Below are 135,399 nucleotides of genomic sequence, written 5' to 3'. Positions count from 1 at the left end.
CTCATTCCTAGTTCTATTTCTATTCTATCACATTCCTCCTGTAGCTTTGACCTTTGATCTTCTAATTCTTTTTCATTTCTATTGTATCTGTCGCTCTCTTCTTCTTCCTCTCCTGAATCACAAAGACTCTGTTCTGCTTGTAAATCTGCTAATATTTCCAAACCTTTCCTAAAGCATTCTTCCTTTCTTTCTTTTGCTTTTCTTCTTTCTGTTGTTAGCGGTCCTGTTATTTCCTTTTCATTTTTTACTGTTTCCATTGCGGCCAGGGTTTTTCTCACGCCTTCATAACAATTGAAACCTCCTTCTGTGTTTGGATTCTTCACAGTCTTTTGTCTGTCCGTTGAGTGAGAGAGTGCACATGTTGCCCCAGGCGTGACAGCCTCTTCTCTTTCTTCAGTCACTTCTACCTCACCTCTTATGTCCATGTGTCCAGTTATTATCGGAAATTGCCCATCGGAATAAGGTGGGGGGTTAATCACCCACTCTTTTCCCTTCGTTGTTTTGTCTTCTTTCTTCAGCATTTCTCTTGCTGTTTTCATGCTTTTTAACAAACCAGTTCCTTCTTCTTTGAACATTTTTAGTATTTCATTCTCTCTTTCTCGTTTATTTCTCCTTTTTTGTTTCTTGTCCTTTGGTTTGTAGTTCTTTATCAGTGTCTCCATTTCCTCACACACAGAGACATCCAATGTTCCCACCTCTGGCCATTTGGTGTTCAGTTTCCTTGTGCGTTTCTCCCATTTTATGGAAGTTTTTATTATTTCTTCTTTGCTCAAGGGATGTCTTGCCCCTAAGATCTCTACTGGTGTCTTACGGTTTTAATCCATTTTTAAGATCTTTATCTAACGTCTTATTTTTACCTTTATTTGTTTGTATTATTTATACTTCTTATCTTTACTCTATTTTCTTGTTGTTTTGATCTTAAGGTTAATTTATTAATGAGGCAAGCCTCTCTTTCTTTCCTTTCTTACCCTGACCACAATATTTTGCACCCCTCTCTGCCCTTCAGGCTATTTTTAGACCGTAGTCTCTGCGAACACAGAGTGACTAGCGTCTGTTTTTCCTCTTACTCTGCTCACACTGTTTATGAATTCTTAATGTGTCCTGGATTTTACTTATTCATGTTCTTTATCTTAATTAACCTAGATTTGTTTTATCGTTATGGTATAATTTCAGTTTATTAGCGATTCTGCTTTCTCTTTTGTTGTACACTGTTCTATTCGCTTTATACTGTTCGGTTAATGCCTCTTTAATTATTCTTATCTACTGTTTGTTTTGACACCTTTTTATTGTTCTAATTGCAGTCGCTTACCACTTTATCACATCAGTGTTTTTATCCTTGCTTATTTTACTGTGATGTTCCTTAATTTAGTTCCCTTTGCCTAATAGTAGTTAAACTATGATAGGGATCACTCTGTAAATGTATTGAACTGTGATAGAGGATCACTTTTGGCCAGTCAGAAGAAGTCAAAGGCACCCTTCTTTAACTTTATACTCACAGGAGGGCTGCGCGCTCCCTCTTCTGGACGTTCTGTCTAAACACAATCTGTCCTTCCTTATTCCTAGTGTTCTATTCACAGAATTATGTTACAGCATTTTTCTCAGTCATTCGTTTATTTTCATTCGTTCATTCAATCCTTTTGTTTTTACCTAAAAACAACTCAGTCTTTCTTTATTGACTTAATACACTTCCTCAACATAAGCTTAGACTGATAGGATTTCTGTGATATGCCAAGACTACTGTCTAATCGGATCAGCTTGTCTTCATATCCTATTCATCCACCCCGTACTGATCTTTATTTTATGTTAGAGAAATATCGTGGCGTGACCTACTGATTTACAAACCCCCGTTTAGCTAGGTGGAGCGTTTTATATTCGTAGGATTTCCTTTTTCAGTTGAACGCCGCACAATCAGGCCAGCGTTCTTCCTGCGTTCTAAATATTCACCCGTTCAGTCCTCCTCTTTTTGGAGCGGTAGCCATGAATATTTATTTAACTACTTATTTATGTTTGAACCGTATAAGCAGGCAGCTGCAGCCCTGCGCCCGAGCCCAGCCGCTCAGCCAGAGGGTACGAACAGTCGCACCAGCCAGCCCACACAAAAGTCCCCAACATAAATGGCCCAACGAGAGGGGCAGTCCGAATCACACACTCGCCCAGGTTGATCGAGGTGTGTTTACGCACACCCCAAAACAGATCCTGAAACGGTCGAACCCGGCCAAGCAGAATCAGACGGAACAACTGCCCCAATCAAACCAGACACGTGGGTCCGTTCAAGCAGTCCGACCAGAGCAAATGCCCGCCCCCTCCGCCCAAACACCCGACACAAGCAAAGTTCACAGCCCCCGCTCCCTCAATCACTAGACATGCATGTACATCTATATTTGCTATACAATCCCCATGCTTACACATACATGCAAATTTATTGAATTTCAAAAGTTCTTTCGTTTCTATTGTTTTTAGGAAATTTGAGAGAGAGACCTACTTGACGTCCCTCCTGCTGAGACAGGATCTCTGAAGCAATCTATACAAACATTTCAACTATTGTAAGAACTTGCTTACCTTGTTATAGTTGGGCGGCCACCCTTGTTTGCCAGATTGCCCAAAGAACCCGTCGTCAGCCAAGAACGTCCCAGTCCCTGTCACTCCTGGCCAAGCTCGCCAAGTTATGTCGTGGAAAATCGGTTCAAATATGACACTTGCAAGAACTTGTGAAATCAAATAGGCTTTTTTAATACAAAGTATAGCAAGCCGGAGTGGTCCGCGGAACACACACCTTCCCAGAGTCCCAGCTCCTGTATTTATACACATATAGCATATGGGTCCAACCCATATGCAAATAAACATACTTCCCCTATTCTTCTGCCACCATTATCTTTTTAGTTCAGGCTTCTTGCTTGTTCACGCCCAATAACGCCCATATCTGCTTTCAGTTAGATTATAATGGTGGCAGGACCCTTGCTTTGTCCTAAAAATAATATACGTTGCTTTATTCTACAGGCCTATTCTTTGGCCCTGTATTTAGCTTATGGTTCTTTTGTATGTATGCTCTTATCTAGTGTCAGCCGACTATGTGTCTCCTCTTACTTTAGTGTATCCAGTTCCCCTAGGCGCCTGTGTGTCTCATTTACTCCCACATTAGCAAGCTAGCATAAGGGCCTTAGAGGGACGTCGCGATGGGGGGAAGTCTGTTTTTGCCTCCTCGTGCGGTGACGTCGACAGACCAGTCATAGAATTAGTAGGGTTCCAAGTAGCAGAGTTTCCAAGTCCAATTGGCAAAATGAGTATAGTGGTCCAAGAAACTGGCCGGTGGATCAGTTAACAGTCCAATATGCTATAGATAGCTAGCAGGCCTGAGGGGCCTGAGGGGCCTGTTGGGATCCTCAGGCAGATTATGTCGGTATTCCAGTCATCAAGGATCGACGGGGTTCCGTGCCCAGCGGAAGGGGTCCGGATATTGTAGCCGAGGAGTGGGCTTCATGGGTAGCCCAGGAGCCCTAGCCGGGAGATGAGTCTAGCATGGGCTAGCTTCAGGCTAGTTGGTGCTTGCTCCGGGACGAAAACTTTAGCCAGGATTAGTCAACCCGGGTTGCGTTTAGTAGTAGTAGTAGTAGTAGTAGTGGTAGTGGTAGTGGTAGTGGTAGTGGTAGTGGTAGTGGTAGTGGTAGTGGTAGTGGTAGTAGTAGTAGCAGTAGTAGTAGTAGTAGTAGCAGTAGTAGTAGTAGTAGCAGTAGTAGTAGTAGTAGTAGTAGTGTTAGCAGTAATGGTAGCAGTGGTGGAAGTAGTAGTAGAAGTTGTGTGTCAGGTAAAGAGAGAGACCAGCTCAGTGTTGACAGCACAGTGTTGACAGCTCAGTGTTCACAGCTCAGTTTTGACAGCACAGTGTTGACAGCTCAGTTTTGACAGCTCAGTTTTGACAGCTCAGTTTTGACAGCTCAGTGTTGACAGCTCAGTGATGACAGCTCAGTGTTGACAGCTCAGCTCTGTACGGTAGAGAATCATCCAAGACAAACAATGTCCAAACACTGATGTCTTACGAAGTGAAATTTCTTTATTTCAACAATATCAGTCTCATGTGGTAACAGAGTTCCATTGGGAAAGAATCCCAGCATCAATATGAGACATCACCATGGTAACTGGAAGCTACATCCACATCACAGATTACTACCCACTGGGTAATGGGTTCAACTAACATACCATAATAAACACATGTATTACTCATCAATCCTTCACTGTGACCTCTGAACCCTGAACCAAATGTTACGTGAGCAGAGTGTTGCCTGTCTGTCCACTAGCGAGAACTGTAGAGATACGTTTAAGGTTTCAACTTGAAACATAACATCAGAACAACAGCAGTATCCTGATGAACTTTGATTGATGAAGGTCAGCAAATAGAAAACAGCAGTGTGACTGTGGTAAAATAATAACACTGCTATGTTTCTCTCACAGTGGAGGAAAATACAGTGGGGTTGTCTCTATCTGGTCTCCTCTCTAACCCCTACACAAAACAGTTGTCTCTATCTGGTCTCCTCTCTAACCCCAACACAAAACAGTTGTCTCTATCTGGTCTCCTCTCTAACCCCAACACAAAACAGTTGTCTCTATCTGGTCTCCTCTCTAACCCCAACACAAAACAGTTGTCTCTATCTGGTCTCCTCTCTAACCCCAACACAAAACAGTTGTCTCTAACTAGTCTCCTCTCTAACCCCAACACAAAACAGTTGTCTCTATCTGGTCTCCTCTCTAACCCCTACACAAAACAGTTGTCTCTGTAACTAGTCTCCTCTCTAACCCCTACACAAAACAGTTGTCTCTCTAACTAGTCTCCTCTCTAACCCCTACACAAAACAGTTGTCTCTATCTGGTCTCCTCTCTAACCCCAACACAAAACAGTTGTCTCTATCTGGTCTCCTCTCTAACCCCAACACAAAACAGTTGTCTCTATCTGGTCTCCTCTCTAACCCCTACACAAAACAGTTGTCTCTGTAACTAGTCTCCTCTCTAACCCCAACACAAAACAGTTGTCTCTATCTGGTCTCCTCTCTAACCCCAACACAAAACAGTTGTCTCTAACTAGTCTCCTCTCTAACCCCAACACAAAACAGTTGTCTCTATCTGGTCTCCTCTCTAACCCCTACACAAAACAGTTGTCTCTGTAACTAGTCTCCTCTCGAACCCCTACACAAAACAGTTGTCTCTCTAACTAGTCTCCTCTCTAACCCCTACACAAAACAGTTGTCTCTCTAACTAGTCTCCTCTCTAACACAAAACAGTTGTCTCTCTAACTAGTCTCCTCTCTAACCCCTACACAAAACAGTTGTCTCTAACTAGTCTCCTCTCTAACACAAAACAGTTGTCTCTCTAACTAGTCTCCTCTCTAACCCCTACACAAAACAGTTGTCTCTCTAACTAGTCTCCTCTCTAACCCCTACACAAAACAGTTGTCTCTAACTAGTCTCCTCTCTAACACAAAACAGTTGTCTCTCTAACTAGTCTCCTCTCTAACCCCTACACAAAACAGTTGTCTCTCTAACTAGTCTCCTCTCTAACCCCTACACAAAACAGTTGTCTGTAACTAGTCTCCTCTCTAACCACTACACATAACAGTTGTCTCTCTATCTGGTCTCCTCTCTAACCCCTACACAAAACAGTTGTCTCTCTAACTAGTCTCCTCTCTAACCCCTACACAAAACAGTTGTCTGTAACTAGTCTCCTCTCTAACCCCTACACAAAACAGTTGTCTCTTTAACTAGTCTCCTCTCTAACCCCTACACAAAACAGTTGTCTCTAACTAGTCTCCTCTCTAACACAAAACAGTTGTCTCTCTAACAAGTCTCCTCTCTAACCCCTACACAAAACAGTTGTCTCATCCAACTCATCCTTCTTCCCTCTCTTCCTCCTCTAATTCCTATTGGTTCTCGCTGTGCATGTTGCCTGCTCACCTCACTGGTTATATACACCTCCTCTGAGTTCTGTTTCAGTCTCTTTATCTCTCTATCCTTCTCCTTCATCTGTCTATTCTTCTCCTCCATCTGTCTGCTGAACTCCCTCTGCATCTTTGTCTGTGAGATCATGATGTTCCTCTGTAACTCAGGCAGGACTATCTTCATCAGGTTTCTCTCTGCTTCAACTCTGGCCTCTCCTTCATAGTTCTCCATCATCTCCTCTATCTCCTTTCTGTGTCTCTCCTCCATCTCCTTCCTCTCATTCTCTCTCTTCTCTCTAAATCTCTCCAGCTTTCTCTCCATCTCCTCCATCCTATCAGACTCCCTCTTCAGCTCCCTCTCCAGCTCTCTTTTCTTCTCCTCATCCCTCTCTTCTTTCACCTGTCTCTCCAGTTCACTGGTTCTTTCACTGAGTGTTCTGATATCTCCCTCATTGTCCTGGATCACTCCCTCTATCTTTATCAGAGAGTCCTGCAACTCCTTCTGAAGCCTCTCTCTCAAGTCTCTCTCATCCCTCTGTTTCCTCTCTCCTCTCTCTCTCTGGATCTTTCCCTCCATCTCTCTAACCTGGTCCTCTGCCTCCTGGTAGGTCTGACTGCTGTAGAATCTCTCTCTGTTTCCTGCCACCATCTCCTCTACCTGATCCAGCAGCTCTGATACCTGAGTGCCATGGGCCCTGCCCTTAATGTTGAGGACGTGGTACCTGCTCCCACTTTTCTCTACAAGCTGCTGGAGGTCCTGACTTCCTGCTTGGAGAAACTCCTCAATGCTCTGCTCTTTCAGGCCATCATCATGGGTGAATAGAATCACAGTGTGTTCCCAAAAACCCTCCCCAAACATCTCCTCTATTCTCTCCAGCACCCCTCTCTCCTCCCCCTTAGAGGGCTCCACTGGTATGACCAGGAGGAAGGCGTGGGGTCCCGGGGCAGACAGACGGACACAGAGCCCCACATCCTGTCTCATCTCCTCCAGAGAGAGTCCAGGACAGAACCAGTCTGGAGTGTCCACCAGCACCAGCCGTCTCCCACACACGTCCCCCTCTCTCCTCTTACTCCTCTGGGTCACTGCAGAGGGGCTGGCCTGGGCCCCAAACTCCTCTCTGCCCAGGATGGTGTTTCCTGCTGCACTCCTCCCAGCCCCAGTCCTCCCCAGCAGCACCAGTCTCAGCTCAGACACACTGGGAGACACTGGGGAGTCTGGACTGCTGCTCTCTCCTCCCACTGCAACACAACACACAGCACTGATCAACACTCTGACTCTCTGGAGGATGTACAACAATGAAACAATGAAATGTTTAGACAATATTGATAACTCACTAAGTGAAGGATGGTCCACTATAGAATAGAAACAGTAGGAGACAACAGGACAATATTGATAACTCACTAAGTGAAGGATGGTCCACTATAGACTAGAAACAGTAGGAGACAACAGGACAATATTGATAACTCACTAAGTGAAGGATGGTCCACTATAGACTAGAAACAGTAGGAGACAACAGGACTATATTGATAACTCACTAAGGGAAGGATGGTCACTATAGACTAGAAACAGTAGGAGACAACAGGACAATATTGATAACTCACTGGATGGAGGAAGGTCCTTGCTGTTTCTCCTCCTGACTGGGAGGATGGAACCTGTATCTGACGTCTCTCCATGTTCTAGAATAATAGAACAACCATTTAGAATGGGAACATTTACCTCAGTGACACATGAAGGCACATAGACCTACTGAAGGGGAGTTCTGGGTTTCTACTGAAATGTTAAGTATCACATATCTCACTCACCAGTCATCTGGGCTGAGATCTCTCTTCTCAGTCTCTCTACCTCAGTCTTCACATCACATATCTGTTGAGCTGAAATAACAAAGGAGGACTAGGATCTGAATTCTGTGTTAAAGACTTTAGACAGAAATATGATGCAGAGGGAAAGTATGAAGTGATGGACAACAATATTCACAACTCAGTGGAGAGTCGACAATAACCTGAGAATTGAGGAAAGTACAGAAGACTAAATGTATTAATGGTGTGAATAATCTCACCCAGTTCAGCATTTTCATTGTTGACATCCTCCACCTGTTTGTCTCTCTCCTTTAACTGGTTCTCTCTCTCCTCTAGTAGGTTGTCTTTCTCTTCTACTTCCTGTCTCCTCTCTTCTACTTCCTGTCTCCTCTCTTTTAGTTCGTTTTCTTTCTCTTCCAGTAGTCTGTCTCTCTCTTCCAGTAGTTTGTCACTCTCTTCCAGTCGTCTGTCTCTCTCTTCCAGTAGTTTGTCACTCTCTTCCAGTCGTCTGTCTCTCTCTTCCAGTAATCTGTCTCTCTCTTCCAGTAGTTTGTCACTCTCTTCCAGTAGTCTGTCTCTCTCTTCCAGTTGTCTGTCCTTCTCTCCCAGTCTGTGGTTCCTGTCCTCTAGTTGAAGGTCTTTTTCCTGCAGTAGGACTTTGAAGTTCTCTACGTGGCTGTTCTTGTCCTGCAGGTTCTTTCTCAGAGCCTCTAGTTGAATGTCTCTATCCTTTAGTTGCTTGTCTTTCTCTTCCAGTTGGTTTTCTTTCTCTTCTAATAGTTTCTCCCTCTGTTCCATTATCTGGTTCTTCTCCTCCAGGAGTCTCTCTTTCTCTCTCACTTCCTGGGTCATATCATCTAGTTGTGTGTCTTTCTCTCTCACTTCCTGGGTCATATCATCCAGTTGTGTGTCTTTCTCTCTCACTTCCTGGGTCATATCATCCAGTTGTGTGTCTTTCTCCTCTAGTTGTTTCATCATATCCTGTCTTAATATCTCTTTTAATTCTTTTTCCATCTTCAACTCTGACAGAAAGCAATTAACATATTTAATTGGTTGTTTGAATAAGTAATGTATTAATTAATTCAATAGTATGTCTATAAAGACATTATCATTTGATGGAGGTGGTACAATTGTTAGTAATTATTTCCTCCAGTCAACAGTTATCTGAGCCGAACCAATCATCAACTGGTCTATTGACTATTTGATACATTACAAATGAATTAGTCTGAAAAACTGAATGACATCACTCATGTTCCCTGATTCAATCCTCTCTCCTCCAGATTATCTCATACTTACCAGGCTCACCAGCTGATGCCTCCCTCTTCAGCTTGTCCTCCTGGGTCTCATGTTGTAAATACAGTGATCCTGAGACTATGGTGTAAAACAGAGAGGTGAGTTCTGTGTGGCTACATCACTATATACAGAACAAACAGGACCAATCAGATTTCTCCTGTCACTCAAGCCTCCCTCATGTAGGGACTGTGGGCACCAATGAGATCTGGTTAACTTCATAAATAATGTTGTTTTGTTATTGGTCTTTCTCTGATCAAATTATTATTGTCATTGTTTGTGATAACCAGCATTGGGCTCTATGTCAGATACAGGATATTGTGTCAGGAGGCAGGGTTCTATAGAATATACATTCAGTAGAATGTGAAGAACATATGACATCATAATACAACCTACCTTGAGAACATTTGGGGAGAGTATTGATAAATGTAAAGAAACTGATTTAATTTGTAGCCTTGAAGAAGACACACTGCTGTTCACAAGGCCTGTAGTTTTTATAGTATCAGATTAACACTCTGGTCTGTTCTTTGTCTTGTGTTATTGGTTGTCAATAAACAAAACAGACAAATAAGTAATTACTCACCTAATGCTGATCATCCATTATCCAAGATGGAGAGTCAGGAATAATGATCATGTAAAACAGAATGTATTAGTTATTATCATTACCTTCAAATCACCATCTGTCACATGATCCTCTCAAATACCATAGTGATGTGATATACATCAGAGGGGTGTGAGTGTTCATCACATTCATTACTAATGACAATCAAGGGACGTGACAGTAATGTTGGAATGGTTCTAATGCTTTAGGACCAGCTCAAAGCTCAGAGTGATGGTAATATGCATTGTAACTAGTTGATATTCAGAATGAATCTAGTCTATTCATCTGTAACTCCTACTATGAACTCCTACCTACATGAGAAAGTACAAGTGTTCTGTACAGGGAAAGAGACTGGTTGTTATTGTTGTTGTTTAGGTGTTTAGAAACATTACTGGAGTTCTAGAACACTTACCACCTCTTTCCCATAAACTCACTGCAGCCTCCTCCTTCTGTTCTCCATGGATGACCTGACAGATGTAGACTCCTCTATCTGACCTCCTGATGTCTCTCAGCCTCAGAGACACGTTGCCTCTATCCAGCTCCTGGATGATCAGACTCACTCTGCCCTCATAGCCACTCCTCTCTGTCACCTGGCCATTCTTATACAGGTAAATACACTCTGTCCCTTTAAACCACCTGATCGTCGTGGCAACAGCACTGGTGTCAGGTGAGAGGAGACAGGGGAGGGTGACCTCTTCACCAACATCAGCCCTCACATAGTCTTCTGAGGTGAGTTTAAACTGATCTGTTCAGAAAGAGAGAACATTTCATGTTTAATGACATCATCTGTGTCAGGAACACAAATCCTCTCAGTACATTTATAAACACATCTGAATTAATAACTACAACAGACATACAACAACCAGGACCATGTCAATTCTAAAATACAACCCCCACAATCCCAGACAGACAGAATCATTTGAAGGAAAGTCTATATGTCATAGAAGAATGTGATGCTACAATCTAGAATGATATTATCCCATTTGTTCACACATCTTTCCCAGACATGCCACTATGCTAATCTTATGCCACTAGTAGCCTAACATGTCATCCATTTAGATTATTTATTTATTTAAAAGTATGTTTTATTCTTGGTCACAGTTGTGACAGAGTGCTCTGTCTATAATAACATGAACAGATATTTACCCCTATTCCTCAACCTCAATATCTATATACCTCAGCCCACTTACCCACACACCTAAACTCAATGACCCACACACCCCAGTCCTGTTACCCCTATTCCTCAACCTCAATATCTATATACCTCAGCCCACTTACCCACACACCTAAACTCAATGACCCACACACCCCAGTCCTGTTACCCCTATTCCTCAACCTCAATATCTATATACCTCAGCCCACTTACCCACACACCTAAACTCAATGACCCACACACCCCAGTCCTGTTACCCCTATTCCTCAACCTCAATATCTATATACCTCAGCCCACTTACCCACACACCTAAACTCAATGACCCACACACCCCAGCCCTGTTACCCCTATTCCTCAACCTCAATATCTATATACCTCAGCCCACTTACCCACACACCTAAACTCAATGACCCACACACCCCAGTCCTGTTACCCCTATTCCTCAACCTCAATATCTATATACCTCAGCCCACTTACCCACACACCTAAACTCAATGACCCACACACCCCAGCCCTGTTACCCCTATTCCTCAACCTCAATATCTATATACCTCAGCCCACTTACCCACACACCTAAACTCAATGACCCACACACCCCAGTCCTGTTACCCACATGCCCTAACCCTAACACCCACATGCCAATACCCTCAAATGTATACTATCAAGTACAGATACAGGCATATCTAAAATAAATTATAAAATTAGAATAAATTAGAGGCACTGTATTTTCCCATTAGTCAGAAATGTTTGTCAGGAAGCTGAGCACTTGGGCCAGTAACCCAAACGTCGCTGGTTTGAATCCCTGAGGAAACTAGGATAACATAATATGCCCTTGAGCAAGGCACTTAATCCTAATGGCTCTGGATACATATTTTATTTATTTAACGAGGCAAGTCAGTTCAGAACAAGTTCTTATTTACAATGACAGCCTACCCCAGACAAACAAATTGTCCTCCACCCCTATGGGACACCCAATCATGGGAAGTTGTGATACAGCCTGGAATTGAACCAGAGTCTGTAGAGACACCTCTCACACTGAGACACAGCACCATAGATCGCTGCGCCACTCAGGAGAACAACTTATTTGTTGATATGTACAACTTTAACTTCTCTAGAGCCAGTAAAGTACAAAAGGTTGATATTCTTCCATATTGTGTCAGACTGGATTAAATGGGTTCTATAATAAAGAGATGTTTGGAGGGAGAGGTCACTGTGGAGCAGTAGAGCTGTTTCTCACAGACACAAACTCAGCTACAACTCCTCATGTTACAAACACATTTCATCCAGACACACATTTACACATAAAGACAAATTAAACCACAAACACATTTCATTTTCAATAGTTGGTTTAGTTCTGTTCTCCCAGATACATGAAAAGTTAATCATTAATTATAGCATGGTGACTTACTATGAACTCTGGACTCTGCCATATTAACTGCAATAAAAAGAGAAAACATTCATATTTACATCATTACCTTTCATCAAATTCTCTCTTTTGCTCAATCACACAGATACAAACATCACTTCCTCGTTCTCCAGTCCTCATTGTTTTAAAACATGACTGTTGTGTCTAGTTTGGAAAGTGAAATATACTGAGATCTCCTCTTACCTTTACTGGTCTTCACGTCCTCCTCTTCACATTCAAAATAGTTGATTTAAATCCATAACCACTCTAATAGTCACTATATGTGCATTTCTACACGTTTTTACAGAACAATCTACACCTCAGTCCTATGCTGAGACACAACTTTTAATTTCACCTTTGCACAGGCACTTGGAGTAAACTCCCCCCCCCCCCCCCCCCCCCCCCCCCCAGCCTATCTGGTTAATAGAAAACCCAGTCACAAAGTCCAAATTGTCTACAGGCCTTCGTAACATGTCATGAAAACAGAAATGTACATTTCTGATCTTAGTTTAATGTTAGGCATAAGGTTAGCAGTGTGATTTAGGGTTAAAATCAGATTTTAAGAATGTAGCTCAGTTGGTCGAGCATAGCGCTTGCAATGCCAGAGTTGTGGTTTCGATTACTAAAAAAGTATGACAATTAATGGACTACAGATCTTATGGTAAAATGTAAAAATATATCTGAAGTTCTGAAAACTGTTTCAATTAAAATCAGAAGACCGATCCAGCCAGCAGATGGTAGTGATGATCTTTAATTATAGTCATATTATCCTGAGCTGTAAAGATTTAACAGTGACTATCAATATTAGCTTCTCTTATCTCTTTGGACACATTCACATGAGTAAATGAGTGAAATTGCTTCCATGACAAACAGTCTCAGTGCTTTTCCATCCCCTCCTAACAAAATAAATGTAGCTGACTGGTGGTCATTTACTTTCTGAGAAGAGAGTATCATTTTCACCTGCTGGTCAATGTTGGGAACTGCGGTGAATTTACAAATCAGAAAGTCAAGACATGATTTAGGGGGCTGTTGTTGGCAGTCCAGCTCTTTTTGGCCCCAAACGGCTCTTTGTGTTTTTTCAAGTCAAACAGTTTGCGACAGTTTGACTATGATTGGTGTTAAAACAATTCAAATTAAATTATTAAATGAAATCATACTCTACCTTAACCACAATGTATTAAAAATGCATTGGTTTGACATGAACAATAATGCTATTAAACATTTGCATTTTAAGTATAACTTTTTAATGTTTATAAACAAAGTGCATACAAATGTAACAATTAAAAATGAATACAATCTGAACAACATAACATAATCGTTGGAGGAGGGGCTCCTCCAAATAGGACTGGACCTCCATTATGGCATCTGCTGAGGGATTCCTTCGCACTCAGTTGCTGTCTCGTCAAACAGCATCCAAACAGCAGACGTTTGTGGCACTACTGCTGGTGCTTCTGGTCCATCTGGTCCCTCTTCTTCCTGTTGCCCTGGTGTCTGAGCCAGCTGACTGCTAGGGCTGTCCCACCCTGCTGCTGAGGATATCTGAATAGCCTCATCAATCGCTCTGTCATCACTGAAGGCTAACCTCTTAAACCTGGGGTCAAGCTAGTGACTCCTGTGGCGGGCCCCGGGCACAGTGCACGCTGACACGGTCGCCAGGTGTACGGTGTTTCCTCCGACACATTAGTGTGGCTGGCTTCCGGGTTAAGTGGGCATTGTGTCAAGAAGCGAGTGCGGCTTGGTTTGATTGTGTTTTTTGAGGATGCGCGGCTCTCAACCTTCACCTCTCCCGACTCTGTACGGGAGTTGCAGCGAGGAGACAAGACTGTAACTACCAATTGGATACCATGAAAAAGGGGAGAAGACGAGGGAAAAAAAGAAACACCAGCCCAACAGGAGCAACTATGGAAGCTCCATCAGTCTGACAGTAGGTTCACTTACTACAGGAGCAGCTATGGAAGCTCCATCAGTCTGACAGTAGGTTCACTTACTACAGGAGCAGCTATGGAAGCTCCATCAGTCTGACAGTAGGTTCACTTACTACAGGAGCAGCTATGGAAGCTCCATCAGTCTGACAGTAGGTTCACTTACTACAGGAGCAGCTATGGAAGCTCCATCAGTGTGACTGTAGGTTCACTACAGGAGCAGCTATGGAAGCTCCATCAGTCTGACAGTAGGTTCACTTACTACAGGAGCAGCTATGGAAGCTCCATCAGTCTGACAGTAGGTTCACTTACTACAGGAGCAGCTATGGAAGCTCCATCAGTCTGCCAGTAGGTTCACTTACTACAGGAGCAGCTATGGAAGCTCCATCAGTCTGACAGTAGGTTCACTTACTACAGGAGCAGCTATGGAAGCTCCATCAGTCTGACAGTAGGTTCACTTACTACAGGAGCAGCTATGGAAGCTCCATCAGTCTGACAGTAGGTTCACTTACTACAGGAGCAGCTATGGAAGCTCCATCAGTCTGACAGTAGGTCCACTTACTACAGGAGCAGCTATGGAAGCTCCATCAGTCTGACAGTAGGTTCACTTACTACAGGAGCAGCTATGGAAGCTCCATCAGTCTGACAGTAGGTTCAGTTACTACAGGAGCAGCTATGGAAGCTCCATCAGTCTGACAGTAGGTTCACTTACTACAGGAGCAGCTATGGAAGCTCCATCAGTCTGACAGTAGGTTCACTTACTACAGGAGCAGCTATGGAAGCTCCATCAGTCTGCCAGTAGGTTCACTTACTACAGGAGCAGCTATGGAAGCTCCATCAGTCTGACAGTAGGTCCACTTACTACAGGAGCAGCTATGGAAGCTCCATCAGTCCACACTTCAAGTCCACCAATCTGTTTTACAGCCTCTACATATGATACATCATGACTAATTGTATATATGTGAGCCTCTCTAGCCTCTCTCTGTACCTGCCATCCACCAAATGTTGCACCGTGTTCTCCCCCACAATTAGAGCACTTAACCTTCACATTGCTTCCACATTCACCTTAATCATGTTCCCCTCGACACAAAGCATATATTTACACAATCTTCTCTTGCTGAGCCTGGCTACTCCACGCTGGCCTGCTGCTCGTAGCACCATCCTCTGCTCGATTTACCACAGTTCTTCTGTGGTGATTTACCACAGTTCTTCTGTGGTGATTTACCACAGTTCTTCTCTCTCCACTCAAGTGTTTGCTAGTGCTATCATGTTTCGTCTTACCTCCTGAACCGGAATTGAGATCAGCCTCACCACTTCACCCTAATCTGCTTCTGTGAGTCCCTCTGGATAAAATGTTTGTTAAATGACTAAGCTGTAACTAAATCGGCCTAACAAACCAGGCAGAAGCACGCCAATGTTTAAATGTCAAAGTGTGGTGAACTTGTTGGTTCCGGTATGTCGAACTTGTCCCACCTAGCTATCTTCAGATGAACACACTAAACTGATAGTCTCTCTGGATAAGTGTGTCTGCTAACAGTCCTTTAGTGTGGTAGTCTGCCAACAGTCCTTTAGTGTGGCAGCCTGCTAACAGTCCTTTAGTGTGGGAACCTGCTAACAGTCCTTTAGTGTGGTAGTCTGCCAACAGTCCTTTAGTGTGGGAACCTGCTAACGGTCCTTTAGTGTGGGAACCTGCTAACGGTCCTTTAGTGTGGTAGTCTGCCAACAGTCCTTTAGTGTGGGAACCTTCTAACAGTCCTTTAGTGTGGGAGCCTGCTAACAGTCCTTTAGTGTGGGAGCCTGCTAACAGTCCTTTAGTGTGGGAGCCTGCTAACAGTCCTTTAGTGTGGGAGCCTGCTAACAGTCCTTTAGTGTGGGAGCCTGCTAACAGTCCTTTAGTGTGGGAGCCTGCTAACAGTCCTTTAGTGTGGGAGCCTGCTAACAGCCAATGAAACAGATGAGGTTAGGTACACACTCATCATTTCCAAAGGAAACTACTGGGACCAACATGCATGATAGATACAGTATGAGCTGCAATAGTTTCCACTGAATGAAACAGTGTGATTCTCACAGTTAGTGTTATAATGTCTATATAACAGTGTTATGAGGTCTATATAACAGTGTTATAATGTCTATATAGCAGTGTTATAATGTCTATATAACAGTGTTATAATGTCTATATAACAGTGTTATGTCTATATAACAGTGTTATCAGGTCTATATAACAGTTAGTGCTGTTTGCACGAGCCCTCAGACTTGATTCAACTAATAAAGTCATCATCAAACCTTTGATTTGAATCAGGGTTGTGAGTGCTCCCCTTTGGGTTTCCAGAACCAGGATTGGGAGACACTGGTCTGAACACCCGGAGGTCTGTTCATTCAGAACAAAACCGTAACAAACAGTTTGTAACGGAAACCATTAACTTTGAACAAAAACATGCTTTTCAATAAAAATTCAAGTTTCTTCTGGACAAATTCATGTTGGTCCCTCCCCTTTTCCTTCAGTTTGCTTCTGCTGGTTTCCGTGTGGGTTTGAGGGGTCGTGAACACACCCCAGGTTTCCACTGACACACCATGCTCATCATACTCAGATCATAGAAGGTGGCACAGACATGGGCTGGCTGCATGTGGTTTACCCACACGGTGTTCAGGTTCATTATATTGCCTAACTTTCTATTCTGGTTCAGAGGGGAAAGTGAAATCCAGGAAGTGAAATGCTGTGCTTTCTTCCTCCTTTGGTCCATTTGGAGTTTTTTGGTTCTGCAAAGCCATAAAAACCTGTATAATAATGATGGTACTGATATAATAGGCCTCCTATCTACTAGACTCACTGTTAGTCTGGGACTATTAAAGTACGGTAATATAGTAATACTAACACAGCTACTATTACATTATTACTTTGTTATAAACTTGTATTAGCCTTCATCTAATCCTATTTTATCTGACCATAATAGCCTTCATTATAAGACATATGTTATTATACCCATGTTATTCTACCCATGTTATTCTACCCATGTTATTCTACCCATGTTAATCTACCCATGTTATTCTACCCATGTTATTATACCCATGTTATTATACCCATGTTATTATACCCATGTTAGGTTGCAAGTTCAAATCCCCGAGCTGACAAGGTACACATCTGTCATTCTGCCCCTGAACAGGCGGTTAACCCACTGTTCCTAGGCCGTCATTGAAAATAAGAATTTGTTCTTAACTGACTTGCCTAGTTAAATAAAGGTAAAATTCAACCCATGTTATTATACCCATGTTATTCAACCCATGTTATTATACCCATGCTATTATACCCATGTTATTCAACCCATGGTATTATACCCATGCTATTATACCCATGTTATTCAACCCATGTTATTATGCCCATGTTATTCAACCCATGTTATTATACCCATGCTATTATACCCATGTTGTTCAACCCATGTTATTCAACTCATGTTATTATACCCATGCTATTATACCCATGTTATTATACCCATGTTATTATACCCATGTTATTCTACCCATGCTATTATACCCATGTTGTTCAACCCATGTTATTCAAACCATGTTATCCTACCCATGCTATTATACCCATGTTATTATACCCATGTTATTATACCCATGTTATTCAACCCATGTTATTATACCCATGCTATTATACCCATGATGTTCAACCCATGTTATTCAACCCATGTTATTATACCCATGCTATTATACCCATGTTGTTCAACCCATGTTATTCAACCCATGTTATTATACCCATGTATAATCACCGCAGTCACAGCAGTCAATTAGCTAGCCACAGCAGTCAATTAGCTAGCCACAGCAGTCAATTAGCTAGCCACAGCAGTCAGCTAGCTAGCCACACCATCGACACACTAGTCGATACCATCTACTGTATCTGCCTATGCTGCTCTGTACCATCACTCATTCATATATCCTTATGTACATATTCTTTATCCCCTCACACTGTGTACAAGACAGTAGTTTTGGAATTGTTAGTTAGATTACTTGTTATTACTGCATTGTCGGAACTAGAAGCACAAGCATTTCGCTACACTCGCATTAACATCTGCTAACCATGTGTATGTGACAAATAAAATTTGATTTGATTTGATTTGACCAGTCAATTAGCTAGCCACAGCGTCGTTTAGCTAGCCACATCAGTCAACTAGCTAGTCACACCAGTCAATTAGCTAGCCACAGCAGTCAGCTAGCTAGTCACACCAGTCAATTAGCTAGTCACACCAGTCAATTAGCTAGCCACAGCAGTCAACTGGCTAGTCACACCAGTCAATTAGCTAGCCACAGCAGTCAGCTAGCTAGTCACACCAGTCAATTAGCTAGCCACAGCAGTCAGCTAGCTAGCTGTTTACCTTTCTACCATATTCACTCATTTGTTTGTAAACAACTAACAAGCTAGTTAGCTCTCTCATGTTCTTGTCAAACTGTCAACAGAGTAGCTAGGAAGCAACAAGATATGCCAAACAACAGCCTAAAAACCACTTGAGGGCAAATAAATCAGATTTGACAGTTCAGACACAAGTCACATTGCCAGGAATCAGATTTGTATCTGACTTAAAATCACTTATGAAGGTGGTTTGAAATGTGACTTGAAATGTCCAATTCCATCTGCTTTTTGCTGTTCAGACTGCAGGAAAAATAACAGATTAGAATCGGATATGCAAAAAATGTGGACTTGAGTCATTTCAAACTGCCAATGGGAACAATCCTTATATGTAGGTCGCTCTGGATAAGAGCGTCTGATAAATGACCACAATGTAAAATTAGATGAGGTCATCACCGGGCAGTCCACGGCCAATAGAGAGCTCTTTCCATCAGTCTGCTAATAGAAAAAACATTGTCTGGCATCTTAATGCTTGTTGGAATTTTCAGTTCCTCATTCTGGGTTCCTTGCACCCGATCAAGTGAAATTAATCTAAATTAAACACAAGTGATATGAAGCTATCAGCCTTGATAAATGTGTGGCTGAGTGATTCTGATAGGGAAAAGAACACAAGTGATATGAAGCTATCAGCCTTGATAAATGTGTGGCTGAGTGATTCTGATAGGGAAAAGAACACAAGTGATATGGAGCTATCAGCCTTGATAAATGTGTGGCTGAGTGATTCTGATAGGGAAAAGAACACAAGTGATATGAAGCTATCAGCCTTGATAAATTTGTGGCAGAGTGATTCTGATAGGGAAAAGAACACAAGTGATATGAAGCTATCAGCCTTGATAAATGTGTGGCAGAGTGATTCTGATAGGGAAAAGAACACAAGTGATATGAAGCTATCAGCCTTGATAAATGTGTGGCAGAGTGATTCTGATAGGGAAAAGAACACAAGTGATATGAAGCTATCAGCCTTGATAAATGTGTGGCAGAGTGATTCTGATAGGGAAAAGAACACAAGTGATATGAAGCCATCAGCCTTGATAAATGTGTGGCTGAGTGATTCTGATAGGGAAAAGAACACAAGTGATATGAAGCCATCAGCCTTGATAAATGTGTGGCAGAGTGATTCTGATAGGGAAAAGAACACAAGTAATATGAAGCCATCAGCCTTGATAAATGTGTGGCTGAGTGATTCTGATAGGGAAAAGAACACAAGTGATATGAAGCCATCAGCCTTGATAAATGTGTGGCAGAGTGATTCTGATAGGGAAAAGAACACAAGTGATATGAAGCCATCAGCCTTGATAAATGTGTGGCTGAGTGATTCTGATAGGGAAAAGAACACAAGTGATATGAAGCCATCAGCCTTGATAAATGTGTGGCAGAGTGATTCTGATAGGGAAAAGAACACAAGTGATATGAAGCCATCAGCCTTGATAAATGTGTGGCTGAGTGATTCTTCTTTTTCTGGTTCTTTTTTGTCTTCTTTTCCCTATCAGAATCACACAGCCACACAATTTTGCACGCCCAATTTTTCAGTTTTTGATTTGTTAAAAAAGTTGAAAATATCCAATAAATGTCCTTCCACTTCATGATTGTGTCCCACTTGTTGTTGATTCTTCACAAAAAAATACAGTTTTATATCTTTATGTTTGAAGCCTGAAATGTGGCGAAAGGTCGCAAAGTTCAAGGGGGCCGAATACTTTCGCAAGGCACTGTATATCACAATCTATATATCACAATACATATATCACAATACATATATCACAATACATATATCACAATACATATATCACAATACATACAGTATATCCCAATACATATATCACAATACATATATCACAATACATACAGTATATCACAATACATATATCACAATACATATATCACAATACATATATCACAATACATATATCACAATACATACAGTATATCCCAATACATATATCACAATACATATATCACAATACATACAGTATATCACAATACATATATCACAATACATATATCACAATACATATATCACAATACATATATCACAATACATATATCACAATACTTACAGTATATCCCAATACATATATCACAATACATATATCACAATACATACAGTATATCACAATACATATATCACAATACATATATCACAATACATATATCACAATACATATATCACAATACATATATCACAATACATATATCACAATCCATTAGAAGTTACTGTCTTTCCTTATTAACATATAGTTTCCTTTCTACAGGCAGCCTGAACACAGTACCACTGTATAAGTACCCAAAACCAGGACCTCAGGGAACTGGTCATTTTCCCCTTTCAAACACGTGATTTAAAAAAAATAAACCAATTCGACTAACTAATCATCTTAGAATTACAACTCTTTATAACTCTACGGAAATAATAATCTCCTAAAGTAATGGTACAATTTGAATAGAGAATAGTGTTTCTCATTATTTATATAATTAAATCCCCCTGTTCTGTTCATTTCAATTGAGGTTGATCATTCCTCATTAGAGATGTCTAGTAAACAGGGCTTTCCACACCATTAAAATGTTTCCTCTCCGTTTCTCTCCCTGTCCTTAGGAAACCATGTAAATACCTCTTCAAAACATTTCCATCCTTCTGCAAACCCAATTTACCTGCATTGAAAAGACCCCATCCGATAAATCCCACAACACGGCGACATGATCTCTCCACCGAGTCTAACGATTCACAGGTCTCCTTTTCCCCATGATTCTCCATAACCACCACACCACATAAAACTAATTAAAGTTCATTTTAGGTTTGGTAACACCTATACTAATTCCTCGTGACCCCAGTTTATTTTAGGTTAGGTAACACCTATACTAATTCCTCATGACCCCAGTTCATTTTAGGTTAGGTAACACCTATACTAATTCCTTGTGACCCCAGTTCATTTTAGGTTAGGTAACACCTATACTAATTCCTCGTGACCCCAGTTCATTTTAGGTTAGGTAACACCTATACTAATTCCTTGTGACCTCAGTTCATTTTAGGTTAGGTAACACCCATACTAATTCCTCGTGACCCCAGTTCATTTTAGGTTAGGTAACACCTATACTAATTCCTTGTGACCCCTCCACCCTTCCATTCCAGAATCCTATTCCAGAATAAGACGACATATAATCTACATTTATTTCCAAATAAAACCACATAAAATGTCTCATGATTTAAACCCCCCCAAGGCCTTCTGAGAGTGTTGTGTCATATAATTTAAATGTGTTTCACGTTCTGACCTTTATTTCCTTTGTTTTGTATTTATTTAGTATGGTCAGGGCTTGAGTTGGGGTGGGCAGTCTATGTTTGTTTTTCTATGATTTGGGTATTTCTATGTTTCGGCCTAGTATGGTTCTCAATCAGAGGCAGGTGACATTCGTTGTCTCTGATTGAGAATCATACTTAGGTAGCCTGGGTTTCACTGTGTGTTTGTGGGTGATTGTTCCTGTCTCTGTGTTTTGCACCAGATAGGGCTGTTTTTGTGTTTCCACGTTTATTGTTTTTGTAGTCAGTTGTTCATGTGTACTATTTCTTATTAAAAGAACCCTGGACACTTACCACGCCGCATATTGGTCCTCTGATCCTTTTCGCCTCTCCTCTTCGGAAGAGGAGGAAATCCCTGACAATGTGTTACCTTTAGTATCCACTCCTCTGTCATTTCACCTAGAATCTTCAACCCAAAACATGTTTTCCTGTGTCAAATTTAGCCAATTTTTCCTCCGGAATCCACAATATTTACATGTGGTCCTCTAACACTTTCTCTCACCAAGGCAGCCACCTCAGCCATTCCCTCTGCTTTATGATTACCTATGGAGATTTGATCTGTACGACTAGTATGAGGATCACATTTCACCACTGTTCATTTACTGGGTAACTGACATGCTTCTAATAATGCCTGATAATGCCTCATTTCTCCTTCATTAGGGAGTCATGTGGAGTTGTCTTTAGGGTTGTCTGTGGAGGATGTACAGGTGACTAGCATGACAATACTTAATAATAATATATTTGATGTTTGTATAGGACTACATCTGAACTACTTGATAGTTATAACCTTTATGTGTGGTTGTTTCTGTCCATTTACAGGCAATCCTATCGCCTCATCTCTCACCTGCCCCCTCTCCTAACCTCTCACCTCTCACCAGCCTCCTCTCCTCACCACTCACCTGCCCCCTCTCCTAACCTCTCACCTCTCACCAGCCTCCTCTCCTCACCACTCACCTGCCCCTCTCCTCACCTCTCACCAGCCCCTTCTCCTCTCACCAGTCCCCTCTCCTCACCTCTCGCCAGCCTCCTCTCCTCACCTCTCACCAGCCTCCTCTCCTCACCACTCACCTGCCTCTTCTCCTCACCTCTCACCTGCCTCCTCTCCTCACCTCTCGCCAGCCTCCTCTCCTCTCCTCACCACTCACCTGCCTCTTCTCCTCACCTCTCACCAGGCCCTTCTCCTCTCACCAGTCCCCTCTCCTCACCTCTCGCCAGCCTCCTCTCCTCACCTCTCACCAGCCTCCTCTCCTCACCACTCACCTGCCTCTTCTCCTCACCTCTCACCTGCCTCCTCTCCTCACCTCTCGCCAGCCTCCTCTCCTCTCCACTCACCTGCCCCTCTCCTCACCTCTCACCAGCCCCTTCTCCTCTCACCAGTCCCCTCTCCTCACCTCTCGCCAGCCTCCTCTCCTCACCTCTCACCAGCCTCCTCTCCTCACCACTCACCTGCCTCTTCTCCTCACCTCTCTCCTATCTCCTCTCCTCACCTCTCGCCAGCCTCCTCTCCTCTCCCCTCCTTCATCACCAACCTTTCCTTCTCATCACCCCTCACCCTGAACGTCCTCACTCTTTCCTTCTCATCACCCCTCACCAGTCTCCTCTCCTCACCTCTCACCAGCCCCCTCTCCTCTCCTCTCCCCTCCTTCATCACCAACCTTTCCTTCTCATCACCCCTCACCCTGAACGTCCTCACTCTTTTCTTCTTTCCACCCCTCACTTTCTAACTCATTTCTCCTTCTCCCTCACCTTCTAACTCATTTCTCCTTCTCCCTCACCTTCTAACTCATTTCTCCTTCTCCCTCACCTTCACCTCCCTCATTTCCATCACTTATGTTTTAGTGTTTGGAGTATTCAGGAGTTGTGTTTTAGTGGTGTGTGTGTTTGGAGTATTCAGGAGTTGTGTTTTTAGTGGTGTGTGTGTGTTTGGAGTATTCAGTAGTTGTGTTTTAGTGGTGTGTGTGTTTGGAGTATTCAGGAGTTGTGTTTTAGTGGTGTGTGTTTGGAGTATTCAGGAGTTGTGTGTGTGTGTGTGTGTTTGTGTGTAGGTTACCATTCCATGTAAAGTGCAGTGAGCCTCAGTGAAAAGCTCTGTATAAAAAACATGTATTATTGTTAAGGTGTGGCTGCCACTTCCTGTCTGAGAGAAGGTGTTAGACTTAGACATGCCTGTGTATAATGTCATCACACAAACCCCAGCATTCAACACCCCCCCCCCCCCCCCCCCCCTGTCCTGAATAGACTGTGTGTGTTACAGGGAGTCAGACAGGAAATCAAGAATATGACAACTGCCTTTAAATTAACATTTATAACTTTCATCAGAAGAAACTTCACAAACAATTATTATATATTATTTACGGTTTCAGGAATTCCAGTGTCTTGACCCATGCTAATCCTGGTCAACAATACAATAGACAAATATCTCAACCACTCCAAATATTTACAGAACACCAAAAGTAGTGACAATGTTGACTTTTAGTCTCTGTCTCAATGACCTCATTTACAGTACAGTCCACATGTCTGTACAATCACTTCAGAGTCTGGGGTTAGAAACCATGTGGAGTCTGGTCTGTTGTCACGATCATCGTAGTGAGGAAACTAAAGCACAGTGTGAAGATATATTTTTAATGTAAGATGAATGAACACGAAGTACACTAAACAAACCAACAACATGACCAATAACGCCACTGAGTACAAACATGCAACATCACATAGACAATCACCCACAGATTACCCAAGGAATATGGCTTCCTAAATACGGTTCCCAATCAGAGACAACGATAAACAGCTGCCTCTAATTGAGAACCACTCTAGGCAACCATAGACATACAAAACACCTAGACTAGTAAACAACCCCATAAACATACAAAAACCCTAGACAGGACAAAAACCCTAGACAGGACAAAAACCCTAGACAGGACAAAAACCCTAGACAGGACAAAAACCCTAGACAGGACAAAAACCCCAGACAGGACAAAAACCCTAGACAGGACAAAAACCCTAGACAGGACAAAAACCCTAGACAGGACAAAACCCCTAGACAGGACAAAAACCCTAGACAGGACAAAAACCCCAGACAGGACAAAAACCCCAGACAGGACAAAACCCCTAGACAGGACAAAAACCCTAGACAGGACAAAAACCCCAGATAGGCCAAAAACCCCAGACAGGACAAAAACCCTAGACAGGACAAAAACCCCAGACAGGACAAAAACCCCAGATAGGCCAAAAACCCCAGACAGGACAAAACCCCTAGACAGGACAAAAACCCCAGACAGGACAAAAACCCCAGACAGGACAAAACCCCCAGACAGGACAAAACCCCTAGACAGGACAAAAACACAACAAACCACCCCTTGTCACACCCTGACCTAACCAAAATAATGAAGAAAACAAAGATAACTAAGGTCAGGGCGTGACATCTGTAGACCTCTCACTCTCCTCAACATTAAATAACTCTTACGGACAGATTGGTTTGGAGCCAGAGTCTCGTGTGGATCAGAAGACTGTTTGCTTCCACCAGTCTTCAGGTGTCAGATATGGTGACTTATTACACCAGCTTGGTTCAACCAAACCACAAGGAGCCATTGAAATGTCGTAAATCATTAAATCAATAAACGATCAACGAACCGTGACTACGTGGTGCACAAACACAAAACAATATCCCACAAACACAAAACAATATCCCACAAACACAAAACAATATCCCACAAACACAAAACAATATCCCACAAACACAAAACAATATCCCACAAACACAAAACAATATCCCACAAACACAAAACAATATCCCACAAACACAGGTGGGGAAAACTGTTATTTAAATATGATTCCATATTAGAGACAACGATTACCAGCTGTCTCTAATTGGGAACCATACAAAACACCAACCAAGAAAATATAAAAGTAGGAGACAAAAGTTTCAACATGAAACAATTTGAATAAGAACAGGAAGTAGTGTGTGTTAGATACAGTATGGTTCTCTGTTCAATAGTAGACCTCCTCAAACACTGGGTAAAAGTCTCACTCAGATCTTTAGAGTTCTCAGTCTCTGACTCCGCCCGCTGACCTCCTGACCCCCCACAACCCTCTCCATTCTAAAAGGCTGCAGTGCAAAGGTCAATAATCTACGTTGGTTTGGAATTCTGTGTTAAATCTCATCAATATCTTTACAGACCTCCCTCCCTCTCTCTCTAGACACTGTAAAAGGGGGGGGGGAAACGTAATCCGTTTTCAACTGAATTTATTCAAATGAAATGTGTCTTATGCATTTATCCCAGCCCCTCTGAATGAGAGGTGGGGGGGGCTGCCATAATCGACATCCGCGTCTTCAGCGCCCGGAGATCCTTCGGTTAACTGCCTTGCTCAGGGGCAGAAGTACAGATTTTGACCTAGACAGGATCAGTATTCTGACCTGTTTTCTCACCATGACACTCATCACAGGACAGAGTATCAGGTTGTTCTAGACAGGATCAGTATTCTGACCTGTTTTCCCACCATGACACTCATCACAGGACAGAGTATCAGGTTGTTCTAGACAGGATCAGTATTCTGACCTGTTTTCCCACCATGACACTCATCACAGGACAGAGTATCAGGTTGTTCTAGACAGGATCAGACAGTATTCTGACCTGTTTTCCCACCATGACACTCATCACAGGACAGAGTATCAGGTTGTTCTAGACAGGATCAGACAGTATTCTGACCTGTTTTCCCACCATGACACTCATCACAGGACAGAGTATCAGGTTGTTCTAGACAGGATCAGTATTCTGACCTGTTATCCCACCATGACACTCATCACAGGACAGAGTATCAGGTTGTTCTAGACAGGATCAGACAGTATTCTGACCTGTTATCCCACCATGACACTCATCACAGGACAGAGTATCAGGTTGTTCTAGACAGGATCAGACAGTATTCTGACCTGTTTTCCCACCATGACACTCATCACAGGACAGAGTATCAGGTTGTTCTAGACAGGATCAGACAGTATTCTGACCTGTTATCCCACCATGACACTCATCACAGGATAGAGTATCAGGTTGATCTAGACAGAATCAGACAGTATTCTGACCTGTTATCCCACCATGACATCACAGGACAGAGTATCAGGTTGTTCTAGACAGGATCAGTATTCTGACCTGTTATCCCACCATGACACTCATCACAGGACAGAGTATCAGGTTGTTCTAGACAGGATCAGACAGTATTCTGACCTGTTTTCCCACCATGACACTCATCACAGGACAGAGTATCAGGTTGTTCTAGACAGGATCAGTATTCTGACCTGTTTTCCCACCATGACACTCATCACAGGACAGAGTATCAGGTTGTTCTAGACAGGATCAGACAGTATTCTGACCTGTTTTCCCACCATGACACTCATCACAGGACAGAGTATCAGGTTGTTCTAGACAGGATCAGACAGTATTCTGACCTGTTTTCCCACCATGACACTCATCACAGGACAGAGTATCAGGTTGTTCTAGACAGGATCAGACAGTATTCTGACCTGTTTTCCCACCATGACACTCATCACAGGACAGAGTATCAGGTTGTTTTTAGATTGTCAGATAAATATCATGTTATCTAGCTTATCTATCTAGCTTCTCCAATCCCTCCTTGAAAAAGTCATCTCATCTCTAACCTCGTTGTCATGCCAATTCAGTGAAATGGTGAACTAGGTTACATCTGCCCAAACATTCCTCAGATCTTCATCAGTTCTCCCTGTCTTCTTCCTCTCTCTTCTTCTACCTCTCCATGTATCCCAGCACTTCTTCAGGCTAGTTACAATAACTCATTTACACATTTCCCACATTCTTTCTATCAGTCCCTCTATCTCTCCATCCCTTTCCACAATCACTCTATCCTTCTCCTCCATCTCTCTATCCTTCTCCTTCATCTGTCTATTCTTCTCCTCCATCTGTCTGCTGAACTCCCTCTCCATCTTTGTCTGTGAGATCATGATGTTCCTCTGTAACTCAGGTAGGACTATCTTCATCAGGTTTCTCTCTGCTTCAACTCTGGCTTCTCCTTCATAGTTCTCCATCTCCTGTCTGTGTCTCTCCTCCATCTCACTCCTCTCATTCTCTCTCTTCTCTCTAAATCTCTCCAGCTTTCTCTCCATCTCCTCCCTCCTATCAGACTCCCTCTTCAGCTCCCTCTCCAGCTCTCTTTTCTTCTCCTCATCCCTCTCTTCTTCCACCTGTCTCTCCAGTTCACTGGTTCTTTCACTGAGTGTTCTGATATCTCCCTCATGTTCCTGGATCACTCCCTCTATCTTTATCAGAGAGTCCTGCAACTCCTTCTGAAGCCTCTCTCTCAAGTCTCTCTCCTCCCTCTGTTTCCTCTCTCCTCTCTCTCTCTGGATCTTTCCCTCCATCTCTCTAACCTGGTCCTCTGCCTCCTGGTAGGTCTGACTGCTGTAGAATCTCTCTCTGTTTCCTGCCACCATCTCCTCTACCTGATCCAGCAGCTCTGATACCTGAGTGCCATGGGCCCTGTCCTTAATGTTGAGGACGTGGTACCTGCTCCCACTTTTCTCTACAAGCTGCTGGAGGTCCTGACTTCCTGTTTGGAGAAACTCCTCAATGCTCTGCTCTTTCAGGCCATCATCATGGGTGAATAGAATCACAGTGTGTTCCCAACAACCCTCCCCAAACATCTCCTCTATTCTCTCCAGCACCCCTCTCTCCTCCCCCTTAGAGGGCTCCACTGGTATGACCAGGAGGAAGGCGTGGGGTCCCGGGGCAGACAGACGGACACAGAGCCCCACATCCTGTCTCATCTCCTCCAGAGAGAGTCCAGGACAGAACCAGTCTGGAGTGTCCACCAGCACCAGCCGTCTCCCACACACGTCCCCCTCTCTCCTCTTACTCCTCTGGGTCACTGCAGAGGGGCTGGCCTGGGCCCCAAACTCCTCTCTGCCCAGGATGGTGTTTCCTGCTGCACTCCTCCCAGCCCCTGTCCTCCCCAGCAGCACCAGTCTCAGCTCAGACACACTGGGAGACACTGGGGAGTCTGGACTGCTGCTCTGTCCTCCCACTGCAACACAACACACAGTACTGATCAACACTCTGACTCTCTGGAGGATGTACAACAGTGTCTAATATAATATCATCTACATCCATAACTCACTAGATGGAGGATGTACAACAGTGTCTAATATAATATCATCTACATCCATAACTCACTAGATGGAGGATGTACAACAGTGTCTAATATAATATCATCTACATCCATAACTCACTAGATGGAGGATGTACAACAGTGTCTAATATAATATAATCTACATCCATAACTCACTAGATGGAGGATGTACAACAGTGTCTAATATAATATCATCTACACCCATAACTCACTATCTGGAGGAGGTACAACAGTGTCTAATATAATATAATCTACATCCATAACTCACTAGATGGAGGATGTACAACAGTGTCTAATATAATATCATCTACACCCATAACTCACTAGATGGAGGATGTACAACAGTGTCTAATAGAATATAATCTACATCCATAACTCACTAGATGGAGGATGTACAACAGTGTCTAATATAATATAATCTACACCCATAACTCACTAGATGGAGGAGGTAACTCCATGCTGTTTGTCCTCCTCAGTGGAAGTGTGGGGTCTGTATCTGAGGTCTCTCCTCCCACTGTAACACAACATACTGACTCATCAGAGACACATTTAAAACATAGTATAAACAAACTACAAATACATTACACATCATAGTGAAATATAGATTATTGGAGAACATAGAGAATATCAAGATTGATGACAGTTTGAGACAATATTGATAACTCACTAAGTGGAGGAAGGTCCTCTATAGACTAGAAACAGTAGGAGACAACAGGACAATATTGATAACTCACTAAGTGAAGGATGGTCCTCTATAGACTAGAAACAGTAGGAGACAACAGGACAATATTGATAACTCACTAAGGGAAGGATGGTCCACTATAGACTAGAAACAGTAGGAGAAAACAGGACAATATTGATAACTCACTAAGTGAAGGATGGTCCACTATAGACTAGAAACAGTAGGAGACAACAGGACAATATTGATAACTCACTAAGTGAAGGATGGTCCACTATAGACTAGAAACAGTAGGAGACAACAGGACAATATTGATAACTCACTAAGGGAAGGATGGTCCTCTATAGACTAGAAACAGTAGGAGACAACAGGACAATATTGATAACTCACTAAGTGGTGGAAGGCTGATGCTCTTTCTCCTCCTGACTGGGAGTATGGAACCTGTATCTGACGTCTCTCCATGTTCTAGAATAATAGAACAACCATTTAGAATGGGAACATTTACCTCAGTGACACATGAAGGCACATAGACCTACTGAAGGGGAGTTCTGGGTTTCTACTGAAATGTTAAGTATCACATATCTCACTCACCAGTCATCTGGGCTGAGATCTCTCTTCTCAGTCTCTCTACCTCAGTCTTCACATCACATATCTGTTGAGCTGAAATAACAAAGGAGGACTAGGATCTGAATTCTGTGTTAAAGACTTTAGACAGAAATATGATGCAGAGGGAAAGTATGAAGTGATGGACAACAATATTCACAACTCAGTGGAGAGTCGACAATAACCTGAGAATTGAGGAAAGTACAGAAGACTAAATGTATTAATGGTGTGAATAATCTTACCCAGTTCAGCATTTTCATTGTTGACATTCTCCACCTGTTTGTCTCTTTCCTTTAACTGCTTCCCTCTCTCCTCTAGTAGGTTGTCTTTCTCTTCTACTTCCTGTCTCCTCTCTTCTACTTCCTGTCTCCTCTCTTTTAGTTCATTTTCTTTTCCCTCCAGTAGTTTGTCTCTCTCTTCCAGTAGTCTGTCCTTCTCTCCCAGTCTGTGGTTGCTGTCCTCTAGTTGAATGTCTCTATCCTTTAGTTGTTTGACTCTCTCTTCCAGTAGTCTGTCCTTCTCTCCCAGTCTGTGGTTGCTGTCCTCTAGTTGAATGTCTCTATCCTTTAGTTGTTTGTCTTTCTCTTCCAGTAGTTTGTCCTTCTCTCCCAGTCTGTGGTTTCTGTCCTCTAGTTGAATGTCTCTATCCTTTAGTTGTTTGTCTCTCTCTTCCAGTAGTCTGTCCTTCTCTCCCAGTCTGTGGTTCCTGTCCTCTAGTTGAATGTCTCTATCCTTTAGTTGTTTGACTCTCTCTTCCAGTAGTCTGTCCTTCTCTCCCAGTCTGTGGTTTCTGTCCTCTAGTTGAAGGTATTTTTCCTGCAGTAATTTGTCTCTCTCTTCCAGTAGTCTGTCCTTCTCTCCCAGTCTGTGGTTGCTGTCCTCTAGTTGAATGTCTCTATCCTTTAGTTGTTTGACTCTCTCTTCCAGTTGTCTGTCCTTCTCTCCCAGTCTGTGGTTGCTGTCCTCTAGTTGAATGTCTCTATCCTTTAGTTGTTGGTCTCTCTCTTCCAGTTGTCTGTCCTTCTCTCCCAGTCTGTGGTTCCTGTCCTCTAGTTGAATGTCTCTATCCTTTAGTTGTTTGTCTCTCTCTTCCAGTAGTCTGTCCTTCTCTCCCAGTCTGTGGTTCCTGTCATCTAGTTGAAGGTCTTTGTCCTGCAGTAGGACTCTGAAGTTCTCTACTTGGCTGTTCTTGTCCTGCAGGTTCTTTCTCAGAGCCTCTAGTTGAATGTCTCTATCCTTTAGTTGCTTGTCTTTCTCTTCCAGTTGGTTTTCTTTCTCTTCTAATAGTTTCTCCCTCTGTTCCATTATCTGGTTCTTCTCCTCCAGGAGTCTCTCTTTCTCTCTCACTTCCTGGGTCATATCATCCAGTTGTGTGTCTTTCTCTCTCACTTCCTGGGTCATATCATCCAGTTGTTTGTCTTTCTCTCTCACTTCCTGGGTCATATCATCCAGTTGTGTGTCTTTCTCCTTTAGTTGTTTTATCATCTCCTGTCTTAATTTCTCTTTTAATTCTTTTTCCATCTTCAACTCTGAGAGCAATTAACATATTTAATTGGTTGTTTGAATAAGTAATGTATTAATTAATTCAATAGTATGTCTATAAAGACATTATCATTTGATGGAGGTGGTACAATTATTAGTAATTATTTCCTCCAGTCAACAGTTATCTGAGCTGAACCAATCATCAACTGGTCTATTGACTATTTGATACATTACAAATGAATTAGTCTGAAAAACTGAATGACATCACTCATGTTTCCTGATTCAATCCTCTCTCCTCCAGACTCTCTCATACTTACCAAGCTCACCAGCTGATGCCTCCCTCTTCAGCTTGTTCTCCTGGGTCTCATGTTGTAAATACCGTGATCCTGAGTCTATGGTGTAAAACAGAGAGGTGAGTTCTGTGTGGTAGACCACATCACTATATACAGAACAAACAGGACCAATCAGATTTCTCCTGTCACTCAAACCTCCCTCATGTAGGGACTGTGGGCACCAATGAGATCTGGTTAACTTCATAAATAATGTTGTTTTGTTATTGGAATATCTCTGATCAAATGATTATTTTCATTGTTTGTGATAACCAGCATTGGGCTCTATGGCAGATACAGGATATTGTGTCAGGAGGCAGGGTTCTATGGAATATACATTCAGTAGAATGTGAAGAACATATGACATCTTAATCCAACCTACCTTGAGAACATTTGGGGAGAGTATTGATAAATGTAAAGAAACTGATTTAATTTGTAGTCTTGAAGAAGAAACACTGCTGTTCACAAGGCCTGTAGTTTTTATAGTATCAGATTAACACTCTGGTCTGTTCTTTGTCTTGTGTTATTGGTTGTCAATAAACAAAACAGACAAATAAGTAATTACTCACGTCGTCCTGATCATCCATTATCCAAGATGGAGAGTCATGAATAATGATCGTGTAAAACAGAATGCATTAGTTATTATTGTTCATTGAATTTCTGCTTCATTACATAATTTAATTAAATACCATACATCATATTGGAATGACTGTTTATCACATTCATTACTAACGTACATCTAGGGAAAGGGATGTAAGCAGTGCTACTATTGGAACAGTCTAAACATCACAGAATGATTCATACTAGGACATCAAACTGAATTCAAGCTGATTACATGTTAATATTGGAGTGTGAAATGTTGACCTCTATGGAAGATATATTGTGGGAGAACTATGTGAAATGTTGAACTCTATGGCAGATATATTGTGGGAGGACGAAGTGAAATATTGACCTCAATGCCAGATATATTGTGGGAGGACGAAGTGAAATATTGACCTCAATGCCAGATATATTGTGGGAGGACGAAGTGAAATGTTGACCTCAATGCCAGATATATAGTGGGAGGACTATGTGAAATATTGACCTCTATGGCAGATATATAGTAGAAGGACTATGTGAAATGTTGACCTCTATGGCAGATATATTGTGGGAGGGCTATGTGAAATATTGACCTCAATGGCAGATATATAGTGGGAGGGCTATGTGAAATATTGACCTCTATAGCAGATATATAGTGGGAGGACTATGTGAAATATTGACCTCTATGGCAGATATATAGTAGAAGGACTATGTGAAATATTGACCTCAATGCCAGATATATTGTGGGAGGACTATGTGAAATATTGACCCCTATAGCAGATATATAGTGGGAGGACTATGTGAAATATTGACCTCTATGGCAGATATATAGTAGAAGGACTATGTGAAATATTGACCTCTATAGCAGATATATAGTGGGAGGACTATGTGAAATATTGACCTCTATAGCAGATATATAGTGGGAGGACTATGTGAAATATTGACCTCTATAGCAGATATATAGTGGGATGACTATGTGAAATATTGACCCCTATAGCAGATATATAGTGGGAGGACTATGTGAAATATTGACCTCTATGGCAGATATATAGTGGGAGGACTATGTGAAATATTGACCTCTATGGCAGATATATATTGGGAGGACTATGTGAAATATTGACCTCTATGGCAGATATATAGTAGAAGGACTATGTGAAATATTGACATCTATGACAGATATATAGTGGAAGGACTATGTGAAATATTGACCTCTATAGCAGATATATAGTGGGAGGACTATGTGAAATATTGACCTCTATGGCAGATATATAGTGGGAGGACTATGTGAAATATTGACCTCTATGGCAGATATATAGTAGAAGGACTATGTGAAATGTTGACCTCTATGGCAGATATATTGTGGGAGGGCTATGTGAAATATTGACCTCAATGGCAGATATATAGTGGGAGGGCTATGTGAAATATTGACCTCTATAGCAGATATATAGTGGGAGGACTATGTGAAATATTGACCCCTCTAGCAGATATATAGTGGGAGGACTATGTGAAATATTGACCTCTATGGCAGATATATAGTAGAAGGACTATGTGAAATATTGACCTCTATAGCAGATATATAGTGGGAGGACTATGTGAAATATTGACCTCTATAGCAGATATATAGTGGGAGGACTATGTGAAATATTGACCTCTATGGCAGATATATAGTGGGAGGACTATGTGAAATATTGACCTCTATGGCAGATATATAGTGGGAGGACTATGTGAAATGTTGACCTCTATGGCAGATATATTGTGGGAGATTTATGATATTAAAATTCTGGATCATTTGAAGAACATCTATACATCTTAATCCAACCTACCTTGAGAACATTTGGGGAGAGTATTGATAAATGTAAAGAAACTGATTTAATTTGTAGCCTTGAAGAAGACACACTGCTGTTCACAAGGCCTGTAGTTTTTATAGTATCAGATTAACACTCTGGTCTGTTCTTTGTCTTGTGTTATTGGTTGTCAATAAACAAAACAGACAAATAAGTAATTACTCACGTGGGACTGATCATCCATTATCCAAGATGGATAGTCATGAATAATGATCATGTAAAACAGAATGTATTAGTTATTATCATGACCTTCAAATCACCATCTGTCACATGATCCTCTCAAATACCATAGTGATGTGATGTACATCAGAGGGGTGTGACTGTTCATCACATTCATTACTAATGACAATCAAGGGACGTGACAGTAATGTTGGAATGGTTCTAATGCTTTAGGACCAGCTCAAAGCTCAGAGTGATGGTAATATGCATTGTAACTAGTTGATATTCAGAATGAATCTAGTCTATTCATCTGTAACTCCTACTATGAACTCCTACCTACATGAGAAAGTACAAGTGTTCTGTACAGGGAAAGAGACTGGTTGTTATTGTTGTTGTTTAGGTGTTTAGAAACATTACTGGACTTCTAGAACACTTACCTCCTCTGTCCAATAAACTCACTGTAGCCTCCTCCTTCTGTTCTCCATGGATGACCTGACAGATGTAGAATCCTGTATCTGACCTCCTGAAGTCTCTCAGCCTCAGAGACACGTTGCCTCTCTTCAGCTCCTGGGTGATCAGACTCACTCTGCCCTTATAGCCACTCGTCTCTGTCACCTGGCCATTCTTATACAGGTAAATACACTCTGTCCTTTTAAACCACCTGATCGTCGTGGCAACAGCACTGGTGTCAGGTGAGAGGTGACAGGGGAGGGTGACCTCTTTACCAACATCAGCCCTCACATAGTCTTCTGAGGTGAGTTTAAACTGATCTGTTCAGAAAGAGAGAACATTTCATGTTTAATGACATCATCTGTGTCAGGAACACAAATCCTCTCAGTACATTTATAAACACATCTGAATTAATAACTACAACAGACATACAACAACCAGGACCATGTCAATTCTAAACTACAACCCCCACAATCCCAGACAGACAGATTCATTTGAAGGAAAGTCTATATGTCATAGAAGAATGTGATGCTACAATCTAGAATGATATTATCCCATTTGTTCCCACATCTTTCCCAGACATGCCACTATGCTAATCTTATGCCACTAGTAGCCTAACATGTCATCCATTTTGATGATTTATTTATTTAAAAGTATGTTTTATTCTTGGTCACATTTGTGACAGAGTGCTCTGTCTATAATAACATGAACAGATATTTACCCCTATTCCTCAACCTCTATATCTATATACCTCAGCCCACTTACCCACACACCTAAACTCAATGACCCACACACCCCAGCCCTGTTACCCCTATTCCTCAACCTCAATATCTATATACCTCAGCCCACTTACCCACACACCTAAACTCAATGACCCACACACCCCAGCCCTGTTACCCCCATGCCCTAACCCCCACATGCCAATACCCTCAAACCTATACAATCAAGTACAGATACAGGTATATCTAAAATAAATTATAAAATTAGAATAAATGAGAGGCTCTGTATTTTCCCATTAGTCAGACATGTTTGTCAGGAAGCTGAGCACTTAAGAGCATTGGACCAGTAACCCAAACGTCGCTGGGTTGAATCCCTGAGGAAACTAGGAAAACATGTGTTGATGTGCCCTTGAGCAAGGCACTGAATCCTAATTGCTCTGGATACATATTTTATTTATTTAACGAGGCAAGTCAGTTCAGAACAAATTCTTATTTACAATGACACCCAGACAACACTGGACCAATTGTGCTCTGCCCTATGCCACTCCCAATCATGTTATACAGCCTGGAATTGAACCAGAGACTGTAGAGACACCTCTCACACTGAGACACAGCACCATAGACAGCTGCTCCACTCAGGAGCCCAACTTATTTGTTGATATGTACAACTTTAACTTCTCTAGAGCCAGTAAAGTACAAAAGGTTGATTTTCTTCCATATTGTGTCAGACTGGATTAAATGGGTTCTATGATAAAGAGATGTTTGGAGGGAGAGGTCACTGTGGAGCAGTAGAGCTGTTTCTCACAACAATCTGAACAGTTCTTCCATATTTATGATGATTGTAGGGGCTTCCTTCCTCTTGACCAGAACCACTTCCCAAGCCTGAAGTGGTTTTGTTTCAGACGCATACAGTCCACATTCCAAGTTCCCAAACGGCCAAAACATTCAATGAGATCCAGGGATATGGTGCAACAAAAAGGTTTATTCTTATTATATCTCACAAAAAACATATTCTCCGATCAACTTAAAACATAGATTACTTGACGTGAAAAATACATATTATGACCTGTTTGTTGTCTGTTTAAAAGACTATACCACTCCCGAGTCTAGCTAGGACTCCCCCTCCCCCGAAGGCCCAACTTCCTGTCTTTATCCTGTCGCTAACACACTGACCACAGTACAATGAATGGTCAAGAGGAGGAGCTAAAACCTAAGGTACACTTATAACAAAGGAATATATCTCAATGAGGTCAATTTAAATCATCAAGGTGCCTGATATTTCATCATATACATTCATATTTCATATATTTACACACCTTTACATGGAGCTCTGTATGTTCTGTCTTTTATAGAAATATGTCCACATCGGCTCTAACATACCGGCCCATAATTGTTAACAGCAGTGAAAACATTACAGTTACTTAATATTTAAAAAATAGAGCCAATTCACAAAACATTCTATACCAGAGCACTATTACGGTTCATAGCTACACTACCGTTCAAAGTTTGGGGTCACTTAGAAATGTCCTTGTTTTTGAAAGAAAAGCTTTTTTTTTGTCCATTCAAATAACATCAAATTGATCAGAAATACAGTATAGACATTGTTAATGTTGTAAATGACTATTGTAGCTGGAAACGGCTGATTTTTAATGGAATATCTACATAGGTGTACAGAGGCCCATTATCAGCAACCATCATTCCTGTGTTCCAATGGCACGTTGTGTTAGCTAATCCAAGTTTATCATTTTAAAAATGCTAAATAATCATTAGAAAACCCTTTTGCAATTATGTTAGCACAGCTGAAAACTGTTGTTCTGGTTAAAGAAGCAATAAAACTGGCCTTATTTAGACTAAAAAGAAAATCTGAACAGTTCTTCCATATGTATGATGATTGTAGTGGCTTCCTTCCTCTTGAGCATAACCACTGTCCAAGCCTGAAGTGGGGTTGTTTGGGACGTATACAGTCCACATTCAAAGTTCCCAAACGGCCAAAATATTCAATGAGAATATTGAACTCTCTGAAGAGTTCTTCCATATGTATGATGACTGTAGTGGCTTCCTCTCCTCTTGAGCATAGCCACAGGCTCAAAATGGCTAGAAACGAAGACGTTCTTCTGAAACTCATCAGTCTATTCTTGTTCTGAGAAATGAAGGATATTCCATGTGAGAAATTGCCAGGAAACTGAAGATCTCGTACAACGCTGTGCACTGTACTTCAAAGAACAGCGCAAACTGTCTCTAACCAGAAGAGAAAGAGTGGGAGGCCCCGGTGCACAACTGAGCAAGAGGACAAGTACATTAGAGTGTGTAGTGTCGTGGAAATTTCCTCTATTTACCAAATCATGAGGTTAAACCACACACAAGTCAGAGTTAGTTATCAAAGTCCATTTTTAATTTTATGAGCTCTATCACAACCCTGTGACTCTCAGATCAATTCAGTGTCTATCAATGAATTCTCTGAGAGTCCCTTCCACATTTCAACTGAGATCCTTTATAGAAAAGACACACACAGGATAAGACAGCATCGGCATAATTCATGGTTCAGCTTTGTCTCCTAAAACATGTTATTTTCTCAAACTCAGAACCATAAACCAATCCTCCATATCAACAGGCATATATCAAATCCATCCTATCTTGACAAGATCACAGAGACACACTGACTGGCACACAGACATTGTGGAGCCAAGAGATACACGCTTGACCTCTCCCCTCTCTCTGGCCCAAACAACTTAGTCTTGACATAGAACAGATACTGCAACCCCGCCACAGTATTATACAAAAATAACATTCTGATGAGAAGTAATTTACAAACATATGATGAATATAAAACATCTTACCTATGTTACCAACCAATTCTGATTATTCCCCAACACTAGTTTGAGAAACAGATGCCTCACAAGTCCTCAACTGGCAGCTTCACCCCTCCCTCGGGGGAGGGGGAGTTCTAGCTAGACGCGGGAGTGGTAGAGTCTTTTGACTAGAAAAAACAAACAGGTCATTTTATGTGTTCTTCATGTCAAGTAATCTATGCTTTAAGTTTATTGGAGATTCAATGTTTTGTTAGATGTAAGAGTAATAAATATTTTTGTTGCATCATATCCCTGGATTCAGGCAATTCAGGCTTGGACAGTCAATGCTCAAGAGGAGAGGAAGACACTGCAATCAACATACATGTGGAAAAACTCTTCAGAATTTCTTGGGCAGAATGCAGGGTTGCAAAGAAAAAGTCATATTTCTGTCCAGTGTCTGTGTTCTTTTGCCCATCTTAATCTTTCCTTTTTATTGGCCAGTCTGAGATGTGGCTTTTTCTTTGGAACTCTGCCTAGAAGGCCAGCATACCGGGGTCGCCTCTTCACTGTTGACGTTGAGATTGGTGTTTCGTGGGTACTATTTGATGAAGCTGCCAGTTGAGGACCTTTTTAAGTAACCCCAAACTTTTGAATGATAGTGTATATACAAATATACAAGGTCCCATATAGGTCAAGAGTCCATTGATCTCAGTCTCAGAGTTCAAGTGTTCAACTTCCAAAAATGACATCCAAGAATCAGAGGTGCACTTGACTCAAAGATGGATCACTGTGTGTGTGTGTGTGTGTGTGTGTGTGTGTGTGTGTGTGTGTGTGTGTGTGTGTGTCTCACTCAGCTGCCTCCAGGAGAAGACAGCGTTTATTGATTGGTCCCTGTAATATGTTGATCTTGGTCTTTAACCATGACGCTCCGGACAAGACCTTTGACCCTGGAAAAGCCTTCACCACACGCCCCATTAGCCAAGAGTTCCTTGGCGCGGTGTCATCGACGATGACCACAAGGTCACCAGCACTGAGGTTTCTCTTAGTTTTTGTTCCACTCCTGCATAAGTGGAAGATACTCCCTGATCCATCTCTTCCAGAAGAGTTGATATATTGTACTTGCTTCCATCTCCATCATGAGTACAGATCTCTCTGAAATTGTCCTGTGGTAGGACTGGCTTTGTTTTCAGATGAAGCTGATGGTAGCAGTCAGGGGTTCTAGATCATTATGGTAATTTGTTACAGTTGTGATTGGTCTGTTGTTCATGATCACCTCAACTTCTGCAAAGCCTCATCATCCAGTACTTGCTCTTTAGGGACTGAATAGAGGATATTTTTCCATCAGTCTGCTCATCCTCTCCCATAACCCCCCATGGTGGGCTCCAGATGGATCAACCTCTCCCATAACCCCCCATGGTGGGCTCCAGACAGATCAACCTCTCCCATAACCCCCCATGGTGGGCTCCAGAGGGATCAACCTCTCCCATAACCCCCCATGGTGGGCTCCAGACAGATCAACCTCTCCTATAACCCCCCATGGTGGGCTCCAGAGCGAGGGTTGAATGGCCATGTCACTCCTTCCTTCAGTAATTAATTTGAATCTTGTTGTGATCCAGCTCTTTCAGAGCTTCTCCTAGCTCTCTGTGTGTTCCAACAAAGTTGGTGCCATTATCTGTTCTGACACTTGTTACTGGGCCCCTTCGACAGATGAACCTGCGCATGGCATTGATGAAGGAATCAGTATCCAGATAACTAGCAACTTCTAGATGGACAGTTCAACTCACTAGGTAAGTAAAGATCCCACCATACCATTTCACATGAACGCGGCCTCGCTTCACCTCTATGGGGCTGAAGTAATCTATGCCCACATGGGTGAATGGCAGCAAATCAGGTGACACCCCATCTTGTGGAAGGTCGGCCATCTTCTGTTCTCCAGCTCCAGTTTCAGCATCCAGGAAACTGCTTTCTTCAAGCTGTTCCATGTTGAATAGTACTCAGTTTGCTGGTCGGACTCTTTTCATCCACACTTGTACTGTTCACGATGATGTCCTTTCTCAACCAGATCATCCAGAGGGATGGAGCCAAGCTCCTCGGGGACTTTCTGCCATTGTGTTTCTAGTTTCTTCAGGAATTCTGGTCCTTTGAGTCATCTCTTTGAGTTCAGGAAAGTTTCAGCATGTAACCCTCAAGGCATCGTCGGCTGGGTTGTGTTGGGAGTTCAAATAGCTCCACTGTGTTGCTTTCGAGAAGTCACGGATCATAGAAACCCTATTAGCCACAAAGGTATGGAATATCTTGGTATCATTGCGGATGTATTTTAGCACAGACTGGCTGTCTGTCCAGAAAGTTGACTCCCCAAGTTCAATCTGGAGCTCCAACCTTAACATCCTGTCCACTGGCACCTCCAATGTTGCTGCATCAAGTTCCATTCTGGGGATCATCTGCTTGAGTGGAGTCACTCTTGATCTCCCCAGTATGAATGGGATGTGGACCTTTTCCATACCGTTTGTGAACCCAAGGTAACTTGCCGTGCCATAACCTTGTTCTCTCGCGTCACCGAAGTGATGCAGCTTTGCCGTCTTGACTTGACCAAAGTTCTCAGGCATCATACACCTGTCAATCTGGAATCTGGACAGCTGGTCCAGCTCAGAGCCATTTCCTCCATGAAATAGAGTGTTCTTTGGGATGACTTTGTCCCATCCACACTTTAGCTTGCAGAGCTCGTATAATTTGCTTTGATAGAGCAAGAAATGTCTCCTTCCACTTTGCCAATCTCTAATCCCGATATCTCAAAGCTCTTGGTAGGACTCTAATGCCTCATTGTGTTGCAGAATATCAGTCTCACTGCCTTTAGCTCTCAGCTGCATCATGAGTCTCTCAGTACAAAATGTTGCTAAACTACCAAAATCAAGAAATGCATCGGTTAACACAGACTTGCTTCCATTTTCCAGCTTTACTTGAACTGGCGCAATTGCAAGTGTACCATCTGTACCGACCTCGGTATCTTCACCAGCTTCCAGTGAAACAAGAGCACTGCTGACAGTCTCCTCCCGCTTTACTGCTACACCCCTCGTATCTGCCTTCAGAGATCTAAATCTCTCTCTTCCTTCAATGTGCAGGATAGTGGGGTCTTTCTTTGGCAGCTCTGACAGGTCCTCCTTCTTTTATATTCTTTGCTTAAGTGTCCTTTCATCCAACAGCCAAAACAAAGACCTCTTGATCTTAGAAACTCAACCTTGGATTTGTGTGGCTGTACCTTCACCTGTTGGCAGTCGACCAAGAAATGTTCACCAGCACGAAATACACAAGATACTGGGAGCATCAGAAGAGCAGGTGTCTGGTCTCTTTACTACTGGGAGCATCAGAAGGGCAGGTGTCTGGTCTCTTTACTACTGGGAGCCTCAGAAGGGCAGGTGTCTGGTCTCTTTACTACTGGGAGCATCAGAAGGGCAGGTGTCTGGTCTCTTTACTACTGGGAGCATCAGAAGGGCAGGTGTCTGGTCTCTTTACAACTGGGCGCATCAGAATGGCAGGTGTCTGGTCTCTTTACTACTGGGAGCATCAGAAGGGCAGGTGTCTGGTCTCTTTACTACTGGGAGCATCAGAAGGGCAGGTGTCTGGTCTCTTTACTACAGGGAGCATCAGAAGGGCAGGTGTCTGGTCTCTTTACTACTGGGAGCATCAGAAGGGCAGGTGTCTGGTCTCTTTACTACTGGGAGCATCAGAAGGGCAGGTGTCTGGTCTCTTTACTTTGAATGTTTGTTCTTTTAAAGTTTTTTTAGAGTTGCAAACTGACTCTACATCTACTGCAGTGTCAAAGCTGCTTCCCCTACTCTTGGACTTGAACTGCTGTTTTGAATCTGCTGATGTTTTGTTTTTTTAAAAACCTTTTGTTGGACAGGGGATATTGAATATCTCCATACAACGTATCCTGCAATATTTTGGCCTGTTATGTTGGAGGGAAGATTAAGCTCTTCCATGTTCTGTAGGTCTTGCATAGCGTTACAACAACCTCTATGATAGAGTGCATAGCATTACAACAACCTCTAAGATAGAGTGCATAGCATTACAACAACCTCTAAGATAGAGTGCATAGCATTACAACAACCTCTAAGATAGAGTGCATAGCATTACAACAACCTCTAAGATAGAGTGCATAGCATTACAACAACCTAGATAGAGTGCATAGCATTACAACAACCTAGATAGAGTGCATAGCATTACAACAACCTCTAAGATAGAGTGCATAGCCACCCAGTCCCTTTCCATCATCTGGTTTGATGTTTGTCCAGTTCCTTTTTCCATGTTAGTAGTGGTGACTTTGATTTCATTGCCAAAGTGTTCCTTTAACAACCTCTTAGACTCCGCGTTGCCTCTTCTGCCTTCCATATGCAGACAACTACAGACCAGATCCTTGGGCTGACCAGAGGTGTACTGTTCCAGGTAATAGAGCCTATCCTGGTGACTGCTGACCAGAGGTGTACTGTTCCAGGTGATAGAGCCTATCCTGGTGACTGCTGACCAGAGGGGTACTGTTCTAGGTTTCAGAGCCTATCCTGGTGACTGCTGGTCTTCTCTTCTATGCCATGCTCAAATACACGCATGAATGAAAACATAGGTATCTCCCTAACAGCGAGTGTAGCCTGTTTGTGCTGTAGTACAAGGAGGTCAGCAATTTCATTCTGCTTTTGCATGACTAAATAACTTTTTTGCCCGCTTTGAGGACAATACAGTGCCACTGACACGGCCTGCAACGAAAACATGCGGTCTCTCCTTCACTGCAGCCGAGGTGAGTAAGACATTTAAACGTGTTAACCCTCGCAAGGCTGCAGGCCCAGATGGCATCCCCAGCCGCGCCCTCAGAGCATGCGCAGACCAGCTGGTCGGTGTGTTTACGGACATATTCAATCAATCCCTATACCAGTCTGCTGTTCCCACATGCTTCAAGAGGACCACCATTGTTCCTGTTCCCAAGAAAGCTAAGGTAACTGAGCTAAATGACTACCGCCCCGTAGCACTCACATCCGTCATCATGAAGTGCTTTGAGAGACTAGTCAAGGACCATATCACCTCCACCCTACCTGACACCCTAGACCCACTCCAATTTGCTTACCGCCCAAATAGGTCCACAGACGATGCAATCTCAACCACACTGCACACTGCCCTATCCCATCTGGACAAGAGGAATACCTATGTGAGAATGCTGTTCATCGACTACAGCTCGGCATTCAACACCATAGTACCCTCCAAGCTCGTCATCAAGCTCGAGACCCTGGGTCTCGACCCCGCCCTGTGCAACTGGGTACTGGACTTCCTGACGGGCCGCCCCCAGGTGGTGAGGGTAGGCAACAACATCTCCTCCCCGCTGATCCTCAACACTGGGGCCCCACAAGGTTGCGTTCTGAGCCCTCTCCTGTACTCCCTGTTCACCCACGACTGCGTGGCCACGCACGCCTCCAACTCAATCATCAAGTTTGCGGACGACACAACAGTGGTAGGCTTGATTACCAACAACGATGAGACGGCCTACAGGGAGGAGGTGAGGGCCCTCGGAGTGTGGTGTCAGGAAAACAACCTCACACTCAACGTCAACAAAACTAAGGAGATGATTGTGGACTTCAGGAAACAGCAGAGGGAACACCCCCCTATCCACATCGATGGAACAGTAGTGGAGAGGGTAGCAAGTTTTAAGTTCCTCGGCATACACATCACAGACAAACTGAATTGGTCCACTCACACAGACAGCATCGTGAAGAAGGCGCAGCAGCGCCTCTTCAACCTCAGGAGGCTGAAGAAATTCGGCTTGTCACCAAAAGCACTCACAAACTTCTACAGATGCACAATCGAGAGCATCCTGGCGGGCTGTATCACCGCCTGGTATGGCAACTGCACCGCCCTCAACCGTAAGGCTCTCCAGAGGGTAGTGAGGTCTGCACAACGCATCACCGGGGGCAAACTACCTGCCCTCCAGGACACCTACACCACCCGATGTCACAGGAAGGCCATAAAGATCATCAAGGACATCAACCACCCGAGCCACTGCCTGTTCACCCCGCTATCATCCAGAAGGCGAGGTCAGTACAGGTGCATCAAAGCTGGGACCGAGAGACTGAAAAACAGCTTCTATCTCAAGGCCATCAGACTGTTAAACAGCCACCACTAACACTGAGTGGCTGCTGCCAACACACTGACACTGACTCAACTCCAGCCACTTTAATAATGGGAATTGATGGGAAATGATGTAAATATATCACTAGCCACTTTAAACAATGCTACCTTATATAAATGTTACTTACCCTACATTATTCATCTCATACGCATACGTATATACTGTACTCTATATCATCGACGGTATCCTTATGTAATACATGTATCACTAGCCACTTTATACTATACTATGCCACTTTGTTTACATACTCATCTCATTGTACATACTGTACCCGATACCATCTACTGTATCTTGCCTATGCTGCTCTGTACCATCACTCATTCATATATCCTTATGTACATATTCTTTATCCCCTTACACTGTGTACAAGACAGTAGTTTTGGAATTGTTAGTTAGATTACTTGTTATTACTGCATTGTCGGAACTAGAAGCACAAGCATTTCGCTACACTCGCATTAACATCTGCTAACCATGTGTATGTGACAAATAAAATTTGATTTGATTTGATTTGACAGTAGAGAGGTTATCATGGCTGGTATTATGGCTGATACTGTTGTAGAAAATCGGTTCAAATATGACACTTGCAAGAACTTGTGAAATCAATATAGGCTTTTAATTCAACGGAAAGCAAGCCGGAGTGGTCCGCGGAACACACGCCTTTTTCAGAGCACTGGCTCTGATTTATACACATACAACATGAGTCCATCCCACATGCAAATGAAGTTACTTCCCTCAGTCCATCTGCCACCATTATATCCCAATCTGTGCATCCTGCTTGTTCAGCTCGATAACGCCCATATCTGCTTTCAGTCAAGTTATAATGGTGACAGGACCTCTTCATGTCCCAAAAATAATACATGCCTATCTTATGCTATGGGCCCCCTTACGTTCAGCCTGGTGTGTTCTTTGGTATGTCTGTCCTTATTAGGATTCGTAGACTATGTGTCTCTACTGACATTCCTTCAGCATCTCCATGTCCTAAAAATATGTGGCCTATTTCTATAGTCCGTCAGTTGGTCATTTGGCTGACCCCCTCCTTTGTATATCCCTCTGACCTTGGTATGTCCAGCTGTCCTAGGCGCCTATGTGTCACCTTCTCTTCATGTGGTTATTTAAGATCAGCAGACTATGTGTCTCCATCTTTAGTGTGTCCAGTTGCCCTAGGCGCCTATGTGTTTGTCTATGTGTTTTATTTGCTCCCACAATACCCATAGTGTTGATTCTGTGTTGATTGCTAGACCTTGCTGTTGGCTGCTGAGGGATGGGGTTTATGACTGTTTTCTGAATAGGTTTTGATGTCTTTGTGGTCGTTTGTTGTAAAACCCTTTGTAGTGGGATCTTTGGAACTGCACCTAATGCTGCAAACTCAACAGGTGATGGTTCAGGTTCCTCATAGACCTCAGGTTCCTGGTTCTCAAAATAAGAGTTCGTTCCATCTGGTTGGTTTAGTAAGTGGGCTGCCACGGCATGGGATTGAGAAGTTGACTCAACACTCTCCAGGATATTCAGTCTGGCAATATATGCTGCTGTGTCTGTTTCCAGTTCCATTTTTTCCATTCTAGCATTCAGTTCATCTTTTCGAGGTGCAGAGGACACTGAGGATGATGCAGCCTTAGAATACTTTGTTTTACTTGATGTTTTTGACACATTGGAAATGCTGTCATGTGGTTCAATGAGCGTTTGTGGCTCAAATTCAGCATTTTTCCATATTTTCACCTCTTCAGGAAATGTTCTTAAGTCCTCATTCTTGGTTGATAATAGTTAATGCTCTCATGTTCCTGTTCCTCCTCTGTGACCAGCTCTAGTACAGATTCATCAGCATTCCGAAAGTCATTTCCTGTTCCTCCTCTGTGACCAGCTCTAGTACAGATTAATGAGCATTCTGAAAGTCATTTCCTGTTCCTCCTCTGTGACCAGCTCTAGTACAGATTCATCAGCATTCTGAAAGTCATGTTCCTGTTCCTCCTCTGTGACCAGCTCTAGTACAGATTCATCAGCATTCTGAAAGTCATTTCCTGTTCCTCCTCTGTGACCAGCTCTAGTACAGATTCATGAGCATTCTGAAAGTCATTTCCTTGTTCCTCCTCTGTGACCAGCTCTAGTACAGATTCATGAGCATTCTGAAAGTCATTTCCTGTTCCTCCTCTGTGACCAGCTCTAGTACAGATTAATGAGCATTCTGAAAGTCATTTCCTCTTCCTACTCTGTGACCAGCTCTAGTACAGATTCATGAGCATTCTGAACGTAATTTCCTTGTTCCTCCTCTGTGACCAGCTCTAGTACAGATTCATCAGCATTCTGAAAGTCATTTCCTTGTTCCTCCTCTGTGACCAGCTCTAGTACAGATTCATGAGCATTCTGAAAGTCATTTCCTGTTCCTCCTCTGTGACCAGCTCTAGTACAGATTAATGAGCATTCTGAAAGTCATTTCCTCTTCCTACTCTGTGACCAGCTCTAGTACAGATTCATGAGCATTCTGAACGTAATTTCCTTGTTCCTCCTCTGTGACCAGCTCTAGTACAGATTCATCAGCATTCTGAAAGTCATTTCCTTGTTCCTCCTCTGTGACCAGCTCTAGTACAGATTCATGAGCATTCTGAAAGTCATTTCCTGTTCCTCCTCTGTGACCAGCTCTAGTACAGATTAATGAGCATTCTGAAAGTCATTTCCTGTTCCTCCTCTGTGACCAGCTCTAGTACAGATTCATGAGCATTCTGAAAGTCATTTCCTTGTTCCTCCTCTGTGACCAGCTCTAGTACAGATTCATGAGCATTCTGAAAGTCATTCAAGACGCTCTAGTAATATTTTACTAAATACATATATCTTTTAACACTTTCCTCACAGTAACACACATGTTCAGTCTATATTCGTCTTATGAAACCAATTATTTATTCATTTCTGCCCTGAAAAATCTGTTCAGTTCCTCCACATTGAAATGAATGGCGGCCAACTTGAAAATAGGCTGCTGTGACTGATTTTACACTGAATCCATGATGACTCTATGAAACCTTTCCAACGTGTCTCCTTGTTCTGTGGAGAGTTTGTTGTAGTTATCATCTATGGTACGATGTGATAACAAAGCACATCCCAATGCTGCCCATTCTGTCTCATCAATATACCCCAAAATGCATACAGGTATGACCTTTGACTCCCCAAGATGGACCCATGGAGATGTCATTAACATTCCAATTATTTTATACTTAATTTCATACCTTATACCTTATTTCATACATCAATTTAATAACATATCAATTGCCTTATTTTGCAAAGATAAAATGTCTGATAAGACATTAATTTCTATTTTCTGAATATCAATAGTTTTTCTTCTGAAGTAACAAGCTATAACTCCATGTGAAAACAAATACCCTCCATTGTGTATTCATTACTTTATAGTAACAATATGTTCCTCCAGCCTTTGTCTTGAATGTTGATTTCCTACTCATTCTAATGACACGATACCTCCACTAGATGGGGGTGTTTGACTAACGTACCTACTTTTCCAAAACCCCTCTGTTTGATAATTAGATGAATGTATGAAGAGTCACGACCCTTTCCAAGACACAAAGCCTGGAGGAAAGGACCTGGCTACAGTGGAGGAAAGGACCTGGGTCATTCCAAAGGCCATTTATTCTGGAACAGAGTAATGGGAGGGGATGATTGGGTGACCATGATGGTATGAGGCACAGCTTGGGAATTTAGCCAGGACACCAGGGTTAAAACCCCTACTCTTACGATAAGTGTCATGGGATCTTTAATGACCTCAGAGAGTCAGGAAACCCAGTTAACGTCCCTTCCGAAATGGATACACTGCCCTGGGGCATTGGGATAAAAACAAATGATACCAGAGGAATGACTGTGTTACGGATACAAGTATCCTGTGTGTGTGTGTGTTTCTTTTCTCTCCTTCTCCCCTCAGGTGAAAATCATCACTCCCCAATCAGTCACCAATCATCAATCAGAAGACACACTTCCTCCTGTTTCCTACCCTATCACAGTTCCTTTCCCCTGTTTAAAAACCCTGTCAGTTGTTTGCTCCAGAGCTCAATCTCTCTGTAAATGCCATGTCTGTAGATCTCTCTTTTGTTTGAGCACCTCCATATCACTTTGTCCTCACCTGTGAGTATTGTTTCTGGTTATGATGTTTGTTTGTTTGCTGGTGGGAGAAGGGGGAACCAAGACAAGTCGCCCATGGGCATACACTACCCGTAGGTGAACTGTTAAATACACTAGTTAGAACTTGGCGGAACACCCACTATTTTTTGGTTAGTTAGTTAGCTGTTGTTAAAGTAGGCTAGTCTAGTTTAGGGGTGTTTTTGGGTTAGTTAGCTGTTGTTAAAGTAGGCTAGTCTAGCTTAGGGGTGTTTTTGGTTAGTTAGTTAGCTGTTGTTAAAGTAGGCTTGTCTAGCTTAGGGGTGTTTTTGGTTAGTTAGATAGCTGTTGTTAAAGTAGGCTAGTCTAGCTTAGGGGTGTTTTTGAATACTTATTGTTTCTTTCCTTGGGTCCAGCTCAGCACCTTTTCCTGCTCCTCCCCCCATTACCGTGTGTTAATTAATAAACCCTGAGTTTGACGGTAGATTTCAGTTGTCGTGGTTATTTCGTTCTCACTTTTACTTTGTCACTATTAAAATTTGTATTAGTTATGTTACGGGTCTCATTACCATCCCCCCCCTAGACTGTCGGGCCAAAAGGGATTCGTAACAGACTGCCTCCTACTGGCCCTCCAAAACCACTTCCAGGAGCATCTCCCATCCAGGGACCAGAACCAACGCTGCTTAGCTTCAGCAGGAAGCAGTGGGATGCAGGGTGGAATGCTGCATTAATGCAACACAATGCACTTCACAGGAAACAACGAGGAAAATAAAAACTGAAATATTTACACAAGAAAACAAAAGAATAACAATTTTAAACTAAAAGACTAAAAAAGCACGCTAAGGAAAAGCAAAGCTGAAAAGGTGTGTTTTAAAATCCCTTTTAAATATGTCCACAGTTTCAGACCTCCTCAGGTTCTCTGGCAGGATATTCCAGAGGCTGGGGGCATAGTAACTAAAGGCTGCCTCTCCATGCCTCTTGGTCCCAGGCTGGGGGCATCATAACTAAAGGCTGGGGACATAGTAACTACAGGCTGGGGACATAGTAACTACAGGCTGGGGACATAGTAACTACAGGCTGGGGACATAGTAACTACAGGCTGGGGGCATAGTAACTACAGGCTGGGGGCATAGTAACTACAGGCTGGGGACATAATAACTACAAGCAGGGAATGGATGTCAGGTCCGGGCTTATGAAGAGGAGAGATGATGATGATGATCAGGACCAGGTGTGCAGATAGCTGATGGGATACAGGTGCGGGTAATCAGAAACCCCAACTGGCTACATTGCCCGGCAACCAGACAGGGTGCGTTCCAGGACGCCGGAAAAAACACTCCAGGACAGAACATAGGCAAAAAACAGACTCAGGAAACGGGATTCGTGACAGTACCCCCCCCTCCGACGAACGCCACTGGGCGGACTACCCGGAGCGCCAGGGTGGAGGCGGTAAAAGTCACGAAGCAGGTCATCGTCAAGGATCTGACGCCGAGGAATCCAACTCCTCTCCTCAGGACCATATCCTTCCCAATCCACTAAATACTGGAACCCTCGACCCCGCCGTCTGGAGTCCATGATGCGGCGCACCGTGTAGACAGGACCACCTCCGATCATCCGAGGAGGAGGAGGAAAAGGAGGGGGCAACAGAGGACTGAGGTGAACCGGCTTGAGGCAGGAGACTTGAAAGGTGGGGTGTACTCGAAGCGTTGCCGGCAATTTGAGTCGGACCACAACAGGGTTAATGATTCTCTCCACCACGAACGGACCAATGAACTTTGGTGACAGTTTCCTCGACTCAGTCCGTAGAGGAAGATCCCGTGTAGCCAACCAAACCTTATCTCCGATGGTATAAGCGGGAGCAGGAATACGGCGACGATTCGCCTGGATCTGATACCGGTCAGAAACTCTAAGGAGGACCTTCCTGGCCCGATGCCAGGTCCGGTGGCAACGACGAATGTGGGCCTGGACAGAAGGGACCGAAAGATCCCTCTCCTGAGAAGGAAACAAGGGAGGTTGGTATCCGTACAGGCATTGGAAGGGGGACATCCCAGTGGCAGATGAAGGAAGGGTATTATGGGCATACTCAACCCAGGGTAATTGAGATGACCAAGAGGTGGGATCAGAGGAGACAAGACAACGCAGCGTGGACTCCATCTTCTGGTTGGCTCTCTCCGCCTGACCATTAGATTGTGGGTGAAATCCAGAAGTGAGGCTGACTGTAGCTCCAATGGCCAAACAGAAGGATCTCCAGACAGCAGAGGTAAACTGAGGACCACGGTCAGAAACAATGTCACTGGGCAATCCGTGGACCCTGAAAATCTCCCTAACCAGGATCTCGGACGTCTCCGTGGCAGATGGAATCTTGGAGAGAGGGACAAAATGAGCAAACTTGCTGAATCTGTCCACAATGGTCAGAATGACCGTGTTCCCAACAGAAGGGGGCAATCCCGTGACAAAATCCAGGGCCAGATGCGACCAAGGTCGCCGAGCAATAGGTAGAGGGTGAAGAAGCCCAGAGCTGGGCCGATTTGGTACTTTTGTTCTGAGCACAAACAGGACATGCGGCAACAAACCTCTGGGTATCTTCTCCCATGGCAGGCCACCAAAATCGTCTGCGCTGTAGCGCCATAGTCCGAGCAACGCCAGGGTGACAAGCTATCTTGCTGGCGTGGGACCACTGAAGAACAGCAGAACGGACCGACTCAGGCACGAACAACCGACCGGGTGGACCGTTACCGGGGCCGGGCTGCGTCCGAAGGGCCGCCATCACATCCTCCTCAATCCTCCATTGAGGTTGAGATTGCAGCTCCAGAGATTCCTGGGATTTGCGAACTTCTATCGGAGGTTTATCCGTGATTACAGCCGGGTGGCCGCCCTTTTAACTGCGCTGACGTCGTGCACCAGAATTTTCTGTTGGACTCCTGAGGCAGACCGAGCATTTCTGAACTTGAAGAGCCGATTCACCAACGCGCCGATTCTCTCTCAACCTGACACTTCCCGTCAGTTTGTTGTTGAGGTGGACGCGTCTGATGTGGGGGTGGGCGCCATCCTGTCCCAGCATCCTCTTGACCGTAATATCATTCAACCCCCGATAATCAATACACGGTCGAAGAGAGCCATCCTTCTTACTCACAAAAAAAATCCATCTCCCAGGGGTGATGACGAGGGACGAATGAGACCTGCAGCAAGAGACTCCTTAATGTAGGTCTCCAGGGCTTCCCTCTCAGGTTGAGAAATACTGTATAACCGTCCTTGGGAAAGGCAGCTCCAGGGAACAGCTTAATTGTACAATCATAATGTCGGTGGGGAGGAAGTGACTGAGCTTTCTGCTTACTGAACACCTCACCCAACTCGTGATATGTTTCAGGAACCAAGGACAAATCAGGAGGAGCAGACTCACTGACCCGACTGGGGACAGCATGAGAACAGGCAGTCCTGAGGCAGTTAGCATGGCACTCAATGCTCCAACTAGTTACCTTACCAGTCACCCAATCGAACGAAGGATTGTGTTCTCTTAGCCAGGGGTATCCAAGAACCAGAGGAACATCCCGGGGGGAAGGCAAAATGAAAAAAGAAATAACCTCTGAATGATTCCCCGACAACAACATCTTAACCGGTTCAGTCCTCATAGTGATCCGTGCCAGAATAATGCCGTTCAGAGTGGTTGCTTCAATGGCTTCCGGTAATTGCTCCTTGGAAAGCCCCAGCTGTTCTCCTCTTCATAAGCCCGGACCTGACATCCATTCCCTGCCGGATCGTTAGCCATGAACAGTATGTTGTGCCATAGTATCAGCCTCAAGTTGGATAGAATTTGTTTTGTTGTTTTTTACGTATTGCTTGCCTTAAACTTACCTCCTGTCTTCAGTTACTTACCCGGATCATTTACCCCATTCCCGCCTGGTCGTCGGAGGATTCCGCTACCCCATTGGATCCACCTATTTACTCCCATCAACTCACCACCGCTGCCCGCTACGCCACCTGGATATATCTAACCATTCACATTCACTTGTAAATAAATACTCACCTTCTTCCTACTCTCCTTGTCCTGGTCTGCTTCTGGGTTCGATTTTGAAGAAACGTGACAGAACGATCCGGCCAAGGATGAACCCAGCGGACCTGGACTCTGTTTGCCATGCCATTACCCAGCAGGGGAGGACATTGGGACAACACAATACGGCGCTACAGGAGATAGCGGGTTCAATCCAGAACTTATCTACTAGCTTGACACAGATCCAGGATCAGCTCAGTTTGCCGGCGATTCATTCACCACCTGTGTTACCCATCTCACCTGCCGTGTCGTGAACGGAAGGTACCGACTCCTGATAAATATGAAGGGGATTTTCTTATGCAGTGTGGGTTAGTGTTTGATCTGCAGCCCCATTCTTACGCCACTGACAAGGCTAGGATAGCCTTTGTTATTGAACTGCTGCGTGGAAGATCTCTGGAATGGGCTTCAGCCGTTTGGGAACGACAGGAGACCTGCATGGCTTCATACCAGGAGTTCACGGGAGAGATGAGAAAGCTTTTTGACCATCCAGTCCTAGGTAAGGACGCAGCTAAACGTTTGTTCAGGATCAGGTGGTTCAAAGGTGGGATTCATTATAGTAGGTTAGGTTATACCTGGCAAAAGTCAACATTAACCGGTACAACTACCTAGTAACGTTAACACAACGATCCCCTGTCTATTATTAGTATATCTAGCTAGCTATGTTATCGATCCCCTGTCTATTATTAGTATATCTAGCTAGCTATGTTATCGTGTGTTATTTTACAGTGTCTGTTCCAGTAAACTAGTCCTTTCTATTGTTATCATGTTGTGTTATGATGTTTACTTTTTCTTCAAATATCACTTGAACATGAAGCGTCGTTGGACTGAACAAACTGTTAGTTAGCTAACGACAGCAGCAGCTACCGTGGGGTGTGTGAGTCTGGACCCCGTCGATTAGGCTGAATGTCATTATTGTACCTTTTATAACGTTTACACATGTCAGATTTCAGTCGTTCAGGAGACGGAATAATGCTGGAATCCAAAGGTGTCAACCCGGGAGAAGCAGACTGATAACTATGAGGGTTTGTCTGATCGCTGAGCCTCACATCCTGCAGCTGAACAGGAGAGGTACATTTTCCCTTTATCCCTGCAGTACATGAGGACACAGTGGGGTCCACAGTGATTGCTTTGTAAGGAAGTTAGGTGTGAATCTGTCTTGTGATTTAACAGACTTATTGAAGGATATTTTACTGATTTAAAGATCATGGACAGTTTCCCTGTTTTATATTAGGATACTTTCATTAGATTTAAATAATGTTTCCATATCTCAGTGTCTTCAGAGTCTCCTGTGAGGCAGATCAAGTTGCACTATGGTCAGGAGGAGAGCAGCTTCTAGAAGGTTTTGGGGGAAACATTCCCCCAGATGAAACCAATTGTAGAGGCTTTTAAGATAGACAGGAGGAGGAGGCTCCTTCTCCTACAGCTGGACAGCAATCAAATCAGCTGGACTATGGAGGTCTGCCCTGTACTTAAGATTGAAGGTATTTGATAGTTTATGTGTTAGGAAGGGAGAGGGAGATTGATATTTATTACGTCACATGATGAATGCCAGAGGTAACGAATTCATTTTAAAAGAACCTGGACTGAATTCATGTTAAAATTAACTGGATTTCCCTCTGTATACAAACGTTATAAAGTAATTGATCAACTGGTGATTTCTTGTATTTTAATGTCAAAGGAAACTGTAAGGGAGGACAGAACCTCGGAGACAGAGACTCCACCTATGGAGACAGGCCTCCCTGTTGACTCACCACGAGACAGAGACTCCACCTATGGAGACAGGCCTCCCTGTTGACTCACCACGAGACAGAGACTCCACCTATGGAGACAGGCCTCCCTGTTGACTCACCACGAGACAGAGACTCCACCTATGGAGACAGGCCTCCCTGTTGACTCACCACGAGACAGAGACTCCACCTATGGAGACAGGCCTCCCTGTTGACTCACCACGAGACAGAGACTCCACCTATGGAGACAGGCCTCCCTGTTGACTCACCACGAGACAGAGACTCCACCTATGGAGACAGGCCTCCCTGTTGACTCACCACGAGACAGAGACTCCACCTATGGAGACAGGCCTCCCTGTTGACTCACCACGAGACAGAGACTCCACCTATGGAGACAGGCCTCCCTGTTGACTCACCACGAGACAGAGACTCCACCTATGGAGACAGGCCTCCCTGTTGACTCACCACAAGCTTCAATGACACTAGAGGTTTGGAACGTTAAATGACCTTTTCCACTTTTAACATCAAATGATAAAGTATAATATTAGTTCTAGGATTGTCATTGTAACGTAACAATCAGAATGGCTGTATTTATTACTGCACCTGTATTGATTACAGTCTCTAGAGGAAATGTGGGAGATACGACGTCTCCAAGACGAGGCCTACCATCTCTCTCTGGCTGCAGACCAGGAGAAAGTATGTAGATAATATAGCTGAGTAAATCTGTTTAAATCACACATCATTGGCATTCCAACAGGAAACACTTTTTCACACAAAACAGATGAACTCAATACTTATTTTTGCCACAGGAGATGAAACGTTGTTGTTTTGAGGAGTGGGAGAGCAGGCGGAGGAAGGTAAGGGATTTCACCAAGTTGATATCATCTGTATATTATGTAAGAGATAAACACAGACGTTCTGTACATTACCTTGGAAATGATGGACGACGCAGCAGGACAAGGTGGAGCCGAGTGCCTTTGTGGAGTTCCTTTTCCCAAGGTAATGTACAGAAAGGAGTTGTTTATCCTGCTTATACTACAGTTACCAAAGAAGACAATACTAAAGCCCACATTTATCTGCAGAAACCCTGCTGCTCCTCACCTGTCCCCTCGCCTGCCCCCTCTCCTCCCCTCTCACCTGTACCATCTCCTCACCTCTCCTCACCTCTCGCCTGTCCCCTCTCCTCACCTCTCGCCTGTACCCTCTCCTCACCTGTCCCCTCTCATCACCTCTCGCCTGTACCCTCTCCTCACCTCTCGCCTATCCCTTCTCCTCACCTCTCGCCTGTACCCACTCCTCACCTTTCGCCTATCCCCTCTCCTCACCTCTCGCCTGTACCCTCTCCCCGCCTATCCCCTCTCCTCACCTCTCTCCTAACCCCTCTCCCCACCTCTCGCCTGTACCCTCTCCCCACCTCTCGCCTGTACCCTCTCCTCACCTCTCTCCTAACCCCTCTCCCCACCTCTCGCCTGTACCCTCTCCCCACCTCTCGCCTGTACCCTCTCCTCACCTCTCGCCTATCTCCTCTCCTCACCTCTCGCCAGCCTCCTCTCCTCTCCCCTCCTTCATCACCAACCTTTCCTTCTCATCACCCCTCACCCTGAACGTCCTCACTTTTGTCTTCTTTCCACCCATCACCTTCTAACTCATTTCTCCTTCTCCCTCATCTTCACCTCCCTCATTTATGTTTTAGTGGTGTGTGTTTGGAGTATTCAGGTGTTGTGTTTTAGCTGTGTTTAGACTATTCAGGAGGTGTGTGTGTGTGTGTGGTAGGGTAGGGCGCATGGTGTAGTAGAGAGCATAGCAGTGCAGACCCCTGGAGGTTGAGTGTTTGAAGGGGTACGGGACGATACAAAGTTTGTGAACCACTGGGGTAGATGATGAAAAGACAGGAGTTGTGTGTGTGTGTAGGGCAGGGCGCATGGTGTAGTAGAGCATAGCAGTGCAGACCCCTGGAGGTTGAGTGGTTGAACCACTGGGGTAGATGATGAAAAGACACATTATGATGTGATTGTGATTTTCCTGAACACCTCCGGAGGGAGTCAGACATGCATTGTGTCTGGATATCTTACAAATGAAGACAGATGTGGAAAGTGGAACTATTTATCATTATCCTGCCTTTTAAAATCAATGTCAGGTGGCACCATTGACTTATGACATCACTATGTGTCTTAAATAAATACAGTTTCTGGTTTAAAAACAGCCTCTCAAAAGGACAAAGCTCCACTAAATAACCAGAACATTTAAAAGGGAACATCTTACAAACACCGTCAATGAAAAGCTACAACATTATTCACACTATATTCTGATTATCAAGGTATCAAGGTATGGGAGACAGAAAACTGATATGGTATTTAGTGATACTGATTTAATACTGTATTGTTGAAGTAACATGTACTATGTGTGACACAAAGCAACAAAACACTTTCTATATAGTAAAACAAGCAACATGATGCAAATCAAATGTTATTTGTCACAGACACATGGTTAGCAGATGTTAATGGACACATGGTTAGCAGATGTTAATGGTCACATGGTTAGCAGATGTTAATGGACACATGGTTAGCAGATGTTAATGGTCACATGGTTAGCAGATGTTAATGGACACATGGTTAGCAGATGTTATTGGTCACATGGTTAGCAGATGTTAATGGACACATGGTTAGCAGATGTTAATGGACACATGGTTAGCAGATGTTAATGGTCACATGGTTAGCAGATGTTAATTGTCACATGGTTAGCAGATGTTAATGGTCACATGGTTAGCAGATGTTAATGGTCACATGGTTAGCAGATGTTAATGGTCACATGGTTAGCAGATGTTAATGGTCACATGGTTAGCAGATGTTATTGGTCACATGGTTAGTAGATGTTATTGGTCACATACACATGGTTAGTAGATGTTATTGGTCACATACACATGGTTAGTAGATGTTATTGGTCACATACACATGGTTAGCAGATGTTAATGGTCACATGGTTAGCAGATGTTAATGGTCACAAAGTTAGCAGATGTTAATGGTCACATGGTTAGCAGATGTTAATGGTCACATGGTTAGCAGATGTTAATGGACACATGGTTAGCAGATGTTAATGGACACATGGTTAGCAGATGTTAATGGACACATGGTTAGTAGATGTTATTGGTCACATACACATGGTTAGCAGATGTTAATGGACACATGGTTAGCAGATGTTAATGGTCACATGGTTAGCAGATGTTAATGGACACATGGTTAGCAGATGTTAATGGTCACATGGTTAGCAGATGTTAATGGTCACATGGTTAGCAGATGTTAATGGTCACATGGTTAGCAGATGTTAATGGACACATGGTTAGCAGATGTTAATGGTCACATGGTTAGCAGATGTTAATGGTCACATGGTTAGCAGATGTTAATGGTCACATGGTTAGCAGATGTTAATGGTCACATGGTTAGCAGATGTTATTGGTCACATGGTTAGTAGATGTTATTGGTCACATACACATGGTTAGTAGATGTTATTGGTCACATACACATGGTTAGTAGATGTTATTGGTCACATACACATGGTTAGCAGATGTTAATGGTCACATGGTTAGCAGATGTTAATGGTCACATGGTTAGCAGATGTTAATGGTCACATGGTTAGCAGATGTTAATGGTCACATGGTTAGCAGATGTTAATGGTCACATGGTTAGCAGATGTTAATGGTCACATGGTTAGCAGATGTTAATGGACACATGGTTAGCAGATGTTAATGGACACATGGTTAGCAGATGTTAATGGACACATGGTTAGCAGATGTTAATGGACACATGGTTAGCAGATGTTAATGGACACATGGTTAGCAGATGTTAATGGACACATGGTTAGCAGATGTTAATGGTCACATGGTTAGCAGATGTTAATGGTCACATGGTTAGCAGATGTTAATGGTCACATGGTTAGCAGATGTTAATGCGAGTGTAGCGAAATGCTTGTGCTTCTAGTTCCGACAATGCAGTAATAACCAACAAGTAATCTAACTAACAATTCCCAAACTACTGTCTTATACACAGTGTAAGGGGATAAAGAATATGTACATAAGGATATATGAATGAGTGATGGTACAGAGCAGCATAGGCAAGATACAGTAGATGGTATCGAGTACAGTATGTACAAATGAGATGAGTATGTAAACAAAGTGGCATAGTTTAAAGTGGCTAGTGATACATGTATTACATAAGGATACAGTCGATGATATAGAGTACAGTATATACGTATGCATATGAGATGAATAATGTAGGGTAAGTAACATTATATAAGGTAGCATTGTTTAAAGTGGCTAGTGATATATTTACCTCATTTCCCATCAATTCCCATTATTAAAGTGGCTGGAGTTGAGTCAGTGTCAGTGTGTTGGCAGCAGCCACTCAGTGTTAGTGGTGGCTGTTTAACAGTCTGATGGCCTTGAGATAGAAGCTGTTTTTCAGTCTCTCGGTCCCAGCTTTGATGCACCTGTACTGACCTCGCCTTCTGGATGATAGCGGGGTGAACAGGCAGTGGCTCGGGTGGTTGATGTCCTTGATGATCTTTATGGCCTTCCTGTGACATCGGGTGGTGTAGGTGTCCTGGAGGGCAGGTAGTTTGCCCCCGGTGATGCGTTGTGCAGACCTCACTACCCTCTGGAGAGCCTTACGGTTGAGGGCGGTGCAGTTGCCATACCAGGCGGTGATACAGCCCGCCAGGATGCTCTCGATTGTGCATCTGTAGAAGTTTGTGAGTGCTTTTGGTGACAAGCCGAATTTCTTCAGCCTCCTGAGGTTGAAGAGGCGCTGCTGCGCCTTCTTCACGATGCTGTCTGTGTGAGTGGACCAATTCAGTTTGTCTGTGATGTGTATGCCGAGGAACTTAAAACTTGCTACCCTCTCCACTACTGTTCCATCGATGTGGATAGGGGGGTGTTCCCTCTGCTGTTTCCTGAAGTCCACAATCATCTCCTTAGTTTTGTTGACGTTGAGTGTGAGGTTATTTTCCTGACACCACACTCCGAGGGCCCTCACCTCCTCCCTGTAGGCCGTCTCGTCGTTGTTGGTAATCAAGCCTACCACTGTTGTGTCATCCGCAAACTTGATGATTGAGTTGGAGGCGTGCGTGGCCACGCAGTCGTGGGTGAACAGGGAGTACAGGAGAGGGCTCAGAACGCACCCTTGTGGGGCCCCAGTGTTGAGGATCAGCGGGGAGATGTTGTTGCCTACCCTCACCACCTGGGGGCGGCCCGTCAGGAAGTCCAGTACCCAGTTGCACAGGGCGGGGTCGAGACCCAGGGTCTCAAGCTTGATGACGAGCTTGGAGGGTACTATGGTGTTGAATGCCGAGCTGTAGTCGATGAACAGCATTCTCACATAGGTATTCCTCTTTTCCAGATGGGTTAGGGCAGTGTGCAGTGTGGTTGAGATTGCATCGTCTGTGGACCTATTTGGGCGGTAAGCAAATTGGAGTGGGTCTAGGGTGTCAGGTAGGGTGGAGGTGATATGGTCCTTGACTAGTCTCTCAAAGCACTTTATGATGACGGATGTGAGTGCTACGGGGCGGTAGTCGTTTAGCTCAGTTACCTTAGCTTTCTTGGGAACAGGAACAATGGTGGCCCTCTTGAAGCATGTGGGAACAGCAGACTGGTATAGGGATTGATTGAATATGTCCGTAAACACACCGGCCAGCTGGTCTGCGCATGCTCTGAGGGCGCGGCTGGGGATGCCGTCTGGGCCTGCAGCCTTGCGAGGGTTAACACGTTTAAATGTCTTACTCACCTCGGCTGCAGTGAAGGAGAGACCGCATGTTTTCGTAGCAGGCCGTGTCAGTGGCACTGTATTGTCCTCAAAGCGGGCAAAAAAGTCATTTAGTCTGCCTGGGAGCAAGACATCCTGGTCCGTGACTGGGCTGGATTTCTTCCTGTAGTCCGTGATTGACTGTAGACCCTGCCACATGCCTCTTGTGTCTGAGCCGTTGAATTGAGATTCTACTTTGTCTCTGTAGTGGCGCTTAGCTTGTTTGATAGCCTTGCGGAGGGAATAGCTGCACTGTTTGTATTCGGTCATGTTACCAGACACCTTGCCCTGATTAAAAGCAGTGGTTCGCGCTTTCAGTTTCACATGAATGCTGCCATCAATCCACGGTTTCTGGTTAGGGAATGTTTTAATCGTTGCTATGGGAACGACATCTTCAACGCACGTTCTAATGAACTCGCACACCGAATCAGCGTATTCGTCAATGTTGTTATCTGACGCAATACGAAACATATCCCAGTCCACGTGATGGAAGCAGTCTTGGAGTGTGGAGTCAGCTTGGTCGGACCAGCGTTGGACAGACCTCAGCGTGGGAGCCTCTTGTTTTAGTTTCTGTCTGTAGGCAGGGATCAACAAAATGGAGTCGTGGTCAGCTTTTCCGAAAGGGGGGCGGGGCAGGGCCTTATATGCGTCGCGGAAGTTAGAGTTAGATGCTGATATTTCTCTGTGTGTCTGTTTGGGTATCAAATCAAAAGAGTTGGAATCAACTATTGGAGTCAGGTGTTGAATGGACAACTGCTACTCTGAAAGTCCTCATGGTTCCTCCTGCTCCTCTGGTGGTAAAACAGAGACATCTGGTGGTCAGACAAGGTTACTGCATGTCTATTTAATTACCTATCAGTCATATGGACAACTGCTACTCTGAAAGTCCTCATGGTTCCTCCTGCTCCTCTGGTGGTAAAACAGAGACATCTGGTGGTCAGACAAGGTTACTGCATGTCTATTTAATTACCTATCAGTCATATGGACAACTGCTACTCTGAAAGTCCTCATGGTTCCTCCTGCTCCTCTGGTGGTAAAACAGAGACATCTGGTGGTCAGACAAGGTTACTGCATGTCTATTTAATTACCTATCAGTCATATGGACAACTGCTACTCTGAAAGTCCTCATGGTTCCTCCTGCTCCTCTGGTGGTAAAACAGAGACATCTGGTGGTCAGACAAGGTTACTGCATGTCTATAATTACCTATCAGTCATATGGACAACTGCTACTCTGAAAGTCTTCATGGTTCCTCCTGCTCCTCTGGTGGTAAAACAGAGACATCTGGTGGTCAGACAAGGTTACTGCATGTCTATTTAATTACCTATCAGTCATATGGACAACTGCTACTCTGAAAGTCCTCATGGTTCCTCCTGCTCCTCTGGTGGTAAAACAGAGACATCTGGTGGTCAGACAAGGTTACTGCATGTCTATTTAATTACTCACCTATCAGTCATATTGACATCTGCATTTATTTATTTTTTATTTTTATTTCACCTTTATTTAACCAGGTAGGCTAGTTGAGAACACCTTAATTTAATCAGGTAGGCTAGTTGAGAACACCTTTATTTAACCAGGTAGGCTAGTTGAGAACAAGTTCTCATTTGCAACTGCGACCTGGCCAAGATAAAGCAAAGCAGTTTGACACATACAACAACACAGACTTACACATGGAATAAACATGCAATCAATAATACAGTAGAAAAATCTATTTACAGCATGTGCAAATGAGGTAGCCTTTACCTTTATGTAACTGTGCAAGTCAGTTAAGAACAAATTCTTATTTTCAATGACGGCTAGGAACAGTGTGTTAACTGCCTGTTCAGGGGCAGAACGACAGATTGATACTCTGTCAGGTTGGGGATTATGAACTTGCAACCATTCCGGTTACTAGTCCAACACTGTAACCACTAGGCTACCCTGCCCCCTCTACACTCTAACCACTAGGCTACCCTGCCCCCTCGACACTCTAACCACTAGGCTACCCTGCCCCCTCTACACTCTAACCACTAGGCTACCCTGCCGCCCCAGTCATATGGACATCTGTAATTCAGACTGATGCTCCATCACTTCCTCTGGTCTTCTCAAACTGCTGTCCTAGAGTAGAAGTAGTAGTAGTAGAAGTACCAGTAGTAGTAGTAGTAGTACCAGTAGTAGTACCAGTAGTAGTAGTAGTGCTGGTAGTCGTAGTACTGGTAGTAGTAGTAGTTGTAGTAGTAGTAGTACCAGTAGTAGTAGTAGTAGTGCTGGTAGTCGTAGTACTGGTAGTAGTAGTAGTTGTAGTAGTAGTAGTAGTAGTAGTAGTAGAAGTACCAGTAGTAGTAGTAGTAGTAGTAGAAGTACCAGTAGTAGTAGTAGAAGTACCAGTAGTAGTAGTAGTAGTAGTAGTAGTAGTAGTAGAAGTACCAGTAGTAGTAGTAGAAGTAGCAGTAGTAGTAGTAGTAGTACCAGTAGTAGTACCAGTAGTAGTAGTAGTAGTAGTGCTGGTAGTCGTAGTACTGGTAGTAGTAGTAGTTGTAGTAGTAGTAGTACCAGTAGTAGTAGTAGTAGTGCTGGTAGTCGTAGTACTGGTAGTAGTAGTAGTTGTAGTAGTAGTAGTAGTAGTAGTAGTAGAAGTACCAGTAGTAGTAGTAGTAGTAGTAGAAGTACCAGTAGTAGTAGTAGAAGTACCAGTAGTAGTAGTAGTAGTAGTAGTAGTAGTAGTAGAAGTACCAGTAGTAGTAGTAGAAGTAGCAGTAGTAGTAGTAGTAGTACCAGTAGTAGTACCAGTAGTAGTAGTAGTAGTAGTGCTGGTAGTCGTAGTACTGGTAGTAGTAGTAGTTGTAGAAGTACCAGTAGTAGTAGTAGTAGAAGTACCAGTAGTAGTAGTAGAAGTACCAGTAGTAGTAGTAGAAGTACCAGTAGTAGTAGTAGAAGTACCAGTAGTAGCAGTAGTAGTAGTAGTAGTAGTAGTAGTAGTACCAGTAGTAGTACCAGTAGTAGTAGTAGTAGTAGTGCTGGTAGTCGTAGTACTGGTAGTAGTAGTCGTAGTACTGGTAGTAGTAGTAGTAGTACTGGTAGTAGTAGTAGAAGTACCAGTAGTAGTAGTAGTAGAAGTACCAGTAGTAGTAGTAGTAGAAGTACCAGTAGTAGTAGTAGAAGTACCAGTAGTAGTAGTAGAAGTACCAGTAGTAGTAGTAGTAGTAAACACAACACAACATTTGTCTCTGTAACTAGTCTCCTCTCTAACCCCTACACAACATTTGTCTCTCTAACTAGTCTCCTCTCTAACCCCTATACAAAACAGTTGTCTCTCTAACTATTCTCCTCTCTAACCCCTACACATAACAGTTGTCTCTCTAACTAGTCTCCTCTCTAACCCCTACACAAAACAGTTGTCTCTCTCTGGTCTCCTCTCTAACACAAAACAGTTGTCTCTCTCTGGTCTCCTCTCTAACACAAAACAGTTGTCTCTCTAACTAGTCTCCTCTCTAACCCCTACACAAAACAGTTGTCTCTCTCTGGTCTCCTCTCTAACACAAAACAGTTGTCTCTCTCTGGTCTCCTCTCTAACACAAAACAGTTGTCTCTCTAACTAGTCTCCTCTCTAACTCAAAACAGTTGTCTCTCTCTGGTCTCCTCTCTAACACAAACAGTTGTCTCTCTCTGGTCTCCTCTCTAACACAAAACAGTTGTCTCTATCTGGTCTCCTCTCTAACACAAAACAGTTGTCTCTATCTGGTCTCATCTCTAACACAACACAGTTGTCTCTCTCTGGTCTCCTCTCTAACACAAAACAGTTGTCTCTCTAACTAGTCTCCTCTCTAACTCAAAACAGTTGTCTCTCTCTGGTCTCCTCTCTAACACAAAACAGTTGTCTCTCTCTGGTCTCCTCTCTAACACAAAACAGTTGTCTCTCTAACTAGTCTCCTCTCTAACTCAAAACAGTTGTCTCTCTCTGGTCTCCTCTCTAACTCAAAACAGTTGTCTCTCTCTGGTCTCCTCTCTAACACAAAACAGTTGTCTCTCTAACTAGTCTCCTCTCTAACTCAAAACAGTTGTCTCTCTCTGGTCTCCTCTCTAACACAAAACAGTTGTCTCTAACTAGTCTCCTCTCTAACCCCTACACAAAACAGTTGTCTCTATCTGGTCTCCTCTCTAACACAAAACAGTTGTCTCTATCTGGTCTCCTCTCTAACACAAAACAGTTGTCTCTATCTGGTCTCCTCTCTAACACAAAACAGTTGTCTCAACAGCAACAGAACAATAATCTAATGTGTTACTCATCAAGTCACTGTAGACATACACTGTGTGTACAAAACATTAAGGACACTTGATCTTTCCATGACATAGACTGACCAGGTGAATCCAGGTGATCAGCTATGATCCCTTGTTATGTCACTTGTTAAATCCACTTCAATCAGTGTAGATGAAGGGGAGGAAGAAGGTTAAAGAAGGATATTGAGACATGGATTGTGTATGTGTGCCATTCAAAGGGTGAATGGGCAAGATGCAATATATACATGTCTTTGAACGGGGTCTGGTAACAGGTGCATGGAGCACTGGCTTGTGTAAAGAACTGCAACGCTGTTGGGATTCCTGTGTGTTTCAAGAATGGTCCACCACCCAAAGGACATCTGGACGACGTCTTTCCAATGAGAAAACACTCCACATTCTGATGTGTCAGACAAAGGTGTTTGTATTTCTTCCCCCAGTACTCCTCTTCTTTCACCTGTCTCTCCAGTTCTGTTATTTGGGAGACACTGTGGAGTCTGGACTGCTGCTCTCTCCTCCCACTGCAACACAACACACAGCACTGATCAACACTCTGACTCTCTGGAGGAGGTACAACAGTGTCTAATATAATATCATCTACATCCATAACTCACTATATGGAGGATGTACAACAGTGTCTAATATAATATAATCTACACCCATAACTCACTAGATGGAGGAGGTACAACAGTGTCTAATATAATATCATCTACATCCATAACTCACTAGATGGAGGATGTACAACAGTGTCTAATATAATATAATCTACATCCATAACTCACTAGATGGAGGATGTACAACAGTGTCTAATATAATATCATCTACACCCATAACTCACTAGATGGATGAGGTAACTCCATGCTGTTTGTCCTCCTCAGTGGAAGTGTGGGGTCTCTATCTGAGGTCTCTCCTCCCACTGTAACAACATAGAGAACTGGTCAACATACTGACTCATCAGAGACACATTTAAAACATAGTATAAACAAACTACAAATACATTTCCTTCATTTTATTTTTCCTCCACCTGTTTGTCTCTCTCCTTTAACTGCTTCTCTCTCTCCTCTAGTAGGTTGTCTTTCTCTTCTACTTCCTGTCTCCTCTCTTCTACTTCCTGTCTCCTCTCTTTTAGTTCCTGTCTCCTCTCTTTTAGTTCGTTTTCTTTTCCCTCCAGTAGTTTGTCTCTCTCTTCCAGTAGTTTGTCTCTCTCTTCCAGTAGTTTGTCTCTCTCTTCCAGTAGTTTGTCTCTCTCTTCCAGTAGTTTGTCTCTCTCTCTTCCAGTAGTTTGTCTCTCTCTCTTCCAGTAGTTTCATCATCTCTTTAAACATCTCTGAGAGAGAGAAATTAACATATTTAATTGGTTGTTTGAATAAGTAATGTATTAATTAATTCAATAGTATGTCTATAAAGACATTATCATTTGATGGAGGTGGTACAATTATTAGTAATTATTTCCTCCAGTCAACAGTTATCTGAGCTGAACCAATCATCAACTGGTCTATTGACTATTTGATACATTACAAATGAATTAGTCTGAAAAACAGAATGACATCACTCATGTTCCCTGATTCAATCCTCTCTCCTCCAGACTCTCTCATACTTACCAAGCTCACCAGCTGATGCCTCCCTCTTCAGCTTGTCCTCCTGGGTCTCATGTTGTAAATACAGTGATCCTGAGACTATGGTGTAAAACAGAGAGGTGAGTTCTGTGTGGTAGACGACATCACTATATACAGAACAAACAGGACCAATCAGATTTCTCCTGTAACTCAAGCCTGCTTCATGTAGGGACTGTGGCCACCAATGAGATCTGGTTAACTTCATAAATAATGTTGTTTTGTTATTGGTCTTTCTCTGATCAAATGATTATTTTCATTGTTTGTGATAACCAGCATTGGGCTCTATGTCAGATACAGGATATTGTGTCAGGAGGCAGGGTTCTATGGAATATACATTCAGTAGAATGTGAAGAACATATGACATCATAATACAACCTACCTTGAGAACATTTGGGGAGAGTTTTGATAAATGTAAAGAAACTGATTTAATTTGTAGCCTTGAAGAAGACACACTGCTGTTCACAAGGCCTGTAGTTTTTATAGTATCAGATTAACACTCTGGTCTGTTCTTTGTCTTGTGTTATTGGTTGTCAAGAAACAAAACGGACAAATAAGTAAATACTCACCTGGTTCTGATCATCCATTATCCAAGATGGAGAGTCATGAATAATGATCATGTAAAACAGAATGCATTAGTTATTATTGTTCATTGAATTTCTGTCTCATTACATAATTTAATGAAATACCATACATCATATTGGAATGACTGTTCATCACATTCATTACTAATGTACATCTAGGGAAAGGGATGTAAGCAGTGCTACTATTGGAACAGACGAAACATCACAGAATGATTCATAATAAGACATCAAACTGAATTCAAGCTGATTCTATTATAATTTTGGTGTATGAAATAATGACCTCTATGACAGATATATAGTGGGAGGACTATGTGAAATGTTGACCTCCATGGCAGATATATTGTGGGAGGACTATGTGAAATATTGACCTCTATGACAGATATATTGTGGGAGGTTTATGGTATTGATCCTGATCATCCATTATCCAAGATGGAGAGGAATGAATATTGATAATGTATAACAAAATGTATGAGTTATTACAGTTACATTCAATCCTATTTCAGTCACATTACATTATTCAATCAAATACCATCCATCATATTGATATGACTGGTCATCACATTCATTACTAATGACAATCAAGGGACGTGACAGTAATGTTGGAATGGTTCTAATGCTTTAGGACCAGCTCAAAGCTCAGAGTGATGGTAATATGCATTGTAACTAGTTGATATTCAGAATGAATCTAGTCTATTCATCTGTAACTCCTACTATGAACTCCTACCTACATGAGAAAGTACAAGTGTTCTGTACAGGGAAAGAGACTGGTTGTTATTGTTGTTGTTTAGGTGTTTAGAAACATTACTGGAGTTCTAGAACACTTACCTTCTCTGACCAATAAACTCACTGCAGCCTCCTCCTTCTGTTCTCCATCGATGACCTGACAGATGTAGACTCCTATATCTGACCACCTGAAGTCTCTCAGCCTCAGAGACACGTTGCCTCTATCCAGCTCCTGGGTGATCAGACTCACTCTGCCCTCATAGTCACTCCTCTCTGTCACCTGGCCATTCTTATACAGGTAAATACACTCTGTCTCCTTAAACCACCTGATTGTCATGGCAACAGCACTGGTGTCAGGTGAGAGGTGACAGGGGAGGGTGACCTCTTCACCAACATCAGCCCTCACATAGTCTTCTGAGGTGAGTTTAAACTGATCTGTTCAGAAAGAGAGAACATTTCATGTTTAATGACATCATCTGTGTCAGGAACACAAATCCTCTCAGTACATTTATAAACACAGCTGAATTAATAACTACAACAGACATACAACAACCAGGACCATGTCAATTCTAAACTACAACCCCCACAATCCCAGACAGACAGATTCATTTGAAGGAAAGTCTATATGTCATAGAAGAATGTGATGCTACAATCTAGAATGATATTATCCCATTTGTTCCCACATCTTTCCCAGACATGCCACTATGCTAATCTTATGCCACTAGTAGCCTAACATGTCATCCATTTTGATTTATTTATTTAAAAGTATGTTTTATTCTTGGTCACAGTTGTGACAGAGTCCTCTGTCTATAATAACATGAACAGATATTTACCCCTATTCCTCAACCTCAATATCTATATACCTCAGCCCACTTACCCACACACCTAAACTCAATGACCCACACACCCCAGTGTCCAAGCCTCAACATTCATACTAACCAGGTCTACCCCAGTGTCCAAGCCTCAACATTCATACTAACCAGGTCTACCCCAGTGTCCAAGCCTCAACATTCATACTAACCAGGTCTACCCCAGTGTCCAAGCCTCAACATTCATACTAACCAGGTCTACCCCAGTGTCCAAGCCTCAACATTCATACTAACCAGGTCTACCCCAGTGTCCAAGCCTCAACATTCATACTAACCAGGTCTACCCCAGTGTCCAAGCCTCAACATTCATACTAACCAGGTCTACCCCAGTGTCCAAGCCTCAACATTCATACTAACCAGGTCTACCCCAGTGTCCAAGACTCAACATTCATACTAACCAGGTCTACCATTGTGCAAGAGACACTAAACAAACCTAATAACATTAAATATCACTTCAGTTATTATACTAATTCACTTTATGGGTCTATACATGGCCAATTCCCCCTGAAATAACAACATATGATGTTTTATAGTAAACATCTCTGATTTAAACCTCAGTGAAGGTTAATGGATGATGGTAAAATCATCTGGAACATCATTTAGAAGTAAATCCTGAACCGAACTCAACTTAAATCTACTGAAGAAAAGGATCTGTTATGACTAAATATATAGAATAAATTAGAGGCTCTGTTTTTCTCCATTAGTCAGACATGTTTGTCAGGTAGCTGAGCACTTAAGAGCATTGGACCAGTAACCCAAACGTCGCTGGGTTGAATCCCTGAGGAAACTAGGATAACATGTGTTGATAAGCCCTTGAGCAAGGCACTTTAGAATGACAGCCTACCCTGCTGCCTAGGAACAGTGGGTTATAACTGCCTTGTTCCTGCTGTCTAGGAACAGTGGGTTATAACTGCCTTGTTCCTGCTGCCTAGGAACAGTGGGTTATAACTGCCTTGTTCCTGCTGCCTTGGAACAGTGGGTTATAACTGCCTTGTTCCTGCTGCCTAGGAACAGTGGGTTATAACTGCCTTGTTCCTGCTGCCTAGGAACAGTGGGTTATAACTGCCTTGTTCCTGCTGCCTAGGAACAGTGGGTTATAACTGCCTTGTTCCTGCTGCCTAGGAACAGTGGGTTATAACTGCCTTGTTCCTGCTGCCTAGGAACAGTGGGTTATAACTGCCTTGTTCCTGCTGCCTAGGAACAGTGGGTTATAACTGCCTTGTTCCTGCTGTCTAGGAACAGTGGGTTATAACTGCCTTGTTCAGGGGAACAGTGGGTTATAACTGCCTTGTTCAGGGGCAGAACAACAGATGTTTACCTTGTCAGCTCGGGGATTCAATCTAGCAACCTTTCGGTTACCTGCTCAACACTCTAACCACTAGTCTACCTGTCGCCCCTCATGTTACAAACACATTTCATCCAGACACACATTTACACATAAAGACAAATAAAACTACAAACACATTTAATTTTCAATAGTTGGTTTAGTTCTGTTCTCCCAGATACATGAAAGAAAAGTTAATCATTAATTATAGCATGGTGACTTACTATGAACTCTGGACTCTGCCATTTTAACTGCAATAAAAAGAGAAAACATTCATATTTACATCATTACCTTTCATCAAATTCTCTCTTTTGCTCAATCACACAGATACAAACATCCCTTCCTCTGTCTCCAGTCCTCATTGTTTTAAAACAGGACTGTTGTGTCTAGTTTGGAAAGTGAAATATACTGAGATCTCCTCTTACCTTTACTGGTCTTCACGTCCTCCACTTCACATTCAAAATAGTTGATTTAAACCCATAACCACTCTAATAGTCACTATATGTGCATTTCTACACATTTTTACAGAACAATCTACACCTCAGGCCTAAACTGAGACACAACCTTCACTTTCACCTTTGCACAGGTATTTGGAGTAAACTCCTCCCCCCCCAGCCTCTCTAGTTATTAGAAAACCCAGTCACAAAGTCTAAATTGTCTACAGGCCTATCGTAAAATGTCATGAAAACAAAAATGTACATTTCTGATCTTAATTTAGGTTTAAGGTTAGGCATAAGGTTAGCAGTGTGTAGAATAAGGTTCAAATCAGAAGACCGATCCAGCCAGCAGATGGTAGTGATGATCTTTAATTATAGTCATATTATCCTGAGCTGTAAAGATTTAACAGTGACTATCAATATTAGCTTCTCTTATCTCTTTGGACACATTCACATGAGTAAATGAGTGAAATTGCTTCCATGACAAACAGTCTCAATGCTTTTCCATCCCCTCCTAACAAAATAAATGTAGCTGACTGGTGGTCATTTACTGTCTGAGAAGAGAGTATCACTACCACCTGCTGGTCAATGTTGGGAACTGCAGTGAATTTATAAATCAGAAAGTCAAGACAAGATTTAGGGGGCTGTTGTTGGCAGTCCAGCTCTTTTTGGCCCCAAACGGCTCTTTGTGTTTTTTCAAGTCAAACAGTTTGCGACAGTTTGACTATGATTGGTGTTAAAACAATTCTAATTAAATTATTAAATGAAATCATACTCTACCTTAACCACAATGTATTTAAAAATGCATTGGTTTGATATGAAAAATAATGCTATTAAACATTTGCATTTAAAGTATTACTATTTAATGTATATAAACAAAATGCATATAAATGTAACAATTAAAAACGAATTCAATCTGAACAATATAATAGAATATTTCACCATATCAAAGAAGAATAAATAACAATGTGCAGAACTGCAGCATCTTAAAACATTAAACTGGTCCCTCTTTTCTCTCTCTGCTTTACTACCATGTTATAACCAGCAGCACACAGCAATGCTGACCAGATGTAGCTTTTATGAGAGATTTACATTCAGAAACGCAAGCTGCCTCACTTTCGTAGGGCTGATGCGGTTTCTTCTCCCAGTAGTTATTTGTCCAGTTTTCGGGAAGACCCCCTCAGAGGGAACGGATGTGGCCACGATGCAGAGTCTCTCTGTCATGACTTTAGTAAGCTGTGGGGAGACAGAGGCCTTGTTCTTCCACCAGCTCAGAGGGGCTCCTCCAAATAGGATCGGACCTCCATTATGACATCTGCTGAGGGATTCCTTCGTGCTGCATCCCCTGATGCTCTCTCGTCAAACAGCATCTAAACAGCAGACGTTGGCGCGTTCTAGCATCTATCTGCATGTTTCCGTGAAGGAAAGCCGACGTTGTGAAGTGCGCATGTGTATTAACTCGATACTCCTTTGCGCTCCTTCTCGTCAGCGCAATTTTGAAAAACCTTTGCAAAGGCTAACGTCTACAAAACCTAGTCCACTCTGTTCATAACAGATTCTAGTTTTGGGAACAACAAAACGGTATTGCGATAAATAGTTTAATTGATGAGAATATGTGCAGAATATCGTCCAAAACCCGTGTTGTTCCATCTTGTCCCACGACTCGCCAGTGGGCTTCCTCTGACTAACATATCTGGTAGTGAGTGGAAACGCCAAGCGGATGCTTCACATTATACATCCAGTGAAATGTCTGTCTCCTTCATTGTTCTATTTGTGGCAGAATTCACTTCTTCTTCTATTTCATGTCCGCAAACAATCGTGTAAGTGCACGCCGTCACCTACTGTGCTAGAAAGTACTATCTATCACGATATGCCCAATTCTGCATAATCATGAAAATAAAAACCAAATAAATCCCTACTAACATCTACCACACCCTCCCCCTAAAACGCCTCCCCATCCACCCTCCCCCTAAAACGCCTCCCCAACCACCCTCCCCCTAAAACGCCTCCCCCTAAAACACCTCCCCAACCACCCTCCCCCTAAAACGCCTCCCGATCCACCCTCCCCCATTCTACTTGATCTATCTATAGCATGTTTAAACACTCCACCCTTAGGATTGCTCAGCATGTCAACAACCACTTCAACAGTAACAGCTGTTACTGCCCAATAACCTTCAAACTGGCATTTCAGCTTTCCACCAACCCGAGTCGTATTGATTACCTTACCAATAAAAGCTATGAAGTCAACTTTATTCACTATCAAAGTGTTTTTTGAAGCTGCACATTCATGAGCACCGGATTGCTGAGCAGGCGTTAAAACAACGACAAGGCTGTTGTGTCTAGTTTGGAAAGTGAAATATACTGAGATCTCCTCTTACCTTTACTGGTCTTCACGTCCTCCACTTCACATTCCAAATAGTTGATTTAAATCCATAACCACTCTAATAGTCACTATATGTGCATATCTACACGTTTTTACAGAACAATCTACACCTCCGTCCTAAACTGAGACACAACTTTCACTTTCCCCTTTGCTCAGGTATTTGGAGTAAACTCCTCCCCCCAGCCTCTCTGGTTAATAGAAAACCCAGTCACAAAGTCTAAATTGTCTACAGGCCTATCATAAAATGTCATGAAAACAAAAATGTGCATTTCTGATCTTAATTTAGGTTTAAGGTTAGGCATAAGGTTAGCAGTGTGTAGAATAAGGTTCAAATCAGAAGACCGATCCAGCCAGCAGATGGTAGTGATGATCTTTAATTATAGTCATATTATCCTGAGCTGTAAAGATTTAACAGTGACTATCAATATTAGCTTCTCTTATCTCTTTGGACACATTCACATGAGTAAATGAGTGAAATTGCTTCCATGACAAATAGTCTCAATGCTTTTCCATCCCCTCCTAACAAAATAAATGTAGCTGACTGGTGGTCATTTACTGTCTGAGAAGAGAGTATCATTACCACCTGCTGGTCAATGTTGGGAACTGCAGTGAATTTACAAATCAGAAAGTCAAGACATGATTTAAGGGGCTGTTGTTGTGGGCATTCCGGCTCTTTTTGGCCCCAAACGGCTCTTTAAAAAAAACATGTTTTGTATTTTTTCAAGTCAAACAGTTTGCTATAGTTTGACTATGATTGGTGTGAAAACAACTCTAATTAAATTATAAAATTAAGTCATACTCTACCTTAACTATCATGTTTTTAAAAATGCATTGGTTTGATATGAAAAATAATGCTATTAAACATTTGTATTTAAAGTATTACTTTTTAATGTATATAAACAAAGTGCATATAAATGTAACAATTAAAATGAATACAATCTGAACAACATAACATAATCGTTGGAGGAGGGGCTCCTCCAAATAGGACTGGATCTCCATTATGGCATCTGCTGAGGGATTCCTTCGCACTCAGTTGCTCTCTCGTCAAACAGCATCCAAACAGCAGACGTTTGTGGCACTACTGCTGGTGCTTCTGGTCCATCTGATCCCTCTTCTTCCTGTTGCCCTGGTGCCTGAGCCAGCTGACTACTGGGGCTGTCCCTCCCTCTTCTTCCTGTTGCCCTGGTGTCTGCAGGTGTTGCAGCGAGGAGACAAGACTGTAACTACCAATTGGATACCATGAAAAAGGAGAGAAGACGAGGGAAAAAAAGAAACACCAGCCCAACAGGAGCAGCTATGGAAGCTCCATCAGTCTGACAGTAGGTTCACTTACTACAGGAGCAGCTATGGAAGCTCCATCAGTCTGACAGTAGGTTCACTTACTACAGGAGCAGCTATGGAAGCTCCATCAGTCTGACAGTAGGTTCACTTACTACAGGAGCAGCTATGGAAGCTCCATCAGTCTGACAGTAGGTTCACTTACTACAGGAGCAGCTATGGAAGCTCCATCAGTCTGACAGTAGGTTCACTTACTACAGGAGCAGCTATGGAAGCTCCATTAGTCTGACAGTAGGTTCACTTACTACAGGAGCAGCTATGGAAGCTCCATCAGTCTGCCAGTAGGTTCACTTACTACAGGAGCAGCTATGGAAGCTCCATCAGTCTGACAGTAGGTTCACTTACTACAGGAGCAGCTATGGAAGCTCCATCAGTCTGACAGTAGGTTCACTTACTACAGGAGCAGCTATGGAAGCTCCATCTGTCTGACAGTAGGTTCACTTACTACAGGAGCAGCTATGGAAGCTCCATCAGTCTGACAGTAGGTTCACTTACTACAGGAGCAGCTATGGAAGCTCCATCAGTCTGACAGTAGGTTCACTTACTACAGGAGCAGCTATGGAAGCTCCATCAGTCTGACAGTAGGTTCACTTACTACAGGAGCAGCTATGGAAGCTCCATCAGTGTGACTGTAGGTTCACTTACTACAGGAGCAGCTATGGAAGCTCCATCAGTCTGACAGTAGGTTCACTTACCACAGGAGCAGCTATGGAAGCTCCATCAGTCTGACAGTAGGTTCTCTTACTACAGGAGCAGCTATGGAAGCTCCATCAGTCCACACTGCAAGTCCACCAATCTGTTTTACAGCCTCTACATATGATACATCATGACTAATTGTCTATATGTGAGCCTCTCTAGCCTCTCTCTGTACCTGCCATCCACCAAATGTTGCACCGTGTTCTCCCCCACAATTACAGCACTTAACCTTCACATTGCTTCCACATTCACCTTAATCATGTTCCCCTCGACACAAAGCATATATTTACACAATCTTCTCTTGCTGGGCCTGGCTACTCCACGCTGGCCTGCTGCTCGTGGCACCATCCTCTGCTCGATTTACCACAGTTCTTCTGTGGTGATTTACCACAGTTCTTCTGTGGTGATTTACCACAGTTCTTCTGTGGTGATTTACCACAGTTCTTCTCTCTCCACTCAAGTGTTTGCTAGTGCTATCATGTTTCATCTTACCTCCTGAACCGGAATTGAGATCAGCCTCACCACTTCACCCTAATCTGCTCCTGTGAGTCCCTCTGGATAAAATGTCTGCTAAATGACTAAGCTGTAACTATATCGGCCTAACAAACCAGGCAGAAGTATGTCTAACTTGTCCCACCTAGCTATCTTCAGATGAACACACTAAACTGTAAGTCTCTCTGGATAAGAGCGTCTGGTAACAGTCCTTTACTGTGGGAGCCTGCTAACAGTCCTTTAGTGTGGGAGCCTGCTAACAGTCCTTTAGTGTGGGAGTCTGCTAACAGTCCTTTAGTGTGGGAGCCTGCTAACAGTCCTTTAGTGTGGGAGCCTGCTAACAGTCCTTTAGTGTGGGAGTCTGCTAACAGTCCTTTAGTGTGGGAGCCTGCTAACAGTCCTTTAGTGTGGGAGCCTGCTAACAGTCCTTTAGTGTGGGAGCCTGCTAACGGTCCTTTAGTGTGGGAGTCTGCTAACAGTCCTTTAGTGTGGGAGCCTGCTAACAGTCCTTTAGTGTGGGAGCCCGCTAACAGTCCTTTACTGTGGGAGCCTGCTAACAGTCCTTTAGTGTGGGAGCCTGCTAACGGTCCTTTAGTGTGGGAGCCTGCTAACAGTCCTTTAGTGTGGGAGCCTGCTAACAGTCCTTTAGTGTGGGAGTCTGCTAACAGTCCTTTAGTGCGGGAGTCTGCTAACAGTCCTTCAGTGATGAGGTTAGGTGCACACTCATCATTTCCAATGGAAACTACTGGGACCAACATGCATGATAGTTACAGTATGAGCTGCAATAGTTTCCACTGAATGAAACAGTGTGATTCTCACAGTTAGTGTTATAATGTCTATATAACAGTGTTATAATGTCTATACAACAGTGTTATGAGGTCTATATAACAGTGTTATGAGGTCTATATAACAGTGTTATAATGTCTATATAACAGTGTTATAATGTCTATATAACAGTGTTATAATGTCTATATAGCAGTGTTATAATGTCTATATAACAGTGTTATAATGTCTATATAACAGTGTTATAATGTCTATATACCAGTGTTATAATGTCTATATAACAGTGTTATGTCTATATAACAGTGTTATAATGTCTATATAGCAGTGTTATAATGTCTATATAACAGTGTTATGAGGTCTATATAACAGTGTTATCAGGTCTATATAACAGTTAGTGTTATAATGTCTATATAACAGTGTTATAATGTCTATATAACAGTGTTATAATGTCTATATAACAGTGTTATAATGTATATATAACAGTGTTATAATGTCTATATAGCAGTGTTATAATGTCTATATAACAGTGTTATAATGTCTATATAACAGTGTTATCAGGTCTATATAACAGTTAGTGCTGTTTGCACGAGCACTCAGACTTGATTCAACTAATCAAGTCATCATCAAACCTTTGATTTGAATCAGGGTTGTGCGTGCTCCCCTTTGGGTTTCCAGAACCAGGATTGGGAGACACTGGTCTTAACACCCGGAGGTCTGTTCATTCAGAACAAAACCGTAACAAACAGTTTGTAACGGAAACCATTAACTTTGAACAAAAACATGCTTTTCAATAAAAATTCAAGTTTCTTTTGGACAAATTCATGTTGGTCCCTCCCCTTTTCCTTCAGTTTGCTTCTGCTGGTTTCCGTGTGGGTTTGAGGGGTCGTGAACACACCCCAGGTTTCCACTGACACACCATGCTCATCATACTCAGATCATAGAAGGTGGCACAGACATGGGCTGGCTGCATGTGGTTTACCCACACGGTGTTCAGGTTCATTATATTGCCTAACTTTCTATTCTGGTTCAGAGGGGAAAGTGAAATCCAGGAAGTGAAATGCTGTGCTTTCTTCCTCCTTTGGTTCGTTTGGAGTTTTTTGGTTCTGCAAAGCCATAAAAACCTGTATTATAATGATGGTACTGATATAATAGGCCTCCTGTCTACTAGTCTCACTGTCAGTCTGGGACTATTAAAGTACGATAATATAGTAATACTAACACAGCTACTATTACATTATTACTTTGTTATAAACTTGTAGCCTTCATCTAATCCTATTTTATCTGACCATAATAGCCTTTATTATAAGACATATGTTATTATACCAATGTAATTCTACCCATGTTATTATACCCATGTTATTCTACCCATGTTATTCTACCCATGTTATTCTACCCATGTTATTAATGTTATTATACCCATGTTATTCAACCCATGTTATTCAACCCATGTTATTATACCCATGTTATTCAACCCATGTTATTCTACCCATGTTATTATACCCATGTTATTCTACCCATGTTATTATACCCATGTTATTCTACCCATGTCATTATACCCATGACTGTACGTTTGTTTATTGTGTAACTCTGTGTTGTTGTTTGTGTCGAACTGCTTTGCTTTATCTTGGCCAGGTCACAGTTGTAAATGAGAACTTGATCTCAACTGGTCTACCTGGTTAAATAAAGGTTCAATTAAAATTTAAAAAATAAAAAGGATTGTTATTAGCTGATAATAAGAAGAGATACATGCTTACCACAAACAACTCTTACAAAATGTGAAACATCTTGCTATTTGTGATGAATGTGAATTCCAAGGAGACAAATTAATTCAGTGTGTTTTTCTTCCTGCAACTAATTCTGCGTTTTTGAAAATGGACAACTGGAAGTCGTTGTTCTCCCTGCTAAATTTAGGCCCAGTTGAATGCCTGCCAGGGATGTTTCCCACATACTTTGACTGCCACAGCAGTCAACTAGCTAATCACAGTAGTCAACTAGCTAGCCACAGTAGTCAACTAGCTAGCCACAGTAGTCAACTAGCTAGCCACAGCAGTCAACTGGCTAGCCACAGTAGTCAACTATCTAGCCACAACAGTCAACTAGCTAGCCACAACAGTCAACTAGCTAGCCACAGCAGTCAACTAGCTAGCCACAGCAGTCAACTAGCTAGCCACAGCAGTCAACTAGCTAGCCACAGCAGTCAACTAGCTAGCCACAACATTCAACTAGCTAGCCACAGCAGTCAACTAACTAGTCACACCAGTCAATTAGCTAGCCACAGCAGTCAACTAGCTAGTCACACCAGTCAATTAGGTAGCCACAGCAGTCAACTAGCTAGCTGTTTACCTTTCTACAACATTCACTATTTTTTTTGTAAACAACTAACAAGCTAGTTAGCTCTCTCATGTTCTAGTCAAACTGTCAACAGAGTAGCTAGGAAGCAACAAGATATGCCAAACAACAGCCTAAAAACCACTTGAGGGCAAATAAATCAGATTTGACAGTTCAGACACAAGTCACATGGCTAGGAATCAGATTTGTATCTGACTTAAAACCACCTATGAAGGTGGCTTGAAATGTGACCTGAAATGTCCAATTCCATCTGCTTTTTGCTGTTCAGACTGCAGGAAAAATAACAGATTAGAATCGGATATGGAAAAAATGTGGATTTGAGTCAATCCTTATACGTAGGTCGCTCTGGATAAGAGCGTCTGATAGATGACCACAATGTAAAATTAGATGTGATCTTCACCGGGCAGTCCACGGCCAATAGAGAGCTCTTTCCATCAGTCTGCTAATAGAAAAAACATTGTCTGGCATCTTAATGCTTGTTGGAATTTTCAGTTCCTTATTCTGGGTTCCTTGCACCCGATCAAGTGAAATGAATCTAAATTAAACACAAGTGATATGAAGCTATCAGCCTTGATAAATGTGTGGCAGAGTGATTCTGATAGGGAAAAGAACACAAGTGATATGGAGCTATCAGCCTTGATAAATGTGTGGCAGAGTGATTCTGATAGAAAAGAACACAAGTGATATGAAGCTATCAGCCTTGATAAATGTGTGGCTGAGTGATTCTGATAGGGAAAAGAACACAAGTGATATGAAGCTATCAGCCTTGATAAATGTGTGGCTGAGTGATTCTGATAGGGAAAATAACACAAGTGATATGGAGCTATCAGCCTTGATAAATGTGTGGCTGAGTGATTCTGATAGGGAAAAGAACACAAGTGATATGAAGCTATCAGCCTTGATAAATGTGTGGCAGAGTGATTCTGATAGGGAAAAGAACACAAGTGATATGAAGCTATCAGCCTTGATAAATGTGTGGCAGAGTGATTCTGATAGGGAAAAGAACACAAGTGATATGGAGCTATCAGCCTTGATGAATGTGTGGCAGAGTGAATCTGATAGAAAAGAACACAAGTGATATGAAGCTATCAGCCTTGATAAATGTGTGGCAGAGTGATTCTGATAGGGAAAAGAACACAAGTGATATGAAGCTATCAGCCTTGATAAATGTGTGGCAGAGTGATTCTGATAGGGAAAAGAACACAAGTGATATGAAGCTATCAGCCTTGATAAATGTGTGGCAGAGTGATTCTGATAGGGAAAAGAACACAAGTGATATGGAGCTATCAGCCTTGATAAATGTGTGGCAGAGTGATTCTGATAGAAAAGAACACAAGTGATATGAAGCTATCAGCCTTGATAAATGTGTGGCTGAGTGATTCTGATAGGGAAAAGAACACAAGTGATATGAAGCTATCAGCCTTGATAAATGTGTGGCAGAGTGATTCTGATAGGGAAAAGAACACAAGTGATATGAAGCTATCAGCCTTGATAAATGTGTGGCTGAGTGATTCTGATAGGGAAAAGATACGACAGGGTAATAATAGTACTGTATTAATTCCCAAGGAGGAGATGTTGTTGCACATGCAGTGTATAATGTCAGGTCCACAATTACTGACACCCTTGATAAAGATGAGAAGAACCAAAGTAGCTTTATTTTCATGTCATCTGAACATAGTACAGGTTCCCATGGCGCCCGTTTCCGTTTGTCAAACTGCAGGTGTTTACATTTGTTGGACGTCATTAAAAAGGAGCCTCATACCGACTGTAAAATATGGTGGAGGATATTTGATGTTATGGGACTATTTTGCTTGTTCTTTTTTTTGTTTTTTGTCCACAAAGTCAAAAACTTGCCTTTTTCTACCATTTATCTTCTGAAAAATGAGATTTTTAATCCTAACCTTAACCCTAACCTTAAATGAAGACCAAAAATATTATTTTTGTTTTGTCCTGGGACCCTTGTTATGGTCAACGGCATCATCAAATTTCATTTTCAGCCAAAAACCTGGTTGCCTCTCCAGGGTTCTGAAACTTGGCCACAAGTGGATCTTCCAGTAAGACAATAACCCCAAGCACTAATCAAAATCAGCAAAGAAATTATTAAATGACCACAAAATGAACAGTTTGTTAAGGTCCTCTCAGTCTCCAGACTTGAACCCCATTGAAAACCTTTGGTTTGAATTGAAGAGGGCAGTCCATCAGCGCAGACAAAAGATATCAAGGATCTGGAAAGACTCTGTTATAGAGGAAAGGTCAAAGATCCCTCCTGATGTGTTCTTCATTCTCATAACCTAACGTAGCAGGTCTAAGATCCCTCCTGATGTGTTCTTCATTCTCATAACCTAATGTAGCAGGTCTAAGATCCCTCCTGATGTGTTCTTCATTCTCATAACCTAACGTAGCAGGTCTAAGATCCCTCCTGATGTGTTCTTCATTCTCATAACCTAATGTAGCAGGTCTAAGATCCCTCCTGATGTGTTCTTCATTCTCATAACCTAACGTAGCAGGTCTAAGATCCCTCCTGATGTGTTCTTCATTCTCATAACCTAACGTAGCAGGTCTAAGATCCCTCCTGATGTGTTCTTCATTCTCATAACCTAATGTAGCAGGTCTAAGATCCCTCCTGATGTGTTTTTCATTCTCATAACCTAATGTTGGAGGCTTAAAAGAAGATCCTATAAAACATAGTAGAAAAAGACTCCATTATCCTCTCAAGGTGAGGTATTGAAAACAGCAGGGCCATTTTAACCCCAGTCTTTTTGTGAGAGAAAAGAAATATGACTTGTGAAACAAAATCACTTTCACTGAGCAATTGTATTAGTATAAAATATAATTTCCCCTTTTTTTTGCATAAAATATAGCTCAGTGTTTGCATTATTGATTTTATACAGTCTTTAAAAAAAATCTTTATCAAAGCCAATAATTATGGACCTGTCTGTATGTCTAGGAGAAATACAGTTTTTAAACGCTCTCCAATCTTAACCACTGAATCTCTACTTGTTCTACTCAGCATTTACCAGGTTTTCACTAGATTGCTGAAGTATTATTTGATTATATTATCATTAAAATCCTCTTTACAATGTAACAAGACAGATTCTCGATATGGCATGTTTCATTTCAATAGAATCACTAGGCTAGAAATGAAGGGTAAAGTTAAAATAGTGAATATATATATAGACATTTTTATATCCTCCAAAAGTCTGATCTTCATTTTGCGTGAAGACGAGGGATTCCCCCACACTTCCTTTTTTGCAGCAATATAAACCCAGAGACAACATCATTCAGTTTCTGTAGACACCAGCCGACCACAGCCAACACAGACTCAAGATGCCTTTCAAGCCACACTACCTGTTGGTGTCCCTGATTCTCTGCTGGTTCGTGGCTCTTCAAGGTGAGATATTGCATCTTTATCTATATATCTACATATCTATGAATCTGTTCAACTTGACTCTTAAACAATCAATAAACCAAACCTATTATAATTTATTTTTTTAACAATTTAATTCCAATTATCACAATCAATCCACTGCAATGTTAAGTGTCTCAGAGTAGGGTCTGTATTCAATCCGTATGGCAGAAGTTCTGCGTTGCAGCGTAAGTGAAATTTAAAGGTAATGTTCCTTAGTGGAAACTGCATTCACGGTAAACGCTGCATGTCGGCTCAATCAGATATTACCGTTACATTGCTATCACGCTATCACTGTCTTTTAACTGGTGTTTTTATTTCTTTACTTACCTATTGTTCACCTAATACCTTTGTTACACTATTGGTTAGAGCCTGTAAGTAAGCATTTCACTGTAAGGTCTATCTGTTGTATTCGGCATTTCACTGTAAGGTCTACTACACCTGTTGTATTCAGCATTTCACTGTAAGGTCTACTACACCTGTTGTATTCAGCATTTCACTGTAAGGTCTACTACACCTGTTGTATTCAGCATTTCACTGTGAGGTCTACTACACCTGTTGTATTCAGCATTTCACTGTAAGGTCTACTACACCTGTTGTATTCAGCATTTCACTGTAAGGTCTACTACACCTGTTGTATTCAGCATTTCACTGTAAGGTCTACTACACCTGTTGTATTCAGCATTTCACTGTAAGGTCTACAACTGTTGTATTCAGCATTTCACTGTAAGGTCTACTACACCTGTTGTATTCAGTATTTCACTGTAAGGTCTACTACACCTGTTGTATTCAGCATTTCACTGTGAGTTCTACTACACCTGTTGTATTCAGCATTTCACTGTGAGGTCTACTACACCTGTTGTATTCAGCATTTCACTTTAAGGTCTACTACACCTGTTGTATTCAGCATTTCACTGTAAGGTCTACTACACCTGTTGTATTCAGCATTTCACTGTAAGGTCTACTACACCTGTTGTATTCAGCATTTCCCTGGAAGGTCTACTACACCTGTTGTATTCGGCGCACGAGACAAATAAACTTTGATTTGATTTAATCTGTAACACTTCAGCGATGATACAGACTGAATAGAGCCCTAAAAGTGCTGATCTAGAATCAGTTTTGTCTTTCTAACATTCACATGTTTCAAAGTGCAACTTTTAGTGATGATAAAAAGGTGTTAACTCTATCCCTTAAACCTTAACCTTTAACCCCAAATTCTAACAACACTATATTGTTATTGTATGTAATATTCCCGGTCTTCATCCCTGCAGCATTCCCCATGAACGGCTGTGCTGCATGTCAGAAGTGTCGCTGCATCCGGACGTCCTCTGCTTTCATCTCTCCTCGGCTGTTCCACAGGATAGAGATCCTACCTCCAGGTGCCCACTGTCGTCAAACAGAGATCATGTGAGTCAACTAACACCACCTAGCAACCAGTCAAGAACCCTTTCACAGTCAACAAGCAAACCAACATCTATTTCTAAAATATATATATTTTTAAACATGACTTAAAAAAAAGTTACATTAACCTAATGAAAACTCTTCTGTATGAATGAGGTTTGTACAGTAGCCCTGATACATGACCTGGTCTGCCTAATACATTATCACAGTAGCCCTGATACATGACCTGGTCTGCCTAATACATTATCACAGTAGCCCTGATACATGACCTGGTCTGCCTAATACATTATCACAGTAGCCCTGATACATGACCTGGTCTGCCTAATACATTATCACAGTAGCCCTGATACATGACCTGGTCTGCCTAATACATTATCACAGTAGCCCTGATACATGACCTGGTCTGCCTAATACATTATCACAGTAGCCCTGATACATTACCTGGTCTGCCTAATACATTATAACAGTAGCCCTGATACATTACCTGGTCTGCCTAATACATTACCTGGTCTGCCTAATACATTACCTGGTCTGCCTAATACATTATCACAGCATTCATAATACATTACCTGGTCTGCCTAATACATTATCACAGCATGCCTAATACGTTACCTGGTCTGCCTAATACATTATCACAGCATTCATAATACATTACCTGGTCTGCCTAATACATGATCACAGCATGCCTAATACAGTATTACAGTATGTCTAATAAATTGTCACAGTATACCTAATACATTGTCACAGTATACCTAATAAATTGTCACAGTATACCTAATACATTATCACAGTATACCGAATACATTATCACAGTATACCTAATACATTATCACAGTATACCTAATACATTATCACAGCATTCCTACTACATTATCACCGTATGTCTAATACGTATCACAGTATACCAAATACATTATTACAGTATACCTAATACATTATCACAGTATACCTAATACATTATCACAGTATACCTAATACATTATCACAGTATACCTAATACATTATCACAGTATACCTAATACATTGTCACAGTTTGCCTAATACATTATCACATCATATTGGCTTCACTCTTAGAAAAAAAGGTGCTATCTAGAACCTAAAAGGGTTCTTCAGCTGTCCCCATAGGAGAACCCTTTGAATAAATCCCTTCCTGCTTCCAGGTAGAACCCTTTTGAGTTCCATGTAGAACCCTCTGTGGAAAGGGTTCTACATGGAACTCAAAAGCGTTCTACATGGAACTAATAAGAGTTCTACCTGGAACCAAACAGGGTTCTACTATGGGGACAGCTGAACAACCCTTTTGGAACCCTTTTTCTACGTGTGTATATGCCTGTCCTGACAATATTGTTATTCTCAGACAATATTATATTTCAAAACTCGAGCTTTGATTACAAAACAGATCAGTTGGTGTAGCACCTGCTAGGCACAGCTGAGCAGAAATTGAAATAATTGGCTTTTATTTTACTGGACTGATGGTATCTGCATCTGCCATGGTGCTTTCAAGACAACTGGGAACTCTGGGAGATAAACTAGGTCAAATCATGAAGTCAACGGACTTCAGGTTGGAAAGTTGGAGTTCTAGAAAGATGTCTCAGTTACCGACTTGGAATTTAGAGCCGGATGACCGTTCAAAATGATTTTTCCTCGTCGGGTCTCGTTTTTTTTCTCAGTTTCCAGTTGTCTTGAACACACTGAAGTTGGAAGTCTGAGATTTCAGAGTTCCCAGTAGTTGTGAACACCGCATTAGTCTCAGCGGAGGGAGGGAGAGAAGAGCAGAAAGTCCACCTCACACGGTCCAGCTCTCTCCTTCCTTTCCTCCGGTGAGACTGACCAGAGAGGTGAGACTGACCAGAGAGAGGTGAGACTGACCAGAGAGAGGTGAGACTGACCAGAGAGGTGAGACTGACCAGAGAAAGGTGAGACTGACTAGAGAGAGGTGAGACTGACCAGAGAGAGGTGAGACTGACCAGAGAGGTGAGACTGACCAGAGAGAGGTGAGATTGACCAGAGAGGTGAGACTGACCAGAGAGATGTGAGACTGACCAGAGAGAGGTGAGACTGACCAGAGAGAGATGAGACTGACCAGAGAGAGGTGAGACTGACCAGCGTGAGGTGAGACTGACCAGCGTGAGGTGAGACTGACTAGAGAGAGATGAGACTGACCAGAGAGAGGTGAGACTGACCAGAGAGAGGTGAGACTGACCAGAGAGAGGTGAGACTGACCAGAGAGAGGTGAGACTGACTAGAGAGAGGTGAGACTGACCAGAGAGAGGTGAGACTGACCAGAGAGAGGTGAGACTGACCAGAGAGAGATGAGACTGACCAGAGAGAGATGAGACTGACCAGAGAGAGGTGAGACTGACTACAGAGAGGTGAGACTGACCAGAGAGAGGTGAGACTGACCAGAGAGAGGTGAGATTGACCAGAGAGGTGAGACTGACCAGAGAGATGTGAGACTGACCAGAGAGAGGTGAGACTGACCAGAGAGAGATGAGACTGACCAGAGAGAGGTGAGACTGACCAGCGTGAGGTGAGACTGACCAGCGTGAGGTGAGACTGACTAGAGAGAGATGAGACTGACCAGAGAGAGGTGAGACTGACCAGAGAGAGGTGAGACTGACCAGAGAGAGGTGAGACTGACCAGAGAGAGGTGAGACTGACTAGAGAGAGGTGAGACTGACCAGAGAGAGGTGAGACTGACCAGAGAGAGGTGAGACTGACCAGAGAGAGATGAGACTGACCAGAGAGAGATGAGACTGACCAGAGAGAGGTGAGACTGACTACAGAGAGGTGAGACTGACCAGAGAGAGGTGAGACTGACCAGAGAGAGGTGAGACTGACCAGAGAGAGGTGAGACTGACCAGAGAGGGGTGAGACTGACCAGAGAGAGGTGAGACTGACCAGAGAGAGATGAGACTGACCAGAGAGAGGTGAGACTGACCAGAGAGAGGTGAGACTGACCAGAGAGAGGTGAGACTGACCAGAGAGAGGTGAGACTGACCAGAGAGAGGTGAGACTGACCAGAGAGAGGGGACAACGTCTTCCACCTGATGGCTAAAGTCGAGTCACACCGCATCTGCTTTCAGACACAAATTCATGTTGTTCCTCTGACCAGAGGAAGTATAATATCCCTCCCTATTAAAATAGACAGGACGAGATGCTAATAATGATAGAAACACAGCGCTGTCCATACACTTGGCTACTCATTCATTACAGTGTGAGTGGAAGTAGAGAGAAACATGTGTTATATTATGTAATAGTGTTGAATGAAAACAGTGACAGAGCAGAATGAAAACTTAAACATGAACTCACTCATAAAAAACAGCAGCTGTATTCTTTGATCATTTCTCTCTGGTCCTGGTTTTAAAAGTTATGAAATCTTACATAGGCTGGTATCAAACTTTGTGTGGGGGTCGTGGAAGCTGTAGGCACAGTGATTTGAGCTATACGATTGGCCAGCGCAGTTTGGCTCTCTCGATTTATCCACAGATCTTCCTGTCCGCCGGTTAGGTAGAGTTTGTCTTTCCTGACAAACTAAATGGTTTAAAATGGGAACAGTTTGTCTACCCGGTGCGCAAGGCTTCTGAAGTGCACCTGCCGGTAACAGCGCAACACGAATTTAAAAAAGAAGACCCGCAATCCTTTTCCATATGATTTTCTACAGAAATGTTTGGTGATCGACTAGGAATGCCTTGAAGTCGATCGCGATCGATTGGTTGGTAACCACTGGCCCAGTGGAATCTCCATGCTTTTTGTTGTTGTTGTTCAGGCTTCATCTGTGTCTTGGAAACCGCACCTAAAACCCATGGTGGCTGTCATTGTCTTCACACATAGATCATGTGAGTCAGTCAGCGAGGTCTTGAACGAAGCGCTAAACTGTGGTTTTCTAATGCATAGGGGGAAGAAGCGTGGGGGATCGGTCGTGGTGGAGGGGAAATTAATTAGTCAGTATAGTCACTTTACTGCATGCTATGCAAACCAATCATTAGTCACTGATGATGAGTTCAATGTTCCTATTCGTAACCAAGGCTAAGACATTGTAATAAATGTGGGCATTTGCAGTGGTAGCCTATAGCAATTTCCCCCGAAACTCAGTATGTGGCAGGGACTCCAGACAATCACAGATTACAAATATGTTTTTCTAGTCAAAGCCATCCTATTCAACTATTGCTGTACATGTACTATTATATGCTCCCTATTCTACAGATGTACTATATATTCTATCCACATACTGTCCACAATGACTCTACATTCAATCACACATGTAAACATATACATACAGTGTATTCAGAAAGTATTCAGACCCCTTGACTTTTCCACATTTTATTATGTTTACAGCCTTTTTCTAAAATTGATTAAATAAAACAATTGTCCTCATCAATTTACACACAATGCTCCATAATAACAAAGTGAAAACAGGTTTTTAGACATTTTAGCAAATGAATTAAATATAAAAAACAGAAACACCTTATTTACATAAGTATTCAGACACTTTGCTATGAGACTCTACATTGAGTTTAGATGCATCCTGTTTCCATTGATCATCCTTGAGATGTTTCTACAACTTGATTGGGGTCCACCTGTGGTAAATTCAATTGATTAGACATGATTTGGAACATCTCACACCTGTCTATATAAAGGTCCTACAGTTGTCAGTGCCTGTCAGAGCAAAAACCAAGCCATGAGGTCGAAGGAATGCCAAGAGAGTGAAAAGCTGTCATCAAGGCAAAGGGTGGCTACTTTGAACAATCTCAAATATATATATATGTTTTAATACATTTTGGGTTACTACTTGATTCCATGTGCTATTTCATAGTTTTGATGTCGTCACTATTATTCTACAATGTAGAAAATAGTAAAAAATAAAGAAAAACCCTGAAATGAGTAGGTGTTCTAGAACCCTGAAATGAGTAGGTGTTCTAGAACCCTGAAATGAGTAGGTGTTCTAGAACCCTGAAATGAGTAGGTGTTCTAGAACCCTGGAATGAGTAGGTGTGTCCAAACTTTTGTCTGGTATTGTATCTATACATACATTTACATATACAGGACTCCGACTTTGCTCGTCCTAATATTTGTTGGGGCTGCAGGGTAGCCTAGTGGTTAGAGCGTTGGCCTAGTAACCTGAAGGTTTCAAGTTCAAACCCCCGAGCTGACAACTTCATTCTGCCCCTGAACAGGCAGTTAACCCACTGTTCCTCGGCCGTCATTGAAAATAAGAATTTGTTCTTAACTGACTTGCCTGGTTAAATAAAGAAATAAAGAAATAGATTTCTTAAATCCATTCTTCTACTCAGATGTAGAATAATGTATTGTTAGATATGTATTGCACTGTTGGAGCTGGGAACACAACCATTTCACTACAGCCATAATAACATCTGCTAAATATGTGTACGTTCATATTGACGTTTTCTGATAGGTTCAATTCTGCAGTGTATGATATGTAACCATGGTGACGCTGTAATATATATCCCTCCATTCATTCATCAGCGTTACCAAGAAGGACAAAGCCACCGTCTGTGTGACTCCAGATGCACGATGGATCAACAAAGTCATTGTCAAGTTACAAAGGTAAATACAACACACACACACACACACACACACACACACACACACACACACACACTTCTGTTGACTTTAACACAGACCATCTCTTTCTACAGTACCAACAAGAAGAAGAGAAGTGTAGAACTTCCCCATCTCAACCACCATTGAGTGAATTGGAACAGGAATGTATCAAGTTGGAGCTAAATGGAAATGTGATACCAATGTGATACCAATGTAATACCAATGTAATACCAATGTGATACCAATGTGATACCAATGTGATACCAATGTGATACCAATGTGATACCAATGTGATACCAATGTGGTACCAATGTGGTACCAATGTGGTACCAATGTGATACCAATGTGATACCAATGTAATACCAATGTGATACCAATGGATTCTGTTCAAATATGATTCCAATACCAAGTTAATTAGTTTATCTGAAATGATCTCAGTATGTATTGTTAGGTTCTTATTTTTCAGACTAAATAACCCATGGACACTAGAGAAACTTTAACCAAGTGTAATTCTTCCCAGAGGTTCTGTACAGCTGTAATTCAGACAACACAACATTTGTCCCACCCAGATATTTATATCCCACTTATTAAGACACTCCTCCTTCTCTTCAATCCTTTCATTTTATGGTTCTACAGGAAGAGAGAAAAAAGGGAAACAGGAAACCAAACCTTTATTACTCCCTTCAGGTGACCTGTCCTCACCTCCTGACCTCAACCCCTCCTTCACCTAATCCACAGATGTCCATCTGTCTCCCCTGTTTCACACTTTGCTCTCCTCTCGTCCTCCAACACATTCCACCGCTATCTGTCTTTCTACAGAGACCCAGTCTCTTTTCCTCCTTAATATACTATGTGTCTAATCTGTCATGTCTTTAATATCTCAATGTTCAAACTGTGGAATCCAACAAGTCCCTCGTCTTGAACAACAGCATCCTAATGTTCAATTCATATAAACTTGGAAATTAATAAAAAATGTATAAACAATGATAATAAAACATGAATAAAAACAAACAAACTATTAGAAAACATGAATAAAAACTAACAAACTATTAGAAAACATGAATAAAAACTAACAAATGATTAGAAAACATGAATTAAACAAACAAACAAATGAACAAACAACGAACAGACAGTCACCGTGAGGTGTACAAATTCAGAGACTTATGGCCTCTGAATTATGATCACACAACAAAATGCCATTCCAGCTGAATCTGCTGGCTCCTTCAATGGCAGCTGGAGCAGCTTTTAGTCTCTCCACTTTCCCCTTCTGGTTCCTAACAGAGTGATAGCACAAGACTTGGAAAGCAACAAAAATAAATACAACATAACAGTATTAACAATGTGATAAGCTATGCATAATTATATGTGCATGAAAACCAAAGTCTGAGACCATGACAAGTCCCACTCTCTCTTCAGCTGACTCTATGCCTCCAGGATACTTTCCTGTTGGGTTCCACAAAAATGAAAGCCCTAAAAAGCTTCCTCAAGCTTACGCCCAGTCTTCCCCTTTAGGTCCAGTCTTCCCCTTTAGGCCCAGTCTTCCCCTTTAGGCCCAGTCTTCCCCTTTAGGCCCAGTCTTCCCCTTTAGGCCCAGTCTTCCCCTTTAGGCACCAGGGTCCGAGAGGTGTTCCCAAGTCTTGTCACTTTCTCTTTGTTCCCCATCTCCTCCATTTCACCTGATTGGCACGTCACCTGATATGCAAGTGCGTATCTCCACACTCACTCCACACAGACTCTCAGCCCTCTGTTCCTGGTTTATGGACTCAGACAGATCTCACCTGAACTTGTTCTGTCTCTCCACACTCACTCCACACGGACTCTCAGCACTCTGTTCCTGGTTTATGGACTCAGACAGATCTCACCTGAACTTGTTCTGTCTCTCCACACTCACTCCACACGGACTCTCAGCCCTCTGTTCCTGGTTTATGGACTCAGACAGATCTCACCTGAACTTGTTCTGTCTCTCCACACTCACTCCACACGGACTCTCAGCACTCTGTTCCTGGTTTATGGACTCAGACAGATCTCACCTGAACTTGTTCTGTCTCTCCACACTCACTCCACACGGACTCTCAGCACTCTGTTCCTGGTTTATGGACTCAGACAGATCTCACCTGAACTTGTTCTGTCTCTCCACACTCACTCCACACGGACTCTCAGCACTCTGTTCCTGGTTTATGGACTCAGACAGATCTCACCTGAACTTGTTCTGTCTCTCCACACTCACTCCACACGGACTCTCAGCACTCTGTTCCTGGTTTATGGACTCAGACAGATCTCACCTGAACTTGTTCTGTCTCTCCACACTCACTCCACACAGACTCTCAGCACTCTGTTCCTGGTTTATGGACTCAGACAGATCTCACCTGAACTTGTTCTGTCTCTCCACACTCACTCCACACGGACTCTCAGCACTCTGTTCCTGGTTTATGGACTCAGACAGATCTCACCTGAACTTGTTCTGTCTCTCCACACTCACTCCACACAGACTCTCAGCACTCTGTTCCTGGTTTATGGACTCAGACAGAAGTGGTAAAAGTCACCGTCTCTCATTGAGCGCCTTTGTCCGTCTTTCTTCAGCCGGTGAGGGAGGGTTTTGAGGTTTACACACACTGTCTATGGACAAATTATTCCTACCATGTATTAAGACATGATTTGACGTCACCTTCCATGATAACCTCAACAAAACACAGATCACAACAACAGTTAAGTTCATTACATTTCTGTTTCAGGAAATTCAGACAAACATTGACTATATGACGAATTATGACCTTAACCTTTTCTTAGTAACATCTCGAAGGCAAATGTCAAAAAGCATAACATAATGTTACTGCTAAAACCATTTTCTAAATGAGTCCATGTCCCCTTATTCTACTGGTGACCTCTAGGAAGAGTTACTAGATCATGAAGTTAGCACCCTAACCCCTCACAGAATTCCCACTCCAGGATCCCAATCTGGTGAAATTTGGATCAAAATAAAAACTCAAAGTGAAATCAGCAATATATATATCACAATATATATATCACAATACATATATCACAATACATATATCACAATATATATATATCACAATACATATATCACAATACATATATAACAATATATATATCACAATACATATATCACAATACATATATAACAATATATATATATCACAATACATATATCACAATACATATATCACAATATATATATCACAATACATATATCACAATACATATATCACAATACATATATCACAATACATATATCACAATATATATATCACAATACATATATCACAATACATATATAACAATATATATATAACAATATATATATCACAATACATATATCACAATACATATATAACAATATATATATAACAATATATATATCACAATACATATATCACAATACATATATAACAATATATATATCACAATGCATATATCACAATACATATATCACAATATATATATATCACAATACATATATCACAATACATATATCACAATATATATATCACAATACATATATCACAATACATATATCACAATACATATATCACAATATATATATCACAATACATATATCACAATACATATATAACAATATATATATAACAATATATATATCACAATACATATATCACAATACATATATAACAATATATATATCACAATATATATATCACAATACATATATCACAATACATATATAACAATATATATAACAATATATATATCACAATACATATATCACAATACATATATAACAATATATATATAACAATATATATATCACAATACATATATCACAATACATATATAACAATATATATATCACAATGCATATATCACAATATATACATCACAATACATATATAACAATATATATATATCACAATACATATATAACAATATATATATAACAATATATATATCACAATACATATATCACAATACATATATAACAATATATATATCACAATGCATATATCACAATACATATATTACAATATATATATCACAATACATATATCACAATACATATATAACAATATATATATCACAATATATATATCACAATACATATATCACAATACATATATAACAATATATATATCACAATACATATATCACAATATATACATCACAATACATATATCACAATACATATATAACAATATATATATCACAATACATATATCACAATACATATATCACAATATATATATCACAATACATATATCACAATACATATACCACAATACATATATCACAATATATACATCACAATACATATATCACAATACATATATAACAATATATATATCACAATACATATATCACAATATATATATCACAATACATATATCACAATACATATATCACAATATATATATCACAATACATATATCACAATGCATATATCACAATACATATATCACAATACATACAGTGCCTTGCGAAAGTATTCGGCCCCCTTGAACTTTGCGACCTTTTGCCACATTTCAGGCTTCAAACATAAAGATATAAAACTGTATTTTTTTGTGAAGAATCAACAACAAGTGGGACACAATCATGAAGTGGAACGACATTTATTGGATATTTCAAACTTTTTTAACAAATCAAAAACTGAAAAATTGGGTGTGCAAAATTATTCAGCCCCTTTACTTTCAGTGCAGCAAACTCTCTCCAGAAGTTCAGTGAGGATCTCTGAATGATCCAATGTTGACCTAAATGACTAATGATGATAAATACAATCCACCTGTGTGTAATCAAGTCTCCGTATAAATGCACCTGCACTGTGATAGTCTCAGAGGTCCTTTAAAAGCGCAGAGAGCATCATGAAGAACAAGGAACACACCAGGCAGGTCCGAGATACTGTTGTGAAGAAGTTTAAAGCCGGATTTGGATACAAAAAGATTTCCCAAGCTTTAAACATCCCAAGGAGCACTGTGCAAGCGATAATATTAAAATGGAAGGAGTATCAGACCACTGCAAATCTACCAAGACCTGGCCGTCCCTCTAAACTTTCAGCTCATGCAAGGATAAGACTGATCAGAGATGCAGCCAAGAGGCCCATGATCACTCTGGATGAACTGCAGAGATCTACAGCTGAGGTGGGAGACTCTGTCCATAGGACAACAATCAGTCGTATATTGCACAAATCTGGCCTTTATGGAAGAGTGGCAAGAAGAAAGCCATTTCTTAAAGATATCCATAAAAAGTGTCGTTTAAAGTTTGCCACAAGCCACCTGGGAGACACACCAAACATGTGGAAGAAGGTGCTCTGGTCAGATGAAACCAAAATTGAACTTTTTGGCAACAATGCAAGACGTTATGTTTGGCGTAAAAGCAACACAGCTCTTCACCCTGAACACACCCTATCCCCACTGTCAAACATGGTGGTGGCAGCATCATGGTTTGGGCCTGCTTTTCTTTAGCAGGGACATGGAAGATGGTTAAAATTGATGGGATGGATGGAGCCAAATACAGGACCATTCTGGAAGAAAACCTGATGGAGTCTGCAAAAGACCTGAGACTGGGACGGAGTTTGTCTTCCAACAAGACAATGATCCAAAACATAAAGCAAAATCTACAATGGAATGGTTCAAAAATAAACATATCCAGGTGTTAGAATGGCCAAGTCAAAGTCCAGACCTGAATCCAATCGAGAATCTGTGGAAAGAACTGAAAACTGCTGTTCACAAATGCTCTCCATCCAACCTCACTGAGCTCGAGCTGTTTTGCAAGGAGGAATGGGAAAAAATGTCAGTCTCTCGATGTGCAAAACTGATAGAGACATACCCCAAGCGACTTACAGCTGTAATCGCAGCAAAAGGTGCCGCTACAAAGTATTAACTTAAGGGGGCTGAATAATTTTGCACGCCCAATTTTTCAGTTTTTGATTTGTTAAAAAAGTTTGAAATATCCAATAATCAATCTATATATCACAATACATATATATCACAATCCATATATCACAATACATATATCACAATACATATATCACAATACATATATCACAATACATATATCACAATACATATATCACAATCCATATATCACAATACATATACCACAATACATATATCACAATACATATATCACAATACATATATCACAATACATATACCACAATACATATATCACAATACATATACCACAATACATATATCACAATACATATATCACAATACATATATCACAATACATATATCACAATACATATATCACAATCCATTAGAAGTTACTGTCTTTCCTTATTAACATATAGTTTCCTTTCTACAGGCAGCCTGAACACAGTACCACTGTATAAGTACCCAAAACCAGGACCTCAGGGAACTGGTCATTTTCCCCTTTCAAACACGTGATTTAAAAACAATAAACCAATTCGACTAACTAATCATCTTAGAATTACAACTCTTTATAACTCTCTACGGAAATGTATTAGTCTCTACAGGGCGGCAGGGTAGCCTAGTGGGTAGAGTGTAGAGGCGGCAGGGTAGCCTAGTGGTTAGAGTGTAGAGGTGGCAGGGTAGCCTAGTGGTTAGAGTGTAGAGGCGGCAGGGTAGCCTAGTGGTTAGAGTGTAGAGGAGGCAGGGTAGCCTAGTGGTTAGAGTGTAGAGGAGGCAGGGTAGCCTAGTGGTTAGAGTGTAGAGGAGGCAGGGTAGCCTAGTGGTTAGAGTGTAGAGGAGGCAGGGTAGCCTAGTGGTTAGAGTGTAGAGGCGGCAGGTAGCCTAGTGGTTAGAGTGTAGAGGCGGCAGGGTAGCCTAGTGGTTAGAGTGTAGAGGCGGCAGGGTAGCCTAGTGGTTAGAGTGTAGAGGCGGCAGGGTAGCCTAGTGGTTAGAGTGTAGAGGCGGCAGGGTAGCCTAGTGGTTAGAGTGTAGAGGCGGCAGGGTAGCCTAGTGGTTAGAGTGTAGAGGTGGCAGAGTAGCCTAGTGGTTAGAGTGTAGAGGTGGCAGAGTAGCCTAGTGGTTAGAGTGTAGAGGCGGCAGGGTAGCCTAGTGGTTACAGTGTAGAGGTGGCAGGGTAGCCTAGTGGTTAGAGTGTAGAGGCGGCAGGGTAGCCTAGTAGTTAGAGTGTAGAGGCGGCAGGGTAGCCTAGTGGTTAGAGTGTAGAGGCGGCATGGTAGCCTAGTGATTAGAGCGTTGGACTAGCAGCCGAAAGGTTGCAAGTTCAAATCCCCGAGCTGACAAGGTACAAATCTGTTGTTCTTCCCCTGAACAGGCAGTTAACCCACTAGGCCGTCATTGAAAATAAGAATTTGTTCTTAACTGACTTGCCTGGTTAAATAAAGGTTAAAAAAATAATCTCCTAAAGTGATGGAACAATTTGAATAGAGAATGATGTTTCTCATTAATTTTATAATTAAATCCCCCTGTTTTGTTCATTTCAATTGAGGTTGATCATTCCTCATTAGAGATGTCTAGTAAACAGGGCTTTCCACACCATTAAAATGTTTCCTCTCCGTTTCTCTCCCTGTTCTTAGGAAACCATATAAATACCTCTTCAAAACATTTCCATCCTGCATTGAAAAGACCCCATCCGATAAATCCCACAACACGGCGACATGATCTCTCCCCCGAGTCTAACGATTCACAGGTCTCCTTTTCCCCATGATTCTCCATAACCACCACACCACATCAAAAAATTAAGTTCATTTTAGGTTTGGTAACCACTATACAAATTCCTCGTGACCCCAGTTCATTTTAGGTTAGGTAACACCTATACTAATTCCTTGTGACCTCAATTCATTTTAGGTTAGGTAACACCTATACTAATTCCTTGTGACCCCAGTTCATTTTAGGTTAGGTAACACCTGTACTAATTCCTCGTGACCCCAGTTCATTTTAGGTTTGGTAACACCTATACTAATTCCTTGTGACCCCAGTTCATTTTAGGTTAGGTAACACCTATACTAATTCCTTGTGACCCCAGTTCATTTTAGGTTAGGTAACACCTATACTAATTCCTTGTGACCCCAGTTCATTTAAAATCTACATTTATTTCAAAATAAAACCACATAAAATGTCTCATGATTTAAAAAACCCCCAAGGCCTTCTGAGAGTGTTGTGTCATATAATTTAAATGTGTTACCTTTAGTATCCACTCCTCTGTCATTTCACCTAGAATCTTCAACCCAAAACATGTTTTCCTGTGTCAAATTTAGCCAATTTCTCCTCCGGAATCCACAATATTTACATGTGGTCCTCTAACACTTTCTCTCACCAAGGCAGCCACCTCAGCCATTCCCTCTGCTTTATGATTACCTATGGAGATTTGATCTGTACGACTAGTATGAGGATCACATTTCACCACTGTTCATTTACTGGGTAACTGACATGCTTCTAATAATGCCTAATAATGCCTCATTTCTCCTTCTCCCTCACCTTCACCTCCCTCATATCCATCACTTATGTTTTAGTGGTGTGTGTGTTTGGAGTATTCAGGAGCTGTGTTTTAGTGGTGTGTGTTTGGAGTATTCAGGAGTTGTGTTTTAGTGGTGTGTGTTTGGAGTATTCAGGAGTTATGTTTTAGTGGTGTGTGTTTGGAGTATTCAGGAGTTGTGTTTTAGTGGTGTGTGTGTGTGGAGTATTCAGGAGTTGTGTGTGTGTGTGTGGAGTATTTGTGGAAACTATGAACTCTGCTCCCTCTCCTCTCTCTGTGGGCGAGTGTGTTTATATTCCACATGTCTGTACAATCACTTCAGAGTCTGGGGTTAGAAACCATGTGGAGTCTGGTCTGTTGTCACGATCATCGTAGTGAGGAGACCAAAGCACAGCGTGATGTGAAGATATATTTTTAATGTAAGATGAATGAACACGAAGTACATGACCATTAACAACACTGCGTGGAAACATGCAACATCACATAGACAATCACACACAGATTACCCAAGGAATATGGCTTCCTAAATACGGTTCCCAATCAGAGACACCGATAAACAGCTGCCTCTAATTGAGAACCAATCTAGGCAACCATAGACATACATAACACCTAGACTAGTAAACAACCCCATAAATATACAAAAACCCTAGACAGGTCAAAAACCCCAGACAGGACAAAAACCCTAGACAGGACAAAAACCCTAGACAGGACAAAAACCCATAGACAGGACAAAAACCCTAGACAGGACAAAAACCCTAGACAGGACAAAAACCCTAGACAGGACAAAAACCCTAGACAGGACAAAAACCCTAGACAGTACAAAAACCCCAGACAGGACAAAAACCCTAGACAGGACAAAAACCCTAGACAGGACAAAAACCCTAGACAGGACAAAAACCCTAGACAGTACAAAAACCCCAGACAGGACAAAAACCCTAGACAGTACAAAAACCCTAGACGGGACAAAACCCCTAGACGGGACAAAACCCCTAGACAGGACAAAAACCCTAGACAGGACAAAAACCCTAGACAGGACAAAAACCCTAGACAGGACAAAAACCCTAGACAGTACAAAAACCCTAGACAGGACAAAAAACCTAGACAGGACAAAAACCCTAGACTGTTATGGTGAGTGAATGAGGACCCAAAAGCGAACTAACTTAAACAGAGCTTCTTTAATAACCAAACATAGGTAGGCTCAGATAGACCGGCAGATTCCGACAGGACAGGACAAGGTTACAGCAAACATGACGATAGTCTGGCTCAGGCATGAAACACAACAAACAAGAATCCGACAAGGACAGGAACAGAAACAGAGAGAGATATAGGGACCTAATCAGAGGGAAAAAAGGGAACAGGTGGGAAACGGGGTGAATGGGTAGTTAGAGGAGACAAGGAACAGCTGGGGGAAAGCGGGGGAGAAAAGGTAACCTAACAACGACCAGCAGAGGGAGACAGGGTGAAGGGAAAGGACAGAGACAAGACACAACATGACAGTACATGACAGTACCCCCCCACTCACCGAGCGCCTCCTGGCGCACTCGAGGAGGAAACCTGGCGGCAACGGAGGAAATCCTCGATCAGCGCACGGTCCAGCACGTCCCGAGAGGGAACCCAACTCCTCTCCTCAGGACCGTACCCCTCCCAATCTACGAGGTACTGGTGACCACGGCCCCGAGGACGCATGTCCAAAATTCTACGGACCCTGTAGATGGGTGCGCCCTCGACAAGGATGGGGGGGGGGGGGGGGAAGACGAGCGGGGGCGCGAAGGACGGGCTTGATGCAGGAGACATGGAAGACCGGGTGGACGCGACGAAGGTATCGCGGAAGAAGAAGTCGAACTGCGACAGGATTAATGACCCGAGAAATACGGAACGGACCAATGAACCGCGGGGTCAACTTGCAAGAAGCCGTCTTAAGGGGAAGGTTCTGAGTGGAGAGCCAAACTCTCTGACCGCGACAATATCTAGGACTCTTAGTTCTACGCTTATTAGCAGCCCTCACAGTCTGCGTCCTATAACGGCAAAGTGCAGACCTGACCCTCTTCCAGGTGCGCTCGCAACGTTGGACAAAAGCCTGAGCGGAGGGGACGCTGGACTCGGCGAACTGAGATGAGAACAGCGGAGGCTGGTACCCGAGGCTACTCTGAAAAGGAGATAGCCCGGTCGCAGACGAAGGAAGCGAGTTGTGGGCGTATTCTGCCCAGGGGAGCTGTTCTGACCAAGACGCAGGGTTACGAAAAGAAAGACTGCGTAAGATGCGACCAATAGTCTGATTGGCCCGTTCTGCTTGACCGTTAGACTGGGGGTGAAAGCCGGAAGAGAGACTGACGGAAGCCCCAATCAAACGGCAAAACTCCCTCCAAAATTGAGACGTGAATTGCGGACCTCTGTCCGAAACGACGTCTGACGGAAGGCCATGAATTCTGAAAACATTCTCGATGATGATTTGTGCCGTCTCTTTAGCAGAAGGAAGCTTAGCAAGGGGAATGAAATGAGCCGCCTTAGAGAACCTATCGACAACCGTAAGAATAACAGTCTTCCCCGCTGACGAAGGCAGTCCGGTGACAAAATCTAAGGCGATGTGAGACCACGGTCGAGAGGGAATAGGAAGCGGCCTGAGACGGCCGGCAGGAGGAGAGTTACCGGACTTAGTCTGCGCGCAGACCGAACAAGCAGCCACGAAACGACGCGTGTCATGCTCCCGGGTGGGCCACCAAAAACGCTGGCGAATGGAAGCAAGCGTACCCCGAACGCCAGGGTGGCCGGCTAACTTGGCAGAGTGAGCCCACTGAAGAACGGCCAGACGAGTAGGAACGGGAACGAAAAGAAGGTTCCTAGGACAAGCGCGCGGCGACGGAGTGTGAGTGAGCGCTTGTTTTACCTGCCTCTCAATTCCCCAGACAGTCAACCCGACAACACGCCCCTCAGGGAGAATCCCCTCGGGGTCAGTGGAGGCTACTGAAGAACTGAAGAGACGAGACAAAGCATCAGGCTTGGTGTTCTTAGAGCCCGGACGATAAGAAATCACGAACTCGAAACGAGCGAAAAACAGCGCCCAACGCGCCTGACGCGCATTAAGTCGTTTGGCAGAACGGATGTACTCAAGGTTCCTATGGTCAGTCCAAACGACAAAAGGAACGGTCGCCCCCTCCAACCACTGTCGCCATTCGCCTAGGGCTAACCGGATGGCGAGCAGTTCGCGGTTACCCACATCATAGTTACGTTCCGACGGCGACAGGCGATGAGAAAAATACGCGCATGGGTGGACCTTGTCGTCAGAGAGGGAGCGCTGAGAAAGGATGGCTCCCACGCCCACCTCTGACGCGTCAACCTCGACAACGAACTGTCTAGAGACGTCAGGTGTAACAAGGATAGGAGCGGATGTAAAACGATTCTTGAGGAGATCAAAAGCTCCCTGGGCGGAAACGGACCACTTAAAGCACGTCTTGACAGAAGTAAGGGCTGTGAGAGGAGCTGCCACCTGACCGAAATTACGGATGAAACGACGATAGAAGTTCGCGAAGCCGAGAAAGCGCTGCAGCTCGACGCGTGACTTAGGGACGGGCCAATCAATGACAGCTTGGACCTTAGCGGGATCCATCTTAATGCCTTCAGCGGAAATAACAGAACCGAGAAATGTGACGGAGGAGGCATGAAAAGTGCACTTCTCAGCCTTCACAAAAAGACAATTCTCTAAAAGGCGCTGGAGGACACGTCGAACGTGCTGAACATGAATCTGGAGTGACGGTGAAAAAATCAGGATATCGTCAAGGTAAACGAAAACAAAGATGTTCAGCATGTCTCTCAGGACATCATTGACTAATGCCTGAAAGACAGCTGGAGCGTTAGCGAGGCCGAAAGGAAGAACCCGGTATTCAAAGTGCCCTAACGGAGTGTTAAACGCCGTCTTCCACTCGTCCCCCTCCCTGATGCGCACGAGATGGTAAGCGTTACGAAGGTCCAACTTAGTGAAAAACCTGGCTCCCTGCAGGATCTCGAAGGCTGAAGACATAAGAGGAAGCGGATAACGATTCTTCACTGTTATGTCATTCAGCCCTCGATAATCTATGCAGGGGCGCAGAGACCCGTCCTTCTTCTTGACAAAAAAAACCCCCGCTCCGGCGGGAGAGGAGGAGGGGACTATGGTACCGGCGTCAAGAGCTACAGACAAATAATCTTTGAGAGCCTTACGTTCGGGAGCCGACAGAGAGTATAGTCTACCCCGGGGGGGGGGGTGGTTCCCGGAAGGAGATCAATACTACAATCATACGACCGGTGTGGAGGAAGAGAGGTGGCCCTGGACCGACTGAACACCGTGCGCAGATCGTGATATTCCTCCGGCACCCCTGTCAAATCACCAGGCTCCTCCTGTGAAGAAGAGACAGAGGAAACAGGAGGGATAGCAGACATTAAACATTTCACATGACAAGAGACGTTCCAGGAGAGGATAGAATTACTAGACCAATTAATGGAAGGATTATGACAAACTAGCCAGGGATGGCCCAAAACAACAGGTGTAAAAGGTGAACGAAAAATTAAAAAAGAAATGGTTTCACTATGATTACCAGAAACAGTGAGGGTTAAAGGTAGCGTCTCACGCTGAATCCTGGGGAGAGGACTACCATCCAGGGCGAACAAGGCCGTGGGCTCCTTTAACTGTCTGAGAGGAATGTCATGTTCCCGAGCCCAGGTCTCGTCCATAAAACAGCCCTCCCCCCCAGAGTCTATTAAGGCACTGCAGGAAGCTGACGAACCGGTCCAGCGTAGATGGACCGACAAGGTAGTGCAGGATCTTGAAGGAGAGACAGGAGTAGTAGCGCTCACCAGTAGCCCTCCGCTTACTGACGAGCTCTGGCCTTTTACTGGACATGAAGTGACAAAATGACCAGCGGAACCGCAATAGAGACAGAGGCGGTTGGTGATTCTCCGTTCCCTCTCCTTAGTCGAGATGCGGATACCTCCCAGCTGCATGGGCTCAGCACCCGAGCCGGCAGAGGAAGATGGTAGTGATGCGGAGAGGGAGGCGACGGAGAGCGCGAGCTCCTTTCCACGAGCTCGGTGACGAAGATCAACCCGTCGCTCAATGCGAATAGCGAGTTCAATCAAGGAATCCACGCTGGAAGGAACCTCCCGGGAGAGAATCTCATCCTTTACCTCTGCGCGGAAACCCTCCAGAAGACGAGCGAGCAAGGCCGGCTCGTTCCAGCCACTGGAGACAGCAAGAGTGCGAAACTCAATAGAGTAGTCTGTTATGGATCGATTGCCTTGACATAGGGAAGACAGGGCCCTGGAAGCCTCCTCCCCAAAAACAGATCGATCAAAAACCCGTATCATCTCCTCCTTAAAGTCTTGATACTGGTTAGTACACTCAGCCCTTGCCTCCCAGATTGCCGTGCCCCACTCACGAGCCCGTCCAATAAGGAGAGATATGACGTAGGCGACACGAGCAGTGCTCCTGGAGTAAGTGTTGGGCTGGAGAGAAAACACAATATCACACTGGGTGAGGAACGAGCGGCATTCAGTGGGCTCCCCAGAGTAACACGGCGGGTTATTGATTCTGGGCTCCGGAGATTCGAAAGCCCTGGAAGTGGCCGGTGGATCGAGGCGGAGATGGTGAACCTGTTCTGTGAGGTTGGAGACTTGGGTGGCCAGGGTCTCAACGGCATGTCGAGCAGCAGACACTTCCTGCTCGTGTCTGCCTAGCATCGCTCCCTGGATCCCGACGGCTGAGTGGAGAGGATCCGAAGTCGCTGGGTCCATTCTTGGTCGGATTCTTCTGTTATGGTGAGTGAATGAGGACCCAAAAGCGAACTAACTTAAACAGAGCTTCTTTAATAACCAAACATAGGTAGGCTCAGATAGACCGGCAGATTCCGACAGGACAGGACAAGGTTACAGCAAACATGACGATAGTCTGGCTCAGGCATGAAACACAACAAACAAGAATCCGACAAGGACAGGAACAGAAACAGAGAGAGATATAGGGACCTAATCAGAGGGAAAAAAGGGAACAGGTGGGAAACGGGGTGAATGGGTAGTTAGAGGAGACAAGGAACAGCTGGGGGAAAGCGGGGGAGAAAAGGTAACCTAACAACGACCAGCAGAGGGAGACAGGGTGAAGGGAAAGGACAGAGACAAGACACAACATGACAGTACATGACATAGACAGGACAAAAACCCTAGACAGGACAAAACCCATAGACAGGACAAAAACCCCAGACAGGACAAAAACCCCAGACAGGACAAAAACCCATAGACAGGACAAAAACCCTAGACAGGACAAAAACCCATAGACAGGACAAAAACCCTAGACAGGACAAAAACCCTAGACAGGACAAAAACCCATAGACAGGACAAAAACCCCAGACAGGACAAAAACCCTAGACAGGACAAAAACCCCAGACAGTACAAAAACCCTAGACAGGACAAAAACCCTAGACAGGACAAAAACCCATAGACAGGACAAAAACCCCAGACAGGACAAAAACCCTAGACAGGACAAAAACCCCAGACAGTACAAAAACCCTAGACAGGACAAAAACCCTAGACAGGACAAAACCCCTAGACAGGACAAAAACACAACAAACCACCCCTTGTCACACCCTGACCTAACCAAAATAATGAAGAAAACAAAGATAACTAAGGTCAGGGCGTGACATCTGTAGACCTCTCACTCTCCTCAACATTAAATAACTCTTACGGACAGATTGGTTTGGAGCCAGAGTCTCGTGTGGATCAGAAGACTGTGTTGGCTTCCACCAGTCTTCAGGTGTCAGATATGGTGACTTATTACACCAGCTTGGTTCAACCAAACCACAAGGAGCCATTGAAATGTCGTAAATCATTAAATCAATAAACAATCAACGAACTGTGACTACGTGGTGCACAAACACAAAACAATATCCCACAAACACAAAACAATATCCCACAAACACAAAACAATATCCCACAAACACAAAACAATATCCCACACACACAAAACAATATCCCACAAACACAAAACAATATCCCACAAACACAAAACAATATCCCACAAACACAAAACAATATCCCACAAACACAGGTGGGGAAAACTGTTATTTAAATATGATTCCATATTAGAGACAACGATTACCAGCTGTCTCTAATTGGGAACCATACAAAACACCAACATAGAAAATATAAAAGTAGGAGACAAAAGTTTCAACATGAAACAATTTGAATAAGAACAGGAAGTAGTGTGTGTTAGATACAGTATGGTTCTCTGTTCAATAGTAGACCTCCTCAAACACTGGGTAAAAGTCTCACTCAGATCTTTAGAGTTCTCAGTCTCTGACTCCGCCCGCTGACCTCCTGACCCCCCACAACCCTCTCCATTCTAAAGGTCTGCAGTGCAGATTTTGACCTAGACAGGATCAGTATTCTGACCTGTTTTCCCACCATGACACTCATCACAGGACAGACTATCAGGTTGTTCTAGACAGGATCAGACAGTATTCTGACCTGTTATCCCACCATGACACTCATCACAGGACAGAGTATCAGGTTGTTCTAGACAGGATCAGACAGTATTCTGACCTGTTTTCCCACCATGACACTCATCACAGGACAGAGTATCAGGTTGTTCCAGACAGGATCAGACAGTATTCTGACCTGTTTTCCCACCATGACACTCATCACAGGACAGAGTATCAGGTTGTTCTAGACAGAATCAGACAGTATTCTGACCTGTTTTCCCACCATGACACTCATCACAGGACAGAGTATCATGTTGTTCTAGACAGGATCAGACAGTATTCTGACCTGTTATCCCACCATGACACTCATCACAGGACAGAGTATCAGGTTGTTCTTACATTGTCAGATACATATCATGTGATTATCTCTAGCTTCTCCAATCCCTCCATGAAAAAGTCATCTCATCTCTAACCTCGTTGTCAGGCCAATTCAGTGAAATGGTGAACTAGGCTACATATTCCCAAACATTCCTCAGATCTTTATCAGTTCTCCCTGTCTTCTTCCTCTCTCTTCTTCTACCTCTCCATGTATCCCAGCACTTCTTCAGGCTAGTTACAATAACTCATTTACACATTTCCCTCAGTCTTTCTATCAGTCCCTCTATATCTCCATCCCTTTCCACAATCACTCTATCCTTCTCATCCATCTCTCTATCCTTCTCCTTCATCTGTCTATCCTTCTCCTTCATCTGTCTATCCCTCTCCTCCATCTGTCTGCTGAACTCCCTCTGCATCTTTGTCTGTGAGATCATGATGTTCCTCTGTAACTCAGGCAGGACTATCTTCATCAGGTTTCTCTCTACTTCAACTCTGGCCTCTCCTTCATAGTTCTCCATCATCTCCTCTATCTCCTGTCTTTGTCTCTCCTCCATCTCCCTCCTCTCATTCTCTCTCTTCTCTCTAAATCTCTCCAGCTTTCTCTCCATCTCCTCCCTCCTATCAGACTCCCTCTTCAGCTCCCTCTCCAGCTCTCTTTTCTTCTCCTCATCCCTCTCTTCTTTCACCTGTCTCTCCAGTTCACTGGTTCTTTCACTGAGTGTTCTGATATCTCCCTCATGTTCCTGGATCATTCCCTCTATCTTTATCAGAGAGTCCTGCAACTCCTTCTGAAGCCTCTCTCTCAAGTCTCTCTCCTCCCGCTGTTTCCTCTCTCCTCTCTCTCTCTGGATGTTTCCCTCCATCTCTCTAACCTGGTCCTCTGCCTCCTGGTAGGTCTGACTGCTGTAGAATCTCTCTCTGTTTCCTGCCACCATCTCCTCTACCTGATCCAGCAGCTCTGATACCTGAGTGCCATGGGCCCTGTCCTTAATGTTGAGGACGTGGTACCTGCTCCCACTTTTCTCCACAAGCTGCTGGAGGTCCTGACTTCCTGTTTGGAGAAACTCCTCAATGCTCTGCTCTTTCAGGCCATCATCATGGGTGAATAGAATCACAATGTGTCCCCAACAACCCTCCCCAAACATCTCCTCTATTCTCTCCAGCACCCCTCTCTCCTCCCCCTTAGAGGGCTCCACTGGTATGACCAGGAGGAAGGCGTGGGGTCCCGGGGCTGACAGACGGACACAGAGCCCCACATCTTGTCTCATCTCCTCCAGAGAGAGTCCAGGACAGAACCAGTCTGGAGTGTCCACCAGCACCAGCCGTCTCCCACACACATCCCCCTCTCTCCTCTTACTCCTCTGGGTCACTGCAGAGGGGCTGGCCTGGGCCCCAAACTCCTCTCTGCCCAGGATGGTGTTTCCTGCTGCACTCCTCCCAGCCCCAGTCCTCCCCAGCAGCACCAGTCTCAGCTCAGACACACTGGGAGACACTGGGGAGTCTGGACTGGTGCTCTCCCCTCCCACTGCAACACAACACACAGCACTGATCAACACTCTGACTCTCTGGAGGATGTACAACAGTGTAATATAATATCATCTACATCCATAACTCACTAGATGGAGGATGTACAACAGTGTCTAATATAATATCATCTACATCCATAACTCACTATCTGGAGGATGTACAACAGTGTCTAATATAATATCATCTACATCCATAACTCACTAGATGGAGGATGTACAACAGTGTCTAATATAATATAATCTACATCCATAACTCACTAGATGGAGGAAGTACAACAGTGTCTAATATAATATCATCTACATCCATAACTCACTATATGGAGGATTGAACTTCATGCTGTTTCTCCTCCTCAGTGGAAGTGTGGGGTCTGTATCTGAGGTCTCTCCTCCCACTGTAACACAACATAGAGAACTGGTCAACATACTGACTCATCAGAGACACATTTAAAACATAGTATAAACAAACTACAAATACATTACACATCATAGTGAAATATAGATTATTGGAGAACATAGAGAATATCAAGATTGATGACATTTTGAGACAACATTGATAACTCACTAAGGGAAGGATGGTCCACTATAGACTAGAAACAGTAGAAGACAACAGGACAATATTGATAACTCACTAAGTGAAGGATGGACCACTATAGACTAGAAACAGTAGGAGACAACAGGACAACATTGAGAACTCACTAAGTGAAGGATGGTCCACTATAGACTAGAAACAGTAGGAGACAACAGGACAACATTGATAACTCACTAAGTGAAGGATGGTCCACTAAAGACTAGAAACAGGACAATATTGATAACTCACTAAGTGGAGGAAGGTCCATGCTGTCTCTCCTCCTGACTGGGAGTATGGAACCTGTATCTGACGTCTCTCCATGTTCTAGAAAAATAGAACAACCATTTAGAATGGGAACATTTACCTCAGTGACACATGAAGGCACATAGACCTACTGAAGGGGAGTTCTGGGTTTCTACTGAAATGTTAAGTATCACATATCTCACTCACCAGTCATCTGGGCTGAGATCTCTCTTCTCAGTCTCTCTACCTCAGTCTTCACATCACATATCTGTTGAGCTGAAATAACAAAGGAGGACTAGGATCTGAATTCTGTGTTAAAGACTTTAGACAGAAATATGATGCAGAGGGAAAGTATGAAGTGATGGACAACAATATTCACAACTCAGTGGAGAGTCGACAATAACCTGAGAATTGAGGAAAGTACAGAAGACTAAATGTATTAATGGTGTGAATAATCTTACCCAGTTCAGCATTTTCATTGTTGACATCCTCCACCTGTTTGTCTCTCTCCTTTAACTGCTTCTCTCTCTCCTCTAGTAGGTTGTCTTTCTCTTCTACTTCCTGTCTCCTCTCCTTTAGTTCCTGCCTCCTCTCTTCTACTTCCTGTCTCCTCTCTTTAATTTCATTTTCTTTTCCCTCCAGTAGTGTGTCTCTATCTTCCAGTTGCTTGTCTCTCTCTTCCAGTAGTTTCTCTCTCTCTTCCAGTACTTTGTCTCTCTCTTCCAGTAGTCTGTCCTTCTCTCCCAGTCTGTGGTTTCTGTCCTCTAGTTGAAGGTCTTTTTCCTTTAGTCGGTTCTCTTTCTCTTCTAGTAGTCTGTCCTTCTCTCCCAGTCTGTAGTTGCTGTCCTCTAGTTGAAGGTATTTTTCCTGCAGTAGGACTCTGAAGTTCTCTACTTGGCTGTTCTTGTCCTGCAGGTTCTTTCTCAGAGCCTCTAGTTGAATGTCTCTATCCTTTAGTTGCTTGTCTTTCTCTTCCAGTTGGTTTTCTTTCTCTTCTAATAGTTTGTCCCTCTGTTCCATTATCTGGTTCTTCTCCTCCAGGAGTCTCTCTTTCTCTCTCACTTCCTGGGTCATATCATCCAGTTGTGTGTCTTTCTCTCTCACTTCCTGGGTCATATCATCCAGGAGTCTCTCTTTCTCTCTCACTTCCTGGGTCATATCATCCAGTTGTGTGTCTTTCTCCTCTAGTTGTTTCATCATCTCTTTAAACATCTTCAACTCTGAGAGAAATTAACATATTTAATTGGTTGCTTGAATAAGTAATGTATTAATTAATTCAATAGTATGTCTATAAAGACATTATCATTTGATGGAGGTGGTACAATTATTAGTAATTATTTCCTCCAGTCAACAGTTATCTGAGCTGAACCAATCATCAACTGGTCTATTGACTATTTGATACATTACAAATGAATTAGTCTGAAAAACTGAATGACATCACTCATGTTCCCTGATTCAATCCTCTCTCCTCCAGACTCTCTCATACTTACCAAGCTCACCAGCTGATGCCTCCCTCTTCAGCTTGTCCTCCTGGGTCTCATGTTGTAAATACTGTGATCCTGAGACTATGGTGTAAAACAGAGAGGTGAGTTCTGTGTGGTAGACGACATCACTATATACAGAACAAACAGGACCAATCAGATGTATCCTGTCACTCAAGCCTCCCTCATGTAGGGACTGTGGCCACCAATAAGATCTGGTTAACTTCATAAATAATGTTGTTTTGATATTGGCCTATCTCTGATCAAATGATTATTGTCATTGTTTGTGATAACCAGCATTGTGCTCTATGTCAGTGTGGCAAAGAAGGGGGTTGAGTGATAAATGGCAGATATGTGAGAGCAGAACTAATAAACGGGATCTCCCCTGTCAGAACTACAGATCACAAAATGGCCGACCGCCAAAACTACAAGTCCCAGAAGCAAGGGGGACCATCAGAAGGTGGAGCCGACCCACAGATAAAGGGTCAAGAAAAACCAGGAAGAGAGAGAGAGAGTGCTGGAAGGATCTATGAACAATAGATAAAGAGACAATAGAGATTGGCTGGATTTACCGTGTATGAGCTGGATTGTTTTGGACTTACCTGTTGGCGTTTGGACCTGGACCTACCGAGAACCCGATTCGTGTACCGAACCCTGCTATCCTTGACCTCGCCTACGGCCTGAGTGGACCAGGACGGAGAAACAAACACACAGGTACTGTCCTGTTCGAAAGAACTCTCATTCTTGGGTGATTTGGTGACAGTTTACCACTTAATTTGTGACAAACGCTCCTAACCTTGAAGAGGTTTGCCACACGTGGTGGAGAATGCGGGCATGGCCTAACCATACCACTGGTTAGGTAGAAGAAAAATAAAAAATGTTCAGTTAGCACTCCAAAGGGAAGTCAGGTTTTTTTTTGTGGCTTTGTTTGGTTAGGACAGTTTCTCAGGAAAATGAGTATGGAGGGAGCCATACAGGCCCTGTTACAAGCGGCGGCCGCCCAACAAGAGGCAACTAGAGCTCAACAAATACCTCATCAGGATGCAATGCGAATGTATCAGGACACGTTACAGGTCCAGCACCGCACCAACCAGCTGCTCAGAGAAGAGCAAGAGAGAAACACCCGGGAGTTAAGAGAAGGCCTAAAGGGGCTAGCGGACCAAATTGGGGCTCAATTACCAGCTGCAAATACCCAGAGGAGGGCCAATCATTTTCTTCAAAAAATGACAGCGCAGGATGATGTGGAAGCATATCTTACCACCTTCGAGAGGACGGTCTGCTGGATTATGAGGTCGGCGTGGTCCCAAAGATGCCATATGATGTAATATTGGGTAGAGACTTTCCTAACTTTGCGAAGTTAGGCCACAAGAATGGCATATTTGAGAAGCCAACAACCCTGACCAAGCAGGAAGAAGCATGGGGCCTTCAACCAAAGCCAAGAAAAGAGGTCTCCCAGGGGACAACATCACAGGTGCTAGTAGGGGAGGAGGAGGATGAAGTGGCAAACCTCGCTGATAACGAACAGCCCGGTACTAGTGGGGCTGGGGTCGATCTGAATCCAGAGGACGACGATCTAGAACCAGCAGACCTGGCAGGGTCCTTGACTAATTTTGGGACTGCCCAAAACCAGGATCCAACCCTGCAGCAAGCCAGAGCAGATGTGCAGGTTGTAGATGGTACTCCCATAAATGTTGGGATGATGCCTAATAGTTTTCCCCACTTCATCATGAAAAAGGGTTTGGTGTACAGAGTCTCGAAAATAGGGGTTGATGTGGTGGAACAGTTGTTGGTTCCCACTCGGTACCGGAGGACAGTACTGGATCTAGCTCATGGGCACATTCTGGGTGGACACCTTGGTATCGATAAAACCCGAGACCGGATTGTAAGGAGGTTTTACTGGCCAGGAATTCAAGCTGAAGTGGCTCGGCATTGTGGAGAGTGCCCGGGGTGCCAGTTAACAGCTCCCCGATCAGCTGTTAGAAGCCCGTTAGTGCCACTCCCCATAATCGAAATGCCATTTGAGAGGATAGCGATGGATTTAGTGGGCCCACTACCCAAATCCGCCAGAGGGCACCAATACATTCTGGTCATTCTAGATTATGCCACTCGCTACCCAGAAGCCATTCCCCTTCGGACGATGGCTTCCAAAAATATTGCAAAGGAATTAGTGCTCTTGTTCACCAGGGTAGGGGTTCCAAAGGAGATCCTTACCGACCAGGGGACCCCCTTTATGTCCCGCATTATGGCGGACCTTTGTAAACTGTGGCAGGTGAAACAGTTGAGGACATCGGTTTACCATCCTCAGACGGACGGGCTGGTTGAGAGATTCAACCGAACCCTGAAGTCAATGCTAATCGATAAGGATGGGAAAAACTGGGATTACATGTTGCCGTATCTGATGTTTGCCATTAGAGAGGTTCCTCAAGCCTCGCTGGGGTTTTCTACCTTTGAGCTGGTATATGGGAGGCATCCCTGTGGAATCTTAGACATCGCCCGGGAAACCTGGGAGCACCAATCCACCCTGTATACTAGTGTCATAGAGCACGTCACGGCAATGCAAGACAGGATAGCCACAGTCATGCCCATCGTCAGAGAGCACATGAGACAAGCACAGGAGCACCAGCGGCACACTTATAACCAGCAGGCTACCCTGAGGGAATTTCAACCGGGAGATAAGGTGTTAGTGCTGATCCCCACGGTAGAGTCTAAACTACTAGCCACATGGAAAGGACCATATGAAGTATTGGAGAGAATAGGAGAAGTCAATTATCGGATCCGACAGCCAGGTCGACGGCCCCAGGAACAGATTTATCACATAAACCTGTTAAAAGCATGGAGAGAGAGAGAAACACTAATGGTCACATACCCCACACACACTCAGGAGACAGCCGAAGTAAATATTTCACCCACTCTGTCCCCAGTGCAAGTACAGGAAGTAAAGACCCTGATCCAGAAAAACAGAGATGTGTTTTCAGAGGTACCTGGCCGAACTGAGGTTACGGCTCATGATATCGTTTCCCTACCAGGGAGAAAAGTGAGTATGAGGCCATATCGGGTACCCGAGGCTCGACGGGCCGCGATTAGAGCAGAGACGGAGAAAATGTTGACAGCTGGAGTGATCGAAGAGTCACATAGTGAGTGTTCTAGCCCAATTGTGATGGTCTCCAAGCCCGATGGGTCTTTGCGGTTCTGTAACGACTTTCGGAAGGTAAATGAAATCTCCAAGTTTGATGCCTACCCCATGCCCCGAGTAGATTAACTACTGGAGAAAATTGGTAATGCTCGGTACATTACGACCCTTGATCTGACAAAAGGGTACTGGCAAATTCCTCTGACCCCCAGGGCCAAAGAAAAGACAGCCTTTGCAACCCCTGACGGTTTGTTTCAATACACCGTCATGCCATTCGGCTTACACGGGGCCCCAGCCACCTTTCAACGGCTCATGGACAAAGTCCTAAAACCGCACAAAGCATACGCCGCAGCTTATTTAGATGACGTGGGGATCTACATCCCAGATTGGGAATCCCACTTACCCCGGGTACAGGCAGTGTTAGACGCCCTTAGAAAGGCAGGGCTCACGGCAAACCCTGCCAAGTGTTATGTGGGGTTAGAGGAAACAGAGAATCTGGGATACACTGTGGGAAGAGGGTTAATCAAACCCCAACGTAAGAAGGTGAAGGCAATTAGAGAATGGCCGAAACCAGTAAATAAGAAGCAGGTTCGAGCCTTCCTAGGGCTGACCGGTTACTACCGGAAGTTCATCCCAAGTTATGCCACAGTGGCCGCCCCACTTACCGACATGACTAGAGCCAGAGGGCCAAACATGGTCAAAGGGCCACCCCAAAGCATTTAGGACATTACAGGAGGCTCTTCTGGTGGTACCAGACATTGAGAGAGAGTTTGTGGTTCAGACGGATGCCTCAGAGGTCGGCTTGGGAGCAGTGCTATCCCAAGAGGTAGAATGGGTGGAACACCCCATCCTGTTTTTAAGCAGGAAGCTGGAACCACGGGAAACCAACTACTCAGTCGTTGAGAAAGAGGCGCTGGCAGTAAAGTGGGCTCTAGAAAGCCTGAAGTACTACCTGCTGGGGCGCCACTTCACCCTCATCAGTGACCATGCCCCACTCACCTGGATGCATAGGGCTAAAGAGAAGAACGCTCGGGTGATGCGGTGGTTTTTGAGTCTCCAACCGTTTCATATTGACTTGAAACACAGAGCAGGGAAGGAAATGGGAAACGTGGATGGGTTATCCCACATGCGCGCATATTTTGCTGCGGTAGCCCGACCTAGGGGGTCGGATCTAGGGGGAGAGATGTGTGGCAAAGAAGGGGGTCGAGTGATAAATGGTAGGTATGTGAGAGCAGAACTAATAAACAGGCTCTGCCCGATCACTAAAATGGCCACCCCTGTCAGAACTACAGATCACAAAAAGGCAGACCGCCAAAACTACAAGTCCCAGAAGCAAGGGGAACCCTCAGAAGGTGGAGCCGACCCACAGATAAAGGGTCAAGAAAAACCAGGAAGAGAGAGAGAGAGTGCTGGAAGGATCTATGAACAATAGAGAAAGAGACAATAGAGATTGGCTGGATTTACCGTGTATGAGCTGGATTGTTTTGGATTTACCTGTTGGCGTTTGGACCTGGACCTACCGAGAACCCGATTCGTGTACCGAACCCTGCTATCCTTGACCTCGCCTACGGCCTGGGTGGACCAGGACGGAGAAACAAACACACAGGTACTGTCCTGTTCGAAAGAACTCTCATTCTTGGGTGATTTGGTGACAGTTTACCACTTAATTTGTGACAAACGCTCCTAACCTTGAAGAGGTTTGCCACACGTGGTGGAGAATGCGGGCATGGCCTAACCATACCACTGGTTAGGTAGAAGAAAAATAAAAAATGTTCAGTTAGCACTCCAAAGGGAAGTCAGGTTTTTTTTTGTGGCTTTGTTTGGTTAGGACAGTTTCTCAGGAAAATGAGTATGGAGGGAGCCATACAGGCCCTGTTACAAGCGGCGGCCGCCCAACAAGAGGCAACTAGAGCTCAACAAATACCTCATCAGGATGCAATGCGAATGTATCAGGACACGTTACAGGTCCAGCACCGCACCAACCAGCTGCTCAGAGAAGAGCAAGAGAGAAACACCCGGGAGTTAAGAGAAGGCCTAAAGGGGCTAGCGGACCAAATTGGGGCTCAATTACCAGCTGCAAATACCCAGAGGAGGGCCAATCATTTTCTTCAAAAAATGACAGCGCAGGATGATGTGGAAGCATATCTTACCACCTTCGAGAGGACGGTCTGCTGGATTATGAGGTCGGCGTGGTCCCAAAGATGCCATATGATGTAATATTGGGTAGAGACTTTCCTAACTTTGCGAAGTTAGGCCACAAGAATGGCATATTTGAGAAGCCAACAACCCTGACCAAGCAGGAAGAAGCATGGGGCCTTCAACCAAAGCCAAGAAAAGAGGTCTCCCAGGGGACAACATCACAGGTGCTAGTAGGGGAGGAGGAGGATGAAGTGGCAAACCTCGCTGATAACGAACAGCCCGGTACTAGTGGGGCTGGGGTCGATCTGAATCCAGAGGACGACGATCTAGAACCAGCAGACCTGGCAGGGTCCTTGACTAATTTTGGGACTGCCCAAAACCAGGATCCAACCCTGCAGCAAGCCAGAGCAGATGTGCAGGTTGTAGATGGTACTCCCATAAATGTTGGGATGATGCCTAATAGTTTTCCCCACTTCATCATGAAAAAGGGTTTGGTGTACAGAGTCTCGAAAATAGGGGTTGATGTGGTGGAACAGTTGTTGGTTCCCACTCGGTACCGGAGGACAGTACTGGATCTAGCTCATGGGCACATTCTGGGTGGACACCTTGGTATCGATAAAACCCGAGACCGGATTGTAAGGAGGTTTTACTGGCCAGGAATTCAAGCTGAAGTGGCTCGGCATTGTGGAGAGTGCCCGGGGTGCCAGTTAACAGCTCCCCGACCAGCTGTTAGAAGCCCGTTAGTGCCACTCCCCATAATCGAAATGCCATTTGAGAGGATAGCGATGGATTTAGTGGGCCCACTACCCAAATCCGCCAGAGGGCACCAATACATTCTGGTCATTCTAGATTATGCCACTCGCTACCCAGAAGCCATTCCCCTTCGGACGATGGCTTCCAAAAATATTGCAAAGGAATTAGTGCTCTTGTTCACCAGGGTAGGGGTTCCAAAGGAGATCCTTACCGACCAGGGGACCCCCTTTATGTCCCGCATTATGGCGGACCTTTGTAAACTGTGGCAGGTGAAACAGTTGAGGACATCGGTTTACCATCCTCAGACGGACGGGCTGGTTGAGAGATTCAACCGAACCCTGAAGTCAATGCTAATCGATAAGGATGGGAAAAACTGGGATTACATGTTGCCGTATCTGATGTTTGCCATTAGAGAGGTTCCTCAAGCCTCGCTGGGGTTTTCTACCTTTGAGCTGGTATATGGGAGGCATCCCTGTGGAATCTTAGACATCGCCCGGGAAACCTGGGAGCACCAATCCACCCTGTATACTAGTGTCATAGAGCACGTCACGGCAATGCAAGACAGGATAGCCACAGTCATGCCCATCGTCAGAGAGCACATGAGACAAGCACAGGAGCACCAGCGGCACACTTATAACCAGCAGGCTACCCTGAGGGAATTTCAACCGGGAGATAAGGTGTTAGTGCTGATCCCCACGGTAGAGTCTAAACTACTAGCCACATGGAAAGGACCATATGAAGTATTGGAGAGAATAGGAGAAGTCAATTATCGGATCCGACAGCCAGGTCGACGGCCCCAGGAACAGATTTATCACATAAACCTGTTAAAAGCATGGAGAGAGAGAGAAACACTAATGGTCACATACCCCACACACACTCAGGAGACAGCCGAAGTAAATATTTCACCCACTCTGTCCCCAGTGCAAGTACAGGAAGTAAAGACCCTGATCCAGAAAAACAGAGATGTGTTTTCAGAGGTACCTGGCCGAACTGAGGTTACGGCTCATGATATCGTTTCCCTACCAGGGAGAAAAGTGAGTATGAGGCCATATCGGGTACCCGAGGCTCGACGGGCCGCGATTAGAGCAGAGACGGAGAAAATGTTGACAGCTGGAGTGATCGAAGAGTCACATAGTGAGTGTTCTAGCCCAATTGTGATGGTCTCCAAGCCCGATGGGTCTTTGCGGTTCTGTAACGACTTTCGGAAGGTAAATGAAATCTCCAAGTTTGATGCCTACCCCATGCCCCGAGTAGATTAACTACTGGAGAAAATTGGTAATGCTCGGTACATTACGACCCTTGATCTGACAAAAGGGTACTGGCAAATTCCTCTGACCCCCAGGGCCAAAGAAAAGACAGCCTTTGCAACCCCTGACGGTTTGTTTCAATACACCGTCATGCCATTCGGCTTACACGGGGCCCCAGCCACCTTTCAACGGCTCATGGACAAAGTCCTAAAACCGCACAAAGCATACGCCGCAGGTTATTTAGATGACGTGGGGATCTACATCCCAGATTGGGAATCCCACTTACCCCGGGTACAGGCAGTGTTAGACGCCCTTAGAAAGGCAGGGCTCACGGCAAACCCTGCCAAGTGTTATGTGGGGTTAGAGGAAACAGAGAATCTGGGATACACTGTGGGAAGAGGGTTAATCAAACCCCAACGTAAGAAGGTGAAGGCAATTAGAGAATGGCCGAAACCAGTAAATAAGAAGCAGGTTCGAGCCTTCCTAGGGCTGACCGGTTACTACCGGAAGTTCATCCCAAGTTATGCCACAGTGGCCGCCCCACTTACCGACATGACTAGAGCCAGAGGGCCAAACATGGTCAAAGGGCCACCCCAAAGCATTTAGGACATTACAGGAGGCTCTTCTGGTGGTACCAGACATTGAGAGAGAGTTTGTGGTTCAGACGGATGCCTCAGAGGTCGGCTTGGGAGCAGTGCTATCCCAAGAGGTAGAATGGGTGGAACACCCCATCCTGTTTTTAAGCAGGAAGCTGGAACCACGGGAAACCAACTACTCAGTCGTTGAGAAAGAGGCGCTGGCAGTAAAGTGGGCTCTAGAAAGCCTGAAGTACTACCTGCTGGGGCGCCACTTCACCCTCATCAGTGACCATGCCCCACTCACCTGGATGCATAGGGCTAAAGAGAAGAACGCTCGGGTGATGCGGTGGTTTTTGAGTCTCCAACCGTTTCATTTTGACTTGAAACACAGAGCAGGGAAGGAAATGGGAAACGTGGATGGGTTATCCCGCATGCGCGCATATTTTGCTGCGGTAGCCCGACCTAGGGGGTCGGATCTAGGGGGAGAGATGTGTGGCAAAGAAGGGGGTCGAGTGATAAATGGTAGGTATGTGAGAGCAGAACTAATAAACGGGCTCTGCCCGATCACTAAAATGGCCACCCCTGTCAGAACTACAGATCACAAAAAGGCAGACCGCCAAAACTACAAGTCCCAGAAGCAAGGGGAACCCTCAGAAGGTGGAGCCGACCCACAGATAAAGGGTCAAGAAAAACCAGGAAGAGAGAGAGAGAGTGCTGGAAGGATCTATGAACAATAGAGAAAGAGACAATAGAGATTGGCTGGATTTACCGTGTATGAGCTGGATTGTTTTGGATTTACCTGTTGGCGTTTGGACCTGGACCTACCGAGAACCCGATTCGTGTACCGAACCCTGCTATCCTTGACCTCGCCTACGGCCTGGGTGGACCAGGACGGAGAAACAAACACACAGGTACTGTCCTGTTCGAAAGAACTCTCATTCTTGGGTGATTTGGTGACAGTTTACCACTTAATTTGTGACAAACGCCCCTAACCTTGAAGAGGTTTGCCACAGTCAGATACAGGATATTGTGTCAGGAGGCAGGGTTCTATGGAATATACATTCAGTAGAATGTGAAGAACATCTATACATCTTAATCCAACCTTCCTTGAGAACATTTTGGGAGAGTTTTGATAAATGTAAAGAAACTGACTTAATTTGTAGTCTTGAAGAAGACACACTGCTGTTCACAAGGCCTGTAGTTTTTATAGTATCAGATTAACACTCTGGTGTGTTCTTTGTCTTGTGTTATTGGTTGTCAATAAACAAAACAGAAAAATAAGTAATTACTCACGTTGTCCTGATCATCCATTATCCAAGATGGAGAGTCATGAATAATGATCATGTAAAACAGAATGCATTATTCATTATTGTTCATTGAATTTCTGTCTCATTAAAATAATTTAATAAAATACCATCCGTCATATTGGAATGACTGTTCATCACATTCATTCCTAATGTACATCTAGGGAAAGGGATGTAAGTGGTGCTACTATTGGAACAGTCTAAACATCACAGAATGATTCATACTGGGACATCAAACTGAATTCAAGCTGATTCTATTTTCATTTAAGAGTGTGAAATGTTGACCTCTATGGCAGATATATAGTGGGAGGACTATGTGAAATGTTGACCTCTATAGCAGATATATAGTGGGAGGACTATGTGAAATATTGACCTCTATAGCAGATATATTGTGGGAGAACTATGTGAAATGTTGACCTCCATAGCAGTTATATTGTGGGAGATCTATGATATGAAAATTCTGGATAATTTGAAGAACATCTATACATCTTAATCCAATCTACCTTGAGAACATTTGGGGAGAGTTTTGATAAATGTGAAGAAACTGATTTAATTTGTAGCCTTGAAGAAGACACACTGCTGTTCACAAGGCCTGTAGTTTTTATAGTATCAGATTAACACTCTGGTCTGTTCTTTGTCTTGTGTTATTGATTGTCAATAAACAAAACAGACAAATAAGTAATTACTCACGTTGTACTGATCATCCATTATCCAAGATGGAGAGTCATGAATAATGATCATATAAAACAGAAAGCATTAGTTATTATTGTTCATTGAATTTCTGTCTCATTACATAATTTAATGAAATACCACACATCATATTGGAATGACTGTTCATCACATTCATTACTAATGTACATCTAGGGAAAGGGATGTAAGCAGCACTACTATGTGAGCAGTCTGAGAATGACTGAATGCTTCATAATAAGACATCAAGCTGAATTCAAGATGATTCTATTTTCATTTTGGAGTGTGAAATGTTGACCTCTATGGCAGATATATAGTGGGAGGACTATGTGAAATATTGACGTCTATGGCAGATATATAGTGGGAGGACTAGGTGAAATATCGACCTCTATAGCAGATATATTGTGGGAGGTCTATGATATGAAAATTCTGGATAATTTGAAGAACATCTATACATCTTAATCCAATCTACCTTGCGAACATTTGGGGAGAGTTTTGATAAATGTGAAGAAACGGATTTAATTTGTAGCCTTGAAGAAGACACACTGCTGTTCACAAGGCCTGTAGTTTTTATAGTATCAGATTAACACTCTGGTGTGTTCTTTGTCTTGTGTTATTGGTTGTCAATAAACAAAACAGACAAATAAGTAATTACTCACCAAATGCTGATCATCCATTATCCAAGATGGAGAGTCATGAATAATGATCATGTAAAACAGAATGCATTAGTTATTATTGTTCATTGAATTTCTGTCTCATTACATAATTCAATGAAATACCATACATCATATTGATATGACTGTTCATCACATTCATTACTAATGTACATCTAGGGAAAGGGATGTAAGCAGTGCTACTATTGGAACAGTCTAAACATCACAGATTGATTCATACTAGGACATCAAACTGAATTCAAGCTGATTCCATGTTCATTTTGGAGTGTGAAATGTTGACCTCTATAGCAGATATATTGTGGGACAACAATATGAAATGTTGACCTCTATGGCAGATATATTGTGGGAGGACTATGGTATAAACATTCTGGATAATTTGAAGTACATCTATACATCTTAATTCAACCTTCCTTGAGAACATTTTGGGAGAGTATTGATAAATGTAAAGAAACTGATTTAATTTGTAGCCTTGAAGAAGACACACTGCTGTTCACAAGGCCTGTAGTTTTTATAGTATCAGATTAACACTCTGGTCTGTTCTTTGTCTTGTGTTATTGGTTGTCAATAAACAAAACAGACAAATAAGTAATTACTCACCTGATCCTGATCATCCATTATCCAAGATGGAGAGTCATGAATAATGATCATGTAAAACAGAATGTATTAGTTATTATCGTTCATTGAATTTCTGTCTCATTACATAATTTAATGAAATACCATACATCCTATTGGAAATACAATAGTGATGTGATATACATCAGAGGGGTGTGAGTGTTCATCGCATTCATTACTAATGACAATCAAGGGACGTGACATTAATGTTGGAATGGTTCTAATGCTTTAGGACCAGCTCAAAGCTCAGAGTGATGGTAATATGCATTGTAACTAGTTGATATTCAGAATGAATCTAGTCTATTCATCTGTAACTCCTACTATGAACTCCTACCTACATGAGAAAGTACAAGTGTTCTGTACAGGCAAAGAGACTGGTTGTTATTGTTGTTGTTTAGGTGTTTAGAAACATTACTGGAGTTCTAGAACACTTACCTCCTCTGTCCAATAAACCCACTGCAGCCTCCTCCTTCTGTTCTCCATGGATGACCTGACAGATGTAGACTCCTGTATCTGGCCTCCTGAAGTCTCTCAGCCTCAGAGACACGCTGCCTCTCTCCAGCTCCTGGGTGATCAGACTCACTCTGCCCTCATAGCCACTCCTCTCTGTCACCTGGCCATTCTTATACAGGTAAATACACTCTGTCCCTTTAAACCACCTGATCGTCGTGGCAACAGCACTGGTGTCAGGTGAGAGGTGACAGGGGAGGGTGACCTCTTCACCAACATCAGCCCTCACATGGTCTTCTGATGTGAGTTTAAACTGATCTGTTCAGAAAGAGAGAACATTTCATGTTTAATGACATCATCTGTGTCAGGAACACAAATCCTCTCAGTACATTTATAAACACAGCTGAATTAAAAACTACAACAGACATACAACAACCAGGACCATGTCAATTCTAAAATACAACCCCCACAATCCCAGACAGACAGATTCATTTGAAGGAAAGTCTATATGTCATAGAAGAATGTGATGCTACAATCTAGAATGATATTATCCCATTTGTTCCCACATCTTTCCCAGACATGCCACTATGCTAATCTTATGCCACTAGTAGCCTAACATGTCATCCATTTTGATTATTTATTTATTTAAAAGTATGTTTTATTCTTGGTCACAGTTGTGACAGAGTCCTCTGTCTATAATAACATGAACAGATATTTACCCCTATTCCTCAACCTCTATATCTATATACCTCAGCCCACTTACCCACACACCTAAACTCAATGACCCACACACCCCAGTCCTGTTACCCCTATTCCTCAACCTCAATATCTATATACCTCAGCCCACTTACCCACACACCTAAACTCAATGACCCACACACCCCAGTCCTGTTACCCCTATTCCTCAACCTCAATATCTATATACCTCAGCCCACTTACCCACACACCTAAACTCAATGACCCACACACCCCAGCCCTGTTACCCCTATTCCTCAACCTCAATATCTATATACCTCAGCCCACTTACCCACACACCTAAACTCAATGACCCACACACCCCAGTCCTGTTACCCCTATTCCTCAACCTCAATATCTATATACCTCAGCCCACTTACCCACACACCTAAACTCAATGACCCACACACCCCAGCCCTGTAACCCCCATGCCCTACCCTAACACCCACATGCCAATACCCTCAAATCTATACTATCAAGTACAGATTCAGGCATATCCTGTCCCTAAATTAACTGTGTGTTACTCAAGACCCCAGTTCCTTTGCCAATGCACCTCATCCCTGTTACTTTCCTATCTCAGCCCTGTTACCCACGTTCCTTAGGCCTGTATTCCCCAAGTCACCAACAGTAACCTTTATCCAGCTATTCGCTGCAGACCACAACCCTGTTATCAGCATGTTTTAGTCCTGTGACATCTGACCTGTAAACACTAATAATTTCATAGATAAACTAATATAACAGTGGTATAACACATGTGTCACAGCCCCAATCTCTTTTTCTACCACAAACGTTGTTGCCAGAAAGGATTTGAATGGGCAATAGACCAATAGACCATCCAGCCCCATTACCTGCATGAACCTTGTGTATCCCTACACCCCATTACCTGTATGGACCTTGTGTATCCCTACACCCCATTATAAACCAGGGAGATCCATGGGCATAATCATATAAAACAGGTCTACCCCAGTGTCCAAGACTCAACATTCACACTAACCAGGTCTACCCCAGTGTCCAAGCCTCAACATTCATACTAACCAGGTCTACCCCAGTGTCCAAGCCTCAACATTCATACTAACCAGGTCTACCCCAGTGTCCAAGCCTCAACATTCATACTAACCAGGTCTAACCCAGTGTCCAAGACTCAACATTCATACTAACCAGGTCTACCCCAGTGTCCAAGCCTCAACTTTCATACTAACCAGGTCTAACCCAGTGTCCAAGCCTCAACATTCATACTAACCAGGTCTACCCCAGTGTCCAAGCCTCAACATTCATACTAACCAGGTCTACCCCAGTGTCCAAGACTCAACATTCATACTAACCAGGTCTACCCCAGTGTCCAAGCCTCAACATTCATACTAACCACGTCTACCCCAGTGTCCAAGCCTCAACATTCATACTAACCAGGTCTACCCCAGTGTCCAAGACTCAACATTCATACTAACCAGGTCTACCCCAGTGTCCAAGCCTCAACATTAATACTAACCAGGTCTACCCCAGTGTCCAAGCCTCAACATTCATACTAACTAGGTCTACCATTGTGCAAGAGACACTAAACAAACCTAATAACATTAAATATCACTTCAGTTATTATACTAATTCACTTTATGGGTCTATACATGGACAATTCCCCCTGAAATAACAACATATGATGTTTTGCAGTAAACATCTCTGATTTAAACATCAGTGAAGGTTAATGGATGATAGTAAATCATCTGTAACATCATTTAGAAGTAAATCCTGAACCGAACTCAACTTAAATCTACTGAAGAAAAGGATCTGTTATGACTAAATATATAGAATAAATTAGAGGCTCTGTATTTCTCCATTAGACAGACATGTTTGTCAGGTAGCTGAGCACTTAAGAGCATTGGACCAGTAACCCAAACGTCGCTGGGTTGAATCCCTGAGGAAACTAGGAAAACATCTGTTGATATGCCCTTGAGCAAGGCACTTAATCCTAATTGCTCTGGATACATATTTTATTTATTTAACGAGGCAAGTCAGTTCAGAAAAATTCTTATTTACAATGACAGCCTACCCCAGACGACGCTGGACCAATTGTGCTCCACCCTTTGGGAGACTCAATCATGGCCGGTTATAATACAGCCTGGAATTGAACCAGAGACTGTAGAGACACCTCTCACACTAAGATGCAGCACCACAGACTGCTGCTCCACTCAGGAAAACAACTTATTTGTTGATATGTACAACTTTAACTTCTCTAGAGCCAGTAAAGTACAAAAGGTTGATTTTCTTCCATATTGTGTCCGACTGGATTAAATGGGTTCTATAATAAAGAGATGTTTGGAGGGAGAGGTCACTGTGGAGCAGTAGAGCTGTTTCTCACAGACACAAACTCAGCTACAACTCCTCATGTTACAAACACATTTCATCCAGACACACATTTACACATAAAGACAAATAAAACTACAAACACATTTCATTTTCAATAGTTGGTTTAGTTCTGTTCTCCCAGATACATGAAAGAAAAGTTAATCATTAATTATAGCATGGTGACTTACTATGAACTCTGGACTCTGCCATTTTAACTGCAATAAAAAGAGAAAACATTCATATTTACATCATTACCATTCATCAAAATCTCTCTTTTGCTCAATCACACAGATACAAACATCACTTCCTCGTTCTCCAGTCCTCATTGTTTTAAAACAGGACTGTTGTGTCTAGTTTGGAAAGTGAAATATACTGAGATCTCCTCTTACCTTTACTGGTCTTCACGTCCTCCACTTCACACTCAAAATAGTTGATTTAAATCTATAACCACTCTAATAGTCACTATATGTGCATATCTACACGTTTTTACAGAACAATCTACACCTCAGTCCTATACTGAGACACAACTTTCCCCTTTGCACAGGTATTTGGAGTAAACTCCTCCCCCCCATTCTCTCTGGTTAATAGAAAACCCAGTCACAAAGTCTAAATTGTCTACAGGCCTTCGTAACATGTCATGAAAACAAAAATGTACATTTCTGATCTTAGTTTAATGTTAGGCATAAGGTTAGCAGTGTGATTTAGGGATAAAATCAGATTTTAAGAATGTAGCTCAGTTGGTCGAGCATAGCGCTTGCAATGCCTGAGTTGTGGTTTCAATTACTAAAAAAGTATGACAATTATTGGACTCCAGATCTTATGGTAAAATGTAAAAATACAGCATGGTGCCATCTTCTATCATCATATTTTAGTTCATCATCTCTGAAGTTCTGAAAACTGTTTCAATTAAAATAAGAAGACCGATCCAGCCAGCAGATGGTAGTGATGATCTTTAATTATAGTCATATTATCCTGAGCTGTAAAGATTTAACAGTGACTATCAATATTAGCTTCTCTTATCTCTTTGGACACATTCACATGAGTAAATGAGTGAAATTGCTTCCATGACAAATAGTCTCAATGCTTTTCCATCCCCTCCTAACAAAATAAATGTAGCTGACTGGTGGTCATTTACTGTCTGAGAAGAGAGTATCATTACCACCTGCTGGTCAATGTTGGGAACTGCGGTGAATTTACAAATCAGAAAGTCAGACATACCACTGTCGAGTAAAGGCTGATTATGGGTTATGTTGTGCAGGTGTAACAGTATAACTTTAGACCGTCCCCTCGCCCATACCCGGGCGCGAACCCTCTGCACACATCAACAACAGTCACCCACGAAGCATCGTTACCCATCGCTCCACAAAAGCCACAGCCCTTGAAGAGCAAGGGGAACCACTACTTCAAGGTCTCAGAGCAAGTGACGTCACCGATTGAAACGCTATTTAGCGCGCACCGCTAACTAAGCTAGCTGTTTCACATCCGTTACACAGGGGACAGGCCTGGGGGTAAGGGCTGTAAGTATGGGAGGCTGAATTAAGGCGTCTGCATGCTTCCCAGCCAAAACAATCTGAACAGTTCTTCCATATTTATGATGATTGTAGGGGCTTCCTTCCTCTTGACCAGAACCACTTCCCAAGCCTGAAGTGGTTTTGTTTCAGACGCATACAGTCCACATTCCAAGTTCCCAAACGGCCAAAACATTCAATGAGATCCAGGGATATGGTGCAACAAAAAGGTTTATTCTTATTATATCTCACAAAAAAACATATTCTCCCATCAACTTAAAGCATAGATTACTTGACGTGAAAAATACATAATATGACCTGTTTGTTGTCTGGTTAAAAGACTATACCACTCCCGTGTCTAGCTAGGACTCCCCCTCCCCCGAAGGCCCAACTTCCTGTCTTTATCCTGTCGCTAACACACTGACCACAGTACAATGAATGGTCAAGAGGAGGAGCTAAAACCTAAGGTACACTTATAACAAAGGAATATATCTCAATGAGGTCAATATAAATCATCAAGGTGCCTGATATTTCATCATATACATTCATATTTCATATATTTACACACCTTTACATGGAGCTCTGTATGTTCTGTCTTTTATAGAAATATGTCCACATCGGCTCTAACATACCGGCCCATAATTGTTAACAGCAGTGAAAACATTACAGTTACTTAATATTTAAAAAATAGAGCCAATTCACAAAACATTCTATACCAGAGCACTATTACGGTTCATAGCTACACTACCGTTCAAAGTTTGGGGTAACTTAGAAATGTCCTTGTTTTTGAAAGAAAAGCATTTTTTTTGTCCATTCAAATAACATCAAATTGATCAGAAATACAGTGTAGACATTGTTAATGTTGTAAATGACTATTGTAGCTGGAAACGGCTGATTTTTAATGGAATATCTACATAGGTGTACAGAGGCCCATTATCAGCAACCATCATTCCTGTGTTCCAATGGCACGTTGTATTAGCTAATCCAAGTTTATCATTTTAAAAATGCTAAATAATCATTAGAAAACCCTTTTGCAATTATGTTAGCACAGCTGAAAACTGTTGTTCTGGTTAAAGAAGCAATAAAACTGGCCTTATTTAGACTAAAAAGAAAATCTGAACAGTTCTTCCATATGTATGATGATTGTAGTGGCTTCCTTCCTCTTGAGCATAGCCACTGTCTGGAACATCAGCATTTGTGGGTTCGATTACAGGCTCAAAATGGCTAGAAACGAAGACGTTCTTCTGAAACTCATCAGTCTATTCTTGTTCTGAGAAATGAAGGATATTCCATGTGAGAAATTGCCAGGAAACTGAAGATCTCGTACAACGCTGTGTACTTCACAGAACAGTACAAACGGTCTTTAACCAGAATAGAAAGACTGGGAGGCCCCGGTGCACAACTGAGAAACAAGAGGACAAGTACATTAGAGTGTCTAGTGTCGTGGAAATTTCCTCTATTTACCAAATCATGAGGTTAAACCACACACAAGTCAGAGTTAGTTATCAAAGTCAATTTTTAATTTTATGAGCTCTATCACAACCCTGTGACTCTCAGATCAATTCAGTGTCTATCAATGAATTCTCTGAGAGTCCCTTCCACATTTCAACTGAGATCCTTTATAGAAAAGACACACACAGGATAAGACAGCATCGGCATAATTCATGGTTCAGCTTTGTCTCCTAAAACATGTTATTTTCTCAAACTCAGAACCATAAACCAATCCTCCATATCAACAGGCATATATCAAATCCATCCTATCTTGACAAGATCACAGAGACACACTGACTGGCACACAGACATTGTGGAGCCAAGAGATACACGCTTGACCTCTCCCCTCTCTCCGGCCCAAACAACTTAGTCTTGACAGAGAACAGATACTGCAACCCCGCCACAGTATTATACAAAAATAACATTCTGATGAGAAGTAACTTACAAACATGATGAATATAAAACATCTTACCTATGTTACCAACCAATTCTGATTATTCCCCAACACTAGTTTGAGAAACAGATGCCTCACAAGTCCTCAACTGGCAGCTTCACCCCTTCCTCGGGGGAGGGGGAGTTCTAGCTAGACGCGGGAGTGGTAGAGTCTTTTGACTAGAAAAAACAAACAGGTCATTTTATGTGTTCTTCATGTCAAGTAATCTATGCTTTAAGTTTATTGGAGATTCAATGTTTTGTTAGATGTAAGAGTAATAAATATTTTTGTTGCATCATATCCCTGGATTCAGGCAATTCAGGCTTGGACAGTCAATGTTCAAGAGGAGAGGAAGACACTGCAATCAACATACATATGGAAAAACTCTTCAGAATTTCTTGGGCAGAATGCAGGGTTGCAAAGAAAAAGTCATATTTCTGTCCAGTGTCTGTGTTCTTTTGCCCATCTTAATCTTTCCTTTTTATTGGCCAGTCTGAGATGTGGCTTTTTCTTTGGAACTCTGCCTAGAAGGCCAGCATCCTGGAGTCGCCTCGTCACTGTTGACGTTGAGATTGGTGTTTCGTGGGTACTATTTGATGAAGCTGCCAGTTGAGGACCTTTTTAAGTGACCCCAAACTTTTGAATGATAGTGTATATACAAATATACAAGGTCCCATATAGGACAAGAGTCCACTGATCTCAGTCTCAGAGTTCAAGTGTTCAACATCCAAAAATGACATCCAAGAATCAGAGGTGCACTTGACTCAAAGATGGATCACTGTGTGTGTGTGTGTGTGTGTGTGTGTGTGTGTGTGTGTGTGTCTCACTCAGCTGCCTCCAGGAGAAGACAGCGTTTATTGATAGGTCTCTGTAAGATGTTGATCTTGGTCTTTAACCATGACGCTCCGGACAAGACCTTTGACCCTGGAAAAGCCTTCACCACACGCCCCATTAGCCAAGAGTTCCTTGGCGCGGTGTCATCGACGATGACCACAAGGTCACTAGCACTGAGGTTTCTCTTAGTTTTTGTTCCACTCCTGCATAAGTGGAAGATACTCCCTGATCCATCTCTTCCAGAAGAGGTGATATATTGTACTTGCTTCCATCTCCTTCATGAGTGTAGATCTCTTCTCTGGAATTGTCCTGTGGTAGGACTGGCTTTGTTTTCAGATTAAGCTGATGGTAGCAGTCAGGGGTTCTAGATCATTATGGTCATTTGTTACAGTTGTGATTGGTCTGTTGTTCATGATCACCTCAACTTCTGCAAAGCCTCATCATCCAGTACTTGCTCTTTAGGGACTGAATAGAGGATCTTTTTTCACCAGTCTGCTCAACCTCTCTCATAACCCCCCATGGTGGGCTCCAGACGGATCAACCTCTCCCATAACCCCCCATGGTGGAATCCAGACGGATCAACCTCTCCCATAACTCCCCATGGTGGGCTCCAGAGGGATCAACCTCTCCCATAACCCCCATGGTGGGCCCCAGACGGATCAACCTCTCCCATAACCCCCCATGGTGGGCTCCAGACGGATCAACCTCTCCCATAACTCCCCATGGTAGGCTCCAGAGGGATCAACCTCTCCCATAACCCCCATGGTGGGCCCCAGACGGATCAACCTCTCCCATAACCCCCCATGGTGGGCTCCAGACGGATCAACCTCTCCCATAACTCCCCATGGTGGGCTCCAGAGGGATCAACCTCTCCCATAACCCCCCATGGTGGGCTCCAGACGGATCAACCTCTCCCATAACCCCCCATGGTGGGCTCCAGAGCAAGGGTTGAATGACCATGTCACTCCATCCTTCAGTAATTCATTTGAATCTTGTTGTGTTCCAGCTCTACCAGAGGTTCTCCTAGCTCTCTGTGTGATCCAGCTCTTTCAGAGCTTCTCCTAGCTCTCTGTGTGTTCCAACAAAGTTGGTGCCAATGTCTGTTCTGACACTTGTTACTGAGCCCCTTCGACAGATGAACCTGTGCAGGGCATTGATGCAGGAATCAGTATCCAGATAACCATCAACTTCTAGATGGACAGTTCAACTCACAAGGCAAGTAAAGATCCCACCATACCATTTCACATGAACGCGGCCTCGCTTCACCTCTATGGGGCCGAAGTAATCTATGCCCACATAGGTGAATGGCAGCAAATCAGGTGACACCCGATCTTGTGGAAGGTTGGTCATCTTCTGTTCTCCAGCTCTAGCTTACATGTTCACGATGATGTCCTTTCTCAACCAGATCATCCAGAGGGATGGAGCCAAGCTCCTCGGGGACTTTCTGCCATTGTGTTTCTAGTTTCTTCAGGAATTCTGGTCCTTTGAGTCATCTCTCTGAGTTCAGGAAAGTTTCAGCATGTAACCCTCGAGGCATCGTCGGCTGGGTTGTGTTGGGAGTTCAAATAGCTCCACTGTGTTGCTTTCGACAGGTCACGGATCATAGCAACCCTATTAGCCACAAAGATATGGAATCTTTTGGTATCATTGCGGATGTATTTTAGCACAGACTGGCTGTCTGTCCAGAAAGTTGACTCCTCAAGTTCAATCTGGACCTTAACATCCTGTCCACTGGCACCTCCAATGTTGCTGCATCAAGTTCAATCTGGAGCTCCAACCTTAACATCCTGTCCACTGGCACCTCCAATGTTGCTGCATCAAGTTCCAGTCTGGGGATCATCTGCTTGAGTGGAGTCACTCTTGATCTCCCCAGTATGAATGGGATGTGGACCTTTTCCATATCGTTTGTGAACCCAAGGTAACTTGCCGTGCCATAACCTTGTTCTCTCGCGTCACCGAAGTGATGCAGCTTTGCGGTCTTGACTTGACCAAAGTTCTCAGGCATCATACACCTGTCAATCTGGAAACTGGACAGCTGGTCCAGCTCAGAGCCATTTCTTCCATGAAATAGAGTGTTCTTTGGGATGACTTCGTCCCATCCGCACTTTAGCTTGCAGAGCTCGTAGAATTTGCTTTGATAGAGCAAGAAATGTCTCCTTCCACTTTGCCAATCTCTAACCCAGATATCTCAAAGCTCTTGGTAGGACTCTAATGCCTCATTGTGTTGCAGAATATCAGTCTCACTGCCTTTAGCTTTCAGCTGCATCATGAGTCTCTCAGTACAAAATGTTGCTAAACTACCAGAATCAAGAAATGCATTGGTTAACACAGACTTGCTTCCATTTTCCAGCTTTACTTGAACTGGCGCAATTGCAAGTGCACCATCTGTACCGACCTCGGTATCTTCACCAGCTTCCAGTGAAACAAGAGCACTGCTGACAGTCTCCTCCCGCTTTACTGATAGCATCAGAAGGGCAGGTGTCTGGTCTCTTTACTACTGGGAGCATCGGGAGGGCAGGTGTCTGGTCTCTTTACTACTGGGAGCATCAGAAGGGCAGGTGTCTGGTCTCTTTACTACAGGGAGCATCAGAAGGGCAGGTGTCTGGTCTCTTTACTTTGAATGTTTGTTCTTTTAAAGGTTTATTAGAGTTGCAAACTGACACTACATCTACTGCAGTGTCAAAGCTGCTTCCCCTACTCTTGGACTTGAACTGCTGTTCAGAATCTGCTGATGTTTTGTTTTTTTTAAAACCTTTTGTTGGACAGGGGATATTGAATATCTCCATACAACGGATCCTGCAATATTTTGGCCTGTTTTTCCATGAACGTCACAAGGTCACTGAACTGGGCTCTCAGGTGTCTTCTCTCTAACATATCACATTCTGTAGACCTCCAGTTTTACATTAGTTTGTGGGGAAGTTTTGACATGATCAACTTTATGTTGGAGGGAAGATTAAGCTCTTCCATGTTCTGTAGGTCTTGCATAGCGTTACAACAACCTCTAAGATAGAGTGCATAGCATTACAACAACCTAGATAGAGTGCATAGCATTACAACAACCTAGATAGAGTGCATAGCATTACAACAACCTAGATAGAGTGCATAGCGTTACAACAACCTAGATAGAGTGCATAGCATTACAACAACCTCTAAGATAGAGTGCATAGCATTACAACAACCTAGATAGAGTGCATAGCATTACAACAACCTAGATAGAGTGCATAGCATTACAACAACCTAGATAGAGTGCATAGCATTACAACAACCTAGATAGAGTGCATAGCATTACAACAACCTAGATAGAGTGCATAGCATTACAACAACCTAGATAGAGTGCATAGCATTACAACAACCTCTAAGATAGAGTGCATAGCATTACAACAACCTCTAAGATAGAGTGCATAGCATTACAACAACCTAGATAGAGTGCATAGCATTACAACAACCTAGATAGAGTGTATAGCATTACAGCAACCTAGATAGAGTGCATTGCATTACAACAACAAGCTGTGTTTGGAGTATTCAGGAGTTGTATGTGTGTGTGTGTGTCTCCTCACCTCTCGCCTGTCACCTCTCCTCACCTCTCTCCTATCTCCTCTCCTCACCTCTCGCCAGCCCCCTCTCCTCTTCACTCACCTCCTTCATCAGCAACCTTTCCTTCTCATCACCCCTCACCTGTCCCCTCTCCTCACCTCTCACCAGCCTCCTCTCCTCACCACTCACCTGCCTCTTCTCCTCACCTCTCGCCAGCCCCCTCTCCTCACCTCTCACCAGCCTCCTCTCCTCACCACTCACCTGCCTCTTCTCCTCACCTCTCGCCAGCCCCCTCTCCTCTCCTCTCTCCTATCCCCTCTCCTCACCTCTCGCCAGCCCCCTCTCCTCTCCCCTCCTTCATCACCAACCTTTCCTTCTCATCACCCCTCACCATGAACATCCTCACTTTTGTCTTCTTTCCACCCCTCACCTTCGAACTCATTTCTCCTTCTCCCTCACCTTCTAACTCATTTCTCCTTCTCCCTCACCTTCACCTCCATCGCTTATGTTTTAGTGGTGTGTGTTTGGAGTATTCAGGAGTTGTGTTTTAGTGGTGTGTGTGTGTTTGGAGTATTCAGGAGTTGTGTTTTAGTGGTGTGTGTGTGTTTGGAGTATTCAGGAGTTGTGTTTGTGTGTGTGTGTGTGTGTGTTTGGAGTATTCAGGAGCTTGTGTTTGTGTGTGTGTGTGTGTGTGTGTGTTTGGAGTATTCAGGAGTTGTGTGTGTGTGTGTGTGTGTGTGTGTGTGTGTGTAGGGTAGGGCGCATGGTGTAGTAGAGAGCAGTACAGACCCCTGGAGGTTGAGTGTTTGAAGGGGTACGGGACGATACAAAGTTTGTGAACCACTGATGTAGATGATGAAAAGTCACATTATGATGTGATTGGGATTTTCCTGAACACCTCCGGAGGTAGTCAGACATGCATTGTGTCTGGATATCTTACAAATGAAGACAGATGTGGAAAGTGGAACTATTTATCATTATCCTGCCTTTTAAAATCAATGTCAGGTGGCACCATTGACTTATGACATCACTATGTGTCTTAAATAAATACAGTTTCTGGTTTAAAAACAGCCTCTCAAAAGGACAAAGCTCCACTAAATAACCAGAACATTTAAACGGGGACATCTTACAAACATCGTCAATGAAAAGCTACAACATTATTCACACTATATTCTGATTATCAAGGTATCAAGGTATGGGAGACAGAAAACTGATATGGTATTTAGTGATACTGATTTAATACTGTATTGTTGAAGTAACATATACTATGTGTGATACAAAGCAACAAAACACTTTCTATATAGTAAAACAAGCAACATGATGCTGATATTTCTCTGTGTGTCTGTTTGGGTATCAAATCAAAAGAGTTGGAATCAACTATTGGAGTCAGCTGTTGAATGGACGTCTGCTACTCTGAATGTCCTCATGGTTCCTCCTGCACCTCTGGTGGTAAAACAGAGACATCTGGTGGTCAGACAAGGTTACTGCATGTCTATTTAATTACTCACCTATCAGTCATATGGACATCTGCATTCAGACTGATGCTCCATCACTTCCTCTGGTCTTCTCAAACTGCTGTCCTAGAGTATTAGTAGTAGTAGCGGCAGTAGTAGTAGCAGTAGCAGTAGCAGTAGTAGTAGTAGCAGCAGTAGTAGTTGCAGTAGTAGTTGCAGTAGTAGTAGCAGTAGCAGTAGCAGTAGCAGTAGCAGTAGTAGCAGTAGTAATAGTAGTAGCAGCAGTATCAGTAGTAGTAGCAGTAGCAGTAGTAGTAGTAGTAGTAGTAGTATCATGTAGACACCAGCCTACTGTTGACAGCTCAGTGTTGACAGCTCAGTCAGGGGTATGGGCCAAAATTCAACCAGCTTATTGTGGGAGGCTTGTGTAAGGCTACCCGAAACGTTTGACCCAAGTTAAACAATTTAAAGGCAATGCTACAAAATACTAATTGAGTGTATGTAAACTTCTGACCATGAAACGTTTGACCCAAGTTAAACAATTTAAAAGCAATGCTACCAAATACTAATTGAGTGTATGTAAACTTCTGACCCACTGGGGATGTGATGAAAGAAATAAAAGCTGAAATAAATCCTTCTCCCTACTATTATTCTGACATTTCACATTCTTAAAATAAAGTGGTGATCCTAACTGACCTAAGACAGGTCATTTTTACTTGAATTAAATGTCAGTGAAAAACTGAGTTTAAATGTATTTGGCTAAGGTATATGTAAACTTCCGACTTCAGCTGTACCTTGAGAACATTTGGGGATAGTACCTATAAATGTAAAGAAACAGATTTAATTTGTAGAATAGATACCTCAAAGGTACCTATGGTGGTGAGAGGAAACTGTTCTTTGTCGTCCGTCTTTGGTCGAGTTTCCTAGACTATATTACATGTGCAGCTGCAGACTGAATGTCTAGTCTTCACCTTCACTCATCGAGAGTTTCAGAGGTTTTATTTTCTGGTGTTGTATTTTTAAGCCATTTGTCAGCCGTGTCACTGCTCCACTCTGTCTGGTCCGTATTTAAATTACAACCATTTCAGCCTGTGGTCTAAATAGTTAGATCTTCAGCGAGTTCTTTTAAGAACTCATCTTGGAGGGCGGTTCCATCACGTTGCCACAATGTCTTCACATGGGCGTGGTTACTGACTTACCAAAAGTTGAAAAACTATTATATCATTTAGAAGGCTAAAATCACATTGCTATCTTTCCACATATAGTTTCGTATTTCATCGTATACGTTTTAAAACATTTAGATGTAATTCTGATATCTATATTGTGAAAGCTCTTAAATATACAGTTATTTAGTTATACCATCCTTAATGATATCACAAAATACTAAATTATATGACATGATTATTGTTTGGATCCCAACAGACCATTCCAAACGTTTGGATTCCAAAACTAATGTTCCAATGTCCAATATTTTGATGTAAATGTTTTAAGCAAGAGTTTATTTTGTAACACTCAGACATTCCATTCTCAATACTGCAGAGCCGAAGAGAGTTTACGACCGGTGTTAAGTCATAAAACCGTCCCAACTCCTCCCCCTTCCTCTCTGGGGGGGGGGGGGGGGGGGGGGGTGTTGGGGAATAATCAGAATTAGGTGGTAACATAGGTAAGATGTTTTATATTCATCATGTTTGTAAGTTACTTCTCATCAGAATGTGTTTGTATAATACTGTGGCGGGGTTGCAGCATCTGTTCTATGTCAAGACTAAGTTGTTTGGGCTGGAGAGAGGGGAGAGGTCAAGTGTGTATCTCTTGGCTCCACAATGTCTGTGTGCCAGTCAGTGTGTCTCTGTGATCTTGTCAAGATAGGATGGATTTGATATATGCTTGTATCTAAATGACAATTTGATATATATCATAGGGTGGGGGTAATGTCTTGGTACCATTTTGTACCAAGGACGAAATAAGAGCTTTGTTTAGGAGACCAAACTGAACGATAATTTATAGCCAACTCTGTCTGGCTAGCGGATACTCCTCTCTGAAGTAAAGTATTTTCTTTGTAAGTTCCTAAGACCTGTGGTTTGTCATGTCGTCTAGGGGGGGTGGATCTTTGTGTAAGTTCCTAAGACCTGTGGTTTGTCATGTCGTCTAGGGGGAGTGGATCTTTGCTATTAAAGGATCTCAGTTACAATGTAGAGGGGGCTCTCAGAGAATTCATTGATAGACACTGAGTCACAGGGTTGTGATAGAGCTCATATAATTAAAGATGGACTTTGATAACTAACTCTGACTTGTGTTGTGGTTTGCTCTCATGATTTGGTAAATAGGGGAAATTTCCACGACAGGGGGGGTTCTATCTTTGATCCTCACCCAGGAGAGAGAGTCATGACAACAGTTAGGTAGCAGTTATGCCGGCGGGCCCCGGTGGCAACAAATTAGCAATACCAAAAGCTTACCTTGAGAGTTCCAGTGTTGTGTTGGAAGGTCCTAGCCAACTAGCCAACTAGCTAACCCTCTGTTCGAGCAGGGTCTTTCAATAGGCTAAACTAGCTAGCTGCAATTGCCAGATAAGTGAAAAAAATGACTCTCTCTCACTCTATTTCTCTCTTGATTCTCCTTCATTTTTTAAGAAATGAATTTGTTCAAAACTGTTCAATTAACGTTAACAAACTCGCTTTTGTACATCGCACTGGTCCGTACAATTGACCTTATTTTAGCGCCTCCAAAAAATGATACTTCCAGATCAACTGTAATGTCTAAACAATACAATCAATATTGGAAAGTCAAATTGCTCCCCTTTCCAACAAAGTCCATGAGACTGCTAAAGAGCAATCACTGTTTATAACATCTACTGCACCTTGCCTATTTCGCTCGGCCATCGCTCATTGAT

At 43.0% G+C, this 135,399-nt stretch overlaps 5 protein-coding genes across 10 annotated transcripts; 1 reads left to right on the top strand and 4 right to left on the bottom strand.

The window, feature by feature from the left end:
• Positions 1-4,026: 4,026 nt before the first annotated feature.
• On the bottom strand, positions 4,027-9,624 carry LOC149982717 (uncharacterized). Its single transcript, XM_090236879.1, has 5 exons — positions 9,017-9,624; positions 7,981-8,742; positions 7,727-7,795; positions 7,526-7,600; positions 4,027-7,162 (listed from the first exon to the last, which is right to left on the bottom strand). The coding sequence occupies exons 2-5, from the start codon at positions 8,732-8,734 to the stop codon at positions 5,823-5,825; spliced, it is 2,238 nt and encodes a 745-aa protein (XP_090093005.1). The 5' UTR covers positions 8,735-8,742; positions 9,017-9,624; the 3' UTR covers positions 4,027-5,822.
• A 14,445-nt stretch (positions 9,625-24,069) lies between these two features.
• LOC110525075 (uncharacterized) lies at positions 24,070-66,802 on the bottom strand. 5 transcript variants are annotated; one of them, XR_016496485.1, is made up of 7 exons: positions 32,010-32,557; positions 30,453-31,739; positions 30,199-30,267; positions 29,998-30,072; positions 29,365-29,442; positions 26,333-28,823; positions 24,070-26,190 (listed from the first exon to the last, which is right to left on the bottom strand). XR_016496485.1 is itself a non-coding variant. In XM_090236878.1 (6 exons), the coding sequence occupies exons 2-6, from the start codon at positions 31,729-31,731 to the stop codon at positions 27,577-27,579; spliced, it is 2,748 nt and encodes a 915-aa protein (XP_090093004.1). In that variant the 5' UTR covers positions 31,732-31,739; positions 32,010-32,084; the 3' UTR covers positions 24,070-27,576. The 5 variants fall into 5 exon arrangements, 4 of the variants coding, with proteins under 4 accessions (XP_090093004.1, XP_090093001.1, XP_090093002.1 ...); XM_090236878.1 differs by having other exon boundaries at positions 24,070-28,823; positions 32,010-32,084; XM_090236875.1 differs by lacking the exons at positions 29,998-30,072; positions 30,199-30,267; positions 30,453-31,739; positions 32,010-32,557 and adding exons at positions 65,474-65,551; positions 65,660-65,962; positions 66,237-66,802 and having other exon boundaries at positions 24,070-28,823.
• On the bottom strand, positions 24,070-108,948 carry LOC110510486 (uncharacterized). The gene is made up of 7 exons (XM_090236883.1): positions 108,622-108,948; positions 107,593-108,351; positions 107,339-107,407; positions 107,138-107,212; positions 106,635-106,712; positions 104,365-106,319; positions 24,070-27,264 (listed from the first exon to the last, which is right to left on the bottom strand). The coding sequence occupies exons 1-6, from the start codon at positions 108,839-108,841 to the stop codon at positions 105,040-105,042; spliced, it is 2,481 nt and encodes an 826-aa protein (XP_090093009.1). The 5' UTR covers positions 108,842-108,948; the 3' UTR covers positions 24,070-27,264; positions 104,365-105,039.
• Positions 61,909-65,321, bottom strand: LOC149982716 (uncharacterized). Its single transcript, XM_090236881.1, has 2 exons — positions 65,306-65,321; positions 61,909-65,156 (listed from the first exon to the last, which is right to left on the bottom strand). The coding sequence occupies exon 2, from the start codon at positions 63,579-63,581 to the stop codon at positions 62,466-62,468; it is 1,116 nt and encodes a 371-aa protein (XP_090093007.1). The 5' UTR covers positions 63,582-65,156; positions 65,306-65,321; the 3' UTR covers positions 61,909-62,465.
• LOC110510500 (C-X-C motif chemokine 13) lies at positions 81,523-89,086 on the top strand. Of its 2 annotated transcripts, XM_090236882.1 has the most exons (4): positions 81,523-81,617; positions 82,904-83,039; positions 88,521-88,601; positions 88,694-89,086. In XM_090236882.1, exons 1-4 carry the CDS (start codon positions 81,554-81,556, stop codon positions 88,743-88,745), a joined length of 333 nt encoding a protein of 110 aa, XP_090093008.1. In that variant the 5' UTR covers positions 81,523-81,553; the 3' UTR covers positions 88,746-89,086. The 2 variants fall into 2 exon arrangements, 1 of the variants encoding a protein (XP_090093008.1); XR_016496486.1 differs by lacking the exons at positions 81,523-81,617; positions 82,904-83,039 and adding an exon at positions 85,957-86,872 and having other exon boundaries at positions 88,694-88,751.
• Positions 108,949-135,399: the final 26,451 nt, after the last annotated feature.

This window comes from Oncorhynchus mykiss, chromosome 6, assembly GCF_057628025.1.
Source record: "Oncorhynchus mykiss isolate SJ-2025 chromosome 6, ASM5762802v1, whole genome shotgun sequence".
Taxonomy (NCBI): domain Eukaryota; kingdom Metazoa; phylum Chordata; class Actinopteri; order Salmoniformes; family Salmonidae; genus Oncorhynchus; species Oncorhynchus mykiss.
This window is presented reverse-complemented; position numbering and strand designations above follow the sequence as displayed.

Coding starts and splice junctions, on each gene's coding strand:
- LOC110510500 (XM_090236882.1), top strand. CDS start 81,554: ATGCCTTTCAAGCCACACTACCTGTTGGTGTCCCTGATTCTCTGCTGG. Junction 81,618..82,903: donor CTGGTTCGTGGCTCTTCAAG/GTGAGATATTGC, acceptor TCATCCCTGCAG/CATTCCCCATGAACGGCTGT. Junction 88,602..88,693: donor GTCATTGTCAAGTTACAAAG/GTAAATACAACA, acceptor CTCTTTCTACAG/TACCAACAAGAAGAAGAGAA.
- LOC149982717 (XM_090236879.1), bottom strand. CDS start 8,734: ATGGAAAAAGAATTAAAAGAGATATTAAGACAGGATATGATGAAACAA. Junction 7,601..7,726: donor GATCTCAGCCCAGATGACTG/GTGAGTGAGATA, acceptor CTATTATTCTAG/AACATGGAGAGACGTCAGAT. Junction 7,163..7,525: donor CAAGGACCTTCCTCCATCCA/GTGAGTTATCAA, acceptor GTTGTGTTGCAG/TGGGAGGAGAGAGCAGCAGT.
- LOC110525075 (XM_090236878.1), bottom strand. CDS start 31,731: ATGGAAAAAGAATTAAAAGAGAAATTAAGACAGGAGATGATAAAACAA. Junction 30,073..30,198: donor GATCTCAGCCCAGATGACTG/GTGAGTGAGATA, acceptor CTATTATTCTAG/AACATGGAGAGACGTCAGAT. Junction 28,824..29,364: donor GGAGTTACCTCCTCCATCTA/GTGAGTTATGGG, acceptor GTTGTGTTGCAG/TGGGAGGACAGAGCAGCAGT.
- LOC149982716 (XM_090236881.1), bottom strand. CDS start 63,581: ATGTTGTGTTGTGTTTACTACTACTACTACTACTGGTACTTCTACTAC.
- LOC110510486 (XM_090236883.1), bottom strand. CDS start 108,841: ATGAAGTTAACCAGATCTTATTGGTGGCCACAGTCCCTACATGAGGGA. Junction 108,352..108,621: donor GGCATCAGCTGGTGAGCTTG/GTAAGTATGAGA, acceptor AATTTCTCTCAG/AGTTGAAGATGTTTAAAGAG. Junction 106,320..106,634: donor GAAGTTCAATCCTCCATATA/GTGAGTTATGGA, acceptor GTTGTGTTGCAG/TGGGAGGGGAGAGCACCAGT.